We start from the raw sequence: 139319 nt of genomic DNA on the forward strand, positions 1-139319 counted from the left end.
TCAAGATCACGCCCACCATAACTTTTCTAGAGGCAGATTTACCATGAAACCAATGAAATATACACTTTGGGGCCAGTCATTTGCATGAAACTCTCCTAATTTCTAATTCCATATTGTTTTTCAAAAGATGCCCCTAAATTGCAGGCTTCACACAACTGAGTCTGCCCCTGAGGTCTGCCCAGGTGTGATTTCTGGGCTTCTTGCTGTAGGAGAGGACAGAAAGGGGCAGGGGCATGTCTGGGCCAGTGGAGGCAAGGGCTCCAGCTTCCCGTTCTTGCCTCCTTTCCTGAGCAGCAGGACACCTGGGATCTCTTTTGGCCACTAACTGTGTGGCACTGGACAAGTCATTTTCCCTTGTGGGCTCAGTCTCATCTGTAACCAGGAGGGTTGGACAAGAAAGTTTCTTGGGCTGCTTTAGCTTCTACCCTTAGCGGACTAAGCACTGTGTTAGGACCCTGTGGGGACAGGCTGGCTGACCAGGCTGATCAGCTCCCAGGGAATTGGGCTTCTGAGCCTTTTCAACAATGTTTTAAATGCAGACTGCTGACCTAGCTTACAACAACAGGTCCCTGGTCTGGAATCATGTCCCTCCCTGGGCGTAGCCTAATCTGGCTCTCAGAGTGAAGGAGCCCAGATGTGTAGGGGCCCAGGAAAACAAGAATGGCCCATTCCCCAGTTTGGGGACAGAATTGTGGGGTAAGGGAAGGAAAAATTCACTGACATGCTTTCTGTTTCCTTCTGAATTTGAGATCACCCAAGGCAGAACTGAGATCCCACACTACTGCACAACTGGCCTCCCCTAAAATGGGGCCTTAGTTCCTGGGGGAAGCACAGGGCTTACTTGTTATTAATCGAGTCATGGTTAAGGCGGAGGTGGCTGAAGCTGCAGGGCCAAACCCCCAGGAGTTCACTGTTCTCTCAAGGGGTGTGGGTGGTGGAGTTAGTCGGACCCAAGTTCAAATCCCAGCCCTCTCACTTCCTGGCTATGTGGCCTGGGGCAAATGACTCAGTGTCTCTGAGCCTTGGTTTATCTTCAAAGCAAGGAACACTAATATCTACCTTGTAGGATTACTCTAAGGATTAAGTGAGATAATGTGTGTGAGAGTGCCTGGCACTTGGTAGGCCCTCATGGCCTCTCGTCCTTAAAATATTGTATATACTCCTTGGAAAGGGGTGAAGGTGAGGTTGGGATCTCAGCAGGGAGCATGCACTGTCTGCCAGAGAAACAGGAGGCCCAGACACCTGCGGCCTCATGGGGTGAGTGGCAGAAATGAGAGCCCCTCTTCTCCCTCATCCCTCGCTCAGCTGGGGTCCCCTGTGGGAGGCCTGGAGCCCATGTAGGGCTGTGGGAAGAGGCCCTAGTGGCCTATAGAGTATGCCCCTGAATCCGTGGATTGCTTTTCCACCGTGGTCTGGTCACTGGGGTACACTGGGTTGGTCAAGGTAGCGCCCTTCAGCGTCGTCTCGCTCACCTGCAGGCAGAAAGTCCTCCTATGTGACAGACTCAGCAGTGAGGGCCCCTGACCTGCTTACTGATCCCAAGACTTTTCCCATGTAGCCCAAGGGCAAACAGAAACTTGAGCCATTCCATAGTTGGAAATGGAGAGGGGATGATGGAGCTGGGGTGTGGGGAGGATGTTGGCAGAGTCCCAGAGTCCCTGAGATTCTTGACCAAACTGTCTTTTGTGCCAACCCGAAATAGTGAGGTCCAATGAACTCCCCTTCAGGAGATTCCCCAAAAGGGAAGTCACTGTAAGTCCCGGGGGGGCCAGCACCTGCTCTGTCCTGCCCCAACTCACCTCCTCAAACTTCTTGGCTTTGTACTGGTCGGCCCCCTTGAGGAAGTTGAGCAGGATGATGTCACAAAGAACAGTCCCCTAGAGGAGGAGAGGCAGGGCAGGCTCAGAGGGAGCCCTAGACGGGTAGGGGCAGGGTGGCAGGAAGCAGTGGGTGCAGGCAGCCCCCGTACTGCCCAGGTCAGGGTGGGAGGTGAGTCCTCCAGAGAGGCCTGACAGATGTCTCTCCTTAGACAAATACCCAGGGGCTTTGCGGGACATCTTCATGGCATGCTTTCTCAGCTCCTAGAGTCGTCCCCAGACCACAACTAGGCAGAGAGAGGACTCGTTGGGAGGAGCAAAACTGAGGGGCAGAAGTCCCTGGGAGCGGGCTGTGTCCCTGCCTAGCCACGTGGGCTCTGCTCCTCATTAAGGCATCTTGGTCTGTGGAAACCCTGGAGTCTTTCCCTCCATCTTCACGGTAAGAAACAGCAACTATGTAACAGGTGGAGCCTCCTGAAAATGGGAAGGCTGTTTCACGTGCTCTGAGCTCTGTGGTGGGATACGTTCCAGCTGGGGCCCACGCAGCAGGGAGCTGCTGCAGGAGGCTGAGGCGCCTGGCATGGCAGAGGGCTTGCCCCCGTCACGCCCCTGCCAACCCATGCCAGTCTGGGCCCCGCTCTGACTGGCCTCTTGTCAGCCTGGACTCACCACTCCCACGGAAGTAAAGGCCGCCACGGAGCTGATGATGGTGGGGATGATGTTGAACTTGCCAGCCTGTATGCACAAAGACCAAGGCACGTGGGCAGAGGTGGGGTTGGGGCCAGAAGGGTTTTTGGGAGATCAGCAGGACAGTGACCAGCTGAGGGTATCAAAGCTGTTCAGCGCAGACCCTTGCCCCCCAGAGGAGCCTTTTCAGGGCCCTCCAGCTGCTCCGGGCTGCCTCCCCTGTCCACCCCGCTGCCTGGCCCCAGGACTCACATTCCCATACACCAGCACGTCGAAGCGTATGCCGAAAGCCTTCAGGAGTGTGCGGTACTCTCTGCCGTTCTCCATCTTGTAGTACTTGGCAAACCTGGGGGCCACAGGTGAAGGTGGGTCTCATCGTGCGCTCCCATCTCTCCCATCTGAAACTTAGTCTCCTCTAGAGCCCTGTGACTCTACCTCCCAAGCAACCCTTGCCATGGTTTGTGAGATACCTGTCACGGTCCTCCCCCGCCAGGTGAGCTGACCCTCTGCTCTGGCGTCATAATGGGGGCTTGTTAAAAAAGCAGATTCCTGGACCTGACCTTGAACTCATAGAATCAGCATGTCTGTGGTGGAACCCTGGATGCTGCCTTTTAAATAATTTCCCCCAATAATTCTGGTGTGTACAAAGGTTTGAGCTATGGCTGGACTCCAAGCTTCTTCCATTCTAAGTTTTTGGGTCTCCTGGGGGAGCTCACTATGGGTGCTCCCCTCCACAGGCCTCTCTGCCACTTACTGGCTGTGCAAACTTGGGCCAGTTATTTAGCCTCTTTGAGACTCAATTTCCTTTTTTTATGAGTGAGAATAATACAGAAGTCTCATTTCATAGGGGTGCCATGAGAATTGAGTGAAACCACTTGTGTTGGGGGTTTAGAACAGTGCCTAAAATATAGTAAGCACTCAGGAAATACTTGCTGATGCTGGCCGTTCTTATTGCTAAAGGAATGTGTTTACACGTCTATACATACATACAATTTAAAAAAAGTGCATTCAGACATCTCATCTCCTTTCATCCGTGCAACAAACCTATGGGGTAGTGCTGTGGTTTGAATGCTCCCTCCAAGCCTCATGTTGAAACTTAATCCCCAGTGTGGCAGTATTGAGAATCAGAGCCTTTAAGAGGTGATTGGATCTTGAGGGCTTTGCCCTCATGAATGGATTAATCTATTCATGGATTAATGGATTAATGGGCTATCCTGGGAGGGGAACTGGTGGCTCTGTAAGGAGATGAAAAAGACCTGAGCTAGAACATTAGCACATGCCCTTTCCATGTGATACCCTGTGACAGCTCGACATTCTGCAGAGTCCCCACAAGTAGGAAGACTCTCGCCGGATATGGTTCCTCCACCTTGAACATCCCAGTAATGGTAAGAAATAAATTCCTTTTCTTTATCAATTGCCCAGATTCATCTATCCTATTATAAACAAAAAGACAGACTAATACAGATGGGCATGTGGCTGCTCTATTTCTCAAACGAGGCTCCTAGAGAGGCTAAGGTGGCTTATCCAGGGATACTCAGCCGAGGAGACCCAGTGCTGGATTTGCCCAAGTTCAAGACTTTGACCTCTACACCTTCTCTGTCTTGGCTGCTGGGTACCATGTACCATGCTGGGATCTCAGGAGAGTGATCAGAGGTGGGTGTTCAACACAGGGGGGTGAATGTTCACACCCCCATTTTGCAGATCCTGTGGTGGGGAAGAGATTCACTTGCAGTTTTATAGTTACTAATTGTCAGACTTGGGATTTGAACTGCATCAGTTTTGGGCTTCAAAAGCCAATGCTCATTCCCCAGGTGGCTCTGCCCATCGTAGGCAAAACATTAACTCTGGCAAAGTGTAATCTCTTTGGGCTGCTCTCCCACAGCTGTAATGTGGGTTCCCGAAGATGGTATCTTTGAAAAGTGGTGAGGATTGAGTGAAATGCTGGAGTGAAAGGGCCCAGCAAACTCCTCGATGGTGTGGGGTTGACATCACTCTCAGTCTGTGTGTACCCTCATTTTTTAGTTTTTAGTTTTTTTTTTTTTGCAGTTTTTTTGGCTGGGGCTAGGTTTGAACCCACCACCTCCGGCATATGGGGTTGGCGCCCTACCCCTCAGTGTTTCCATTCCCACAGGCTCCCAGGACTCCCCCAGCAGGGGTCTGGAAACTCATTCCCTGTGAGTGTACAATGATTGATGTGATCCTCCTCCCAGAGATATTTGCATTTGAAACCGTACACCAGGGAGAAGCAACCGCTCAGCTCGGCGGCATCAATAATGAAGGGATTACAGACACAGGAGGAAGAAAATTTGTGATGGGGAAGGGTCACCTTAAATCATAAAACATCTGTCACTGTCTGCTCAGGCTGCCATCTGGTCAGAAAAGAACCTAACTCCTGGCTGCACCACTTGCCAGCAGCTTGGCCTGCTATGCTCCTTAGCCCTTAGAAAGGGTGTCAGTTTCCTTGTCTGTAAAGTCGGGTGTGCTCATGCCCCCTCGCAGGGCTGCTGGGGGAGATGGGTAAACCCCAGCCTTTCTAGCTGGGCACCATGGAGATTCTTTTGTTAGATATTCTGTCTGCTCCTCCACACCCATTTTCTGCCCCTTCTCTGCCCAGCTCTGGGCTCTCTATTCTGCAGAGACTAATTGCACCCTGCCCTCTGTTTCTTGGTGGGTTCAGTTGATGGGAGGCACTCACAGGGAGGCAGAGACAGAGGAAAGAAAGGTTCAAGGTGTTTAGTCTACTGAGCCTCTAACACTGGCTTAGCTCTCCAGGCTCTGGGAACTGCTACCTCCCCTTGTCCCTGCCAGCCAAGGTGGTAGCAGCTGGTAGCAGGGTTGCCAGCCCCGAGGACCTTCACCAGCCTTGTCGGCACCCTTTACCCCAAGTGCACCGTTATGCACAAGTCCCTTCATTCAGTCACCCCTCTTGAGTCCACTCACTGTTCCCTCTCAGAACAAGCACCCTCACCACCCTCATTCTACAGGGCAGGAATCTCAGGCCCGGAGAGCTTTATCTGGGTCAGGAAGGAGTGCGGGAGAACAGGTGGCACATTTTCTGTCTCTGCCTAAATGTGGGCATGGCCCGAGCTTTTGTGCCTGAATGATGCACCTGTTATCCACATGAGGCTGAAAACTACTCAGTGAGAGAAAGGTTTCTGGGAGAGCCTTACCTGAGAAGGTATTTCCCTGCAGGCTTTGCAGCTGAAGGGAAAGGCAGAGAGGAAAGGGGATCTTCTCAAGAGAAAGTAAGACCCAGGGTAGAAATGAGAGTGGCCCCTGGAAGGAGGCTGAGAAAAGTGCAACCGCTTAGGTGGAAGAAGACTTGGAGGTCAGGGAAGGAGGGGAGGGGCTCAACGATCTTTAACACTATGGTAAGTTATGGTCTGGGTGGTAGGGGAAGGGGGCTTCACCCCCAAGGCAAAGCAGAATGAATTCTGTGGTGGCAGAGGTTAGCAGGAGACACCAGAAAGGACATCGTATTGACAGAGACAATGAGGTCCAAGAGGCCTTTCAGAATAGTTTAGAGAAGTCTAGAGAAGTCTCTGGAAGGGACAGAAGGCCCCAGGAAGTACTAACCATGACTTTCAGGTTGGCCTGAGGGTAAGTCTACCCTGTTCACACCCATGTTTTGAGGGCCCCAGAAATAGATGCAAATCCCTTGCTATGAGCACCGCCACCAATCTCATGAAGACCACACTGTTGCTGACCCATTTTATAGGTGAGGAGACAGATGAGAAGGTAATTGTCCTGAGCTGGGGTTCTGAACAATACTGATGCCTCTAAAATCCATGCTTGTGCCCCCTGCTCTGTCCTGCCTCTGAGCTCTAGGTGGCTGTTAAGGAAGAGGCAGCCTTTGTGCAAGACCTCAGAGCCCTTCCAAATCCTGTGTTCTGTCTCACATCATTGGAGAATTTAAGGCCTTATCTCAGAGATGTGGCAACGGCTGCCCATAGGGACTAATCAAGGGTGACAGGGTGAGTCACACATGTTTGTGGCAGGGCAGAGGCTGGGGCTGTGGTCCTGAAGTAAGTCTTCATGGCTGGCCTAAGGCTGCAACCATGAAAACGGCTTTGACACCGACTCGAACAAAAAGTTGCATCCCGGGCACTGCCGTTCAAAGCGAGGGCTGGCTAAATTTATCTTGGGAAGGAATGTGAAAGGAACAGGGAGAAAAATCAAAGCGGACTTGGTTTTTCTCCAGCACCTGCCTTCCAAGAGGCAGTAAGCTTGGTAAGATCATTATCTCACCAGCCACCCACCCTCTGAGGAGGCTTGGCAGGGATGGGTGCTCCTCCCGGGCGGGAGGGAGGAGGAACAGAGCGCAGGGAGGGCAGGCCCAGGCTCCAGGTGGGGGATGAACTGGGATCCCCACCTTCTGCACTCCAAGGTGGTCAGTGGGATTGCAGGACCTGGGCCACCCCTGTGGCAGAGATGGCGTGGTGGTCACCTGGGTCATGTCCTTTCTTTGTACGCGATTGGACCACATCTCCCCAGCCCTTGCATCTAGCTGGGGCCCTCTGACTAGTTCCTGCCAATGCAATGGGAGTGGAAGGGAGGTTTGTTAGTCTGTGCTGAGGTGGTTTAGAGCGGTGTGCCTTCTGCATCCTCCCCTTCCGCACCTGATGGCCAGCTGCTTAGGGCCAGGGGAGGACTTTGAGGCCCTAGGGTGGACTGGTAGTCAAGATGGCAGGAGACCAGGTCCTTGAATGCACAGAGCTCCCCAGCCCCACTGTAACCCGCAGTGCACAGAGCCACAGCAAGAATGACACCTCTGTGTTAAGCCACCGTGTTGAGGGGTCATTTTGTTAAAGCGATTAGCAATACTAACCCGACTAACCCTGACTGGTACAAACGCCCATAACTCTATAGCTGGGATGATTGAGGTTCAGGGAGGAGAAGCAATTTGCTGAAGGACTAAGGATGAGTTGAAACTGGGGAATTACTCAGGATTAGACAGGAAGAGAGCAAATTCTCATCAAGCTGCACCCTAGGAAAAAGCTAAGAAGGCTCTAAGACAGTGGTTCTCAACCTTCCTAATGCCGTGACCCTTTAATACAGTTCTTCATGTTGTGGTGACCCCAAACCATAACATTATTTTCGTTGCTACTTCCTAACTGTAATTTTGCTACTGTTATGGATCGTAATGTAAATATCTGATATGCAGGATGGTCTTAAGCGACCCCTGTGAAAGGGTCGTTGGACCCTCAAAGGGGTCACAACCCACAGGTTGAGAATGGCTGCTCTAAGAGCACTGGGTGTGGTACAATGGCTGTCATGAATTAGCTTCTTGACCCTTTAAGTCACCCCACCTCTCTGAGTTTTTACCTTCACTGAAAAACCAGAGGAGAAAGAGTCGTGATGGGGAAGAGTTGAGAGTTCCCATATATTTTAGTGCCTAAAACCTGTGCCCTTTTCTTTTTATTTATTTATTTATTTATTGACAGAGTCTCACTCTGTTGTCTCGGCTAGAATGCAGTGACATCAGCCTAACTTACAGCAACCTCAAACTCCTGGGCTCAGTGATCCTCCTGCCTCGGCCTCCCAGAATGCTAGGATTATAACATGAGCCACTGCACCCAGCTCGACATGTCGGTTTTCTTCCTCAGCCTAGAATCGGGACAAAATGAAATAATAGTTTCTACATTCACTTTAACCATTACAGTCTTTAGACTCCTGTAGATAATTAGCAGTGATAACAGCTGGCACACATGGAGTGCTTACTCTGCCCAGCCCTGTGCTAAGTATTCTACACGCATGAGCTCATTTAATGCTCACGGCTTCTCCATGAAATTAAGTTCTATTGTGATTCCCATTTTATAGGTGAGGGATCAGGATCAGAGAGGATAAACTGCTTGTCTGAGGTCACAAAACCATGGTGAGTAAAGCTGGGATTCAGACTCAGACAGTCCAGTTGCAGAACAAATCTCCCTGGGCTGCCTTTCCTATCTCTACTTGGATTCAGGCCTCTATGACAGTATCTGCCAGCATTCGACATTGTTCTGTCTATTGCCTGATTTCTGCTAGGCCTGACCGATTTCTTTCAGTTCTCTGGCTGGAGGGCCCTTTGGCATTTGCTAGGTGGGAGCACCATTGACCTAGGCCACCTGCCTCCTCTGCAGGTCCCACCACACACTGAAGCTCCAGTCACACCAGACCACCTGTATTTCCAGAATACACTCCATATACATGGACTTCTGTGCTCCTGCCCATGCTGCTCTTCTGTCCTCCCCTTTTCCACCTTGCAAACTCCTATTCACCCATTAAGGCCCCACTCAAATGGCCTCTCCTTCATTCAGCTTTCAACAATTATTTCGAGCACACCTGCTCTGTGCCAGACACTGCACTAGGCACTGCTGAGCTCTGTTGTCATGAGAGGACAGAAATACATATTAATCCCACAATCCCATAAATAGCTAAAACCAGACATAAGGAAGGGCTTGGGAGAGAGGAGCACTGCTCCCTGGGCCCAGTTAGGTGAGGGTTAGGCAAGGCTCCACGTGAGAGTGACACTAAAGGTGAGACTTGGAGGATGAGGAGGTTAAGAGGCAGAAGGCCAGAGGCAGGGGAGGCTTTCCCGACTAAGCTCTATTGGGAAAGGATGTGGTATTTCTGAAGAAGCTGAGAGTGGGCCAGTGGGCTGGAGGGTAGGGACTAATGGAAATGACAGCAGCAGCAACCGCACGCCCTGGCTGGCAGGACCCACTACTGCGCATCTCTTCCCAATTCCACCTTCAGCGACTTTGTACTTGTAGCCTGGAATTGACATGGTGGGGCGTTCACACGTAGAAATTGGTAAATACTGCAAAGCAGAGTTTTGTTTCCTTTTCCTCCAGGGAGCTGGTTTACCAGCTGAGCTGAGTCTGGGACATCCCTCTGGGCTGCCTTTCCTCTCTCCGCTAGGATTCAGGCCTCTACTGCACCAGATTGTGGGTAATAGTCTGGACTATGGACTAGGAGCCGTATCTCACTCTCTCTGTTTGCTCAAAGGCCTAGCAACCTCAGTAAGGGGCTGAGTAGATGCTTGCTGGAAGAATAAAGGAATTTCTGAAGTTCTGGATGTCTCAAAGATTGAGGTTAGTGTTGGCCTCAGGATTCCTCCTGCTGACTTTGACCTTTCCAAATTCTCCCAGTTCTATAGGTAGAGCTAACAAAAAGTGACAGCAACAGGTTTTTTTCTCTACCAAACAGAAAACATTTAGATCAGGCAGCTGGCTGGGTGGAAAACCAGGTGCTCTTGGTGGGAGCAGGCCCTGTACAGGGGGAACCGGTACAGAGTAGTAAAATAATATACACGGGGCCCTTATTCCTACCGAGCACCAAGCTGGAGGCCCACACCCGTTATTTCATTCAGGCCTCAGAGCAACAGCTCAGTGGGATAGCTGGTGGCTTAGGGACTTTGAAATGAGACAGTTCTCAGATTTGCCACCTGAATCAGTTTATTTATATGACCTTGGGCAAATGACCCAAGTCTCAGTTTTCTCTGTCTGTAAAATGGAGATAATAGCAGTAGTGGCAGGCTTAGAGCACAGTACCTATCCACAGCTTTTAATTCCTATTATCTACTGGCCATCAGGTAACTGTCCTGATTTTATGGACTAGAGAAAAGTCCAGCCATTCTCAGGATATGGGGCCTGCAAGGGGCACAACTGGGGTCTGAACTTGGGCCACTTGAACGCAGAGCACCAGCCTACCCCTGCTGCTTTCCTATGAGAGGAGCTGAAAAGGGGAGATTGTTGCAGCCTCAGTGGGCAGGGAGCTTGTTAAGCTGGTGCCTGTGAAAACACCTCAGCTGTGGAGGGAAGCGGAGTGTGGCTGTGACTCTGCTGATGCCATAAGTATCAGAGCAGAGAACAGATTCTGGACACCTGCTAGCCCTGAGCTGGGAAAGGAAAAAGAAGCCCCTAGGGCACAGTCAAGACTGGAGTTGTCGGGGCCAGGATATTTTCTGATGGAAGGGCCACCTAAGGCCAGGTACCAGCAGGATAGCAGGGATGGTTCCCCTAGACCTGCCTCTGGTCTTGGGAGCCCTGCAGGCTGACCTCTACAGGCCACGTTCCCTGACTCTCTCCCTCAGGTTTCTACCCTGTTTCCCCCAAAATAAGACAGTGTCTTATTTTAAGGTGTGCTCCCAAAGATGCGCTCGGTCTTATTTTCAGGGGACGTCTTATCGGTCCTGTAAGTAGGTCTTATTTTCAGAGGATGTCTTATTTTCGAGAAAACAGGGTAGTGGGGCTTGGCCAACGGGCAGGGGACCAGAGGCAGGAATAAGAGAGGTGGAGGTTATGAGCCTGCTCTCTGCGTCCCTGCTTTGCCCTGGCGTTGCCATGGCTGTGTCACTGGGACAAACCCATTCCCTCCACTGGCTGCAGGCCTGGGGTGCTAACAGCTTCCCACTTTGTTCCCCTTTGAGCGCCTCAGCTTCCATGCTGGTTTCTGTTGTGTAAGTTTCTTCACAAAGAAAGCATGCTCTTTCCTGCTGGGACCTTCGCTGAGACACCTGTTCTGTGGCCAGAAAGGACAGTCCGAACACAGGACCACCCTGAATAATGCTGAGGCCTAACAGTACTGAGACCTGGTATGTTTGTGTCTGTGCTTCCTTGCGCCATTAGCAGCAATAGATAAAGAATGAGTAAGTACAGACGTCAATTACCATCATAAATCATTTGTCAGATGTGTTTCTGCAGGGCAGGGCTGAAGTTCCATTCCAATGTGATAGGTCTATAAATAACAGTGAATGCTTCAGCAGCCCAAGTTTCCAAAGCCAGACACCCACACACGCTGATTCAGACTTGGAGAGCTTGAAAGGGTCTTAAAGATTATCATGTTTAATGAGCCCATTTCACAGAGGAGGAAATTGAGGCCCATGGGGGGATGCTAGTGTCTTAAAATCATACTGAGCATTCATGACAAGGCCCAAACCCTCGTCCGCAGCCTGGGCTCTTCTCTGCTTCATCTCAGCTTGCTCCAGAACAAAAAAATTTGTGTGTGTGTGTGTAAACATTTTTGTTGTTTGGTTCAGGCTTATTTATCATTTCCAGTAATGAAAACTCCCTTGATTCTAGGAACTGGTCTTGTTCACTTCTGTATCAGCCACAAAACCTAGCACAGGACATAATCAGGAAACTGACAGGGGTTTCCCTGCTGATGCCTAAATACCTCCAGCGCAAGGAAAGTCACCACCTGTAGGAATGGCCCAATTTTAGTTTTGGATAGCTCCAGCTGTTAGAGGAGCTTCCTCACGCTGAGCTGACATTTTCAGCTATCAATAAACATTTGCTGGAGAAGGGTTTTCATCACGAAATCCCTTGGAAGCTCTCACTGTTTAGAAATTATCCATCCTCCCATAGAGCAGTGGAAATTCCTTCCTAAAGCAAGGATACGTAACTGTTGTAGCAGCAGGAAAAATGGCAACAAACTGGCGGGAGCCTGGTTTGACTTGCTAGGGAAAACTTGGGCCTGGCATTTGGGTTTCTTGGTGAACGAGGTGTGTTCTCAGCAAAGCTTTGCCTGGTGAAAAGTCAATTTGCCAGCTGAAAGACACTTTTACAGTTGACTTTATGCTGATAGAAAAATATCTCCTGGCAGACTCTTTGCCTTGGGATGGGGCAACGTCCTCACAGTGGGCTGGAGCTCTTTTAGAAGAGGGCCCAAAGGCTCAGCGCCCATAGCTCAGTAAGTAGGGTGCTGGCCACATACAACAAAGGTGGCGGGTTCGAGCCTGGGCCGGGCCTGCTAAACAACAACTGCAACCAAAAAATAGAATGGCGTTGTAGCGGGCCTATAGTCCCAGCTACTCCGGAGGCTGAGGCAAGGGAATCGTTTAAGCCCAAGTTGGAGGATGCTGTGAGCTGTGATGCCACAGAACTCTACCAAGGGCAACATAATAGGACTCTGTCTCAAAAAAAAAAAAAAAAAAAATTAAAAAAGAGGGCCCAAAGCCATGTTTATTTACTCATATTCTAGGAAACCTAATCAACCTCAGAGGTGGACACTTAAAAATGGTTTGTTATTGATCTTTTAAAAATGCATTACTATTAATTTATCTTTAATTAAGGAGGTAGGGAAAGATCAACAGTCGTGGAGCCAGAAGATGTACATGAAAGCCAGGTTACCAGCTATCTGTTACTGGAAGCAATCTTGTTGGCCTCAGTTTCCTCATCTGTAAAGTGGGGGTAACCATACTGGTCCTACCAGGATACTTATGCTTGTAGGCACAGGCTCTGGAGCCAGGCTGCTAGGGGCTGAATTCCAGCTCCAGCTATATGATCTGAGTGGCCTTGGGCAGGTCAGTGAAACCCCTGAGCCTCTGGTTTACAGCTATTAAAAAACTCAATTAAGTTTGGGCACCGTGGCTCATGCCTGTGGTCCTAGCACACTGGGAGGCTGAGGCAGGTAGATTGCGTGAGCTCAAGAGTTCGAGACCAGCTGGAGCAAGAGCAAGACCCCATTTCTACTAAAAATAGAAAAACTAGGCAGGTGTGGTACATGCTTGTAGCCCAAGCTACTCAAGATGCTGAGGCAAGAAGGATTGCTCAAGCCCAAGAGTTTGAGGTTGCTGTAACCTATGATGCCATAGCACTCTACCCAGGGTGACAGAGTGAGATTCTTTCTCAAACCAACCAACTAACCAACCAACAAACAAATTCACTTAAATTTAAGAATGGGGGAGGCCAAGAGAGGGTTCAATATGTTCTCACCCAATGTGTATAATGCATGGATATAAGGCACACTCCTGGGGGAAGGACATGGCTGCAACGCAGACTTTAACCACATAGTGTAAACTATATAACCTAATGGTTTGTACTCCTATTAATCTGAAATTAAAAAAAAAAATGCTCTCTGTTCTGGGTTGATAAGATAATCCACCCAGAGCACTTGCTAAGTCCCTGGCTCATTGGTAAGCACTCAGTAGATGCAAGCTAATCTTTTGTCCCAATAATATTGGTTGTGTGAGCATTATAAGGGGCTATGTGAATCCAAGATCATCACTGTCCACCTCCCACTGAAACCTCAAGAGGGGGAAGGAAAGCTCGACACCTGTAGCTCAGTGGTTAGGGCGCAGGCCACATACACTGGAGCTGGTGGGTTTGAACCTGTCCCAGGCCTGCTAAACAATAATGACAACTACAACAACAAAAAACAATAGCCAGGGGTTGTGGCAGACGCCTGTAGTTTCAGCTACTTGGGAGGCTGAGGCAAGAGAATTGTTTAAGCCCAAGAGTTGGAGGTTGCTGTGAGCTGCGACGCAATTGCACTCTACAAAGGGTGACATAATGAGATTCTGTCTCAATAAATAAATAATTTAAAAAAAATTTTTAAAAGTAGGCAGTACATTGAGCTCCATAGAGACAGCACCGGGGCAAGTGAGAGCCGGACGGGCACTGGGCGACTCTGTGCCTCGCTGAGGAAAAATAACTAAACACGGGCAAAGGAGATCCTAAGAAGCCGAGAGACAAAATGTCATCCTATGCATTCTTTGTGCAAACTTGTCGGGAGGAACACAAGAAGCAGCACCCAGATGCTTCAGTCAACTTCTCAGAGTTTTCTAAGAAGTGCTCAGAGAGGGGGAAGACCATGTCTGCTAAAGAGAAAGGACAATTTGAAGGTATGGCAAAGGCAGATAAGGCCCGCTATGAAAGAGAAATGAAAACCTATATACCTCCTAAAGGGGAAACAAAAAAGAAGTTCAAGGATCCCATTGCACCCAAGAGGCCTCCTTCGGCCTTTTTCTTGTTCTGTTCTGAGTATCGCCCCAAAATCAAAGGAGAACATCCCGGCCTGTCCATTGGTGATGTTGTAAAGAAGCTGGGGGAGATGTGGAATAACACTGCTGCGGAGGACAAGCAGCCTGATGAAAAGAAGGCCGCAAAGCTGAAGGAAAAATACGAAAAGGATATTGCTGCATACCGAGCGAAAGGAAAGCCTGATGCAGCGAAAAAAGGAGTTGTCAAGGCTGAAAACAAGAAAAAGAAGGAAGAGGAAGATGAAGATGAAGGGTAGGAGGAAGATGAAGATGATGATGAATAAGTTGGTTCTAGCGCAGTTTTTTTTTCTTGTCTATAAAGCATTTAACCCCCCTGTATACAACTCACTCCTTTTAAAGAAAAAATTGAAATGTAAGGCTGTGTAAGATTTGTTTTTAAACTGTACAGCGTCTTTTTTTGTATAGTTGACAGACTACTGAATGTGTCTTTAGATAGCCGTATCCTGGTGGTATTTTCAATAGCCACTAACCTTGCCTGGTACAGTCTGGGGGTTGTAAATTGGCATGGAAATTTAAAGCAGGTTGTTATTGGTGCGCAGAATAAATTAGTTATATATATCGGTATGGTAGTTTTTTCCTCTTCAGTTGTCTCTGATGCAGCTTATACGAAATAATTGTTGTTCTGTTAACTGAATACCACTCTGTAATTGCAAAAAAAAGTTGCAGCTGTTGACATTCTGAATGCTCCTAAGTAAATACAATGTTTTTATTAAAAAAATTTTTTTAAAAAGTAAAAAAAAAGAAGGGGAAGGAAGAAAACAGAACATGGAGAATACGAGCAAATAGCTCCACTCCCACTTGCTGATTTAGAGGGCCTTTGAGTGTTCCTGTGGAAATGATGGCGATTGGCTGCCTTTTAACACATATTCTAGGCTTTTGGAAGAAGGAAAATCCAGATTGTACTGAGAGTGATCAAAGCCAAGGGCGCACTTCAATTCTGCCTCTGTCAATTGGCCTAAGATCTTGCTGATCCACACGTTTCCGAGTGGAAGCAGAACAGGCGCCAAATCTTAGAGCTTCATGAAAACTGCTGTGGGTAGATTTCCAACTCCAGGCAATCACTAGAAACACCTACTGCACCAGGAACATGGAGCAGCTGAACAAGTGTTTTTTTGTCCCAGACACCAGGAGAGGAAATCCAAAACTGTGTTGCCTTTTAGTAGCAAAGCTGTCTTAGGAACTCTCAGCAGAGAAACAAGAAACCAGGCATTGCTAACTGCACTGTTTCTCCTGTCTCCTATCAATCACTCCAGCCATCACCACCAGATGTATCTCTTACAGTTATTTTCTCTTTTTCTTGTAAGCCATGTGATGGTGGAAGGTGTGCTAAGAGAACTGGATACAGATCAAGTCCCTGGGTTTGAGTCCTGATGTGTTTCAATTATGAGATTGAGATTGATTATGAGATTAGACATCTCAAACGCTTTCTAAGCCTACCTTTGGGGTGAACTGTGAATTCTGTCAAAAATAGGTGTGGGCTGGTGGGCACGGTGGCTTAAACCTGAAATCCCAGCACTTTGAGAGGCCAAGGTGGGAGGATCGCTTGAGGCCTGGAATTCCAAGATCAGTCTGGGCAACATAGTGAGTAAAACCCTATCTCTACAAGAATAATTAGCCAGGTGTGGTGGCCAGCACCTGTAGTCCCAACTACTCAGGAGGCTGGGGCAGGAAGATCACTTCAGTCCAGGAGTTCGAGGCTGCAGTGAGCTATGATGACACCAGTGTACCTAGACTGGGCAACAGAGCAAGTCCTCATCTCTTAAAACAAACCAAAAAAGATGTAAAATGTCTTTGAAGGAATAGGCTTTTAGAGGTATTTATAGTCCTGGAATTTTATGCTGAATAAATATAAAGATGTAGAAAAAAGACTGGAAGGAAATTCATTAGTCCCAGATGTTAACTTACTGCCAAGGGAGCAGGCCCGGAGGATTGAAGGGGAGTTCCCATGTCATTACACTGTACATATCAGCATGGCTTGGATTGATCCTGCTGAGAATGTATTCATATATCATTTGTAGAAACAACAAAATATCCTTAAAAAAAAATTGCCTGCAGAAAGACTCAGGTCTGTCACCACATGCATTTTTTTGAGCAATGGTCCATGATTTCATCAGGGGACATAAAGGGGTTAGAGACCTCTGCAAATGAATGAAGGGCTGTGACTTCCCAAATGAAAGTTGTCAGGACTTGTCCTGGACATCTCCGCAGATGTCTCTTGGATCTATGCTCCTCCCTTCCTCACCCTGCCTTGGGCTGCCTCAGTGGGCTGCTTTGCCTCAGCTCTGGCTTCTGTTGGGGTCACGGCCATGCTGCCCACCGGGCTGCCCTCTGCTCACAGCACTGTGTAGAGTCTCCTGGTCCCAGTGATGGCTTCCTCCCCTCACCCCTTCGGACTGGTGTCCTGCAATTGTTCCAGCCTCTGCACTCTCCTTCGTGGGTTCTGTACACCCTGCCCACACCTTTGAAACAGTCCCTTTATTAAACTCGCCTCAGATTACCCAGTTTGAATGCGCCATCTGTTTCCTGCTGGGACCCTAGCGGATTCAGTATTTTTAATCTGTCATTGCACCATCAATGCCTGTGCTCTCACACATCCACTCGCATGCACACTCACACACTGCCACGCTCACACGTTCAACCCCCGACAAACACACCCACTCTCTCACTAACACACACATGCACACACACAACACTGTCTGCTCTCAGGGCTTCAGAGAGTATGGTGCTCGGTTAAATCCTGCTCTGGGGAACTGAGGGTCCACCTGGGCTGTAGGGACCTGGCCCACCGAGAAGAGCCCCTCGTCAGAAATCCAGGCTGCTGCTGGAAGTATCTTTCCACTGCACACCATTGAAATGGTGACTCTCTCCAGTTCTTATTTTTAGAAATGCTGCACTTTGTATACTACAAATCCAGATGACCCACTACCCCACTGTCCATGTGCTTGGAAAGAGGTTGCATAAAAATATTACAACGGCCCATGGAATCTTTCGTTGTGCAGAATAGACCGAGGAGTAAAATCCCTCTACTTAATTTCAGGTAGGAGAACAGAAACCCTTAGGGGATCACACAAAGATTAGACGGAAAGACCCAAGTACACAGGTAGGAACTGAAGGAAGACTTGTTTTGGCTCAGTGTGAGGTCACTGGAGCCATCCGATGATGGATGGGCCACCTTGTCTCAGGCTGAGTCACAGACAGTGTAGGAGCTGGGATCCAGTGACCTCTAAGGCTACCTTAAGGTGCACCCATGACCTTGGACAAGTCCCTTCCTCTTTGGAGCTTCTGCTTCCTCATCTGTCAAAGGACTGCCTCAGTCTAGGCATCTCCAAGGGGTCTTCAACAGCTATAAATTCTTGAAATGTCTGATTCTGCAGTCAAAGAGCAGCACAGAGAAGGGGAGAGGGGTTGTATTTGCAAAGGAGCTGCAGAAGTAATTAGCGATGGAAATGTGATCTCTAGCTGCTTCTGGATGTCTGAGTTTGCAGATTAAAACAAGGCCAAATCTTGGCTGAATAATTCCTTTCCCAACGGCAACAATTGGGCCTCTGTTGGGGGAGAGGCAAATGAATTTTTCTGGGAGACAAAAGGCCGGGCTATGAATTATGCCTCCAGCATCTGCTGTCTTTTAGCCTCCCTGGAACTCAGATTCTTTGTTTTTTAAGCAGGGATGAGAGTACCAACCACACAGCCAAGTTTTTCTGAGGATTTGTAGATGTAAATGTCCCTAGCCTTCCTGGGTGGGTGGAGATCATCCAGGAAAATATGTTTTGCATCCAGGCCCCCACCCTTATTCGCTCTGTGACTTTGAGACCCTTATTCATCTGTAAAATCTCACCATAGCACCTACTTTGTAGAGTGGGTATGGAACAATGAGTCAAAGCACACAAAATGCTTTGCACATCGGGTAACCAGCACCATTCCTACTGCTGGATGGGTTTTTATTAAACTGTTTTATAGGAACCACACCGTGGCCTGCACCGAACCTGGCTTTGTGACCCTTTCCCTCTTATTTGAGGACTCAGGAAGGTGGCCTTACAGCCTCCCACACTTGGGATCCTAGCTGGGCCTTGGGCATCAGTGTGGTGTCAGCAGCTTGAAGGCGGGATGAGGGCAGTGGGGGCATCCAGGCGGAGGGGTTTGAGGGCTTGGGCAGAGTCCTCTGCTTGCCACGGAAGTGAGATGTTTTCCCCTGGCTATTGCTTGGGCCATATGGAAACTCTTAAATCACAAGGGTCCAGTTAAGCTCCTTTGCCCTCTTCTACTCTGGCTTGGAGGGCTTTGGTGAGGGGATCAGTTAACCTGGGGTCCAAAGAGGGGCCCACACCCTCAGATGGCTTCCCTCAGGCCTCTGGGAATTATGCTGGCAGGGTCCTCAGAAACCCTGTGTCCTATCTCCCCAAATACAGCCCAGACTGATTTAGGACTATGCCATGCTAGGCAGAGAGGGAGAGAAGGTAGCCCCAGCACAATACGATGGAGACTGAACTCCAAACCAATTCTTCCAGAGGCTGTTCTAAAATTGTATGGCACCAGTTCTTGGGGTCTTCATAATAGTTACATTTTTCACAAGTGTTCCTGCCAAATGAGTTCTTTGGAGGATTGAAGAATTCCCAGTGGCCAGAGGGAAGTTATGAGGATGAAAACTTGCATTTTAGATCATGAGAAGTTTATTAATATGTTACTATTTTAAGCCACCACACAAATACGCTTTGTATTGATCTCAGTGTGATGCGCTGACTGAATAAATATGCCAATTTCTGCCAGTGAGCCAAACAGTATTTTTAACCTACTTTAAAATATGTGTTGTTTCCTATGATTTTTTTTTTAAAGTTTGGAGTTGATCATGAAAGCACTCTCAATTTTTAAAAATTCTTCTTTCCAGAGAATATACATCTATATATTTTTTAAAACTATTAAATATACAGCTTAATGGGGTGGGTGATTCTTTTTAAAGTTACAAATTGGGGTGAAAAAGGATGAAAAAGGCTCGGTGCCTGTAGCTCAGTGGCTAGGGTCCATACTTTGAGAACTGCTGACCCAGTACAATCAAGTACGGTTCCTACCAATGGTAGGCAAGCCTGCGTTCAATGAATGAATCAATACATGAATGACAAAGAAACAAATTAAGAGAAACACAAACCAGAGGGCTGAGGCTTTTTATGAATTGGCTAGCAGGATCCTCCAGATCACAACCATATTATCCCCATTTCATAGACAGGGAAGTTAGGATGGGACAAGGGCATGCTCAAAGGCTTTTCTCTGCTTCCAAATAGTTTATTCTCTGTTCCTTTCTTTCCCTTTCTTCAAAATGGACAAGACCCCAAAAGATCCCTTAAGTCTCAAAGCCACTGGGATATTTGAAGACTGGTTTGGGTTCTTGTTTGGAAAGGCATTGAAGAAGAACTAATGATAGTTACAATTGTTATCTGTGACTCATGAAATTTCCTGATTATGGACAGAAATATAGAATTGCCTTCTTTTAAATGTTAAGTTATTGCCTTGGGTGTGCATGTGTGTGTATAATGAGAAAGCTAGAAAATTCAGGCACTGGATAGGGAATGGGGCTATCTGGGAGTTCCTTAGACATGTTATAATTTCCCAGCCAGAGCTAAGAATAGGCAAAGAATCACAGAACCCTAACACTTCAAGAGACTTTGGCTATCTGGTCTAACTACGACTTGGAGCAGGAACCCTTGACAGGAACCCTCCAGGGATGGGGGCCATTGTCTCCTAAGACCACCCACCCCTTCACCAAGTGGCTGATTCTTAGAAAGTCTTTCCTGATTCTGAGTCAAAACCTGATGATGGGGTTGAGCCGTGGGGATGTGAGACCTTGTCTTCCCAGTACACACTGCTGCTCCAGGTGCAGTTCTTGAGGACGGCCCTTGCCCACTCCCGCTGCGGTTCCAGGAGGCCAGGGGATTACCTGAAGTTGTAGCCCGGGGAGACGCTGCTCTTCTCAGAAACGCTGTCGAGCCGCGTGAAGGAATACCTGGGGATGCAATGGTCCCAGTCCTTGTCCAAATCGCACACCCATCCGATCTTAATGCCTAGAACTCCGCCCTGAAGAAAGGGGCCAGATATGAGTTCTCCCCAGCCCTCTGAGCCTTTTACTTGGCCAGGGTCGGGGTGGGATATTTATGGCAAATGATACCCTTCCATTTCCTAGGTGGAAAGAGGCAGGGAGATTGAAAAGTGGCTTGTTACTCGCTGCTCTGTAAGAGCGTGCTGTAGCCTTGAGCCTCTGAACCCTACTTCAGAATCTCCAGTCCCAAGTTACGCTTTCCCATTGTGTGGCCCTTTCTAGAGATCTAAGGCTTCTGTTTAGAGGTGAAGTTCAAGACGTGAATGGGAAACGGAGGCTTGGGGGATGTGGGGGAGGGGAGGCAAGACCCCTCAGGGCAGGAGTGGACGCCAAGGATGCAGGCGCGGAGCCGGCTGCAGGACCACGCGATCCCACCAGGTGGCGCTGTCTCGACAGTTCCTGGCCAGACCCCCCCGCGCCTGCCCGAGGACCCCGAGTCTGGGGAAGGAGGTCCCGGGTCTGGGGAAGCAGGGCCCGAGTCTGGGGGAGGGCTGAGCTTCCCAGCGAGGGGTTGCGCTAGGTCCTCACCGTGCGGGCCAGTTTGGCAAAATCCTGCCCGGCAAACTTGACCACGTCCCCCACCCGCAAGATGGGGCAGAAGGGGGCCTTGTCAGGGTGGAAGCGGCACGTCTTCATGTCCCTGGCGGTCAGGTTGGGCAGGAGGTTGCCCCTGAGCAGGATAGGAGAGAGGCAAGACTAGGGTTAACGAGCGAACAAAGTCTGGTCGTTTCCCTGCATCATCACCCTTGGGGAGGGGGTGGGATTAGGGTGAAGTGTGTGGGTGGTGACTGATCCCCCTCCGCTGCCAGGCTGGGGTTCTGGGAGGGCAGAGGTCACTGCTGACTACTCCACGCACTTCTGCAGGGCCTGGCATTGCTTGGTACAAGGCTGACGGCCACCGAGCCGCTGTGGAACCCATGAGTTGATGCAGGCGGGAGGGGGTTGGGGCTGAACTAAGAAAGGGTTATCCACACGTGGGCTTGATGTAAGGAATAAAATGGATGAGCCACTTGGGCTCGACCTTTGAAGGCATCTGTGACCCAGGAACCTCCTCTGCCCCAAGTAATACTCCCACCTTGGGTTCTAAGCCTGGGAGGTTGGTAGAGAACCTGGCCCCAGAGTCCACCTGCTACTCCGTAGTCAAGGCCCACTGGGAAATTGAGACTAGGAACCCTGGGTTGATGGGTGGAGGGAGAGAAAGTGAGGAGAACCCAGTGAATGGGGGCATTCTCACTGTCCTGAAACCAGTTGCAGGTGGAGGTGGGGTGCCTGCATCTCTGCTTTAGGGAGAAAGGGAAGACTCACTTCTCAAAGTTGAAGAGGGGGAAACGGATGCTGTTCTTGATGAAAATAGTGAAGTTCTCAGCTTCCATCATGATGGGCCTGTGGGTGAGACCAGGAGGCCTTTAGCTCCCCAGAAGAAAAGGAAGACTTCCTACAGGTAAAGGGCGCTCTAAAGGCTGGCAAATGAAGGGCCTCTCTGGCCCTGAGAGTTGGAGGGAGGGAGGGACAGGTGAGACTGGTTGCAGAAGGTGATGTGCTGAGGTCACTTTTCCACCAGAGCAAGGGACAGTACTGGGAGCCACAGGCCTTCCTCAGGGTCAGAGATACAGGGGGGTTCCCACACTGGCAGAGGGGAGTGGGGTAGGTCCTCTTTTCTCCCCTCTCTGGCCCAGGGCCTCACATTTCCACTGTATCCACCTCGGTGGGGCACCAGCCCTGGATCTCACAGGTCTGGAGCACAGAGCTGTAGTTCACACAGCGGCCAGTCAGGATCCCTGAAAGGGGGAGCCACAGCGTCTGGGGGGCTGCCTACCCTTTGCCACTCCCTTCCCCCTCCTCAGTCCTCATGAATGACTGTCTGCCCAGGAAACTCCCCCTCCCGGGGATCCTGGCAGGATGATGAAAAGGACAGGCAGGGAAAGGAGAGCTGACCTCTCTCCCTCTTTTTCCAAGCTCCTGCACACCCCCCGATTATGCTCCTAGGCCCAGCCACCTTGTACCATCAAGACCCTGGGCCCCTTGATCTTCCTCCCTTGCTTCTGAGCCTGGGCTACAGCTGTTCCTTATGCCTGGAATGTCCCTTTTGAAGCCCCCTCTATCCTGCCAAATCCTACTCATCTTCAGGGCCTTTCCCAGACGTCATCTCAAGGAAGCCTTTTGGTGCCACCCACCCAGAACCAATCTTTCTCCCTCCCCCACAATCCTTTGTGCCTTCTGGACAGCACATGCCACTTCATGGTAACCTGGCTGTTACCAAATTGTCCCTAGACTGGGTACTCCCCTGGGAGCAGGGACCATGCCACCTTCATATCCCCTGCTGGGTGTGGTACCCAGTGAGTGTCCATAAATGCAGAATTACCTGGAACAGCCTGATTCCCACTTGCTCTCTTAGTGTGGCTGGTCCTCATGGGGGTAGGGAGGTTTCTGCCCCTAGGCTAACGCTTGGGGATTGTGAGGGTGGGGAAAAGGCTGCACTCACCCCCACCTGGGAAGCGCTCTGGCCCGCACTGGCTATCTGACACACAGCGGTACTTCTCCTCATTCTGTGGGCAGACAGGTCTGTAGGTTGGTGAAGGGCCCTGCCTGGAGAACCCTCAGCTCCCAAAGCCTCCACAACAGGCAGCCTCTGGAGGGTGGGGGTCCCTGGAACAGCTCCGAGGCCCCTCCCTACCTAGGTGCCCACCAATGTTCTCTTCCTTCACCTGCTGTACCCACTTTCCTCCCTCCCCTCACCTCTGGGCAGAATCCTTGCATCTGGTTTTCAGTGACAATCATCTTGGTGATGATGACAAAGACCGATGTACCCTTGGAAGGAGAAGGAGGGAGAGAAAAAAAAATGCAACAGTCCCAATTCATGAGGCAGGAACTATTCATTATGTCCACTGTACAGATGAGGAAACGGAGGCTTGAGTTCAGTGATTTGGCCAAGGCCATGGGGCCACTAACAGCGCAGAGCTGGGATCCACACCAGGCTCCTTCTAACCACCCTCACGCCCCCTTTGTGTGCTGTCCTTGATGGCAGTGAAAACTGTGACAAAGCCTGAAAAGGAACCCAACTTTCCTGACGTCTAGTACTGGAGGCCCAAGTTCCCCCTACATCTCCCTGCTGCTGGGGAGAGGTTCCCTGAATCGATGATCCCGTGGATTCTGGTTTGGGAGTCACAGCTGCACTCTCCCTCCAACCTGCCCCAATCTTTAGTAGAGATGGGGTCTCACTTTTGCTTAGGCTGTTCTCAAACTCCTGAACTCAAGTGATTCATGGGCACCCACAGGTTTCCCTAGGGCAAGGACCATACCTGGGGTGGGGTCACATAATCAGACACATCCATGACTCTGTTGGCATAGAGTCCAAAGCCCTTCACCTTGGTCACCACTGAGGACTCAATGGCCGAATCCCGCACTTGGTACGCCTTCTCGTGCAAAAACACCCACCTGGGGCAGGAAAGCAGAGACACAGGGAAAGAGAGAAGAGTCTGGAGGCATAGCAGGCAGAGGCTGGGAGACGTGTCCTTCCTGCCCGTTAGGACATGCCGGCAGGGTCTGCCTGGCAGAGGGAGATGCCCTTGCCAGATGCGTGGGACCTAGACTGAGCCCTTGGTTGGCTTAGATGAGTGTTTCTCCACATTTTCCCCTATTATCCTCCCCAGTGTCTTTTTAGACTTTTCCCCCTAGTTGCTGTCCCCTCCATGAAACTGATATCACAGGTACCTATTTATGTAATGTATGCGCACTGTGCTTTGCGTGTAAGAAGAGTGAGAACGAATTTTCACCCCCCCTTGAGGGCCATATGGGATGCATGGGATAAAGTCATTCCTTGCCAGACAGAGGTCACCTTTCTGGCAGGCATCCTGGAGAGAAAGGGCTGAGAATCCAAGGCCTCTAGTCCTGGGCAGCTCAGTTTTGCTCACAGGTGTATCCTAAGAGCCCAACACACGGTAGATGTTCAGTAAACACATCAATGAAAGCCCTTGGGAGCTGGGTGCTTGGTAGTTTCCAGGATGAAGGGAGGGGCAGGGGCTGAGCCTTTACCTGGCAGGTAAATGAAAGTGGGTGGGGGGTGAGGGTGGAGTCAGGCCCATATCTTATTCCTTGGATCGTGCTGCCACCCAGTGGTTATTTACCTGTACTGCTGCCTCCCTGTAGCTTCAAGCCATTATGGGACCACGCAGAAGGGGCAGGGCCTCCCTCCTTTCCATCCCCACCTGTCTCCTCAGACTCTCCCCAGGGCAAGAAAGACCTGCAGACACTCGCTGACAAAGCTTTCTTCTGCATTTCTGTAAGACACCTGCCTTTCCATTTGATATCTATCACAGCCCTTAAGGCACAGCGTCACTTAATATTGGGCTTAACATAAGTTTCCATTTATTCCTGAAGGCACACCGGGAGGTAGATGCTCTTACTGTCCCCATTCTCCACGTGAGAAAATCTTACTGAAGGGCTTTGGAAATTGCTGTGGGATCACCTCTGCCCCAGCCCTTTCAGAGAGAATCATACCATCAACAAGCATATACATCTGCTAAATTTTGTTAACCTCATTGTCTCCTAATCTTATTTGACCTTGGAAGCAAGATCAGGTTTTGGAGAAATGCCAATGATATCTCATGATATTTTATTTTATTATTTTATTTTTTCTTTTAGACAGTGTCTCACTCTCACCCTGGGTAGAATGTCATGGCACCATCACAGCTCACAGCAACCTCAAACTCCTGGGATTAAATGATCTATCTGCCTCAGCCTCCCAAGTAGCTGGGACTACAGGTACCTGCCACAATGCTTAGTTAATTTTTCTATTGTCTTTGGTAGAGATAGGGTCTCACTCTTGCTCAGGCTGTTCTCGAACTCCTGAGCTTGTCAAGTGATTGACCCATCTCAGCCTCCCAGAGTGCTAGGGTTACAGGCATGAGCGCTTTTGGAAATGCTGGGTCAGGGTCATTTTCTGCCTCTAAACAGGACGGTGCAAAGTTGGAAAAGCACATCAGGTAAAGATGAGTGGAAGGGCCCCGTGACTGTGTGGCCCAGAGAAGATGAGGCTGTGGGAGTTCAAGGCTGAATAGCTGCTCGGGAGCACTTGGGCTGGCCTGAGAGTTCAGAAGGAGGCAGGTGAGGGCTTCAAGCCCAGAACCAAGCCAGCTGCTGTGGGAAATGGTGGGCCCAGTGTGCCTGGGAAGACTCGGGCTGTCTAGTGCTCACCTTCTGGGTGTGCTAGGAGGGGGACTCCTTCCTTGGGTGATGGGTAGGTTGGATGACCTCCCACTGTTGGAAGATGCCAAAAGGAGCAGCTCTCAGGACAGGCTGAGGGTCACAGCCACTTGTAGGTTGGATGCCACAGTCACATTTACTGCAAACACAGGCTAATGTTTGCAGCTGGCTTCTGGTTCAGTTTCTAGCTGGAGGGTTTGAAGTTAGGTCCCTAATGGGGCTTCCCTCACTCACTTGTGCTCTTCTTTTTCCTTATACTTAAATTGAAACCTTTGTTTTGATAATGAAATAACATTTGTTCTTGACAAGTAATAATTCTATATATTTATGGAGTACACTGTTGTGATACACATTGTGGAATGATTATATCAAGCTAGATCACGTATCTGTCACCTCACGTATTTATCACTTTTAAAAAACATTTTTTGTAGAGACAGGGTCTCACTATGTTGCCCAGGCTGGTCTCAAACTCCCGGCCTCAAACAATCCTCCTGTCTCTGCCTCCCAAAGTGCTGGGTTATCAGGTATGAGTTATTGTGCCTGGATTATCATTTTTTTGTAGTGCCACTTGCTTGAATGATGAACGCTTTCTTTCTTTTCCTTGGAGTCTTCCAATGGTTTATTAGAAAGAATGTAGACATTTAAAAATGAATGTAAATTGAGTTTTTCAGCCTTGGTATAACGCGAGGTTTTTTTTTAGAAAAGAAGTAGGCCAGGCGAGGTGGCTCATGCCTGTAATCCCATCACTCTGGGAGGCCAAGGCGGTGGCAGGAGTTCAAGACCAGCCTGAGCAAGAGTGAGACCCCTACCTTCACTAAAAATAGAAAAAGATCCCCCAAACTATCCAGGTGCTGTGGCGGGCACCTGCAGTCCCAGCTACTTGGGAGGTTGAGACAAGACGATCACTTGAGCATAAGAGTTTGAGGTTGACATGAGCTATGATGATGTCACGGCACTCGACGCAGGGCAGCAGAGTAAGACTCTGTCTCAAAATACTAAATAAATAAATAAAAATTTAAAAGAAGACGTAAAAATATCCAATAGTGTATTAACATTTTTTTCACTCATCTGCCATACTGACAGTGCAAATATGAATCTGGTCTAAATGTACAGTCTCTCAAGCAGCAATGCACAGCTCTCTGATGAATATTTTCTTGAGTGGGAGAGAACGGGTGGGGTTACAGCAGTGGCAAATGGCTCCAAACCTGTTACCTGCTTTATTGGTCCATAGCGGGCAGCATCCTGATTATTTGAATGCTTGTAAAATGCTTTTATGAACACCACGCCTCTATGGAGGCGTGATATTGTTTGCTATACCTCCCAAGCACTTTTCTTTCTTTCTTTCTTTTTTTTTTTTTTTTTAGAAGGGGATAGGTTTTATTAAGATCTCACAAGGAAGTACACTTTACATAGAAATCTCATCTGCTGTGTTATGTCCTAGCAGAAGAGATCATCCCTGTTACAGAAAACAGTGAAGTTCTCCAAATGAGCATTATTAGCTCAAGGTCCAGGGCCCTCCAGAGTAAAAAGAGAGAGGTCTTGGGCCCAGGTTCTCTGTCCCCAACTAAGATGGGAGTGGCCACAGCTGTACACTCACCAGAAAGCAAGCTGCAGTCCAAACACACCCTTCTGGAACCTCAGTGTGCCTGGCCACAGAATGGACACATTTCTCAATATTGATCTAAGGAAATGATTTTCTGAGGCCACTTTACCTGTCCTTAAAGTCCAGAAAGATTTGCAAAATGAGAAGCGGAGTTCTGATTTCTATTATCATATAACCAACACAGTATGTCCTAAGCTGAATCCTTACTGATGAGACAGCTTTGTTACCTTCACGTCAAAATGAAGAAACTTGAGGCACTGAGGGGTGTGCTGACTTGCCCAGCGTCACACAGCTGCTATATGTGTTTTAAACCAGGAAGCCTGCTGCAGACCACTCACAACCACCTCACTTCAACTGTGTGCCCGCTCAGGGCTAGGCCACTGCTGGGCCCCTGGTAGCTTGTCTTGCTGGCTCAGCTCATCACCAGGGAGACCATCTCCTAGCTTAGGAAAGTCTCAGAGGAAGGGGCCTGAGGACTCTGAGGAACAATTAGCCAATCTCTTTCCTCCTACTCCTCCTTCTTCAAGGCTCCTTCTTATGCCCAGTAGGGAGGAAAGACCACATTAGAATCCTCTGAGTTAAATAACAAATGGAAGAATTGTAGTGGCCCCATGGGGCTTGAGGACTTCATCAGGGCAGCTTGAAAGAAGGGGACACTTCATTTCCAGAACAGAGGGGTCATGTCTGTCTCTGGAGGCCAGGGATTAGGAGATGGGGCAGGACTGAGCCTTCAATTCTTGGCATTTACTCTGCTGCTCTGACTTATTTTCTTCTCGCATTCCTGGTTTATTATTTATAGAGCGGAAGGCATGTGGCAGCTCCTTGGCAGGTGGGATGTGCAGGAAGGAGGCAGAGCAGGGAGGCCAGGGAGTGGGTGTAAAGAGTGTGTGCTGTGTGAGTAGGAGAGGGGAGTCTCCTAGGAAAGTGTGAGCTGGGCAGAGGGAAAGGGGGAGGGAGGCACGATGGGAAGGCTATGAAATAGTAATATTACTATTACTGGCTCTTACTGAATCACCTCTCATGCAAGGAGCTTGACATATGTTACCTCCCCTCCCCATGACTCTCCAGGAGGAGGGATCCCTAAACCCATTTTCCAGATATGGGGACTAGGGCTTGGAGATGCAAAGTGACTGAGCCGAGGCTCTGCTCCTGGCTGGTGTCAGACCAGGCTTCCACATTCCATGGGGCTGCTGACAGGGGTGAGGCGGGCAGGAGTGGGGCAGCATTCCTCTCTCTGGACCAGTGAGATGGGGCATCCCAATAGGTCTCTGCCATATTTGTTACCTAGTGTTACCATAGAAGATGGGTGGGGGACCTAGAAGGTGGAATTCCAGGCCCTTCTCTTTACACCAGATCAGCTCCTCCCTTTCAACTGCTTTCTGTATTGAGCGTCAATCTGAAATGAGGCTGAATATTATGAACCAAAGGAGGTGGCTGAGCAGACGGTGAGTTTGCAGATTGGGCCTCACAGGGGAGGATCAGGGCAGGGAGAGTGGGGCTGTGATTGGGTCAGTGGCTCCATCCACCATCATCAGTCCTTCTGAGGAACCTTCAGGAAGGCTCTGGAAGTCAACCTCAGGCCAAGCGCCAGACAATGCTTCCAGGGACACAGGCCACCAGGATCCAGAAAGGGGACTGGCTCTTAGGAAGTCCCACCCCGGAGAGGGTTTTATTGCCTGGGCTCACAAAAGATGTGAACAATGTCAGGTCAGGCAAGGCCAGACCTGTCTGTGCACCTGGGGTGGGTACAGGAAAGCAGAGATGAGGGGCGCCAACCCCGCACGGGCAGAGGTGAGGTGGGGAGGGTGAGAGTGTGTGCCAGGCATCAGGCCATGTGTGCTGCCATGGTCTAAGACGGAGGGCCGGCTCTGTCACACACACTCCGTCAGCGGCTGTGCATCTCACCTACCTGGTGGGGATAACAGGGAAGAGATTCAAGTATTAAATGTTCACACCACAGCGCTAAAAATCCTTGCAAATTCCAGTTGAGTCCAAGCTGTCATCTGTCTTCACAGGACCGGGTGGCATCTTCAGGTTTTCCAGCTTTGTCCTACTCTCTCCATCCTCTGGCCCATCAGTGTGGTCTGTCCTCCCTGAGTCAGACCTCATCGTGTCTGGCTGTCTCTCTTACTCACACACGCGTGCATACACACTCACACGTACATGAACTCAAATGCTTTTGGAGCTTCCTGCTCATTCCCTTCCTGCAACGAAAATTCTCTGCAGGTATCTGAGCTCCGACCTCTGTCTGTGTTCCCATCTGCCTTACACCGCTCGCCTCTGTCCCCCGGCTCCGGCCACGGTGACCTTCTTTTCCTCCCTCTATTTGCCACGCAGAGGCGGCTTTTCTGCCTTGGACCCTCTTCCGTTCCTTCTTTCACCTGAGTTGCTCTTACTTGTTCTTCAGGTCTTGGCTAACACATCACATCTTCAGAAAACCTTCTCTTCATTCCCTTAGCTTGTCAGGCACCTCCATAGAAGCTTCTCTCCTATAACTGGGCACCTCTCAGCCAGTTGAAATTTTATATTTGTTGGTGGAGGTGATTGGATCCATGTCCCTCTCTTGCCTTATACTGCAAGCCCCATCAGGGCAAGGACCCAGCCTGCCTTTTCCCATCATTCTGTCCTCAGTGCATTGAGACCCTTGGCACACTTTTGCTAAGTTATGGCAGTGGATTCATGAAGTCGCAGGGAAGGGGCCTAGGCTGGAGGCTGGGCTGCAGGGTACTAATGTAGCTGGAAGGTACTGTGTGCTGTCCGTGGGGAGCTGTCAGGCTGGGAGATGGATGAGGCTGGATATCATGGTGCTACAGAGCCCCACATGCTGGCTCCAGCGGGCTGGACTCCAGCCCCGAGGACTGGAGGATTTGATCTGATCATGATGGGGAGGAGAGACAAGGGCTGAGTGGGCTGGACCAGGAGCCAGCTGCCTCTAGCCCACTCTTGGAGCCCATGGAGCCAGGCCAGGCCGGGAATATTGTGAGCCAGGTTTTGCACTCACCACACCAACCATTGTGTGGCTATAAACAGTCACAGCACTGAACACATACTTGAACACAGCACATTTATGAACCAACATGGATCCAAGCAAGCCCTGGAGATGTGGGCATGAAATGTTAGGAGACCTCATGTCTCCTGAAGCGTCAACATTGGAACTTCAAGGCCATTGAATCCTACCCCAAAACTTGAATCCCTTTTCTAATAGCCCTGAACAGAGCAGTAGCTGTGCAGTTTTGTTACGATACCCATGAACCGAAGCCCGCTGGCTCTGGCATGCAGAGCAAAGCACATCCCTCACAAAGTCGCATCAAGCCATCTTTCCACGCATGGCCTCACACACGACTACAACCTTCCAGGCAGGCAGGCCCACTCCCAAGACGCTCCAGCCCGTATGCCCACAGGATGTCCCCTTTGACCTGCCCGAATTAACGCATGACAGGCTGTGGCTTGCTGTCTCTCACACACGGACCCATTGTCTCAGGAACAGCATGAGACTAGAGACCCACACATCAGGCTAGAAAACCTTCTGGGTTTCCGCCCGTGTTTCCTGGTGCCCACCACTGCGTGGGATGCCGTCGGGACAGAACCTGCATTTCTACTTCCAGCCATTGTCTGATCTGTGGCCTGTGTGTGTGTCCCTGAGACATGGTGGCCAGAGCTGGTGGTTGGAGCTTCCTGGCTCTTAAGCCTCCCAGGATGGGTTACCCGGCACAAAGTCAGGTAGACCTAGGGAACTTATGCGTTCTACAAAGGGGAGCATTTCTGGATTCTTGAGAAATCTATACCACGTTCAGAAAAGCTACTTTCCTCCTCAGCAACACTTCCCGGAGGGTTATTTGTGCCTGTGTTTCTCCCCACCTCATGGGCAGTTCCCCCTTTGTCCTGCCCTCGAGAGCAAAGGCTTCTTTCCTTTCCAAGCTCTCTCCATCTTGCCCCTCCATGTCAGGAGGGAAATCCTCATCCTAAAATGAATCCGTCTTGCTCCTTCACTCCCTGTTGCCAGCTGGATCAACCTGCCACCACTCCCTTCTCTCTTTCTGTCTTCCCTGTCTTTCTGAGACCCCAAGAGTGGACTGAGGGGGAATGGGAAGATGGTGGTGGTGGGGTGTTCCTGTCCTCTGGTCGGAGGGATAAGAAAAGGGAGAGTGGAAATGGAACACATGGAACCTCCCTGGTGAAGGGCAGTGCCTGGGCAGAGCCCTTACTCCTCCGAGAAGTGTGTCTTGAACCTACTCTCCAACTCTAGGGGATTTACTGGGACAAAGAATTTCGTCTTCAAACCAGATCCTGGGTGGGGGCGGCAGAGGTCAGTTCTGAGGACATGGCTCAACAGAAGAAACCATTTTACCCAAGAAGGGAGGAACTCAGGCAGCTGGATGGTGGCAACTGAGGCAGGAGGGGGAGGACAGGGTGCCAGGTAGCCCTCCCCTCCAAGCACCTGAAGGGCCACAGACTCACCCCACAAAGTAGGAGATGATCAGAAGCTGAACGACTCGGTTGATGATTCCGATGGTCCAGCTCTTCACCACCACCGACTTGGTGGTCTCATAGGTAAAGAAATCTGCTATGCAGTTCATGCCGACAGAGTGTGCAGGGGCCACCAAGAAGGGCCCAATGGCAGCCTCAGGACAGTGAGGTCCTCAGGACACAGAGACAGAGATCACAACCTGAAAGGGGCAGTTTAGAGGGGCTCAAGGAATGGGGAGCCTGTTTCTTTCAGCCAGGCAACCCCAGTCAGTGTCTAGACTCTCTGCTCTTGTCACTCTGGCTGCCAAGAAGCCAGGGCCAGGGCGGGGGACCCCCCTTATGTTCATCTCCACTCCACTCCCCTGTGATGTCACAGCAGGGGTGGGGTCTCCGATTCTGGGCTCCTGATTGCCTGCGATGTAGCTGGCTGGGCCCTCTGGGACTGATGTTTTATCTGCACTCTGTCTACTGTTTCTGTTCCATTCTCTTCTGCTGCATCCTCACCCTAGCTCACCAGCTGCTCACGCTCTCCCTAAAGCCCCTTGCAATGTCCCATCCCCCAGACACTTAATACCCTGTCTGAGCTGAGGACCCCCTTCACTCCTGAGTGTTGAATCCCACCCAATTCTGCAGCCATCCCCTTCCTTCCTGAGTTACCTCCAATGGCATGAGTTAAGGGGAGTGGGGCTCCTTTGAACATTTTTCTGGGTCTCCTGGGAAGAGATGAGTAGAGTTGCATATTTCTACCTCCAGTTGGCAATGGCTGAAGGTGTCTACCTATAGCATAGCAGTTACCACATTTTTTTACAGTCAGCTTAGGCTGGGGCTGTTTTCATCTTGTTCATTAGTTTCTCAAATCCTAGAAGTGCACTGGATTAATAACAGGTCCTTAATACATATTTTTAAAAATCCAATTGAATTTATGTTGCCAGATAGTGCTGGAATAGCCTTACCCAGAGGTTAAAGCTATTGAGTTCAGGGGAGGCCAGGGTGCATTCCTGTTATCACTAATCCCAGGATCGAGTTAGCAGTCTGGGGGAACGATTGTCAGAGAAATCTTGAGTTCAAATATTCTGTCCTAATGCCTTTGTACAGAACATATATCATCAGTTATTCTGAACATTGAATCACTGTGACTATTGGTGTTAAGGAAATCTAGGTTCTAGCCTCCAGCTTTGTTGCCAGTTCACTGAGACCTTGGCAACTCCTCTTTGGGCCTCAGTGTTCCCACTGGTCAAAGGAGGTTGGCCTAGAACAACTCAAACATCTCCTCCAGGTCTGGCCTTCTCTAATTTTGCAAGATGCACCCTGGGACTATATGAGGGAGGCGGGGCTTCCGTAACCCCAGGACGACGTGGTTTCCAATCAGTTCTGGTTCCACCGTGAATCTGATACCAGCACTTGAACTTGATACTGACATTAACCAGCCTCCTGCGGAGGATCTATAAATTGCGGTTATGAATGTTAAGATTTTGGGTGTAGCCTGTGAAATCATTTTTAAAAGGAATCCAATCCCACTTGACGGTACAGCTAGAGAGCAGTACGGTTACAATAACACCAACGCCCGCATTTCTCTCCAATAACTCTTTAAACTTTCTTCTTGTCCCACAGACTCCTTTACATGCCACAGAAACTATTTGGCAGCAGAGTGACGCGCATCTTTCCAATACCCTACCCCGTCCCCGAAGAAAGTCAGATGAAATAAAAGATAAAACAAAAGTACGGAATTTCGCTTTAGAATCTGGTCTGCACTGAGGATGAGTCTGCAACTTTCTAAAGAGCCCCACATGGTCCCATTTTTAAAGGGAGATTCCACCTGGGTAGGACTTCACCGCAACCACACTTCCCTCAGGTCCTCCAGAGTCGCTGACGCTCTACGTGTTCATCTCGAAGGCGGGCCGGGCTTGCTCCTCTCTAGCGAGCTAACCCTCTCTATGGTCCGTGCGCGACTTCCGGTGGCAGGCCGCGGGGCCGCGCACGCGGGAAAAGCTTCCCTAGTGTACCCCCCATCCCCCGCCTACCCGCCCCCTCTGTGCCCCCCACCCCCACCCCAACGCGCCCACCTCCCGTGCCCGGGCGGTCGCGAGGCTGTAGCTTAGGAAGGTAGGTGGTCGCCGTACCCCGGCACCAGCAAGGCCCCGCTCCCCCGCGGGACGCTCGAGATGGACCGTTCCGCGTTAGAATTCGCGGGCAGTGGGCTAATCCATTTTAGGGGGAGGGGTGAACCGTGGGTCTGGGGCCGCGGCGTAGTGGGAGCGCTGCGAGGGGAAACCCTGCGCCCTGAGCTGTGTGGGGCGCGGGCTCCAGACAGGCCTTATGGGTTCCGCTGCTCGTTGCCATGGCTCCCGGTGGAGCGCCCAGAGCGGATGTCGGGTTGGGATGGGATGTAAGCGCTGCTCCAGGCCCCGTTCCCCAGCCAGGCCTGGGCCTGCCCCCATCAGCACCGCAAAGCTTGCTTGTGGGTCTCCAGGCAGAGGAGTCCTGAGACATGCCAGGCGAAGCCAGGACTAGCCACCTGGTTCCACCCGTGAGCACAGTGAAGTGTTGTATTTCATGCTTTTCTGTTTCCCTGTTGAATTCAGATTTCCAACCTGGTGAGCACCTGCACACCCCTCAGGAGTTGGAGCGCAGCTCCCACTTTACTCGGTTTCTCTTGTGCAGCCCAGGGCTCTGTGCCCAGGCCACCACGGGTAGGGCAACATGGCAGAGACCCTGGAGTTCAACGACGTCTATCAGGAGGTGAAAGGCTCCATGGTGAGAGTGCCTTGGGCATTTAATACAGGTGGAGAGAGGGAAGGAGGGTAGAGTTTTATTTGTTTATGAGATCTTTTGATAATGTTACTACTTTGGAAGAGGAAGACTCAGTATCATGTGTGCCTGGTGTTCCCCCAACACAGGGCAGTGCTGAGTGTTTCAGGAGTCACAGGGACTGTATATGTCATTCAGTCCCAAATCCCTATTTTACAAATGAGGAAACTGAGGACCTGGGAGCGTTCTGGATGCCAGGGCCAGGTTTGGAATCTAGACTTCCTGGCCATTTGACCCTTCTTACTGGCCCTCACCACTTCAGCTGTTGCTCCTGCATTGACAACTTGGCCACCCACTAGCACCCAGAATGGGTGTTGGGTAGAGTCATACTCAGGACACACTGTGTACTGCCATGTGCATCTGGGCCTGCTTTTCCAACAGAATGATGGTCGGCTGAGGTTGAGCCGCCAGAGCATCATCTTCAAGAACAGCAAGACGGGCAAAGTGGACAACATCCAGGCTGGGGAGTTAACAGAAGGCATCTGGCGCCGTGTAGCTCTGGGTCATGGACTTAAACTGCTCACAAAGAATGGCCACGTCTACAAGTATGATGGCTTCCGAGAATCGGTGAGATGTCCTGCTGGTATAGCCCCCTTTTTTACTGTGCCATCTTGTTTTAATCTTCTTGAGAGTTGAGTTTTTTTTTTTCTCTGATAACCATATAATTGCTAGTCTGAGTTTGTAAGAGCAGAGCTGTTGAGGCCATTAAGTAAATAGCATTCAGTGTTGAGTAGCAAGGTCTTGTGAGTTTCTTTGTGCCTTGACTCCAGAAGATTCTTTCCTATCTTGCTTTAGATGGTGGATACCACTTGTTGCTTTCATCCAGGTTTAGAGTCTTGATGCTTCAGTTTGGGTTTCGTATCTCAGTTTGAACTACTTGAGTTAAAGACTTAGTTTTAATTAAAGCAGTACCTAGACAAAGTTTAAAAAGTCAGATAGCACTGCTGTGAGGCCCATAACCAGGACTGGGATATCATGACTTTACTCCTCTAATCTGAGATTCAGTTCACAGTAGCAATCCCTTTCAACAACCTTTTTAATTTAAAGCTGAGTTGCTAAGTCAGCATGGATTTGTGATAAAGGCTTTTTGAGACAGTTTCTCAGAACTAGATAATCCCAGTACATTTAAGTCTGTGTTAAGGGTTTATTGGGATTGTACTTTCTCCCCATAGGAGTTTGAGAAACTTTCTGATTTCTTCAAAACTCACTATCGCCTTGAACTAATGGAGAAGGACCTGTGTGTGAAGGGCTGGAACTGGGGGACAGTGAAGTTTGGTGGTGAGTCTGGGAAAGATTGAAGTTTGGGGAGAAGGTAGGTTGAAGGGTTTCAGCCTTTAACTTGTTTTTCGCTCTTCTTTCTGCCTCTGTTTCTTGATTTTCTATCAGTTTGCAGTGTGCATGTTCTTCATATATTTACTGAGCACTTATAGTGTGTCAGGCATCGTGCCTGGTCTGGGGGTATAGCATGAACAAAATAGCCCTAGCATCCTGTCCTCATGGAATATAACCGTCTGGTCGGAATGTTGTTTATGCAGACCTAAGGGGAGGAGCTTGTGAGGCTTAATAAGCTCTTTCCTCACAGGGCAGCTGCTTTCCTTTGACATTGGTGACCAGCCTGTTTTTGAGATACCTCTCAGCAATGTATCCCAGTGTACCACAGGCAAGAATGAGGTGACACTGGAATTCCACCAGAATGATGATGCAGAGGTGTCTCTCATGGAGGTGCGCTTCTATGTCCCTCCCACACAAGAGGATGGTGTGGACCCTGTTGAGGTAAGGCTTCCCATGGTTGCCTTGAGAGCAGATGGTGCTTAGCAGGCCTCGGCTGGCCTGCGTGCAGGGGTCTGCTGCCTGATTATCAGTGCGTGCTTTTTCAGGCGTTTGCTCAGAATGTGTTGTCGAAGGCAGATGTTATCCAAGCCACTGGAGATGCCATCTGCATCTTCCGGGAGCTGCAGTGTCTGACCCCCCGTGGTCGGTACGACATTCGGATCTACCCCACCTTCCTGCACTTGCACGGCAAGACCTTTGACTACAAGATCCCGTATACCACCGTGCTGCGCCTCTTCTTGCTCCCTCACAAGGACCAGCGCCAGATGTTTTTTGTGGTGAGCAGCAGCCATAGGATAATCCTGGGTTTTGCCTCAGTTTTTAGTACATGGATCTCACTAGTATTGGGAGTTTTGTGTTGGTTAATTGCAAACTTTTGTAGAGCATCAGTGGATGCTTCATGTGGTCTTCTTTTCCTTACCAGATCAGTCTGGATCCTCCCATTAAGCAGGGCCAAACCCGTTACCACTTCCTGATCCTCCTCTTCTCCAAGGATGAGGACATCTCCTTGACTCTGAACATGAATGAGTGAGTGTCTCCATGGACTTGCTTCCTGCTACTGTCCAGGCAGGAGACAGGCATGTTGTTGGAAGGCAATAGTGCTTGTGACCTCACCTTGCTCTATTTGTAGGGAGGAGGTGGAGAAGCGCTTTGAGGGGCGGCTCACCAAGAACATGTCAGGATCCCTCTATGAGATGGTCAGCCGGGTCATGAAAGCACTGGTGAACCGCAAGATCACAGTTCCAGGCAATTTCCAAGGGTGAGAGTGCAGGTCTGGGGCCCTGGCATGCTGGGGGTGGGAAATACCTTGTCTCTTTGGTAAATTCCTCTTAAGTTGGGAATGCAGCCTATAAGAGGCCTGGACGTGACCTTGTGTCATGATGGGTGTCACAGCAGCTAACTCATTTGAAGGTCTCAGGACACACATGCCACTGCTGCTAGCTGTGCTGTCTGGCTCTGTTGATGTTGGCACTGATTGGGCTCCCTGTACTCACCATAGGCATTCAGGGGCCCAGTGCATCACCTGTTCCTACAAGGCGAGCTCAGGACTATTGTACCCGCTGGAGCGGGGCTTCATCTATGTCCACAAGCCACCTGTGCACATCCGCTTTGATGAGATCTCTTTTGTCAACTTTGCCCGTGGCACTACCACCACTCGTTCCTTTGACTTTGAAATTGAGACCAAGCAGGGCACTCAGTATACCTTCAGCAGCATTGAGAGGTAAGAGCTCCACCATTCACTTCCTGGGCATCCTGGTTCTGTCCCAGCCTTGATCAGGAGCTTGGCATGGCCTGGGCCCCTCTCTAAGCCCTGAGCAGAATTTTCCTTTTGCTTCACTTGAGATTTAGTCCTTTTTTCTGGAGTGCTTAGACTTTGGAATCCTCTGTGTTGCTTTCCTTCTGTTCGTTAAAGTAAATTATTTTTTACATTATGCAAGCTGTTCAGTATCAGCTTTTTCTCTTCTAATAGACCCCATGATGGATGTGGTCTTTCTTGGAATGAGCTTTGTTCTTGAGAACATAGGAGCTAATGTCTATTGAGTGCTACTGTGGGCTAAGCTTCTGGCAAACATCTTCATGTTTAAGCTTCATATCAGTCCTGTGAAGTATAAAATACCAATAGGAAGGTGAAAACACGCCCACCACCACATTCTTACCTTGCTTTGTTCATACTTGGTAAAAAGGTCTACAGTCTTCCCTGTCCTTTTTTTCCCAAAGCTTTGCAGAACCGTACAGGTTTCTCTTTAAGGACTGATGTCTGACTCTTCCTCTATCTTCTGGTGGTGTCTGAGCTGTTGGGGTGGATAGTGTGGTCAGGAGCTCCAGGCCCCAAGGTTTACCCTGGCCCATGGGTCAGAACACACTGTTTAGTCCACCCATGTTGGGCCTATCTATCTGCTGACACAGTGCGTCTCCTCTCACAGGGAGGAGTATGGGAAGCTGTTTGATTTTGTCAACGCAAAAAAGCTCAACATTAAAAATCGAGGATTGAAAGAGGTACCTCTGTGTGGGAAGGAAGAGCCTCCTGTTCTTTCTGTAGGGGAAAAAGGGGCAGAGATTTTTCCAGCTTCTTTTTCATTCTCTCTTCTCTTCTTACCCTTATAGAAAAAAGAGGTGCGTGTGACCCTTTTCCCTCCTGGTGCAGGTTTCTTCCGCATGACTTTAGATCAGTCTCTGCAGCCTCTTAAGAGCCCTGAGTGGGGCTGAGGGAGGAAGGGGCTTGGACTAACCCAGTTGGCAGGAAATACTTGGGCACAAGGCCCTGCACGTTGGCTGTATGTGGACAATCCAGCCCCAGAGTCATCTGGGAGCTGCTGCTCTGGCTTTACAGGCATGGGGGAGTGCTTTTGAGTGTGCAGGGACTCTGGCTCAAGGGTGAAGTGGTTCTCATTCCCATCTCTTCCCTGGCTAGGGCATGAACCCAAGCTATGACGAGTATGCTGACTCTGATGAAGACCAGCATGATGCCTACTTGGTGAGGATGAAGGAGGAGGGCAAGATCCGGGAGGAGAATGCCAACGACAGCAGCGATGATTCGGGAGAAGAAACTGGTGGGCTAGCCTCAGTGCCGGGATGTGGGGACAGTCAGACTCTCCTTGTAACCTGGGTGGGGCTTGCCCTCGGGCCACTGCTAGGTGTCTGGGTCAGGGGGCAGGATTTCCATTGGGGCTGAAGCTGATGTACCTGTGTCCTTTTTCAGACGAGTCATTCAACCCAGGTGAAGAGGAGGAAGACGTGGCAGAGGAGTGAGTTTTGGTTGTACCTCCGGGGGGTGAGATGGCGACCTACAAGCTTAATAGAACAGAAGATTTCTGGACATTTCTTCTCCCTTAACATGAACCACTATCCCAGGGTGGGAAAGTGGCCTCTAATGAAGTGTTTTAAAAATTGTCAAGGGCTTTATAAGTGCAAGACATGTTTTAAAACTAGAAAAGTACAGCTTTAAAAGAAAGAGCCAGCGCTTGCCCACCTGCTCACTGGGAGTTGCTGGACCAGTCACTGAATCTGTTTCCTTATCTGTGAGTGGCAGTGGTGCTCATGTCAGATTGCTTAAGGCTCTTGATTGCCAGTGTCAGAAGTGTGACTCAGACTGTCTTTAAAAGGGATTATGTAAAAGGGAATTTTATGAGTTCGTGTAACTAGAGAGTCCAGGGATATAACTAGCTCGGGCACTACTGGATTCAGATACTCAAAATCTGTTTCTTCTGTTTTCCTTAGTTTTAGATAGGTTTGCCCTATGGGGTGCCTAGTGACTTTCAGAAGCTCTGGGGAGGCTTAATGTTGCTGGTTTAACACACACAAGTGCCTTGTCTCTTGGCAAACAACATAGTGAACAGCATGGTCACCTGCCCCTTCCTAGCCTGAGTTATTAAGATGTGCCGGCTCCAGTGGGCCAGAACGAGATGAATGCCCACCCTTAGAGCCTGGGGTTGGGGTATGCCCCTCTTGAGTAGGGGCAAAGTGATTTCTAACAGAAAACTGAAACTCTTAATCTAGAAGGATTGGGGATGAAGGTTGGGCAGCAACAAATATCAGTAAAAATGCCCAACAGGAGTCTGTTAGTTCTTGCCACATGCTTGTGAAAGTGCCTTGAAAACTGTTCAGCAGCATATAGGTGTAAGGTAGTTCCATTTTCTCAGGAGTTTCACATATGTTACATAGGACTATTATATGTGTACTGGGTTGGATTGAAGTTGATTTTCCTCATTTTAAGTAGTAACTAATTATCTCTTAATCAGTAAAGACTGTAGGGTAGTTTAAGATGGTTAATCCAAGGGAAGTGGTGAAGTGGACTTGGGCCATGTCCTGACACGGATTAGGACCTGGGTTAGGCCAAGACCAAGGGGAGCAGCTAAAGCCTATTGGTTCATTTGTTTTTCATTGATTTACTAACTAACCCAGTGCTATGGCAGGGTCTGGAGAGGGGATAGTCGAAGCCACCTCAGCAATGGGAGGAAGCAGGGTTGGGGGTCAGTGGTGGGAGGCTGGCCTCTGCTCTTCCTCCTTTGCCCTTTCTGGGCAGGTATCTTTGGACTCACAGTCCTCCTGTCCTGTGCTTGTGGAATCCTGTCCTCCCTCCCTGAGTGTAAGCTCTTTACTCTGGCAGGTTTGATAGCAATGCCTCAGCCAGCTCCTCTAGTAACGAGGGTGACAGTGATCGGGATGAGAAGAAGCGGAAACAGCTGAAAAAGGCTAAGATGTCCAAGGATCGCAAGAGCCGCAAGAAGCCTATGGAGGTGGAGCCTCTCCCGTAGATGGGAATCTGTTCTCTTTCCTTCTTCCTGTCTTAACACCAGTAGGATCTGTTGGTTGTTCCTCCTGGGACTGCTTTCTGTAGCCAGTAATTATTGCCTTGAGGGGTATCATTTTGGAAATTTTTCTCTCTGGTCCTGAGATAATTAGCTCCTGGAAGATCTAAGTTAGAAGATGGGCCTCTTCTGTTTCAGGAGTCCAGAAGAATGGGGTCCCTAGTAAGCAAGGCACTGGGGTGCAGCGGGGAAGACTTGATCCTTGCCTTTAGGGAGCTCTCGGTCTACCCTGATGCCATTTTGTCCTCCATTTCCCCCCTAAGTTAGGGGATCCAAGTAATTTCGTTGGGAGAATATGGAGAGGGTTAGGGGATGGCCTAAGGGAAATAATAGCTGGAAGCATTTGGGTTCGTTTTCATGCAGGTGAAGAAAGGCAAAGACCCCAATGCCCCCAAGAGACCCATGTCTGCATACATGCTGTGGCTCAATGCCAGCCGGGAGAAGATTAAGTCAGACCATCCTGGCATCAGTATCACGGATCTTTCCAAGAAGGCAGGCGAGATCTGGAAGGGAATGTCCAAAGAGAAGAAAGAAGTGAGTAGCTGCAGAGGAGGGGGAAGGGGCTTTCTTGGGGTGGTGATGTAACTGATAGGGCAGACTAAGCTGTTGGTGGAACTTTTCTGCCTAAATTTCACCTGTATCAGGGAAGAGATCTCATTCTTTGGTGTTTTTCTCTCTCTGTGTGTGAGACAGGAATGGGATCGCAAGGCTGAGGATGCGAGGAGGGAATATGAAAAAGCCATGAAAGAATATGAAGGGGGCCGAGGCGAGTCTTCTAAGAGGTGAGTGTTGGGAACAATATGGCCCAGTAACTGCCTTTTTGGCAGATATGTTTTTTTGCAGGTCAAAGTTGAGCATTGGAATGTTAAAGATATAGTAGACAGGATTTTGACTGCAGTAGGGCAGTTCTCAAACCTGGGGAGCCATTGCCCAAGCAATGTGCTAGGGAATTCAAGTCACTGGATAAATATAGCCATGCCATTTTCCTGCAGGTTCATTTGATTTGAAGGTATGGGGAAATTAAATTATTATTATGGAGCACAATTCACATGACTTTTTAAAGAAAAAGCAAGAAATGTCAACTATGTTTTATGTATGGGATTGCTTCTGGTGTGCTCAGGATACTCTCCTTTTAGGCTAACATGGCTGTTTAGGTTTCAGTTCAGAGTGAAATGGGCAGTGTGGTTAGGATTGGGAAAGGCTTTGTTAAAGCTGGGAGAGATTTGGCTCAGCTTCTTTTCCCTCTTGCTAATATAGGGACAAATCAAAGAAGAAGAAGAAAGTAAAGGTAAAGATGGAGAAGAAATCAACACCCTCCAGGGGCTCATCATCATCCAAGCCATCGTCAAGGCAGCTAAGTGAGAGCTTCAAGAGCAAAGAGTTTGTGTCTAGTGATGAGAGCTCTTCAGGAGAGAACAAGAGCAAAAAGAAGAGGCGGCGGAGTGAGGTGCAGTAGGCTTGTGGGAGCTGGGGGGCTGGGCAGGTGAGGGCATATGAGTGTGTGGGGTGGTCTATAAGCATAATGAGTTGGAGGGGATGGGTGGGATTCTGAGGTTCTGGAGGTGGGTGCTACAGTTGTGGGGGTATAGGGAATTGGGGGTTCTTCACCACTGGAGTTTGGTTGGGAGTGTGGCTTCTTTCCTCTTAAGAGACTTTTGGTTTTCAGGACTCCGAAGAAGAGGAATTAGCCAGTACTCCCCCCAGCTCAGAGGAATCGGCGTCAGGATCCGATGAGTAGAGAGGAGGAAGATTCTTTCTCTTTGTCCTTGCCTCGACACAACCCCAGGCTCTCTACCCACATTTTGGTACCAGTTTCTCAAGAAATGTAGTCCTTGGATTCTGTATCATCTGAACAAGCTCTCCTGCTGGTATGCACTTCAGGGGGGCAGCAGGGGAAGCCACCTCACTCTGCTGCTTCACAAGAATGGCTCTTTATAATTTGGGGAGAGACTGGTTGGGAGGCAGGGCAATGCAGGATTCATATCCTCATTCTCCTTTCCTGACCTTAGGGATATAGCTGAACTTGTCCAAGTTGCTGCAGCAGGGGTCATGTGCCGTCAGGCCTGTAGCTCCTCATGGGGGCCAATTTCTACTTTTATTTTTTATTTCTCGTCTGTGAAAATCATTTAATAAAGAGATCTGACTTTGGAAACTATGTCCTTATGCCTTCTTCTTGGCTCTGTTATATCTTTGTTTCTTGATGTTAGTTATCATTCTGTCCTGATTGGGCAGGCCCCACTTAGCCAGACAGGAAGCAAGTCTCCAGGTACATCCTTTTCTGTTCCCGGCTGGACAAGCATTGGTTTTCACCCTCTTCTGCCAGGATGAGCCACCTGAGAGTTTAGAAATGAAAGCGGATCTGATTAGGAAGTCACTCTTACAGTTCCACTCCATTAGCCCAGCTAAGGGAAGGCGGTTCTTGGCTCCAACCTTAATCACCTGTGAGTTAAGGGTCTTCCAAGGCTTTAGATAATAGAATCAGGATTGACTATCTTTCCTGCAACTGGGGGAGTGGAAACTTGAGCCTGGAGAGTCGGAGAGGATGAATGTGTGGGGGCTCAGTTTGATAACAGTGTTGAGTTTGTGTAGAACTTTAGTTCTTATAGAAAAGGGGATGCCAAATTTTACGGTTGGGAAGAACCTACACCTGAGAACAGAGCGTAAAAGGAGATAAAGTGCGCACAGGAGAAAGCTAGAGCTTACTCGTGGTGGCTCTAAGTCTTAATTTATACACATGGGGTGGCCACGTTGGTGACGTCCGCAGGAGGACTCAAGTGGTTTTACAGGAAGCCTTTCCAGTCCGCCAACAGCTACCTTCTTGCTAGCTGTGGCTCTATGATGCTGCAATCAGTGCATGCGGCTGAGCCTGAGGCTGGGCCACGTTAGGGCGGTCTAGGCAGTCGTCTCGGTGGCCATTTCCCCGAGTGCTCTAGCCCAAATTGCGTCAGTTTCGCCCGAGGCTGAGCCTGGGGCGGGCCCCTTATTTGCAAGATCATGAATAATTGAGCACTGGGTTTCTCCTGTTCGCCTACGGTGGGACAGATTCCGCGCGGGCTTCCTCTCCTCATTTCCACCGTTTATGATTATTCATGAAGTGCTCTGGGGGCGTGGACCTGGGCGGGTCCAGGGGCGGGGCCCCGCCGGGCTCGCTCAGGCTTGGTCCCGCGGTGACGGCGGCGGCGGCGGCGGCGGCAAGGACTGGCGTCCGGGCGCCTAGGCTAGCGGAGCCTGATCCCGGGGGAGCGCGTGAGTGCGCGGGGGCGGGCGGGCCAAGGAGGGGGCGGGTCCGGGATAGGGCGGGGGAGGGGCATAGAAGGAGTAGGCGCTTTCCAGCCGGGACCGCGGGTTAGAAGTGTTGGGGGGTCGCCAGTAAAGTTTGCAGGGGCCCTGGGCGCTAGGGACGCTGGGGGTCTGGGGGAGCTGGCGCGTGTGCGCGAGGGCTGAGGGCGCACGGTCTGGAGCTCGTGCTGGAGAAACAGAAGAAAGGGGGGAGGGGGCGCGGGCTTGGGGCGGGGCCGGGGGCGGGCAGAGCGGCTGGAGGGGCCCCCGCCTCCCGCTTCCCCCGGGCCCGCTGTAGCCCCCTCCTCCCGCTCCTTCGGCACGCCCCCAGCCGCCCCAGTCCGCCCCCACCCGGTCCGCGTCTATAGCCCTCCGTCTGTTCGCCTGCTGCTTCACATCCCGCGCGCCGGTCCGCTTCTGCTGCCCCCGCCGCCCCCTTCTCCTCCTCCTCCACCACCCTCTTCTCTTCGGCTGCCGCGGTCACTTCTGGGTCCAGACCTCCCCACTGGGCCCCTCCAGACAGCCCCTTGCCCCGGGCCGTTCTGTCTTCCTGTTGGCCCCCCCTTCCAGCAGTTTACAGGCCTGCCGACCTTTTCGGTCATCTGAGATCCTGTGATCTTTAGGGGCGACCATGCCTGTCCAGAGCTGGAGCTGCCCAGCCCTTCTGGCGCCTTCACTCCCTGGGGTCATCTCCTTTACCCCTCACCGTCCCGCCTGGGCGTGGAGAGTGCTCAGAGCTGCTGCGATTTTGCAGCTTCTGGCCATGGCCTTGGTCACCTGGGGCTCCTGGCTGGGGGCCTCAGCCCACCTTCATTGCCGCAGCCCCATATCACAGAGAGGCCTATTAGACCCCCAGATGAAGGGGCTTTTCGGTTCTAGGCCAGTTCATCTCCACCTCTAATCACTCACACCATGTCCCTTGTAATAATGTTCAAGGACAAGAAAACATTCTTGTGTTTTTAATTTTATTTTTTCCCATCATATGCCACCCCACCCCCCCCCCCCACACACTTGGGCTGGCTCTGCACAGTTATTCACCCACCCACAGTGGGTAGTCCTCCCAGGTAGTTGGCTGACCAATGGGTTGACAGTCCTGGGTTTCTCTACTGTCTTCATATCTTCTCCCATCTTGGGAACAAGCCAGGGCAGGGTCAGAGATGGGGGAGGAGGAATGTGCCTTGCAAAGGTTTGGGCACCAGAGAGGTTTTCTTTCTTTAGATTTGGCGCTGTATTTCCAGATCAGCTGGAGAGGATGACTTTAGAGGAGGCAGTGACCTTTGCAGGTTGAAGAGGGTTGGGCTGTCCACAGGGCTCTGTGCAAACCAGGTGATAGGAAACATCCTTCTTGCTCTCTGGTTGGAGAGCCTGGGGTTTTTGTGGGTGGGAGGGTGCTCAGCAGCCACGTGGGAACTAAGGAGGTGGTAGAGTGTCTAAAGAACAGGTGACAGGAATGGGGTTGAGGAATGAAGGAATGGTCTGGGAATGCTGGCAGCCTGGGGTCAGGGGAGTGGAGGAGTTGGTTACCCGGGATGTTAGCTCACTGGTGATACTGCATGGAATCACAGTAGTAATTGCCAACATTTTTTGGATGGTTACTGTATGCTAGGCATTGTGCTAAGTAGTTTGTGTGCATTATCTGACTTAAGCCTCCTGAGTCTCCATAACCCCTTTTTTTCAGATAGAGAAACCAAGGCTTAGAGAAGTCACATGACTAGCAAGTGCTAGACACTCAGCACTGAACTGGTATATCAGACCTTGAAGCTCCTGTAGAGGAGCTACTCATGTGGCTTTTGCCAGCGGGCTGTGTCACTTCATTTCTTCTGTCCCCCTCAGAACTCCTTCAGGTCAACCCCAGGCTTTTGAGTGATGTCCATATATTCCATTTTCATAGGCTTTGGCTATCTCAGCCTGATTGTCCTGGAAGGGGAAACCCTAGGGAGTTTTCCCCCAAGTCACTCCAACCCCCGGATGTTCTCAAGCCCTGTCCCGTTCTCCCAGCCCAAGCCTGGGCCGGCTCCTCCTTCCTCTTGGCGAGGCTCTGGAAATCCAGTGGGAGGCCATTGCTATGGCAACAGGACTAGGCCCTGGCTTTACCTCATCAAATTCCAAGCTGAAGCCAAAGCGATTGAGAAATTAAAGAAAAAAATGTATTCCAGATGTTTACTTTTTATTCGTTATTTTTCCGTGTTTGGATGAGACGGCTTGGAGGGAGGGTGGAGTGGGGCATGGATGTGGAAGGAAAACTGGAGGGGGGGAGAGAACCACTCCCAGCTGCAGGGGGGGAGGGAGGGAGGGAGGGAGGGAAGGGTGAGCAGGAAGGGGGAGGTAGGCAGTGGGGCGGAGCCCCAGGTTGGGGAGGAGCGGGTTTTTCCCGTCTCCCCTGAGGTGATTCACGAACGGAGAGACTTCAGACTTTGCGGCCCTCTTGCTCTCCTTTGAGTAGTTATCTCCAGCGGGCCACCTGACCCAAGGGTGCCTTGGGAACTGTAAGTGGGGTATCTGGGAGAGCTGGTCAGAGGAGAGAGACTTGGGTGGCTCCCTGAAGCTTTTGGACTTCAGGGTTGGGAGACCAGTTGGAGAGGATCTGGGAAGAGTTGAGAATCTGGCTGTTGGGAACCTTCCTGACCTCCTGTACCTCTCCCCACCCCCGACCAAGTTCCCTCTTCCTGTCCCACACTTGGCCTCTGCTGGAAAGAGCAGACTTCTTGGCTAAACCTACTGCCAACGCCCAACTCTTTCCTTCTCTTTTCTCTCTCTCTTCCTGGGTCCTCAGACACCAGGCTCACACCCCCCTGCTTCCCACTTCTTGAGCAGGGTCTGCCGCATGTGATGAAAGTATCTACGCTCAGGGAAAGCTCTGCTATGGCTTCCCCAGCGCCCCGGGAGATGGAGGAGGAGCCGGTGCCTGCTGGCTCCGACCCAGGTACCCATGGGTGCAGGGTGGGGCAGGGTGGTTGGAAGGAGGGGGAGAAGGGCAGGGGCTACACGCCCTTTCTGTCTTATGAGGGTAATTGAATGATGGTTCTGTTCAGGTAGGAGGGAAGGAGTACTAAGAAAGCACAGGATGAGTTTGAAGGGTTCTCAGCCTCTGTTGATAATTCGAGATAATTCAGGATAATTCGAGATCATGGATTTGCAGTAGGCATCAGAGCAGACGGAGACCTTCGAGATGCTGTGGGTCTACTTGCATGTTTTCCAGAAGGGGAAACTGAGGCTCAGAGGGAGAAATAGAGTGCACCTATGGGAGTTTGCATCCCAGCCTCTTGGTTCCTTGTGTAGACTCTTTTGCTGTCCAAATGAGTAGGTGACATAGACTCTCTTAGAAGGGTTGTGACCATGAGTAATTCCAAGGTCTTTTATTTGGCATTAGAATGCCTTGTAGAGAAGGTAGGTTTCTGGTTTTGTGTGTTCTTTTTCCTGTAGCAGATTGACTTTTGTTTGACTCAGGTCAATAGTAAGTTTGCATTTCTGATCACACACCCACCAGATGACAGTGGGAGGTGGATGACAGTGGGAGGTACCCTTGGAGTGTGCTGGGGAAGGGGGTGGAGAAACTTAGCTGGGATGGTACAGGATAGTGTCATGTAAGGGGAAAGGACTAGACTGGGAGATAGGGGCTGCCTGCATGATGTGGGCAGGAAGGCATTCATTTATTGGCTCCTTTGCTCTTCACTCACATTTCATTCATTTAATGAGAGCTTGTGCTGGGTCCATAAGCCGGTACAAGTGGAAATAAGGTGCTGAGTGGGTGTTTAAATAGTTTCAGCTTGTAAGAGCAATTGGCTAAACGTTTTGGGAATTTGGAGAATGAAGAAGATGCTTCTGAGATGTGTATAGAAAATTAAGGAAGGCTTCCTGGAAGAGGTGGCATTTCATGCCTAGAAGGTTGTGAATATTCTCAAATTGGAGGGTCGGGGATGAGGTGGGACAAAAAACATAAAGAAGTTCTGGTTCTTCTGACAGCTCCTTCCCCACAAACCCTTCCTTTTGGTAGGTGACCCTCCGGCCAAACCCCCCGTCAAGCCCAAACCCCGGGCCCTACCTGCCAAGCCAGCCCTGCCTGCAAAACCCAGCCTGCTGGTGCCTGTTGGGCCTCGGCCTCCCCGGGGTCCCCTGGCTGAGTTGCCTTCTGCCAGGAAGATGAACATGCTAGCAGGACCCCAGCCCTATGGTGGCAGCAAGCGGCCCCTTCCCTTTGCACCAAGGCCTGCAGCTGAGGCCCCTGCTGGAGGAGAAGCCACCCAAGAGCCTGAGAAAGAGGAGCTGCCTCCTTTGACACCTCCAGCTCGATGTGCTGCCCCAGGGGGCGTGAGGAAGGCTCCTGCCCCTTTCCGTCCAGTCTCAGAGCGCTTTGCAGCCACCACAGTGGAAGAGATCCTGGCCAAGATGGAGCAGCCAAGGAAGGAGGTCCCTGCTAGCCCTGATCGCCTCTGGGGCTCCCGCCTCACCTTTAACCATGATGGCAGCTCACGATATGGCCCCAGGACCTACGGCATGGCCCCTGGCCTTAGGGATGAGGATGGCAGGACCCTGTCCAGGGGATGGTCGCAAGAGGGGCTGGCAAAGTCTCCCGCAGAGTGCCAGCAAGAACACAACAAGACCCCTGAGAAGAGGTGAGGGGTGGGAGGTTGGGGGGGATGGGTCTGGGGACCAAGTGGTTAGCCCCAGGCTGTGACCTTTACCTTTGGGTTAGTTGTGTGTCATGAGTGCAGGTGGGCCCTGATCTCAGTCAGAAAGAAAGCATTCCCGAGCAGATGGTGTTATCATTAGTGTATGCTTTTCTTTCTTTCTTTCCTTTTTTTCTTTTTTTTTTTTTTGAGACAGTCTTACTCTGTCACCCTAGATAGAGTGCCATGGTATCATAGCTCACAACAACCTCAAACTCTTGGGCTCAGGAGATTCTTTTGACTCAGCTTCCCAAATAGCTGGGACTACAGGCACGTGCCACCACACCTGGCTAGCTTTTCTATTTTTAGTAGAGATGGGATCTCCCTCTTGCTCAGGCTGGTTTTGAACTAAATTCAAAAGATCCACCTGCCTTGGCCTCCCAGAGTGCTGGGGTTACAGAAGTGAGCCACTGGCTGGCTAATGTATGCTTTTCAAAGCTGTCATTCACTTTACAGAGTTGATGCATGTTTGTAGCAGAGTTGAGATGTACAGTATAGAAGTTTATTTTTGGTTTCTGTATACTGAGCGCTGGGCACCAAACTTTGCCACATTGAATCCACTACTGTCTCATTTGTTGAAAGGACTATTAGGCCTATTTTAGAGATGAAGAAACTGAGGCTCAAAAGTGACTTCACATAGCCTCTCAGCAAGTTAGGAGGCAGAGATGGAGTTTGAATTCAGGTCTGTTTGATTCTGAAATCTAACTGCCAGCTCCTGCTCTGTGGCAGAGCAGTATGCCAGCTCTGGGGTGGGGGGTCTGTGTCAGGATGAGCAAGGCACAGTCTCTGCCAGTGAGGAGGAATCTGGTGGGAGAGATAAGACAGGAACACAATTTGATGCCAGGCCAGCTGTGTCTGCACACTGATTATGGCTCTTTGGAGATATTTGCATATGATACACTTCTCTAGAGTCAGTACTTGTGTAAAGGAAAACTACCATCCCACCCCTGGGATGGTAGACATAGGACATTGGAGGAAGAGTCTGAAAAGTCTCAGGAGGCTGTCCTCAGGGCATGACTGGTCTCCTGGACACTGCTGCTATGAGGGGAGGGGCTGAGCTGGGCTGGGCTGGGCAGGAAGCTGAAGGCCTCTGCCCAACCCTGCCCTGCCCTCTGGCCTTGCTGTCTCTCACCTGAAAGTGTCTGGAGGCTTGGCCCTGGAGTTAACCCTTTGCTCAGTTGACCCTGGTCCCAGACTAGGGTGCTGTGAGGTCACACTGCTGCCCAGGCTGGATTCTGCCCTCCATCCTTTTTGGTCGAAGCAAGGCTTAAGGGGAACAACTTCAACCCTGGATAAATCACTTTTCCCCTCCGCCCTCCCCCTTAGTGTTCTTGGAGAAGTATTGGCAGGGCAGCAGCAGAGACCAGCTGTACTCTTCTGGGCTAGAGAAGAATTTTAACCCCTTATGGGTAGGGGAAGGAAGATTTACCTTTTTGGAAACCACTGAGGGGTCTGGGCCTGCAGGATGCTTTACCTAAAGGAGCCGACCACTGAGGGGTCTGGGCCTGCAGGATGCTTTACCTAAAGGAGCTAGGGGAAATTAACTCTTCATGTGCACCTAGGGAGCAAGTGCTATCTCCCAGGGCACTTGCTCTGTGGCTTCTAAGACTCTAATAATTCCAGGAATCGCTCAGGAGTAAATGCCTGGGGGTGTTCAACTTTTGCCTGCAGTGGAAGTTGCATAAAGAGACTTTTTCCCCTTTTCTGTTCTGTGACAGGTTTAATATTCTGGGCTTTCATTTCCTGTCTTTCTTCCTTACAGGATCCTCCCTTCTGACCTGGCTGTCAATGGAGACCTGGCTAACCCAGCCAACTCTGAGCCACCTGCTACTGTGAGTTATCCTCCTGTTAGGAATCAGAATCATAGTACTTTAGAGCTGGAAGGGTTATCTAAGATCATCTGTTCCACCCTCCAGGTAGTTCAGATGGGGAAACTGAGGCCCATGGAAACAGTAACTTCCCTGAGGGCTTTTGCCCGGGGACCTAAGGTGGCTAAGTGTGGTTCGGGCCATGATGCTTGTTATAAACAGTAATGATAATACTCATAACAATTAGCCTTGGTGACATGTCCCAGGAATGTTAACTAACTTGCTAACTCTGGCCGGTGGGCCCTGTTAATCCCACATGAGAGATGAGTGTGTGACCAAGGGCTCACTGCAGCATCTGCCTCCAGTGCTTTCTGTGGCTGGATGGCCTTTCCTGGGTTCAGAAGAGGGGAGAGTTTCTTGGGGGTTTCCTGTGATACCCCCTCTTTTTCCTACCAGTGTGCTCAGGATGGGCAGCCCGCTTTCTCCAGTAACCCGGGCGCAGGCTGTGCTGGCTGCCCTGTGATGGAGACCTGCCTCTTTCACTTGGCCATCTGGCAAACAATGACGATGCGCTTGCTGTGAGCTGGGTGCTGGGACCAGGGATCCACTGCAGGGGGCAGGGAGTCAGCCATGTGCATGTTTGAGGAATGGCATTCTCAGCAGTGGGCCCTGCAAGTACAAAAGACCTTGGTGTCTTCTGGTCAGGATTTTTGAATCACATTGAGAGAGGAGGTGGGTGGTAGTGAGGCCCAAGAGGTAATGAAGTCAGATTGTGTTGAGCCTCACAGACTGCTATTAACACTTTAGCCTGAGTGAGGAAACCATGGAGGGGTTGGGAGGGGAGGAGTGATGTGTTACTGACTTGGTTATAAAGAATTACTATGCTCGCTGGGTTAATCGGTTGCAGGAAGGTCAGATCAGTAGGGATGGGTGGTGGAGTGGGGGAGCTGTTGGAATAGTCCAGGTGAGAGCGATGACCATGGCTTGGCCCTTAGAAGTAACCTGTGGCGGAGATGGTGAGGAGTGGTTGATTCCGGGCAGAATTTGGAAGTGAAGTGGACAGGACTTTCGGATAGACTGATGTGAGGAGAGAGAGCAAATACAGGATCCAGGATGACTCCGGAGCTTTGGCCTAGCACCTGGAAGGAGGATGTAACCATTTACTGAGCTGGGGGCTTCTAAGGGTGAAGCAGGCTCAGGGGAGATAGGAGGCATTTGCTGAGTTTGAGGCATCTTGCAGATATTTCATTGGAGATGTCAAGTGGGAGGCTGGATGGTTAAATTGAACATCCAAGGGAGATGAGCAAGTTAGAAAAAGTGGGGAATCGTCAATGTAGATTGGCTGAGATCACCAGGGGAGTGGGGAAGGAGCAGGAGGGAGGGACCCTGGGCCCAGCAGAGGAAATTGGAAGGAGCAGATGGGGAGAAGGGAGGAGAGCCCGGTTGGCCATGGGAAGACAGCCTGTGGGATAGGAGGTCAGGCGAGGTGATCACCCAGAATCAGATTCAGCTCCAGGGAGGTCATGGGTGACCTTGACGAGTAGTTAGGCAGCACAGGAAAGGGAAAAGTCTGTGTGCAGAGAGAGAGAGAGAGAATGGGACAAGAGGACCTATAGACAGTGAATGTAGACAGTGCTTTCAAGAAATTTAGTGGTAGCTGGACAGAGATGTGGGACTTAGTGGTTTTTTTGGTTTGCTTCTTTGTTTTGCTAAGGCAGAAGAAATTAGAGCAGTTTGTGTGATGGTGGCAATGATCCAGTAGATCAGTGGTGCAGGAGAGAGAGGGTTGGCCATAGCCATGTGGAAGACAGTGCCTGACTGCAGAGGAGTGCTTGGGCTGGGGGGGGAGGGTGCAGGGTGTGGGGAGCATGTGGTTGTGGGGGTGCTGGGTGTGTGGGGGCTGGGTGTGGGTGTTCCTTGCTGGTGGCCTCTGTTCTCAGGGACAGGAAGCAGGGCCACCATCTGAAAGAAGATGGGGGGAGGTGGTGGAGGTTTTCCTGGAAGAGTCAGGCGTGACTGGAAGGTGGGAGTGCAGTGGGATTCTGGGCAGCTGCTGGACTGGCTTGAGGTCAGCCATCATGGGTGTGTGTTTTTCTGCAACCACGTGCAGCACTCAGGTGCTGGTAGAGAGGGAGCTGCGTCTAAACAGGTTGAACCATGTGATGAAGCAGATGAGAGAATTGACGTAGCAAAAAGAGTGACTTTAATGGTGGTATAAAGAGAAGTGAGGGTCTGAGGGTGGTTAGTGAGAAGGAATTAGGGTTAATAGGCTATGTTTCCTAGAGGGGCTGAAAATGAGGGCACTGGGGACATAGAGCTGGGGTGGGTAAGCAGGACTCTTGGGATTGAGGTGACACAGGGGTTGTAGTCATTGGTAAGGACAAGGTCTCTGGTGTGACCTTGGGAGAGGTTGCAGAATCACTGGGGTAGGGAAGGTCAGGGAACAGGGTGCCAGGATGGTCACTCTGGCTATGGAAATCACCGTAAATTGTTACACGGGTGCTGGAGGGACTTGCAGTGATCCAGGGGCTGTAGTTTTCATGGAGTGAAGGATTTTCAGGGGAAAATAACATGGTAGGTTATAGTTGATATAGTTTAAGGGCATGAGCTCTGCAACTAGGATATTGTGTAGGGAGGGAAGATGAAGAAGCCTTTAGAAGCAAGCAGGACCTCTTTTTTCTGCCCAGCGCAGATGTGATGATGTGGGTTAAACAGTCAAATTGGAGCGGGCAGCAAGGAAGCGTGATCTCAGGGAAGGCATAGGTCAGACAGAGCCAGACTCACTTCTTAGGGACAGGTGGAGTGGAGCAGAGTGGTGAAGGAGTGGCAGGTGCTTGGTGTCCCCTCCATCTCCTTCCTTTCACCATTGTAGAAGTCCTGTGCTCATAGAGTGCACAAATTTGACCCAGTCCTCACCTAGCTCTGGGACATGGGCCTGGTTGCCATAAGCCCCCATGTGTAGATGTGGAAGCTGAGGCTCAGAGAGACCAAGGGTCCACCACCAGGATGTTGGCTCCCTCCTGCCAGGTGTTTTTCACCTGAATTTCGAGGGCGTTCCTGCTTCTTTGGTTAGCCTCGGGACCTATGCATACACATCGTGTGCCAGGGAGCACCATCTCTCCTAGGAGTGGTTCTGCAGCTGTACTGGGCTTAGCGTCCTGCTCTGATACACACCCTCTTCCTGACACCTGAATGCTGAGATGCCCAGATGGTTGGGTTCCCAATTTTCCTTTTCCCCTTTAAAGAATGTGTCCTTGACCCCTGCAACAAGATCACCTTTCAGGAGATCTTAAATGAGCTGAGGTGTATGGGGGTGAGTGGGGGTTCCAGCCATCTGAAATGGTATGAATGATGCTATGTGAATAAAGCTAGGTGCATTTTTCTGGGGATGGAGTGGGTGGGTGGAGAATGCCTAAAAGGGGACTCTGTGACCCTCAGAAGTTGGAGAAGCTCTGTCCTAAATCATCTCTGGGGCCTTCCTGGGTTGCCCAAGAGCCCCAGAGATGGGATGACCATGATGTGTCTCCACAGGTCCCGGAGCTCTGGTTTCCCCTCCGTGGTCTGCGGAGAGAGAGCCCAAGGAGGAGCCGAGTCGGGGTGTCTGAGTGAGGGTGGAGGGGGCTCTCCTGAGGGGGCTCTCCAGCTGAGAGATTAATGACAGCTCTTGACTTCCTTTTGCAGGTTTCCAAGCCCCAGGTCCCCTCAAGTCCAGGTCCTGCTTCAGAGAATGGAGACTCTGGCAGCCCAGACCTCCCTGCTGAAGCCTCAGGCCCTGGTGTGGGTCCTGTCCATCTTCACTTGCCCGATGAGAGCTCTCTCTGCCACTGTCAGCTTCCTGAAGCCCAGAGTCTCGCAGCTTCTGAGACTTCGCCTTGCCTGCCCACAACTCCAGCATCCCCAAGTGCAGCCATGGCTGATGAGGGCCCCTGTCATACCCCTAGCCTGGGGCTCCCTGCTGAGGGAGCCCCAGAGGACCCCAGACCTAGCAGCCCTTCCCTTGAGGAGATCTCAGGGTCCCACAGCCCAGAGCAGCCCCCAGCCGCCTCAGACCGGCCCCGGATCGAGGGGAGTGAGTTGCTGGATCCCCCTCGGACGTTTCCATCTAGGGAGGAAGAGGCATCCAAAGGTGATGCGGCCCTCCACCCCAGCAGCCTGGCTCAGCGCCGATTCTCTGAAGGTGTACTCCGGCCACCCGGCCAGGACCAGGAGAAGCTGGGAGGCTCCCTGGCTGCACTGTCTCAAACCCAGGGGAGCCAATCATCCCTGGATTGTCCCTTTGGGACAGAGTCCAACTGGAGCTTGTCAGAATCCTTTGAATGGACCTTTCCCACACGGCCGTCTGGTCTGGGAGTATGGAGGTTGGACTCCCCACCTCCTTCCCCCATCACTGAGGCTAGTGAGGCAGCTGAGGCCGCTGAGTCTGGCAGTTGGGCTGTGTCTAGCAGGGAAGAAGGAATGTCCCAGCAGGGGCAAGGGACAAGGTCAGCTCTAGGGGGGCCAGGAAGGCCTAGTTCCTGGGTGCAAGGGGAAGATTCAGACATCTCCCCGACCCAGAAGGGCGATGGAGAGAGTCAGCCTCAGTCCCCAGTTGTTCCCCTTGAGGCCCTCCCTACATCTGGGGGTGCACCTGCAGTGTCCTTGCTGCAGGCAGAGGAAAGATACGAAGACCGTGAGCCCTTGGCTGGAGAGGAGTCTCCCCTCCCTCTGCCCATCAGGGAGGCAGCCCTGCCCATCCTGGAGCCAGTCCTGGGGCAGCAACAGTCAGCACCCCCTGACCAGCCCTGTGTCCTCTTTGCTGATGCCCCTGGTCCTGGGCAGGCTCTGCCTGTTGAGGAGGAAGCCATGACTCTAGCTCAGGTCGAGACCACTCAACTCAGGACAGAGGCACAAGACTCCTATAGGGCGTCTCCTGAGCCTACAGGCCCAGAAAACAGCTCTCGCTGGTTGGATGACCTCCTGGCTTCGCCACCACCCAGCTCTGGCGGCACAAGGCGGGGAACAGGCTCTGACCTGAAGGACACACAGTCCCCTGGTACCTGCTCTGAGGTGAGGATGGGCACAGGTGGGGGTTGGCTCTGAAGATGGAGGGCTTGGGTGAGCTTCATTCAATATGGGTTTAACGTGTCAAGAACTTGAGATGTAGCAGTGAGTGAGGCAGCTGGGGACTGCTCTCAGGTCTGGTAAAGCTTGCAGAGCTGTACGGGGCAGAGTGTAGGGCTTAGTGTGAGTTCCTGTCCTGACTCCAGGCTTGCTGATTGGTCTTGGGAATGCACCCAGGCTTAACTCACTGCTAAGCTTCAGAGTTATTTCATAATAATCGCATTGGCCTCTCATAGTTGTATTTCAGGGAGGTGATATGTGGAAAGCCCATGGTGGGATGCGTCCTGAGTGCTCAGTGTTCAGTGCTCAGCGTCTGTGATTACTGGAATCCCATTCAAGGCAAAATTGCGTAGCCTTTTAGAGCATGGGCTCTGGAACCAGACTGCCTGGGTTCATCTCCTGGCTCTGATGTTTCTGTGCCCCATGAGACCTTGAGCAAGTTGCTTTTCCACCCTCTGCCTCAGTTTCTGCATCTTACAGTTGTGGATAACAGTGATGAGTTCTATCTTAGAGAGTGATGGCGAGGATTAAATAAGTTTCAACATGCGGAAAGTGCTAAGAATAGTGCCCGGCTCATTTGTAAGTGCTTAATAAGTGTTGGCATTTACAAATGTTGTAACCATTGAGCTTAAGACTTGCTTTGCAGGCAGGCAGCTGAGGCCAGAGAAGGCAGAAACTTGCACAGTACCCAGCACGTTGGCGGCTGGGCCTGGGCCAGCACCAGTTCTCAGCCCAGTGCCCTTTCCCCTACCGGTTGCCTCTGAATGTAAGGGCTGGAGGCCAGGTGGCTTTTGAAATTTTATTTTTCAAGCCTGGCCTGGGCTGGGAGGGGTGGGGCTGGGGAGGAGGAGGAGCCAGGGGGACGCTGGGGGCTGGGGGAAGGAGGAGGAGGAGCAGGAAGGGTTAAGATCAAGCTGACTCCTGCAGTAGGTGTGTCTGTCCTGGGATGTGGGTGACTCAACTGGCTCCTGGGCGGGGCTGTCAGAGCTGCAGCTGCTCCAGAGGGAGCAGGGCCAGGGCAAGCAAGAGCCAGAGCCGTCGGACAGGTCCCAGCCCCGTCCCTGTGCCCAGCCTGGCCTCACCCAGCAGCCCTGGGGCGGGTGGTGGGGAGGGAGTGGGGAGCCATGGCCCAGCCTGGGGATGGGGAGGCCAGCATGTCTGTCCTGGAACGGCTGCTGGCCAATGCAGCGCTGAGGGATGAGGCCGGCCGGCTCCGGAGCCCTGAACCCAGGGCTCTCCGGCCCATGGGGGTGAGTCATGGAAAGTGGGAGGGGGTGGAGTACGAGAAGCCCTGGCTGGGATTTTCCCCAATGCCAGAGGCTGTCCCTACTGCCTTCCCTGGGCTGAGGTGAAGGCTGAGAGGCCTTCCTGGGGAGGACCAGGGAGGAGGCACTTTCCATAGAGAAGGGTCTGCGGTACCCCCTGGGGGCTGGAAGGGGTCTGCTTGCCTTGTCTGTGGGAATCTTGCCTTGCAAAAGCAGTTGCAGAGGGGAGGGGCTTTGAATCTTGACCTCTCCTAATTGAAGTGCATTCCTCCCCCCCCCCCCCCATTCCTCTGTGTGGACCTTTCCTCTAGGCAGGGCCAAGGGTTGTAAACATGACCATAGTATCATCCATGGTGTGCCTTTTGTATGCCAGGCGCTATGCTGGGTACTTGGTATAAATGGTCTCCTTTGATCCTCTCACACTAGCCCCACCAGTAGGAATTATTCTCATTTAAAATTGAGAGCCCTGAGGCCCAGAGTGGTCAAGTGATTTGCTCAGGGTCACACAGCTTTCTGACTCCCTTCCCAATTGACTCTAAGCATTGTTTATCTGTTTCTCTTTTTTCTGATTCCCAGGGTCTCCTTGGCTGGGCCCAGAAAGATCTGCAGAGTGAATTTGGGATCACAGCAGATCCACACCCCAGTGGTTTCAGCCCTTCTAGCTGGTGCCCAAGTGCTTCTCAGGACTATGGTCTTGGGGGTTTAAGCCCTAGAGGAGACCCAGGCCTTGGAGAGAGGGACTGGGCCAGCAAGTATGGGCAAGGAATGGGGAAAGGAAACACCAGGGAGTGGGCCAGCAGGTGTGGCATCGACCAGGAGGAGGTTGAAGCCAGCAGTGGCCAAGACCAGAGTGAAGTGTCTGCCCTTGGGGGACTCCCAGCCCAGGACCTGGTTGTTGGAAAGCCAGCCCAGCTTGGCATTCAGCGGAACCAGGAAGTGGACGTCCAGGACTGGGAGTTCAGAAGGAGGGATTCCCAAGGCACTTACTCCAGTCGAGATGCGGAACTCCAGGACCAAGAATTTGGGAAGAGAGACTCGCTGGGTACTTACAGCAGTAGAGATGTAAGCCTGGGAGACTGGGAATTTGGGAAGAGAGATTCTCTGGGTGCTTACACCACCCAGGATGATGATGACCAGGGTCAGAAGTCAGGGAGGAAGGACCACCTGGGCAGGTACAGCAGCCAGGATGGTGAGGAGCAGTGCCGGGAGTTTGAGAAGAGAAATTCTTCACTTGGCACCTATGGCAGCCAGGGCGCAGAACCTCAGGACCAGGAGTTCGGGAAGAGTGCTTGGATGATGGACTACAGCAGCGGTAGCAGCTCCAGGACCCTCGGCACCCAGGATAGGGGCTTCGGAATGAGAGCCCTGAGCTCCGGCTTCAGCCCCGAGGAAGCCCAGCAACAGGATGAGGAATTTGAGAAGAAGGTTCCGAGCGGTGAAGACAGCCTTAGTGAGGCCAGTGGGGATGCAGGCCGACCAGAAGAGAGAGATTTGGGGGGCTTATTCAGCCCCACCACCCCCCAGTTGCGGGATGGGGCACCTGGGCCCAGAGAGCAGACCACCTGGCAAGATGACAAGGCCCTCCAGGAGGTGGGGAGGCTGCAGGAGAGGCAGCAGACAGGGGCTCAGAGCCCTGGTGATGCTGGCCTGGAAGACAGGGAGAGGGGGAAGCCAGGCTGGGCCAGTGAGTTCAGTCTCGGTGTTGCCCCCCAGCCAGAGGTGGCATTTAGCCCACGGCCGCAGGGCTGGAGCGGGGACGTCTGTATTGAGGCCACTGAGAGGAGCTATCAGTTTGGCATCATTGGCAATGACAGAGTGAGTGGTGCTGGCCTGAGCCCTTCCAACAAGATGGGAGGTGGTCACTTTGTGCCTCCTGGGAGGACCACGGCCGGGCCTGTGGACTGGACTGATCAGCTGGGTCTCAGGAACTTGGAAGTGTCCAGCTGTGTGGGTTCAGGGGGCTCAAGTGAGGCCAGGGAAAATACTTTGGGACAGATAGGCTGGTCAGACAACCTGGGGTTGAGAGACGTGGAGCTGGCCAGCTGTTTGGAAAGTGGAGGGTCGGAAGAGCCCCGGGGGATCAGAGGTGGGGAGGACTGGACTTCTGATGTTGGGGTGAGGAACAGAGATTTGGCTGAGGTGGGAGAAGTGGGCCATAGCCAGGCCAGGGGGAGTGGCGTGGGGCAGACTGACTGGTCAGGTGTGGAGGCTGGAGAGTTCCTTAAATCAAGAGAGCGTGGAGTCGGACAGGCAGACTGGACCCCTGACCTCAGACTGAGAAACAGCCTTGGAGAGCCCAGAGAGCTGGGGGTGGGTCAGATGGAGTGGGGTGATAGCTTGGGTTTGAGGAATTTGGAGGTGCCCTGTGACCTGGAGTCTGGAGGTTCCCAGGAGCCACGGGGATGTGGAGTGGGGCAGACAGACTGGGCCCAGGAATTGGGGTCCCGGAATGTGGAGCTCTTCGGGGCTCCAAGTGAAGCCAGGGAGCGTGGGGTGGGAGAGGTCAGCCAGTGCCCAGAGCTTGGCTCTGGGAATGGCAGTAGCTTGTCCCCTGGCCTGGAGACTAGAGACCTCTTGGTGGGCAGGGAGCTGGGGGTCGGCGAGACGAATGAGCTGGAGATCCAGGGTGAGGACAGCTCTTTGCCTTCCTTGGAGACTGACCCTGAAGACCCCAGAATGGAGATAGGAGAAGCCTCCAGCTTTGGAACCAGGTAAGGGAACCCCATCCTGGTGTGGGAGGGAAAGTGTGATAGCTGTCAGGAAAATTGGAACCTTCCTGAGGAAGGCAGAAAGAGTTTTACTCAGGAACTTTTAGTGTTTGGAAATTGGAGACATATTAAACTATTTTTATTTCTATTTCTTTTTAAAAAAATGAAATGACGGCTCAGCGCCTGTGGCTTAAGCCGCTAAGGCGCCAGCCACATACACCTGAGCTGATGGGTTTGAATCCAGCCCGGGCCCGCCAAACAGTGACGGCTGCAACCCAAAAATAGCCAGGCATTGTGGCGGGCGCCTGTGGTCCCAACTACTTGGGAGGAGAGGCAGGAGAATGGCTTGAGCCCACGAGTTGGCGGTTGCTGTGAGCAGTGATGCCACAGCACTCTACCCAGGGCGACAGCTTGAGGCTCTGTCTCAAAAATAAAAAATGAAATGACACACAGGTGAGTTCCTTTTTCAAAGGATGACTATAATGTTTGAGGTGTTATTCTTTTGTAAGGCCATGTCTTGGTGATGTTGAATTGTGACTGTGCAGGAAGAAATGGTACATGTCATAGCTTGGATGATTTCTGGTAGGTTCCATACTTGTACACGGGGGCCATTCCCCAGATCTGTCAGCCCTTAAGCCACAGTTGTTCCTGGGCCATGAAGCATGGACATTTTCATTGAAGGAAGGAGGATTTTGTGTCTTCTTGGCCAGGACCACCGCAGCTGGGAGTGGACAGTAGCACTCATTGGTTCTTGAAAGGTCAAGAACTTGGTGCTTCTTGCCTGCCCTGTCATAGAGCCCTGGAGAGCATGTTTAAGAACCTGAAAGGTGTCAAGACCCGGCTTTTGGCCCCATGACTTTGGTCTCTGTGTGCAAAGGTAATGAAAAAAACTTTCCACCAGAACAGAGTGGTAGTTTCACAGGTCAACAAGAGTCTGTCTCATGGGATTTTAAAGCCAACTGAGATGATTTTGCATCTGGGAAGGGTGAAAAAGGCATTGCATCTATTTCATTAATGTTTTCATCCATTGAGTTATGATTTTATTCTCTAGCAAGTAGAATATTTTACCTATTGTAGCCCTGGAGTGGGAGCTTTTCACAGGTCAGGGGGCAGGAAAGGGGACTGGTTGGGGACTGTTCTAAGTGGAAGGGGCTAGTGGTAATGGGCAGTGGATTGAGAAAAGGGGGGATCAGGAAGGGGCTAGAGAGGCTTGTTGGGAAGTGGAGAGTGTTGGGAGAGGCATTTGGGATAGACGAGGAGGAGGGAGAGAAGAAGGTGGGAAAGCTTGAGGGCTGGGGGGTTGCGGGGGTTGCTTGCTGGAGGGACTGCAGGGCAGGAAGTGCACAGGGCTAGGAGTTGGGAGGCTCCTGTGAGCACCCCAGATTCCAGCTTTAATGTTTTAATGCAGGCTTGGAGTCATGGCTCCCAGTTTCTCTTCCTGGGACTCACAGAACTGCATGCCCTGTGCTCAGCCACACGTCTTACCTCATTGATCTTTACAGCTGCCTTGTGAAGCAGGAAAGGGGTTTTTATGCTCTCTGTTAGCAAGTCAAGAGGTGGTGTGACCTGCTCGAGGTGACAGAGTCAGCAGTACCTCTTTCCATCTTGTTTATATTAACTGCTTTCAGTGGTGACCACTGGGCTCAAGACTTTTTTTTTTCGAGACAGAGTCTCACTCAGTAGAGTGCCATTGCATCATCATAGCTCACAGCATCTTCAGACTCCTGGGCTCAAGTAATCCTCCCACTTCAGCCTCCTGAGTAGCTGGGTCTACAGGCACCTGCTGTGATGCCAGCTAGTTTTTCTACTTTTAGTAGAGACAGGGTCTCGCTCTTGCTTAGGCTGGTCTCAAACTCATGAGGTTGAGCAGTCTGCATGTCTTGGCCTCCCAGAGTGCTAGGATTATAGGGGTGAGCCACTGCGCCAGGCCTGCTCAAGACTCTTAAGGCTACAAGGAGTGAGACCCACAGCCCTCTGCTTTTCCCTTCTGAGGCAGGCATAGAAGCACCCAGCTGTCTTGAGTTTCGGTCCTTTCATACCTTTAACATGCTCAGGTTTATCTGGCCATGTTACCATTTTCTGGCCAATCTTGACTTTACCCAAGTTCAGGGTTTAGTTGTTGTGCTGAAGTGAACCTTGTGGTATGCAACCGAAAACATGCCTCTAAGCTGAAAGGAAACTTGCTTTCGAGGGGTTCTTTTGCATTTTATGGTTTTTGGCAGCCTTTTCCAAAATGTGTCCCAAAGAAAACATTTGGAAAATGCTATGGCCGTGCGGGAGCCTCAGTGTACATGTTAGCATGTATTAGTTAGTACCTTAAAGATGAGTTGTGTGATGTTTCCCAAACTTCCTTGACTGAGGCCCAAAAAGCTAGTGTTCTCAGCATCTGGCATAGGGAAATTCTACACTATGGAACATTGCTCTTTAAAGAAAATTTTGGAGGTTCCCTTTGTAATGGGAAGTCCTGGAGAGTAGCTCAGAGTAATCAGACTTTGGATCCACTTGCTAGGTTAGGGCTTTGATTCTGTCACCACCTTTGTGACGTTGGACAAGTTACTTCTCAGGGCCTTCAATTCCTAATCTGTAAATCAGGAGTAATTTATACCCAGTACTCATAGTGTTTTTGTGAGGACTAAGTCAATTAGTTCTCACAAAACTGGGGAAACTGAGGCATAGAGAGGTAGTAGAACATGTTCAGGGTCCCACAACTGGTGGCTTTGGGTTCTTCATGTCCCCTGGGGCCCCAGCCTTGTGGTCCTGTCTGGTGTCAGGACCTGGCTCTGTCTGGTGTCAAGGACACCTGCTTCTCTGGACACGTTGTCCTGCTCGCACACTGGGAAATTTACTTTTTGCAGATCTGTCCCTGTGTTGCCCTTGCAGCAGTGGTGGAAGGTGGGGGTCGGGTGGAGTCAAGCCTTTAGGATACTCTGAAGTCTAGACTTGGGGTGGGGGGGCAGGCAGTATAAATGAGACATGTCCTGTCAGGCCAGGGAACTGTGTTGTGAGTGATGATGATTAGCCTAGTAGTTTGTTATATTTATGAAGTGCTCACCATGTGTTAGGCACATGTTTCTGCCAGCAAACACAGCAAAGTTTAGGGGCCTCTATTTTATAGATGAAGAAACTGAGGCTCAGAGTGGGCAAGTAACTTGTGGCCAAGGACAGAGGCATAGTAGGGGTCACAGCCAAGTTCGGCAGCCACATTCCTAACCACTCCTCTCGCCTGTTCCCCTGTGGGAAGGCCTCTGCTTGTAAGAATTCTGGGGTGAAGGGCGAGGCAGGCTGGTGAGGTTGACATACACTGAGCTTTCCAGGGCTGTCCCAGCTCTCCACTTCTCAAGCCCCCTGCAGAGCCCACCAAGTTCCCTCCGCTGACCTCTAACCACGTGGCTTGGGACCAGCTCTTGTTGGGAGTGGATTTTGCCAGTTACCCAGTGGGTGTTTTCACTTCCCCTTAGCTTGCGGGGCCTGCCCCACCCCAGGGAGAAGCTTTGGGCATGGTCTCTGTAGGCTGGGTGGGGTGTGGCCGCCACCCCCTCCCTTCTGGCCTCCTTGATTTTAAGCTGGCTGTCAGGGTGAGCTGGCCCTGGACCCCATCCAGGGTGCTGCTTGTGGTTTGCCTCTGCTTCCCCTCCCCTTCCAAGGCTGCTTTAATTTCCATCTGTCAGCAGTTTGTGGAAGGACAGACTGACACGTGTGCCCCCTCCCGATCCGCTCTTCCTGCTTGATGTTGCTTCACCTGCCTCGGTCTCTGTCCCCTCCAGCCCTGGCAGGAACCGGCGGCCTGGCTTCTGGGCTCTCCTGTGGTGTGAGGGGGGCGGTGTGTGTGTGTGTGTGTGTCTCAGGTGTGGCTCTGTGCTATGCTGGCAGGTGTGGTGGGTGCTAGGTGTGTTTCCAGGGAGTGACAGGCAGACAGCGCACTCACTTCCCGTTGGAGTGCGTGTCTCCGTTTTGGGGAGCGGCAGCTGGATAGGGTGTGAGGTGTGAATTAGTGAGAATGTGTGGTGTGTTTGTGTCATGTCTCGGGAGCAGCAGGTAGGGGATACAGGAATTGCACTGAGGTCCAAGGTGACCCAGCCTCCACTCACTGGGCAAACATTTGCTTAGTCCGGCCGGCTCTTGGCCAGGCTCCCAGCCAGGTGCTGGGGACACAAAGGCAAAAGGACCTGTCTTTGCCCTTGAGGTGCTCATAGGCAGTGGGGACAAAGATTTGTGGAACAGAAGCAGGGGCTGGCACACAGAGGACCTGAGGTGGCTATGATTGCTGGGGAGGGGACGAGGCAGCATCAGAAGGGGAATTGGATGGAGGGCAGAGGACATTAAGGGATAGTGTTGGGGGAAGTTTCAGGTGAGGGAATAGCTTGTTCAATGACAGCAGCGTATGAGGGTTGAAGGCAGAGTGTATGAGTACCTGGTTCACTTATAGAGCATGACCGCCCAGACAGGTGCCCAGGGAGGGGACATACTGAGGACATTGACAGTGATGATGGCAGCAGTAATGATAGGTGTTGCTGACGGAGCAGGCATGAGTGAGTGCCTGGCACTCTTGATCCATTCCCCCAGCATCTCGATACAGAGGAACATGAGGTGTTCATGGGGGGAGGGACTCATCCAAGGTCTCAGGCTGGCCAGCTCTTCCCCTGTGTGCTGTGCTGCTCAAGGCCTTGGCCATGTCCTTGGTGCAGGAATCTGGGGAAAGCATGGGAAGGAGGGAGAGGGAGAGTCTGGGGACAGAGGGATGCTGTAAAGTGGGCTTTGGAGGAGGGAGATGGGGCATGGAGGGTGACCTTGTCCTCTCGTCTCTCCCTTTGTAGCCCCGATGGGTGTCCAGCCCGCTCCCCGCCCTCTGGCTCCCAGAGCCTGCTGGGGGAGATGCTGGCCTGGCGGGAGTCAGCAGCCTCAGGCCTCAGGGTCCAGCTGGAGGAGGAAGGTGCCACAGCAGGTGCTGACCAAGAGGCGCCTCAGGAGCCTGGCAGGGACCCTCTGCTCACCTGGAGGCCACAGCCTGATGGTGAAGCCAGCTGGTCAGAAGATATGGATGGCACTGGGGACCCTTCAGGGCCTGAGCGGGGTGTGCAAGGGTCGGCCCAGACGCCTCAGTGCCCCTCCCGAGGCCCTCTGCTCAGTGCCCCCAGTCAGGATTTCTCCTTCATTGAGGTCAGTGGGTGGTGAACCCAGGGGAGTGGGTGGCTGTTATGGGAACAACGTGGGTGGTGGTAGAGTCGGAACCCCATTTCCAGTGGTCTCTGTCTAGGAGACAGACAGCAGGTTGTGGGTGCATCATGTGAACAAGAGCAGGGAGGGATCAGCTGCTGTGGAGGGGCTTCCATGGGGAGAGGCAGGGCCATAGGGTGTCAATAACAGTGGTGTACCCGTTGTTCGGAACAGGACACCGACCTCCTTGACAGTGCCATGTACCGGAGCCGTGCCAACCTGGGGCGTAAGCGTGGGCACCGGGCTCCAGCCATCCGGCCTGGAGGTACCCTGGGCCTGTCAGAGGCAGCAGACTCAGATGCGCGCCTGTTCCAGGACTCCACGGGTAGGGCCGGTGTGTTATTTGATGACGTCTTTGTCGATGTCTGGGGTGTTGGGCCTGAGCTGTGCAGGGCCTGGGACAGGGTATCTGAGTATTCTGAGCCTCCTTCCTGGGCCTTGCAGAGCCACGGACTGCTCGGGTGCCATCTTCTGACGAAGAGGTAGTGGAGGAGCCTCAGAGCCGCCGGACGCGGATGTCCTTAGGCACCAAGGGACTGAAAGTCAACCTCTTTCCTGGCCTGAGCCCGTCAGCCCTCAAGGTACTGCCTGATCATTCAGCCTGTACACCCAGCTGACAACCTTGCATCCAGCCTTTCTTCTCTCTGCCCATCGTTCATTTCCCCAACACCCCTCTCTCCTGCCTCCTTTCCAATGGGGCCCCCGAAGATACCTTTGTGCCCTGCTGGACTCTGTGTACCTAGCAGGTGGAAGGAAGAACAAGATATGTTTTTGTCTTAGGCCTAGAGCAGGGAGTGGGGACACAGGCCATGCCTAGAATTAGTTTGGGTGAGGCGAGAAGCGTAGGTATCACTGGGTAGGCATAGAGAAGGGGGCTGTGCCTATTTTGAGAGGGAGGAGTTATTTCCTAATGTGGGATGGTGGGGCACGGGACGGGGTAAGAGAAAGGCCTGTGGTAAGCATTTGGTCTTAGCCTTGGGGCAGGTATAGGAGTTGGCTGTGGGGAGGCCTGGCAGGCAGAGGGAACAGGGATGGGAAGTCTGTACTGACATTGTCCATCCCAGTTTGTCTGAATTCAATCTATCAGTATCTTTTTGAGGACCTATTGTGTGCAAGGCTTGGCTCAGCTTGGAGGGAAGTGCATCTTTTAAGTGATTCCATGTTCTTTGGGGTGAAAAGACTGTGCAGGGGATGTCTCTTGGGTTCTGGGGACTGCCCACTCTTGGGAGAAGGTCTGGCCTTCTGTGAATCCTTCTGTCTGATCCTCTAACATCTGTCTGCATCTGGACTTGTCTCCCAGGCTAAGCTGCGCTCCCGGAACCGCTCAGCTGAGGAGGGGGAGCTGGCGGAGAGCAAGTCGAGCCAGAAGGAGTCCGCAGTGCAGCGTTCCAAGTCCTGCAAAGTCCCGGGGCTGGGGAAGCCCCTTGCGTTACCTCCCAAGCCAGAGAAGTCCTCAGGGTAGGTGCCCTGAGCTCTGGTATTGACTGACCCCACTGTAGTAGCCTGAAAAGGGAATTCCCCTACTTTACAGAAGAGGAAAACCGAGGCTCACAGAGGAGCTAGACGTGATGAACTGTGCTAGCAGTTGATGGCAGAGTTCTGCTCCCTGCAGCCAGGCCCCAGGCTGCCTCTTGTGGTTGGTGGGTTTCTGTCCCTACCCTGTCTCCTCATTTTGTTCAGTTTCTGCAGAGTTTGCCTTCTTGACCTTTACCCTCTACCTTCTAGGTCAGAGGGATCATCACCCAACTGGCTGCAAGCCCTGAAGCTGAAGAAGAAGAAGGTCTGAGAGTCACTGAGGTGAGGGCAGGTGCCTGGACTTGGCCTCAGCCTGGGACCTGGGTGTGTGCAGGGCTGCCCTGGAGAACTCAGGCGGCTTGTACCTCCTATCCCCCTGTCTATGTGAGGCTGGAAACAGGCAGGTGAAGCCAAGCTCTAGTGACTCAGGGTACCTGGACTTCTCCTAGATTTTGTTCATAGGGCAGGGTTTTGTCAGGCCTGGGATGGAAGAGGAGGAAGAAGGCTTCCAGCCCAGCCTGCTTCCCTGGGCTCAACGGACTGTCCCCCATATTCTGTGTCTGGCCTGAGTGACCTCTGGGGCCACTAATTGGGGGCTGTAGGTCCCACCAGAGGCCTTTCTCATGCCTGGACTCAGCTGTGGGAGCCATGAGAACAGTCGGGGAGAGGAAACTAGAACCTTCATGGGGTCCTCTCCTGACCTCTTTTCCTCCCTCCCTACTGCAGGGCCTCTCCCATCTGGCAGTCTCAGGCAGTGCCTGTTCCTGAGGGATCCCCGGGCGAGGAGACGGCTGGAGCCCCACCATACCCCAGGCTGCAGCTTCTGTCCCCCTCTGAGGAGTGTCTGGGGAGGCACATTTATGCACTTTGTATCACCTCCCCAACCCCTACCCCTGCACCTTTCCTCCCAGCCTTGGTTCTGTCTCTAGTGGTTGAAGGTTTTTGTTCCTTTCCCTTTCTGCTTCCTCCTCCAGCCTCCCTTGGGTTTTCTTTTGATACCAATTTATAGCATTTTTTATAAAAGCCTTTGATTTTTGTAATGGGCAGAGTTTTACCCCTACCCCAGCCCAGGTCTTTCTCTGCCCCACCAGGTGCCCCACAGAGACCAGTGACATTTTGCCACTTGAAACAATAAAGTTTTTTGGGAATTGGTGCTGTCCATGTTGTGGGGTATGGTCATGGCTGCCCATTCTTTTCGTCTAAGGTTGTAGTTAGAAATTGCTCTGCCTTACCTGGGGTTCACTCTGACATTGGGGATGTCATTTCCTTTCTACGCATTGGGCTCAGCGTTCCTGAGTTGGGTATATTGGTTACAGTAGGCTGATTACCAATTCAGATGCTGCACCTCCTACACCCCTCAATCTCAGTAGCTTACTTAACACAAAAATGTTCCTGTCTCACCTGTGGCACAGTCAGAGTGGGTTGGTGCGAGGGGGTACTCTGTGCCTCAAAGTCTTTCAGAGCCCAGACTCTTTCCCTGTTGTGGCTCAGGATCTTCTGAGGCCTTGAGTCCTCTGTAGCATTCTTGAGAGACAGAGACTTAAGTTGCTAATATAAAATACTGGTTCATAGATGGTGCTTTCTCCCTGTGTCCTCATGTGGTGGCAAGGAGCTCTCTGCCTTACAAAAGGCCACTAATCCCATTCATGTGTGCTCCAATCTCATGACCTAATCACCTCCCAAAAGGCCCCACTTCCTAATACATCAGGGGTTTAGGATTTCAACATAGGAGTTTTGGGGAGACTCAAAAATGTTCAGATCATAGCAGAGATCCATATTCCATAGGGCATAAGTCAATTTGTGGCCCCTACTAATTGTGGGGGAGTGGGAAATGTGGTTTGGTTGTGTGCCTAGAGAGGACTGGATGTTGGTAAAAATTTACCCTTCCTGCCAGGGGATTGGTTCCTTTGATATCTAAGGTTCCTTTCAGCCCAGGAATTCTGGAATGTCCCCTAGGCTCTGTCCTTCCTCACCTGATCCCCTGGCTATTGGCATCCTATTGTCCCTGAGCCTAATTCTCTGTCTTCCTGGTTTTCCCAGACTTACTGGCCACTTTGAGGACCAGTGTTATTCCCTGAGGCTTGAGAAAAGGAGAGGGCCCTATAGCCTTGCCTTGACAGGGGGCCTGAATGGAGCCTCTGAGTTGTGACCAATAGGAGATAACTGAACTGAGACACCATCTCCTTTGCCAGTGCTTCTTAACCTTTTGGTTTTTATTTTTGAGGGGTGGGGACTATTGACCAAATTTGAGAATTTGACCAAAGTTGTGCACACAATTTACAAATCAGCCCAAATCCCTATCACTGACTTCTAAGAGCAGGGCCCCTGAAATTGCACTGTGCATTGCAATTTCATGGGGTGTTTATTAAAAATGCACTTTCTTGGGCCTACCCACAGTATTCCAGTCCAGGAGATGTATGCAGGAATCTGCGTTGTGGGAAGGCCCTGAAGCGGAGGGTGGAGAAAGGCTGTAGGCCTCAAGTGGGAGTCTGGCTGCACCCCTGGATGGGTCTGTGCCAGTCCTCCGCGGGCCTAGCAGAGCTAAGCTGGCACAAGCTTTGTCCCATTCTTGCCCGCCCCCTCCTCCCCACAGGAGTAGGACTGGCAGAAACCCAAGCCAAACACTTAAGACTCATTAGGAGGAACAAATGGAGCCTGGGCTGATCCCAGTGCCAGGGCTGTGTGCTGTGGGGGGAGAAGAGGCAGGGCCCCATTTCCCAGGGAAGGCAGAGCTAAGTCCTGAATGTGAGTTGGGGTGTCCCACACTCTTCCACCATGGTTCAGAGCCTTTGTTGGGAGTCACAGAGAGGAATGCAATGCACACAGGCTTTGACTATAGGGGCAGGTGGCTGATGTGATGTATCTGGGAAAGTAATGTCGTTTCATGTCCTGCAGCCTTTTTTCAGACTGCATCCAGGGTTCTCAGGAGTGGCCTCAGTGGGGCGGGTCTTGGTCTTTTGAGCCTGAATTTGGGTTTTGGAAACAGCTGAAAGTCCCTTGGGTGCCCCTGTTAGGGAATACTTTGGACAGTCAAGCAGGCTGATCAATTCTGATCAAAGGTCGCTTTGATTTATGAAGAGCTGAGTGAGCTCTGGAAGTGTCACTAGAATAAGTGGGGACCACTTAATGGTAATAGCTTAATGTTCATAAAAAATCAAACTCTTTTCTACCTGTTAGAAAGCTGAGCTGTTCCTCCCGGCATTCTTGTTATAATTCTCAGAGAGAATCTGGTCCCAATCCTATTACAGTGGAAATGTCTCAGTACCGCATCTCCCCTGGCCTGCTTCTCAGGCCCTCCTTGAGGGGATAGTCTGTCCACATAGGAGTTGGACACCAGGATGGCAGAAGATGCCTTTGGGTACTGACTGGATGTGGATCCCAGAGGGCAGTCCTGGGGGGGGATCCCCATATTCCTCCTGATCCTGGAGGTGGAACTGGTGTTTGGGTATGAGAACAAGCTGGACTTTGTCCATGGAACCCTTGGTATTGGGGTGGTGGCTCTGTCTTTTCCAGTGCCCTGTCTCCCACGTGTGTTCCAGCCATCTGCCACAGTCACAGCCTGTCCCTGAGAGAATGAGGGACAGGTGTCCTTTTGGACAACTCTGGAGAAGTTAGCAGATCAGAGTTTATATCTGCTCTGACCCATGCGAGCTGGGGATCCGCTCTGAGTCTTAGCTTTAAAAGAGGTGTAAAAATAGAGAATCTGCCTACCCAGGACTGTTCTAGGTCTGGGTGGTCTGGTTAATGGTGAATTGAGTACCTGAGACAAAGCACAAGTTCCTGGCTGGGCTGGTCTTTTGTTCACAGGGTGGAAGCTGAGGGCCATTTGTAGCCCTCCTCTGCCTCTTGGGCTGATGACCCAAAGCAGGCAGACACTTGGACTGGAAGCTGGTGGACAGGATTTTCCTGGGGCTGATTTGCCTCTGAGGCCTCTGAGCCAGCAGTGTAGGCTCACCTGGGACAGCCCTTTGGCCGAGGCAGCAGCTGCCCTGGCTCCTGGCATCCCTTTTGCCAGCAAGTGCTGATCACAGGCAGGAAAAATGCTGGCAGGGTTCAGAAGCACGCCACCCTCCCCTGGGAGAGTGCCAGTCCCTGGTGGCCAGAGCTGCCTAGGCACGGAATGATCAAGTGGGCTTTAATTGCCGCCCAAGGAACGACTCTAATACTTTTATTTATGTAGCACTCTGTCTCCAAAGGGCCCTGCATCCATTCATTTTTTTCTTAATGTTTATTGAAAAGCAAAGCATATTCATTGTAGGCCACTTAAAAAAACAGACCCGGTTACTCAGGAGGCTGAGGTGGAAGGATTGCTTCAGGCCAGGAGTTCAGGGCTGCAATGTGGTACGAGCACGTCAGTGAATAGCCAGTGTACTTGGAATAGACCCCGTGTCTTAAAAAACCCCAGAAAACCAAAAAAATTTAAAAAAACTAAGAAAAGAAATTGCTTATAACCTTACCATCAGACATACTAGGAGCTTTTTGTTTTGTTTTTTTTTTTTGAGATAGAGTCTCACGCCGTCACCCTGGGTAGCGTGCCATGGCCTCATAGCTTACAGCAACCTCAAATTCCTGGGCTCAGGTGATCCTCCTGCCTTAGCCTCCTGAGTAGCTGGGACCACAGGTACCTGCCACAATGTCCAGCTATTTTTTCTTTTTTCTTTCCTTTCTTCCTTTTTTTTTGGAGACAGAAGTCTCACTCTGTGCCTGGGTAGACTGCAGTGGCATCATAGCTCACACCAACTTCGAACTCTTGGGCTCAAGCAGTCCTCTTGCCTCAGCCTCTAGAATAGCAAGGACATCAGGTGTGTACCACTATCCCAAATAGTTTTTTTATTTTTAATAGAGTCTTAGTTTTGCTCAGGCTGGTCTCGAACTCTTGAGTTGAAGTGGTCTTGCCAACTTGGCCTCTCAGAGTGCTAGGATTACAGGCATGAGCCACTGTGCCTGGCCCACCATTTTAAAATAGAATATTCTTTCTTAGAATAGATTTAGATTTACAGAAAAGTTGAAAGGATAGTACAGAGTTCTCCTGTACCCCGCCCTCAGATTCCCTGAATGTTAGTATCTTACATTAATATGGTACATTTGTTGCAACAAATGAAGCAATATTGATACTATATTGTTAACTAAAGTCCATACTTTATTCACATTTCCTTCCTTTCCACCTAATGCCCTTTTTCAGTTCCAGGATCATATTATGAATACAGCATTACGTTTAGTTATGTCTCTGTGGGCTCTGACAGTTTCCCTGACTTGTTTTTGATGACCTTGATGGTTTTGCGAAGTCTTGGTTAGGTGTTTTGTAGAATGTCCTTTGGTTTGAGTTTGCCTGCTATTTTTCTTATGATTAGACTTGGAGTTATGGGTTTTTGCAAGATAGAGGTAAATCTATAACATTACATCTATTATATCGAAGGTAAATGCTGTCAGTGTGACTTATCACTGTTAGCTGTAGCCTTGATTGGCTGGCCCAAGTAGTATTTGTCAGTTTTCTCCACTGTAAAGTTATTCTCTGCCACACTGTTCATGCTCTATTTTTTTTTTTTTTGAGACAGAGTCTCACTCTGCCACCCTGGGTAGAATGCCATGGTGTCATAGCTTACAGCAACCTCAAACTCTTGGGCTCAGTCTGTCCTCTTCACTCAGCCTCCTGAGTAGCTGGGACTACAGGCACCTGCCACATGCTAGTTTTTTTTTTCTACTTTCAGTAGAGGTGGGGTCTTGCTTTTGCTTAGCCTGGTCTTGAACTCTTGAGCTCAGGTGATCCACCCACCTCAGCCTCCCAAAGTGCTAGGATTACAGGTGTGAGCCACCACACCAGCCCATGCTCTCCCCTTTGGAAGGAAGTTACTGATCACTAGCACTTCCATACATTTACTTCAGTCTAAACCTATCCCCTTATTCATTACCATCCCCTGAAATGAGAGCAAAGTTCCAATGGGCATTTGTTAATTCTTGACACTCATCAATTTTGCCAGGAGTTGGGGTACCAGCCTTGCTTTTATTTCCTTATTTCTGGGGATTTTTGGCACAGAGACACATATCACCATTCTAAATGGGTCTGTGCCTTGGTATTGTCATTCAGTAAAAACAAAAGTATCTAGCATGTACTCTGTGGTAGGCACTGTGCTAAATGCTTTGCATGCCTTATCAATCCCCCTATGATCCCATGATAGATGGGATGCTACTGTCTTAATGTTATGGCTGAAAACTATGAGGTGGTAGTGAAGTAAGAAGCCCAAAGTCACCAGCTTGCAGGTGGTAGAACTTGGTTTATGATCCCAGAGCTCAGCATTAAACCAAGCTTGACCAGAGTGGTTTCGGAGGCAGGCTCCAGGCTTGAATCACAGCTCTTTCACTTACTGGCTTTGTAGGTTGGGGTAAATCTCTTCACACCTTTATGCCTCAGTCTTCAATGGAAACTATAACATTATATTCTTCGCAGGGCTGTTGTGAGAGTTAAATTGGTTAGCGCAATGCTTGGCTCAGGCTAAGATGTCAGTGAGGGTTATTATCGTTATTGTGATGATTTTATCCCATCTGTGGATAGATCCATCCATCCATCCAGGAGAAGCTCTGTCTGCTCTGGGCCTCAGTTTCCCCATCTACAGCAGGGATTAAAACACAATAGGAATGCACATGGATACATTTGGCGTGATAAAATAAAACACATGGGACAACAAAGTTAACTATATGGAAGTACAGTTATCAAACCATTTAAAACCAAATTCTATATAGTAATATATGTACTTTTTCATTAATGTACTAAACAGCAAGATTTAGTGGTAGGCCCAATCATTACTACAATTTTAAGGTAAACAGTGTTTTGAGAATTCTGCATGCCTGTAATGAACTGTGAAAAATTCTTGTCGTTATTCTTGCTGACAAAGTCTTAGGCGCTCCCCATTCTCCTGTAGTTTCTTGCCTGTGTTCATAAGGGAAAGAAATGCTACATTTCAGCTACAGATTAGTGAACCTTTTCCCTCTTAGTCCAAGTTCATAGATGGCTGAATTTTAACGTGGGCTGGAGCCACTTGATGCCCTGTAATTTGGAGTCTGATCTTGAGGGCAGAGACCCTGAGGATATCGACCCCAGGGCAGGCGTGCCTGAGGGCCTTTTAAGCCTTGGCCTCACTTTCCTGGACGGCTCTGTTCCAGATGCTGCAGAGGAGCTGGCTGGGCACTCCCAGTGCTCAGGAGCCTTTGCCCTCATTGATCAATGGCTGTGGCTGCAGATTTATTGACTCAGCCTTTTGTTTTTGGGAAATAGCCTGTGTTTCTCTTATTAACCCCAGCCAGCCTGGTCCCAGTCAGACTGCCTTCTGTGCTCTGGACTCAGGACTAGGTGAGATGGCCTTCAGAAGAATAACCCCCCCCCCCCCCCCCGATGAAGGGTATCTCGCAGAAAGGCCAGGAGCTGTGCTGGACCCTTTCATCTAAATGTTCAGCTCCAGGAGCTGTGCTGGACCCTTTCATCTAAATGTTCAGCTCATTTGATCAGCTGGCAGCAAAGGAGCCAGGCTTCTAACCAGGTCTGCCTGAACTTCAAAGACTGTGCTCTCCCCGGGGTTCTGGAAGCCTCCAGCTGGGTGAGTTTAGGGTTTTTCCTCCCCAAGATGCACACATGCCCCCTCCCCCAACCCTCTGCAACACACACAACACGCACACACGCACATACCCATTTCTGTGGATTTGTAGACAGCTCAGGGCTGGTTTCACCTAGTGAGAGAAGGAGCTACTGACTCAAGCTTTGGGGTGCTGGAAAGGTGGGAAAGGCCTCCCCCTGCTCAAGTCTGCTATTTCTGCCCCTGCATCCTGCATTGTCATCACCTACAACCCAAGTCTCTAGGGTAAGCCTTGCCCTTCCCTGGGCTTTTAGAGTATGGATGCTCCTCAACTTACTGTAGGGTTATACCCTGATAAGCCCACTATAAGATGAGAATACCATTAAGTTGAACATGTATTTAGTATGTGTGCACCTAACCTACTTGATGTGGTAGCTTAGCCTAGCTGACCTTGAATGTGCTCAGAACACTTACATTAGCCTACAGGCAAAGTCACCTAGCAACATGGTACCCTGTGGGGTATGGGTTGTTTACCCTCCTGATCACTTGGCTGACCAGGAGCCGTGGCAGGAAGCATCCAGAGAATATTGATCCATGTATCACTAGCCCAGGTAAAGATCGAAATTCAAAATTTGAAGTGTGCTTTCTATGAATGCATATAGCTTTTGCATCATCTTAAAGTAAAAAAATTCTAGGCTGAGCTATTGTTGTAAATCTGGAATCATCTGTGTACAATCTCTTAAGGCAGTGACCTCAAGGCCTTTCTTAGCGTTTGAGTAGAGGTGCAAGTGGGTGTACTGAAGGGAAGCCCTGGGTGCTGAGGACTGAAGATGTGCCAGGGGATGCTGAGGCCCTCTGCAACGTCCGCAGTTCAATTCACTCCTCTAGATGTGTTATGGAGCCATCTGTCATTAGTGATGGGGATGCAGAGATAACTCAGGGGCAGCCCCTGTTTCCAGGCTCAAAGTCTAGCAAGAAAGTAAGACAGAATAAAGTGCCCTAGAGATGACAGTGGCCACATAGTATAGTGCAAGCCTGTGCAGAGCAATTTGCTGACTCGGTGGCTTGAAAGGTCATGTCATTGAGTAGTTAGCAAGGAAAGCCTGAGAGGCAGAGCTTGCCAGGGATTCAGAGGAGGAGAGAGGAAAAGGTAGCACTCAGAAGATGGGAGTTGTGTTAGTTTGCTGGAGCTGCTATAACAAAATGTCACAGATTTAAGCAAAAGAAATTTATTTTCTCATAGTTCTGGAGGCTGGTGGTCCAAGAGCCAGGAAGGTGCTGGTGGGTTTACTTTCCACTGAGGCCTCACTCCTTGGCTTGCAGACTGCCGCCTTCTTGCTGTGCCTTCCGTGCTGTTTCCTCTGAGCATACCCTCCCCAGTGTTTCTGTGTATGTCCAAATTTCCTCCTGTAAGACACCAGTCAGAATGGATTAGGGCCCACCCTGACGGCTTTAACTTAGTTTATTTCTTTCATGGCCCTATCTCCAAACTTAGTCACCTCTGAGGGCCTGGAGATTAGGACTTGCATATATGAATTTTAGGGGAACACAATTTAGCGCATAACAGGAGAGGAGTTGACTGTGGAAGTGGGGGAGAATGGGCCTCTGGTGGGCAAAGCCAGATCAGGAAAGGCCTTGCTTGTCAAGATTGGGCCTCGCAGTGTAGGACTTAAAGGTGCTGGCTTCTGGTTTGAACCTCAGTAGGACCCTTGGAAAGCAAAAACATCTCTTCTTCCTGTCACCAGAGCTCTGGTATTTTTGGGAGGGGTGAGATCTCAGGCCCGCAGGCTCCAGGGCTGGTCATCTGGGCCACGCCCCAAGAAGGGGCTAGCATTGGCCCTCTGCCTGGGCTCTGTGGAAAATCCTCTCCCAGCTGGCTGGGTCCCAGAAACTTATCAATTGGAGAACCTTCCTGCCATCCAGAAACACTCATTTGGATAGACATAGTTACATAAAGCCCACCCTAAGTAGAGTCTGATGGGGAATGAAGAGAAAGATCCGAGGAGGAGCACAGTTCTGCCTTTAGCAGGGTCCCTCATTATCTGGGGAGCCTGGGCCCTGCCCTGGGGCATGGCTGGCCTTCCAGAGGCGCCACACTGCCTCCCGTGGGTGGGTGTCAAGTCCCTCTTCCTCTCTGCTTCCTGCTTCCCACTGCCATAAAACGAGGGCATGGCCTTCCCCGTATGGTACTTTTGGATCCTGGAATTGAGAGGCAGTGGGGGCAGAAAGGCAGAGGAGGGTGAACAGGCCCCACCTCCTAGGAACCTTGCTGATTCCAGCTCCCCGGCCCACCCTGCCCCCATCTATCTGCTGAAAGGAGAGGACTGGAGAGGACTGGGAATCTGTTTTCCTGGGCATGCGAATCTGGCTGGGGCAGTGCTCTGGCTGGGTAATTCTTTTTAAAACTTTTTATTGAGGTAGAAAATGCATAGTGTGGTCAGTGCATACATTCTAAGTGTAGAGCTTGATTAATTTTTTACATAGGAATGCATTAGTATAACCCCCCAGGATTAAGATCTAGAACATGCCAGAAGCCCAGCAGTCTTCCTCCCTTGTGCCCCTTTGCTCCCCACCCCCAGGTAACCACTGTTCTGACTTTAGTCTTTCCTGAGTGCTGCGTAAAGGAAATCCTGCAGCATGCAGGCACTCTTGGATCTGGCTTCGTTCTCTTGTCAGTGTGCGTGGGAGATTCGACCGTGGGATTCTTCTGGAAATGGGTGGCTAGGTCAAGGAGGATCCTCTTTCAATCTCTTTTACCAATGCCCCTGCATCTGGCTCCTCCCTGAAAGTCAGGATGTGAAGGTTGTAAAACATATTCAAAGTCCTCTGTAACCGTGATCTTAGTAGTTGGAACCCTGGTGCTCGGAGCACTGGGCCACCGTGTAAGAAGTCTCAGCACCCCAAGGCCTCGATGCTATGAGGAAGCCAAACTTCATTGAGTGGCCCAGGTGGGTGGTCTGTTGTCAGTCCCAGCTTTGGGTCTCCCAGCATGAGCGAATGTGCCCAGAGGACTGAAGCCCATGCCATCAAATCATTCCCTGCTTCCAAGTCTTTGCAATTGAGGCCTAGACATCACGGAACAGAGACAAGTCATCCCTCCAGTCACCTTGTTCAGCCTGTGTCCTGCCCAAATCCCTGGCCCACAAGAGTACTGGCATGTAATAAAATAGTTGTTTTAAAATGCTAAAGTTTGGGAATAATTTGTTACATAGCAATAATAACTGGAAAATAGAGTGGGAAGTAGCTGGTTTTTGGAACAGCTTTTGCTGGGAAATGACAAGAAAAGCTGCTGTCCTGAGTCTACTGACTGTTTCACAGCCTGGTCCCTCCCTTGTCCTCTGGTCCTCTCTTCAGAGCTTCTCTTATCTGTTTTTGTCCAGGTGTCAATTCTCTGCCCTCTCTCCATAGAAGCAAAAGACATCTGGTAAAGATGAGATTCCTCACTTGGATTTTGCCTCCCCATCAGGGTCTACCGAAGAGGGGGCATGTGCTTAAAGGAAGCACAGCCAGCCTCTGGAATGTGCAAATAAATTGTTTAACACAGCCCCAGGCACATCATGCTCAAGAGATGTGCTTATCAAAAATACTACCCTTCTCAGGCCATGTGTTTGTCTGTAGCCTCTCTACAGGGACACCACTCAAGGAGAAAGGCTTTGGGACTCTGACCCTTAGAACTCTTTCCTGAGGGTCCAATTCTGTGTCATGCTCTTTACCTATGAAATGTCATCTTAGCTATATAGGATAAAATGACATTTAATACAAAGGTGAGTATAGTGGCTTTGCCACTTGCTAGCTGTGTGACAATGGAGACTTTGCCTTTTTTTCCTGAACCTCAATTCCTCTTGTCTCTTAAAAAAAAAAAGGCATAATAGTGCCCAGTCCTGGATTCAGCCAGGGCTGCAGTGAAAATGAACAGAAATAATAATGCATGTACAGCATTTGTCCACAGGAATCTTTCAATAAATGTTAGCCAAACAAAAACTAAGGGGAGGGGAGGAGTGGAGGTAGCTTCTGTGATAGGCATTATTATTGAATTTTTTAATAGATAAATATAGGCCTGAGGTCAAAGAGCTAAGAGATGGAAGAGACCTGGTGCCAACTTGGTTCTATTTGTTGCCAAGGCTCATTCTGCTTAGAGCAGGTGCCTGTGGGTCTGGAGCGCATGAGTGACCTGGCAGAGCTTCACCCCCCACCTGGCCTCACAGCCACACCCGGGCTGGTAGAGCTGTGTCATCTCCTTGGGACACTGTAGTGAGCCTGGCTGTGCCACCTGCTGCCAAGGAGCTGCTGCAGCTACTGAAAAGCCCTCTGGAAATGGAGATCATGCCACAATAAAATGCCTTCCAGATGTCTCGTTTTGTTTTCTGCAATCCTCCATATTGGTGGGAATGCAGGGGCTAGGACAGTGCCTTTGTCTCAAGCAGGTATACAAAGAAGAGTATGATTTGATTTATTTTATTTTATTTTATTATTATTATTGTTATTATTATTGAGACAGAGTCTCACTTTGCCATGGTGTTGCAGCTCACAACAACCTCGAACTCTTGGGCTCAAGTGATCCTCTTGCCTCAGCCTCCTCTTGCCTCAGCCTCTCTCTATGGATTTGGCTGTTCCCGACCTTTCATATAAACGGAATCACGTTAACATGTGGTTCTTTGTGACTGCTGCTTTCACATAGCATAATATTTCCAAGGTTCATTCATATTGTAGCATGCATTAGTATTTCATTCCTTTTTATTGGCAAATAATGTTCCATTGTGACTATATCATGTTTTATTTGGTGGGTGTTTGGGTTGCTTTCATGTTTTGGCTATTATGAATCATGCTTTTATGAAAATCTGTGTGCATGTTTTCGTGTGGACACATGTCCTCATTTGTCTTGGGTATATACCTAGGAGTGGCATTGCTGCGTCGTATGGTAATTCTATGTTTAAGCTTTCCGGGGAATTGCCAGGCTGATTTCCAAGAATTTGTCCCCATTAAAATTCCTCCCAGCAGTGTATGAGGGTCCTGATTTCTTCATGTTCTCACCCACACCTGTCTTGTTGATGCTAGCCCATGAAATGGTACGTCTTTGTGGTTTTGCTTTGCAGTTCTTGTTTGTAACCTTTCCATTTGCTAATTATTGGTTTTGGATAGATCTTCTCCAGAAAAAAGTCTGTTTAGACACTTTGCTGAGTTGTCTTTTTATTGTTGGGTTGACAGGGTTCTTTATATATTCTCCATACAAGTACTTTGTGCTGGTTTATTTTTAAGAATCTGTCAGAAAGGCCATTTCAAAATGCCCCGTTCCTGTGTTTACTGGCTGGAGAATCGCATGAGAAACAAATCTTTGGCCTTTCCCTTGAGGAGGAGCTGACGCCCCTTTGGAAGTAGCAGCTTGCATACCTCCCCAGTGCTGCAGAAAACAGATGGCGCCTCCTGGTTCCCTTTTTCCTCATCTGGCTTTTCAGCTTTGCCTAAATCAGTGGGTCTCAGGAGGTGTGGAGTGAAGGCCACGTCAGTGTCAACCCTCAAATCTAGCCCACCCTCAAGAGTTGGTATCTTTTCCCCCTGCCTCCCTCTCCTCCACCACTTCCTTTTGAAAGCTGCTATCCTAAAAGGAGCACTTTTGAGAGTGACACTGGCATGGTACAAAGTGGCCCCTGGGTGGCAGCAAAACTGAGATGAAGGCCCCAGGATAGCAGGGCAATGGCCTGTGCTGATTCTCAAAGGAAAGAACATTCCCTTCTCCAGATATTTGCAAGAGAAGCCGGGTTAGGTGGTCAGGTTGTTCTCTGGCTGAAGCCAAGCGTGTAAGGGAGCCAGATACGATGATGCCCTGGGGAGCAAGGAAGGGATAGTGGCATCCTTTTGTCTCCCAGAAAGATTTTGGCAACATCTTTCAATGTTTATTAAGTTCTGATGTTGAGCCAGGCACTGTGCTAAGCATTTTCTACTTCTTTATCTCATTAAATCCCCATCATAACCTCATGGGTTAGTTATAGTCCACTCTTATTTTCCAAGCGAGGGAAGTGAACCCAGATAGAGTAACTTGCCAGCTATCACCCAGCTAGCAGGTGGCAGAGCGAGGAATAAAACCCACCCTGTCTGAGTTCAACACCTGCACTTTTAAGCTCCTCCTTATTGGTGCACAGAGCACCCACAGTTTTGAATCCAAATCCTGTTGATGTTTTTTTTTTTCACATTGTCAGTTTCCATAGAAATTTACATGGGAGGTACTGAGCTGCAGAAGAAAGAGCCCTGAGCACGGATTAGAAAATCAGCCCTGAGAAGTACTCCAGTGGGCCCTGGTTTTGGGTGACTTTGGTCAATTACATCATCCTATAAATTTCCTTACCGTACAATGGAGGTAGCACACCTACGTCATAAGGTTATCTCGAGGGTTAAATGACATGATTGCTGTAAGTAAGATTTGTAAACTCTAAAGTTTCAAAAGTCAGGGATTGTTATTCTTATTACATTGTTCACTTAATTCGGGTCAAATCCTGTAATTAACAGTCCTAAATCCAGATAACGAGAGTTGTGAGTCTTAGCCAAGAGATTTAGTGTTGGCTCACTTCGGAGCAATATTCAGGACAATAGAAATAAGGTACCACCCAAGCTTTGGGCTTTGGAGCTTTGTACTTGGTTAATCCTAGAATCACATCCATTCTTTCCTGGTCCCCGGTGACCAGCCTGGATCTTGGCTGTTTTGTACACATCCCCTCAACTTGCAGTGACTGGCTGAGCGGAATGAGCCTTTATCTTCTGTTTGCCCCGTGGCAGAAGCAGTGTGGATATTTGTGGCAGAGAGATAGGATGTGTTACTAAGTGTCCACACAAATCTTTGGTTAGGCTAGTGAAATGTGAGCAGAAATGACATGTGTCCCTCCAGGCTGAGACAACTAAGAGCCTATGTCCCTCTTCTATCTTTCCCTTTCCCTGTTGGAGGCCACTTTTAAGATGCAGGAGGACCACTCTACCCACGTCAGTCTGTGATGTGAGCAAGACCTGAATCTTTATTTTGATAAGCTATGGAGGTGTGGTGGCTTATTTGTTTAGTGTAGCCTAATGCTACTCTGACAAATATATTTCCTGCTCTAAGTCTACACAGAGAGCAAGAAATACATTTTCTTTCCCTACAGAGGGAAGGAGAGTCTATGACCATGTTCTAGGCAGAGTAGCAAAAGTAAAGACAGACAAGTTAGGGTGGTGCCTGTGGCTCAGTGAGTAGGGCGCCGGCCCCATATACCGAGGGTGGCGGGTTCAAATCTGGCCCCGGCCGAACTGCAACAACAAAAAAATAGCTGGGTGTTGTGGCAGGCGCCTGTAGTCCCAGCTACTCCGGAGGCTGAGGCAAGAGAATCACCTAAGCCCAGGAGCAGGAGGTTGCTGTGAGCTGTGGACGCCACTGCACTCTACCCAGGGTGATAAAATGAGACTCTGTCTCTACAAAAAAAAAAAAAAAAAAAAGACATACATGTTAAAAGAAGAATGAGAAAATTGGTAGGGACAGAACTAGAGTCCTTGTTCACAGTGGCCTGTCCCATAGTGGTTAAGGTCACACAATTTAAACACAGCTCTGCCAAGCTGTGTGCCTTGGACAAGTTACTCTCTCTGAGCCTTGGTTTCCTTTGCTCCAAGTTGTGGACAATAACAGCAACCAGACTGTGGAGTTGTGAAGATTGATGAGTACTTAGCTGGGAACCTGTGATAGGGCAAGTACCTGATACAAATTAGCCGTGTTAAATATCATTCATTGCTATGATAAAGGAGGACTGAGGAACTGAATTCAGGACAAAGGAAAGTGCTTTCTTTCATTACAGCAATCTGGAGCCTGGGGTGGTACATATGGAAGATGTAGAGACAGGGGCTTCTGAAGGCACCTGGAGCCAATTCATCCAGCCTTCATTCCATCCCTCCATCCCCCCACCCACCCATTCATCCTTCCATTCCCCCATCCAACAAACTAAAGAAGAACTTAATACATATCATTCTCTGAATCTGCAAGGGAGTCTCTAACTAACAGAGCCTGAAACACTAGGGTTATTGGAGAAGTCCTTTTATGGTCCTGCTGCCTCTTTAACAGGAACTAGGAAAAAAAAAATAGAAAAATCAGGAAAGGAGCCAAGGCCAATGACGTCTTGATAGGAAGGGCAGTGACAGGAAGCCAGCATCAAGGCTAAGTGCTTCTCCTGGGCGGGTCCTCCCTGTGTGAGCAGCTTGGTGGGGAGGAGTGGGGGACTTTCCATCCCAGTTACCATAGTCGGGTCTTCGGCTTTCAGGCTGCTGGGATTCTGGGCTGGTGCAAGGAGAGCAGTATGCTGGGAAGCAGGTTGTGCTTCACTCAAGTGAGATCTCAGAGTCTTAGTGACTGGGAGCCTCTGAGGCCTGTTAGGAGAGATGGGTCAGAGTGAGCATGGTGGGTCCTGTGCTGTGTCCATTGCCCTGGTTACTGAGCACACTCCTAGTCCATTGGTTCATCAGGGCCAATTTCATTTCCAGCATCAAATGACCTAAGCCTCACCAATCACAGAATCAATTCTTTTAGGCCACTGTGATTGGTTCTGGGTGAGTATATGACCAAGTTGGTCCATGGGGACCTATTGATGAACTTTTGTTTAAACCACTAAGGAACAGAATTTCTCTTTTCAGTGGACTCCCAGTTAGAAGGATATACTCCCGAGTGTTTGGAAGCTGTTAAGAATAGGGAGAAAGTCTCTCTAAGAGCACAGCTAACACAGCAAAGCATAGTGCTGAGAATAGGACAGAGGCCATTTCCTGATGCCATTGTCTGTCAGCTAATGGATCTCACCATACCTGAAGGCCGCCGGACTTTTCAGCTATTTGAGTGTCCTGATTGGTACCTTGGTTCTCTAAAAAGTGTCTTTAGCCCTCTGAACACTATGAGATGGGGAATCTCACCACCAGGATGTATTTCCACTTTCTCCTCTTACATTACCCTCTCCTCTTCTACCGGGGTAGAAGAATGCATGGGACCTGGGCCTTATCTTCAAAGACTTACAGTTTATAGGGGCTGACACACATACCTAGAACAACTCAGTATAATATGTGCAGAGATAAAATAAAAACTTAGTGTCATCGGAATCAAGAGGAGAAAGGAAACCTGAATCTCAGGAGAGGAATGTCAGTTAGGGCTGTTGAGAGGAGGTAATACTCATTCCATCATCTACAATGTGCCATATACTGTGCTAAGCACAGGGATGTGGTGGTGACCACAAGCTGATACAGTTCCTCACCTCAAGGGGCTGATAGTCTAGAGGGGAACAAGTGCATCAGATTTCTCAGAATAACTATGGATGCAGAGCAGGAACAGGATGCTGTGAGAACAAGTGACGAAGGAGCCAGACTTGGCTTTGGGGTTTAGGGAAGGCTTATCTGAGGATGAAGTACTTCAGATGGTGATTGAAGGAGGAGCAGGAATTAAGTAGGCCGAGTGGAGTGAGTGTGGAAAGCCTCCTCAGCAGAGGCAACAGTGGAGGGAAGGGGTGAGGCCCATGGAAAGAACTAACAAGATCTATGTATCTGCAGCACAGAGAGGAGAAGGGATGGTGTGAGATGCGGCTGGAAAAACAGACACAAGTAGGGCTCTAAGGGCTTTTTGGTCTGCCTTTGAACTGGATCTGAAAGGGCAAGTGAGAGAACAGCAGGCCAGGAGGAGGAGACGGCACATGCAAAAGCAAAGTAGTAGGAAAGTTAGAGATCAGCACGTACCTGTGTGTGCCTGGAGCCCCAGGGAGCATCACGGGGCCAGCCCATAGGAGACCTCATCTGCCCAGCTAAGGCTCACAGTGTCCTCTTGCTGGTTTTTGCCTGGCTCCCCTCCCCACCCTCTGCTTGTTTCTCATAATACACCTCCATATCTCCTCTCCCTCTGGGTAGTATTTCAATGAACTCTTCCTGCAAAACAAGCTACCTCACAGTTGATGGCTTAAAACAATGGTTTATGATTTCTCCTGATTCTATGAATTTGGGCAGGGTTCAGGGGGACAGTTCTTCTGGTTTGCTGTATTCACTCACTCAGTTGCATTCAGCTGGAAGTTGCCCTGAGATGGAAGGTTCATGAGGGCTTCATTCATATATCTGGCACCTTGGTGCTCTTCCACATGTCCCCTGTCCTCTCCACGTGTCCTTATCCATTGCTACATTGGGCTTCCTCAGCATGGCAGGACCAGGGTACCTAGATTTTTACATGGTGACCAACTTCTAGAAAAAGGAGGCAGAGATGCTAGTCCTCTTTGGGTCTGGGTTCAGAACTGGCACAGTGTAATTTCTACCATATTTTATTGGTTAAAACAAGCCATAAGGCCAACCATAAAGGAGAGGAAATGGAGACCTCGCTTCTTGAGGAGTTGTGAGTGAAAGCAGAGAGGGAAGGAATCTGTGGCACCATCTTTGGAGACTATGAACTACAACCAGATTCTCTCAAACTTCATCTCCATATTCACTGGCTAGGCCAACTACCCACCTTACTCCTCCCAGGATTCTGCTCTAAGCTCTCTAGGGTAGTGGGTTCCTTCTTTGGTTATCCTGTCATAATCTAATGTGGAGAAAATAGGGAGTGAGTCAGGCATATCCATGAATAAACTCCAGCCCTGCCATATGCTGGGTACATGACTTTTGATGGGTTTCTTCACCTCTCTTTGCATAAGTTCAGCGTGAATGAAATGCTGGTGTGTGTGTGTGTGTGTGTCTGTGTAAGACAGAGCGGGGTGTGTGTGGGGGGAACAGAGGAGAGAGAGAGAGATGGAGAGATTTGGCAGTCATTTTTTTTTATTTTTCTACTCAGAGAAAAGCTTTATTATTTATTTTATATAATCATCAAAACAAATAGGATGAAGCATCTGGATGTTTAGCTGAGAAGTTGGAACCCGTAACCCTTAATGCATGCCTTCACCACTCCCTATGGCTTTTATATCACTCTGAGTATCATTTTCCTTATCCATAAAATGAGAAAATTTGGATACAGTCTTGTGCAGAGGGAAGACAACATGGGGACACAGGAAGACGGTGTCTTTTTTTTTTTTGTAGAGACAGAGTCTCACTTTGCCATGGTGTTGCAGCTCACAACACCTCGAACGGTGTCTTTTTATTAGCCAAGGAGAGCGTCCTGGAACAGCCCCCTCCCTCACAGCCCTCCAAAGGAACCAAGCTGCTGACACCTTCATCTCAGACTTCTGCCCTCTGCAACTGTGACAGAATAAATTTGTATAATCTATTCTCTGGTACTTTGTTACTGTAGCCCACGGGAGCTAAGGCAAGATGATAGAGGGAGGCAGAGAAAGATACCTGCCTCGCCTGACAGAAAGCTCCTAGGTAGCTCATCCTCACCTTCCCCTAACAGCCCCCTGAGAGGGGAGAGGGGCCTGCATTCTCCTCTCCTTGGACACAGGTGATGGAGGGAGAGAGAAATAGAGAAGGCCTGGGAACAAAGGAGCTTCATTCTCCACCTGCTTTCATCTCTCCTACTGGGATGTGGGTGGGTGAACTGTGACATCTCTCAAGCCGGGCTGGGGGTCGGACTTTCTGGGTTCTCATGTCCTAACTCCTTGGGTGTGACTTTAGGAAAGTTACTTACCTTCTCTGTGCTTCACCTTCATTATCACTACCATGGGAATGATACATGTCCCCTCTCCACTGGGTTGTGGAGATTCCGGGACAATGCCTGGCGCACAGTAAATGCTGTGCAGGGCTGCGAGGACTATTATTCTCTCCTCATATCTTTGTTCTTAAAATGGGAGGGAGGTTACTGGCCTCCTGAGGTCATGCCAATGCCAAAACAGCATGGAGGGTGAAGGAGTCTACCAGCACGACTGCTGAATTATCTCTTGGTTCAAGTCCTAGCTCTGCCATCCCTTCAAGAAGTCCCATGACCTTGGGCTCAGCTGACTCCTTTGAGAAGTGCAAATGAGATGGTGATTTTGAAATCCATTTGTAGAACTGAGAAGCCCCATATGAGTGTGAATTTATACATACATCCCAAAAGGTGGAGTACAGGCTGATATTTGCGTGCGTCTACCATTGTCCGGCATTGGGTTCTGGGCGTCTTAATGTTTTTCATTTAGTCTTTACAACATCCCCTTGAGCTTTCTCTGTAATCTCCCATTTTGGTGAGAAAACCAAGGATAAGGAGGGGTTCAGTAGCTGGCCTGGGTTTCCTGTAAACAGTGGAGCTGGGATTTGCATCTGAGAGTCCTATCAGCGTGCCTGTCCTCAGTCCTGTGGCCAGTGCTGTCCAGGAGAACGTTCGAGATGATGGAGCTGCTCTGGAGCTGCCTGTCAAGTACAATAGCCTGCAGAGCTAGGATGTGCCCGAGGAACTGAATTTTTAATCTAATCTAATCTAATTTAATTAAGATTTAAATAGTTCTGTGTGATTTGTGGCTACTTTATTGGATGGGCACAGAACTAGGCTGCGCTTCCTCCTCATTTATGCGGTAAAGCTACATTTCAGGCAGCAGGGGGCTTCTCCAGGTCCTCACTGGTACCAGCCACAGAGCTAGGCCCAGCGCTGCTCCTGGCATTAACACAGGCTTCAAGCTAGGCTGGGCTCTTCCTCAGTGAACCTGTAAAGAACAGATTGTAACTGCCCATTCCTGGGAGGTAAAAAAGGTCAGAGAATTTTTCCTGTGGCAAAGATCAGACCTGCCTGTCCCCGAGGGGAGACCCTCCACCCTTGCCCTACTTACCCCCTCACCTGGGCTCTGAGCTCTGTGACCTCTGCAGCAGGGTGGAGGGGCTGGACTGGAGGGGAAGTTGAGATGGTGCATGCCTGCATTTCCTCTCTGAGCTGAAACTGAGCTGGCAGGTATTCAAGGTTTAATTAGCTGAAATAACTGTGCATAATAGTCCTTAAAATGATAGTGGTTAGAGCTCAGGCCTTACTGCTTCTGATTATTCAGCCGCCCGGCATGAGCACCCTGTTGCCAGCTCAGCCATGCCAACAAGTCTGCCAGGCCAAGCGGGGAGAATCCTGCGCTTTGCTGATGCTTGTCCTGCTGTCCACTGTCAGTGTGATGGCAGAGGCAAAGGTCACATCCAGGGCTCAGCTCTGCATCTAGGAGAAGGAGGTCATACCCATCAATCAGAATAGCTGGGATGAGTCCACCAGAGGCTTTGCAAAACCATTGCAGAATTAGTCGGCTGCATGCATATCACAAGCAAAGGAACACTGGCCCTTGTGGCTGACTGACCTTGAACGTGGCATATGGAGTCTTGAAGCCTACTTCCTTCTCGGGGAAATGGGAGTGCTCACTTTCTAAAGTTGTCCCACAATATTAAGTGAGCATTTGTACCTGCAACGCTTGGCTCAAGGGCCTGACACACAGCAGATTCTCTTTTTGGTTTTCTCTTTTTTGTTGCTACAGCTTTAGAAAATTTCCTAGTGCAGAATGAGAGGGATGGACTTGGCCAGGGGGTTGAAAGGAGCTGATGCCCCTGGATCAATTCTTTCCCCCAATTTCTGTTGACAGTTTCTCTGAGGGATGCAGAGTTTAGGGGATGCTGGGCCTGTGGGGAGGAGGAGGTGAGTGGCACCCCTGCAAAGACAGCATAGAGGGAAGGAATCTCTGGCACCATCTTTGGAGACTATCAGCTGCATACAGATTCTCTCAAACTTCATCTCCATATTCACTGGCCAGGCTGACTACCCACCTTACTCCTCCCAGGCTATGTGGGTTCCCCCCTGGGAACCCAAGTGAGGCCTCCAAAGCCAACGGGTTACTTTTAAGGCTACTACATTTAGCTTTAATTGATTAATTCAGTTTGCATTAAAGAAGGTGCTGCTTCCATGGGCCCATTTAATGACATAAGATAAAGATATGATTATTTTAATAATGAGATTTAAATATCTCCTCAAAACACAACATGAGAGAGGATATCAGGCAGGAATTAACTAACAGGCAGGTAATTTACAAGAAAATGACTGGCGGAGTAGTTGAGAGGACGGAGAGAGTGCTCCAGAGTCAGTGGGGTGATGAGTGGGTTAGCGGAAGAGGCAGAGTTCCAGGGGTGTCTAGGAGGATGGTGAGCAGCTAAAATAGGCAGAGGGGATCTGCGCAAAGCTCTTGGCAGAGACAAATGGCATGGTCAAGGTGTGGGGACTCTGAGAATCACCTGGGCAGGCAGACCATGTCTGTGTAAATGTTTTTGTTCCAACACACTCTGGTGACGTGGTCCTGGGAAATGAGGCCATTCTGTATCCGCTGGGTAAGTTAAAATTATGTTGCTGTCACAAATAACCCTTGAATTGCAGTGGCTTCATGGAACCAAATTTATCTCTTGCTCATGGCACGTTTCCACCTCCTGTTCAGCTGTAGCACTGCCCCAGGGCAGATACAGGGGGCTGATACGGTAGCCTTTCTATGGGGCATTACTGGTTTCATAAAACAGGAAAATAACATGTGGTAAACCATGTGCAGGGTCTTCCAGCCTCTGCTTAGAAGTGAAGCATTTCCTCTGATGTCAGAGAGGGGAGGAAGCATAATCCCCTCTCCTCAGGGGACCGGCAGTCTTTGGACAATAAAAGCACCGCCACTGTTCCACTGTATAGAACTTTTTTCCAACTGTACAGAAGCCATTTTTGTTCCTTTGGCTATTCTTTGGCCATGTTCTAGACAGGTGAGTGTTTTTTACACGGCAGGGAAGGTTACATTATTTGTGAGGCCTAGTGAAAAAAATGTGTAGTCCCTTATTTAAAACTTTATTTATTTATTTTTGACAGTCTCACTTTGTAATCTTGGTAGAGTGCCATGGAGTCATAACTCACAGCAACCTCAAACTCTTGGGTTCGAAGTGATCCTCTTGCCTCAGCCTCCCAAGTAGCTGGGACTATTATAGGCGCCCGCCACAACGCCTGGCTATTTTTTAGAGACTGGGTCTCGCTCTTGCTCAGGCTGGTCTCAAACTCATGAGCTCAAGCAAAGCATCGGACCCTCCTCGGACTCCCAGAGAGCTAGGATTACAGGCGTGAGCCACTGTGCCTGGCCTCCTTATTCAAAACCCACTAAGAATCTCAGGACAGTGACAGTGGAACATTAAACCAACCAGGGAGCCGTTTTTTAGAAATTGCACAGGTTACATGCCCAGGAAGCCACCCTGTTGACAGTGACTCCTAATTCTGTATGGTCCGGGATGGAGCTAGAGTTTCCCTTTCCTGCCCTTCCAGGGTGACTTGCTCCTCTTTTCTTTGTTGCTGGTCTCTGGGTCTGAATAAGGCTGTCCCTTCCTCAGTGGCCTGGCAACCATGTCCTCCACCCCCTCCAGGAGTGCTTATGTTTGAGAAGCCTTTGGAAACTGAGGGGAGGACCAAAGGGAGGAGGGGAGCCAGAGTGGGGAGTGGGAGGCAACCTCAGGACACGGCTTTCAGTGATCCTCCTCTCACCTCCACAACACTTTGGACCTCATCCAGTCCCTCGAACTTCAGGCCTGCTATCCATTGTCTACCCATTCACCTACCAGGTCAGAACAGCTGAGGGAGGTAGACAGGTTGGCTTCTCAGCCGGGCACCTGGCCTTGATCCTACGGTATCTAGGGGAAAGCGCAGGCTCGTGATCCCTGGGGACTCATCGAAACCACCGAAGATGGAAAGGGCCCAAGCCCTGAGGCCTGGACAGGCCACCCTAGGCCTATGTGCAGAGTCAACAGGTGGGAGGGGTTAAGCTCTTTGAACTTCTGATAGATAGTTAGTTTAGAAACCTGGCTTACGTCCCCTGCAGGGATGGAAGAGTTTTTCCCTCCCCCTTTCTAAATACCCATCCACCATCTGTTAACAACCCCCTACCTTTTACCCAGCTTCTCTCTATCCATTCTTCCTGGAGACTTGGGATTCTTTCAACCCTATCTTTTGGCATTTTTGCATTTTGCTGATGCACCTTTATTAAAATCATTGAAAGCCTTCTGAAGAGGCCAGGGAGAGCTGCATTTTTCTGGTCTTGCTGCTCCGCCTGAGTTGATGTGAGCCTTCTCCAGGCTTTCTCAGACATCAGGTTTTAAACTGGCCCAAGTTATTTCTCTTCAGCATCATTTTCCCAGTGAGCTTTCAAACCACGTGGGGGTTGGTGCCCAGCAACCCAGACAAACGGCCATCGTCTCAAATCCAGATCTTTTTTTTTTCTTCTTTCTCTCCTTTTTTGTAGAGACAGAGTCTCACTTTATGGCCCTCGGTAGAGTGCCGTGGCCTCACACAGCTCACAGCAACCTCCAACTCCTGGGCTCAAGGGACTCTCCTGCCTCAGCCTCCCGAGCAGCTGGGACCACAGGTGCCCGCCACAATGCCCGGCCATCCTTTGGTTGCAGTTCGGCCGGGGCCGCCACCCTCGGCACATGGGGCCGGCGCCCCACAGACTGAGCCACAGGCGCCGCCCTCAAACCCAGATCTTCAGACCTCCCGACACTGGCGCCCATTCCAGGCGAGCAGTTTCTGTCCTGCCATTGCCGCTGGGGACTCCCCCACCCCCCCCCACCCCCGCCACCTGGTACTGTTTCTTTTTGCTTTCTCCTACTTTACTCCTTTCAACTGGATTCGTTTCACTGACTTTTTTTTTTTTTTTGTAGAGACAGAGTCTCACTTTATGGCCCTCGGTAGAGTGCCGTGGCCTCACACAGCTCACAGCAACCTCCAACTCCTGGGCTTAAGCGATTCTCTTGCCTCAGCCTCCCGAGCAGCTGGGACTACAGGCGCCCGCCACAACGCCCGGCTATTTTTTGGTTGCAGTTTGGCCGGGGCTGGGTTTGAACCCGCCACCCTCGGTATATGGGGCCGGCGCCTTACCGACTGAGCCACAGGCGCCGCCCCGTTTCACTGACTTTTTAAGGAAAAAAAAAACAACCAACTTTATTAAAATAGGTATAACTTATATACCATACAATTCACCCATTTAAAGTGTGCGATTTGATTTTTTTTTTAACGTTTATTTATTTGTTTATTTACAGCCTCACTCTGTCACCCTGGGTAGAGTGCTGTGCTGTCATAGCTCACAGCAACTTCAGACTGTTGGGCTCAAGCCATCCTCTTGTCTTAGCCTCTGGAGAAGCTGGGACTGCAGGCTCTTCCCACAGCCCCCTGGCTAGTCGTTTCATTTTGGGTAGAGATGGGGTCTTTCTTTGCTCAGGTTGGTCTCCAACTTGATGTTTTTTAAAAATATAATCAGAGTTATACAATCGTCACTACAATCAGTTGTAGAACATTTTCATCACTCTGGAAAAGCCCCCAGTTCCATTAGCAGTCACTGTCTTCCTACCTCCTTTCCTCTCCCAGCCCTGGGCAGCCACTAACATACTTCTTTTTTTTATAGATTTGCCTATTTGAGGCATTTCATATACAATACAACCTCCCTAGCTGACCACCCCACCTCCCATGACTAGTTTTAGCCGGCCACTCTGCCTCTCTCACATACCTCTTTGTTAAGCTGTCTGCCTCTGCTATTATCACATCCAGATTTTAGCCTCCACTAATTTTCATCTGCTTGCTCTATTGTTTTTGACAATGGTCTGAGATGTAAGTTGCTTTGTAGTCTGATTTAATTAAATTCAGGACCCTTTGCAGAGGTGTTTTAAAGGCAAGATTTTGAGATTGTTCCAAGCCCAGGAAGGCTCTTCTCAGCCGTCTCTGACCTTGGTGATCTGCCTGGCTTTGGGTTTTCCTGTTCCTCTGCTGGAGCTACCAGTCCCCCAGGTATCGCTGACCACCAGCATCCCCCTTGTTACTGAGACTTGACGTTCTTTACACTCTATTTCAAATAAAGCACTCTGTGGAGTGCTTGAGAGGTCTTTGTTCTTATCAGCTGCCTCTCTCCCTGGCCAAAATCTCTGAACCCCTTACCCAGATCTGGGGGCAGGGACAGTGGCCCACTTCTCTTAGAGTGATGCCCCTTCTATATGAGCAGGGCTAAAAAAATTTCTTCCATGCTACCCTGATTGCCCTATTTATTTTTTGCTTTCACTGTCAAAGTTCCAGTAGAAATTCTATATTTCTTCCTTTCTTTTTTCCTCCTTTCATTCTGAGGGGATTTTCTAGGCCTGTCAGTTCTGAAATACCAGCTTATATCCTAAGGCCACAGTGACTTCCGTATCTGCACGTCCATCAGGTATTTTTCAGCTGTGTTATTTGATCTGTCAGCAGCATCCCAACACCCTTGACTATCCATTCTTGTTGACCTGTCCTCTTCACTTGCATTCTGTGAGTTGGATATTCATCTCCTCCAAAGCTCATATTGAAATCCGATCCCCACTATCAGAGGTGCAGCCTAAAGGGAGGCGTTTGGGTCATGGAGGTGGATCCCTCACGAATAGATTATCGTCCTTTCTTGGGGCGAGTGGATTCTCACTCTGTTAGTTCCTACAAGAGCTGGTCATTAGAAAGAGCCTGGCACCTGCCCCCTCTCTTGCACATATCAGGTCCCGCTCACCTTCTGTCATAAGTGGAAGCAGCCTGCGGCCCTCAGTGAATACAGGTGCCTTGAACTTTGTAGCCACAAAAATCATGAGCTGAATAAACTCTTTTAATGTAAAAACCACTCAGCCTCAAGCATTCCTTTATAGCAACACAGAATGGAATAAGACCCTTGGCCCTTACCTGGGTTTCCCCTCACGCCTGGGGTTATTTGCTCTCTCCTTCCTTTGCATTCTCCTCTACCAGCTATTGAGGGAGGGTGTCCTCAAGGCTCTGGCATGGACTCTGTCTTAGTTATTGATGGCAAAGGAAAAAATTACCCCCAAACATGGCACCTTAGAACATTAGGCATTTTTTTCAGTCTTACAGTTTCTCTGGTCAGGAACCTGCTATGACTTGGGTGGGGGTTTCTGACTTAGAGTCTCGGGCTTTAGTCAAGGTGTTGGCTGGGGTTGCAATCATCTGAAAGCTTGACTGGGGCTGTAAGATCTGTGTCTGTTATTTGATCTGTAAGCAGCATCCCCAAGCCCTTGACTATCCATTCTTGTTGACCTGTCATCTTCACTTGGATTCTGTGAGTTGGATATTCATCTCCTCCAAAGCTCATATTGAAATCTGATCCCTCCTTCTCCTCCTCCTCCTCCGTCTCCTTTGTCTCCATCTTCTTCATCTTCATCTTCTTTGTCTGACTTTGTCATCCTTGGTAGAGTGCTGCTGTGGCATCACCGCTCACAGCAACCTCAAACTCTTGGGCTTAAGTGATCTTCTTGCCTCAGCCTCCTGAGTAGCTGGGAATAGAGGCACCCGCCACAATACCCAATTATTATTATTGTTTTTTTTTAAGAGACGGGGTGTTATCTGGCTCAGGCTGGTCTCGAGCTCATGAGGTCAAGCCATCCAACCTTCCCAAAGGTTACAGGCGTGAGCCACCTTGCTGGCCTAGGATTCATTTCTTCATAAGACGTTGGACTAAGGTCTCAGTCCCTTGCCGGCTATTGGCTGGAGGCCTTCTTGTGGGCCTTGTCACATGGGTCTGTCCATCAGCAGTTCACCACAGGCGATGTGACTTCTCTCACAGAAAGCTGTTAAGAGAGAGGTTACTCAAGGTAGAAGCTTCTTTTTGTAACCTAACCTTGGGAATGACTTTTTCATCACTGTTGCCCTATTTTGTTGTTAGGGGGAGTCATTAGGTCTGGGGGAGAAGATTGCACATAGACACAAATGTCAGAAAGTGGGGACCCTTGGGGCTGCCTTAGAAGCCGCCTGCTGCAGGGACCCTTCTCTTCTACCTCTACCTTCCTCCTAGACTGCTCAGACACATTCACACTGTCATTACCAGTCCCACATGAGAGGGAGATGATTCACAGACTTTAGATATTTTCCACCCAGACCTCCCACTCCCACTTTTAGGCTTGTATCTAATTTATCAGTTGCTGTTTCACTTGGATTTCTCAAAGGCTTCTCGAGCACAACATTCCTTATGCTGACCTCAAGTCTGGTCTTGTCCCACTCTTCCTTGAGTGTGAGTTATGGCCTAGGTGAGGCAGAGAGGTAAGATTTAAAAAACAAAAAAACAAAAAACAGTCATTTCTCTTGCTGCTGCTGAGCCAGAAGTAGATGTGTAGTCCAGCTCTGCCACACACGGTCTGATTGCTCTGTGTCTCCATCTGTGTGGTCAAAGCTGGCTCTCTAGCCCATGTATATGTTCTGGTCTGGGGGAAGAGGAAAGAAAGGAAGTGAAGAGTTAGCAATTTCTTTTATTAAAGAATGTGATCAAGGGTGGTGCCTGTGGCTCAGTGGGTAGGGCGCTGGCCCCATATACTGAGGGTGGTGGGTTCAAACCTGGCCCCAGCCAAACTGCAACAAAAAAATAGCTGGGTGTTGTGGTGGGCGCCTGTAGTCCCAGCTACTGGGGAAGCTGAGGCAAGAGAATCACCTAAGCCCAGGAGTTGGAGGTTGCTGTGAGCTGTGTGATGCCACAGCACTCTACTGGGGGCGACAAAGTGAGATGCTGTCTCTCTAAAAAAAAAAAAAAAAGAATGTGAGCAGGAAGAAGCACACGTCACCTTTGTTCACATCCCTTAAGAACACAGGTAGCTGTAAGGGAAGCCAGAACATCCAGTCTCTAGCTGAGGAGCTGTGTTCCCAGCTAAAACTTCCAGGTTATATTACTGCCCTAGCCTGATGTCTGAGTCCTCTTCCTGCGGCTGTAACAGAATAGCCCAGCCTGGGTCATTTATAGTGAACAGAAATGCACTAGCTCAAATTCTGGAAGCTGAGAAGTTCAAGGTGACGGCACCCAGCGAGGGTATGTCTTTCCCTAGCAGAAGACAGAAGAGCATGAGAGGCAGCAAGAGGAAAAGGGGGGACAAGGGCATTCTTTTATTGAGAACCACTAGTTCTCTAGATAATGGCATTGATCTATTCCTGATGGCAGAGCTCTCGTGACCTAATCACCTCTTACAAGGTTCCACCTTCCAACCCTGTTGCACTGGGAATTAAGTTTCCATCACATGATCTTTGGGGGACACATTCCAACTATAGCACCAGAGTTTTCTGAAAGCAGAGACTGGAGCCGAGGACTTACAAATAGGAATAATTAATAAGGAGAGTGAAGAAGGAAGGAGATCTGTGAGGGTCCCTATTGAAATGGCCAATTGACAGAATCAAGAAACCAGGAAACTGTATAAACTGCTTCGAGGACTGGACCTCTGGGAGAGAATACAGGAAGAATTTCTCTTTTGGCTTGTCTCTTGTGGGTTAAAAGTGTGTCCCTGGGCTGCTAACTCTTGCTTTTCTGAATTTGTAAGCAAGAACACGGGCACCCAGCTGGGCTGGTGATATCAACAGAAGCTCAAGGGAGGCAGGAAGGCATGGCAGGGGCCAGAGGGGAGGAGCTGCAGGTCTGTGCCTGCGCCAGGTCCATCAGAGCAGAGATGGGACAAAGGTAGGTGAGCCCGAGAGGATCTGAAGTGGTGCATAAGAGAACTCTGATGTGATCACCAAAGGGAAAAGGAGAAAACAGATGCTGGCATTTGCTCACTAGTTCTGCCACACCCTGTTTCTATGAATGACACCCCATTCATTTAATCTCAGCCAGCAAGAAACCTAAGAGACATCCTAACATCTCCCTTTCCCTCACACCTATATCTAACCCAGAATCGCTCTCGAATCTACTCACATCTCTCAATTGTGGCCGCCACGTTCTTAATCCAAGCCCCTATTATCTCTCAGGGGACTAATGTACTCTAATTGGACTCTTATCCTCTTTCCTGTTCATTGTTCACATACAGCCAGTGTGGCTTTTCTGTTACATCAGTTGGATCATGTTCCCATGCCCTGCTGATTGAAACTCTACAACAGCTTTCCATTGCTTATAGGATAAAGGCAAAACTCCTCAGGGGGGCCCTCCAAGGCCTGTGTGTTCTGGCTCCAGTAACACAGTTCTCATGTCCAGTGTTCTGTCCCTGCTTCCTCAAGCTCCTGGCTGCCACCGGGCCTTTGTACATGCTCTGCCCAGAGCTTGCTATCATTGTTTGTCATCCTTTTCACCTGCCTGCCCTTTCATCTTGCAGCTCTCATTGCAGCTACCACGTCCTCAGGGAATTCTTTCCTGATTTTGCTGACTAGGTCAAATCCCTATTATATACGAATCTCATCTTGGATTCCCCAACAGGCATTAGTGGAACAGGGTCATTTCCAATTTTTCATAATATGCTATTTTGCTTTCTTAAAACATCAAAATAGTTTCAAAGATGTCATGGTGGAAACAAGACTTCTTTAGGATTTCTTTACATTTAATCTTTTAATTCAGGTTGGTTTTATTTTAAATAGGTTATGGGGAATCATAATTTTTTCAGTACTTAAAGCCTCTAAAAGTCAGATTTATAACTCTGACTGTGGATACATCTCACCTTGTAATACTTCCCACAGTCACAGCTCTACTTTTTCACACCATTCATTGGTAGATGTGTCTAAGTTTCCTCAGAGCGGAGAGGCCTATTTGACTTGTCACTGAGCCCAGGGCCCCCCACAGAGAAGCTCAACTTGGACAGCTGTTGAGTGAGTCGCAGGAGCCTGGAGCTCCAGCTCTGGCTCAGTCACTGATTAGCTCTGACCCCTCACCTGTCTGTGCTGAAGTTCACCTGTCTTATCAGAGTGGCAGGTGCCCGAGAAACAGGAAAATGGATTTCCAGATAGAAAAAAATAGAAAAAAAGAAAAGGCACACGCCCATTTTAGAGACCAGACTAATTAAATCTTTAAGTGACCTACAGGGCCCCTGGGCTTGGTTAGGAATAGCTTAGGCAGGTCACAGATAAAGAATATCTCCACAGCTACCTTCTTGCTTGGGCGAATTTAACTACATACACATGCTATTTTCCAAGATAAAATTAGTGGATGTATCGAAAGAGATTTCAGTGCAAAGTTCATTGAGAGAAAAGGTTCAGATAAGGGGTTTAGGAAAGGAACTGAGGTGAAAGAAATGCTCAGTAAATACGTCTGAAGAGGTGGGTGAAGGAACGAGCGAGTCTGGGAGCGCTGTTCCACAAGAAACCACTAGGTGGCGCTAGATGCCCAACAATGAGATCCTTGCCTCTAGGGACTTGGATGTCACCTTTTTTCTTACCAATTGTCAGTTTACTAAACAAAAGGGTCTTAGTTTCTTTCCAGTCCGTGATTTTCCTTAATAAACCAGAGTTACATTTTCCCTTTCATGTGTTATCTTGGCAGAGTGACATGCTTGAGGAAGAGTTCCGAAAACTATTGAGGATGATTCAACGTCTCCTGGTTTTACTCCCGAACCGCCCAAGGAGAAAATAAGAAGACAAGAACATTTCTTTTTCTAAATTGGTGTCATAGTATGATATTGTATTGTTACAGTGCAGCGTAATTACATTTCAGGAGAGAATATGTAGCTCAAAACACTGAGCTAGGTGGAGGGCAGAGGGCACGATTCTCAAGAATCATGGGCTGATCTGATTGTGGGTTATGTCAGCCCCTTTGTTGAGGGGTCTTCTCCCCTCAAAGCTGTAAGATTCTTGGGATAGAAATGCCAGATGTCACGGAGGCCTGGAAGAAGGAGAGAGGTCTGGCTCAGCCTGTGGGGTCTGCGTCCCCAAGGCAGGGCTGGAAGCCAGCAATGGGGCTTAAGAGCCTGTTCAGACAGAGGAGCAGCAGGTGTCCACCAGAGGTCAGCATCACCTAGCGTCAGAGGCGCAGCGGAGGGCCACGAGGGCCCCAAAGCCAGTGTGATACTCCCAGGCCCCCAACAGTCTCAAGAATAGGGGACGCTGTACCACTAGCCTCGGCCTTCTTGGCAAAGGGTAGGTTGCCACTGGGTACCTGTTGGGCCTTGGGACTGAGCGGTAACTCACCGGCTCAGCAGAGGCAGCTGCCCCTCTGTACTTACACAAAGCTCTGGGCTGGCAGAGCAGCCATTTTCCACACTTCAAGAAACTAAGATGAGAAGTATCACTAGAAAAGAACAAGAAAAAAAAATACGACTTTACAATTGTTCAAGATCCTGAACTGTTTACGGTGGTGGATAAGATTGCAGATCCCAGAACCCCCCCACCTCCAGGTTTGAATACCTCCTGCAATACTTAGAGATGAACTCAGACACATGTCTTACTCCTGAAAACAATATCCGTTATTCCTATTTATTCGATGGTCTCTACAGCTAGGGCTATGGTGAGGGTTAAATGAGACCGTTGTAATAGGCAGTGTTTACTGAGCATTTGCTCTGTGCCAGGCATGGCCTGAGTCTTTATCTAGTATCCTCATAATTCTGACAACTGCTGTGCGGTCACCTCCATGTCACAGTCAATGAAACTGAGGCTTTTTTTTTTACCTCCAGAGTTCACTTTTTAAAATCAACATCCTTTGCTAGAATAGTGCCTGTCAACCTAGAGTAAGCACTGAAATACCAGCCATTGCGTTATTAACTCACTGCTTCTTTTCTCAGTGTTATTGTGGACTTACTTAAGACATGATCTCTGTGTTTACATTGCATAATCAAAAAGGACACTGGTCTTGAAAATTATCCTTTTACAGTTGTAGCTGTGAGCCTACGTGCATTTTTCTTCACTTAGTCTCTCTCTCCTGCAGACAGACAGAGGGAGGAGGCGAGAGCAGGCTCTATTTTGGAGTTTTTTCTTGCTGTCCTCTTTAGTAACACAAAATTCAGGTCATATTTGAGGGCAGAAGCAGGGCCCTGAGTGGGGAAACTACACCCCAAATGGAGAGCTTTTGGGTTGTTACAAGCAAAGTTAAGAGTTCAAATCCTATCTCTGTTACTCAGAATGGACGTGACCCTGAACCAGGGATGGAAATCTCTGAACCTTGGTTTACCAATCTGTAAAATGAGGATCATAACATAAATTATCTTTTGGCGTTTTTGAGAAAAATTATGGGAAAAATCATGTGAGTGTGCTTACACTATAATATAATAATTTTATAATAATATAAGCCTGATAATAATCTTACCTATTAGGATACTATAAGCTTTACCTGAGAACTGGTATTTGGGTTCATATCAGGTTCTAGCTTAGGGAAGGCAGAAATCTCATCTCTCTGTGATACTGCCTTGTGGCAAACTCACTGTGATTAGAAGATTTAAATCAAGTACTCGCTTTGATACAAGTCTTTGGTCTGGAAAATTGCATCTGTTTTCTAATGAACCCACCCATTGCAACCCATCCTCAAAGATGCCTCCAAGAGTAAGCGCCCTGAAGCTTCCATCTGATTCCTCAGCTCAGTGAGTTCTGCAAGGAACATAACATTGGCCACACATACGATTTTAATTTTTCCAGTAGCCACATCATTAAAAAAGCAAAATAAACAAAAGAAGTAAATGTCACTTTAATGATGTGTTGTAGTTATTTCAGTATATCCAGAATATTATCTCTTCGACATGTACATGTAATCAATATAAAAATTACTAATGATCAGGGCACAGTGGCTCATGCCTGTAATCCTAGTACTCTGGGAGGCCAAGGTGGGTGGATTGCCTGAGCCCAGGAGTTTGAGATCAGCTTGAGGAAGAGCCAGACCTCATCTCTAAAAAAATAGCAGGGCATTATGGCCTGTAGTCCCAGCTACTTGGAAAGTTGAGGCAAGAGGATTGCTTTGAGCCTAAGAGTGTAAAGGTGCTGTGAGCTATGATGCCATGGCACTCTACCGAGGGTGACAAAGTGAGACTCTGTCTTAAAAAAAAAAAAAATTACTAATGACGTCTAGTATGTTCTGTGTGTGTTTCACCCCTGCAAGTCACCTGTGTGACAGCCATACAGTCACACAGCCACACACAGCCTAACACCCCCACCCCACCCCCCCAGTGCAAGGCTGCTCAGCGCTCCTTACCAGCGATAAAATGGCATTGGCTGACTTTTCTGGGATAATCTAATTTTAGTCTCAGGACATTTAAAACTCTTTCCTTTGCCTCCCTGCATGTTGGCTCACACCTCTCTGCCTGTGTGGCATTGGCATTCTCTGCATGCTGAGTCCCTTACCTATACTCTCTTGTTGAATCCTAACACCAGCCCCGGGAGGTAGATACTCTAATGGCACCCATTTTACAGATGAGAAAGCTGAGGCTTGAAATGACTGGACTCCTTGCCCGTGGTAATGTGATGTGGAAGTGGCCACCTGACTCCAACTACTTTGTTCTACTGAAGGCAACGCTATTGATTGAATGAGCAGAGATGCCCAGACTGGAATGGACAGGAGAATAGGAGTGAGTGTCCTGTCAACAGAGGTATTCCAGACGGTTCTCCGACTGGGTGCAGTGGAGGAGATTTCTGCATTGGATGGGATGGTGGAGGCAGGTTGAAGATGCTCTTTGTAAGTCCATAGGATGTTTCCCCTTCCCCAGGCAGGGTGATGGGGCACCATGGTGGCGGGCTTGACTTTCCCCTGTGGCTGTGCAAGGCTGGCCCTCCACTGCCCTGCAAAGCCTCTGTGCTGATTGCATTGGTTCCCTCCCCTGGAGGGACTGGCCCTACATCCTCCAATTGTCAGGGCTGATACAGTACCTCATTAATTTAGACTTACTGTAAATATTTTTAGAAACTCCACCTTGTGCTCCTGAAGGTTGGCAGGGCTGGGTGTGAGCTGGGACAGTCCCGTCAGCCTCTTCCTGACCTCCTTCCTGCTTCTGCTGGGCTTCCTGTCCGAGCTGTCTCCTGCCCAAGGCCCTCCCCTCCATTACACAAAGGCTTCCTCTGCTCCAGCTCTTTAGGGAGCGAGGGAAAGGCAGGGCCACACAGGGACACCTGCCCAGAACCTTTCACTCTCTCCCTCTGTCCCTTCCTCCCTCCCTCACTTTCCTCAGCAGTAAGGTCAAGTGTACAGAAAAGATCAGCAACCACAACCTTTCACCCTAAAGGCTAACCCCAACCCTTGCTTTGCTGTTCTCTCCCAACCTGAGTTATTTTGGGGTGAGGATTCTGTTTATCTTACCCACCCCACTGTTGATTCAATCATAGTGAATTCATCTTCACAGTTTTCAATGCATCAAAGGCGTGCTGAGCAGCATGGAGTGGCCAGAGTCACCACCTCCAAGCTTGAGGTGCCGGCTCTTGACATCTAGAGGGAGTTGTCTTATTTGGGGGCTCAGGCAGGGTGCCATTTCCAAAAACCTTTATGAAATGCTGATGCTGGCCCCAAGCTACTGCCTCACCACCCGCAGCTGTCTTTTAGCGTCTCTGGACTTGTCTTGGGAGCCCATGGGCTCGGTAACTTTTAGGAGTCAGTCTTTCCTGTTCTAAGTCACAGGCACCCATACCCCATTTTGTGTAGCCCTAAGAAAGTCCTGATTATTTCTGAGGTTACTGAACCCGTGGCCCTGTGGCCCCCATGTACTGACTCCATATAGGTCAGTTTGTATGTGGTGTGGGCTAAGTGATGGGGGGTTGTTTGGGTTTTGTGGGAAGGGGCTGGGGGATGAAGAAAGGCCTCAGACCCCTGCTGCCCTAACACATAACCCATCAGATGGGGCTGGGCGCCATGGCAGAGAGAATGGATTCCCTGATCCTGCCATCCATCACACAGAGGGTCAATTTTTCTCCTCCTTTTTACATTTTTACTAAGAAACCCCCTTCTCCAACTGCCTCTGGGAGCCACTGCCACAATCCTGAGCACCCAGAAAGCCAGGCTTGGCCGGTCCAATGTTGTCCTTTACGGATATGAAAACTGAGACTTAGAGAGGGGGAAAGCCTTTACCAAGGTACAAAGCAAGCTAGTCCTTCAGGCTCAGCTAGAATGCCAGTGACCCTCAAGGTACCTTCCCCGTCTCCTGCCCACAAATTCCTGTCTCCACTTATTCTCTGCAGTGTTCCCCAACTTGTCTTTCTTTAAATTGCCTATCATTCTATGAGCTTATGGCATTTATTTATCATCCACAATCTCTCTGTCCCACCTCTAAAGGGTTCGTTCTGAATGGTTCACTCTGAATGCCTAGTGCCTCAGATGGAGTCTGGCATATAAGAGCTGCTCAATAAATATTTGCTAAGTGAATGAATTAGGAGCCAAGATGGGATTGGAACTCCTATTCCTGGGTCAGCGAGTGAACTTTCAAGCATGTGTTGTCCCCAAGGCCCAGGAGTTCTCCTAGTTTAATATGTTGCCAAATGGTGGGGCAGAGAAGAGTTGCTGAGTGGGGTTTGGTTTTAATTGCCAGAAGGCAGCTGGCCATTTGTTTTTGGCCAGATAAGCTGCTAAAGTGTGTGTGTGTACACTCAGCCTGCCTAGGGTGTGGTGGTGGGGGTGTTGCATGGCTGGAGAGAGGGAGGACGTCACTGTCCTCCCCTCCCCTTTTCCTCAGATAACAGCACCAGCTGTTAGGGACACAGCTGTGGTGGCCTCTTGGGAAGGAGAGAAAAAGGCCCTGTTGCTGTTGCTTGGGGTGAGTTCCCAAGCTGTGGAGTTCAAAGCAGACCTGTGAAATGAGGGGGCTGGAGCAGAAGGCTGGGGGGAGGAGGTGAGAAGTCAGGAAGGGCAGAAAAAGCCAGCACTTCCACTTTGATGTCCCCAACCCAGAGCTCCAGGGTAGAGCCTGGGGGAGGTCCCAGCAGAGGGGTTCTCCTCCTGAGCTCTTAGAAAGATCCAATTAGCCATACCTTCCTGTCCTCCAAGCAGGATGTTTATCCAGATCCCTGATCCCACCACACACAAGCAAGCACAATCTTCCCTGTAGATGAAAATGCACGCACCCAATGCACACTCATTTCCTGCTACACACTACCAGGGGCACCTAATGTGCACTCACCGGGTGAATGGTTGCACCCAACACGTATTCATACCCTGCTACTCAGAAGTAAACACACCCAGTGCACACTCACACCCCATGCACACACAGGCAGGCACTGTCTTCTACAGCATGAATGCACACACCCAATGCACATTCATATCCCTGTGCACACACAAGTCCAGTCTGCTCACAAACGTGTTCAGATTTCATGCTCAAGTGCTCTCATGGCATGCATAGAACTTGCCCATCACACAATACACACAGCCACACACAGCCGTGGGCACAGGGCTGACCCAGTCTTTGTTTTCTAGGCAAGGAATGAATCTGAGGGTGGGGTGGGTGAGGGCTATTGAACCACTGACTCCAGAGGTCTCCCTGCAGTTCGGGCTCCTTAAAGGATGCTGCAGCAGGTCTGGGGGCTCTTCTGCCAGGAGCCATTCATCTGAGTCTCATCACAATTCTCTGAAGAAATCACCCAGGAGAGAAAGAAGTTTGCTGGGAAACCCACTCAGGCCTCTCCAGGGCAGGCTGGCTCCTGGGGCCCTGGCCAGCAGACCTGCCTTAGCTGTGGGTTTGCCAGATGGCTCAGAGTAGATTATTCTGATCAAATTAGGGAAAAGGTGCCCTTGTTAATGGCGTAGAGCAGCTGTAGGGGAAAGACCCAAGTCTGTGCCTCCCTTCTCCTGAGTGCATTTCTATTGCTTTAATCTGAGGGGTGCAGAAATGAAAAGCAGTGTCTGCCCCAGGTCCCTCTATGTCTAGTATGTGGGTAGCTTCCAGCCTTGGTTGCATGAGGTCAGCCTTCAGCTACTGATCCTATTTACTCATCTGTCACCTCTAGTGTGGGAAGGCACCATGTGTGACAGGGACAGATCAGACTGGGCTGGGTGAGGAGTGATGCTGGCTGGTTCTGCTCATTCCAGGATGCCTCCTTGGGGCATTCAGGGCATCTGGCTCCAGCTGGGTCCTGGCTGGTGGCCTGATCTTATCAACACTCCACCCACTCTAGCTGGTCGGTGGGCCCCTCCCAGCCCAGGCCCCCTCCTAGCCCAGGTCCCAAATCCCTTCTTCCTGCAATGAGTCTTGTTCCTCTGGTGAGATTAACTGCATCTTCACCCCATCTAGGGCAGAGAGCCTGGAGGCCGGACGATTAAAGAGATGGACTCACATCCTCTCCAACGGGTTCTCCAGGCTTTTATATGGATCCAAGTGGCAACCGCTGGTGGGAGGGATATGGGGACTTGTCCGAGCTCACTTGCTCCCCTTTCTCTGTGTTTTTAAGGACAAAGGGCACAGGTATGTATTTCTTTCTAGGAGAACCAGAGAAGAACTGAGTTCATTAGGGGGTCTCAAACCTGGTCTTTATCCTGGGGTGTTATTCCAAGCAGGCTTACTCATGACAAAGCCATCTATGATGACCTGGTCTAGGACAAATTGGTCCCTGCATAGCTCTTAGGTCCTTTTGATAGGACAAGGTAACCTACCTGAAGATGCTAATGGCTGAGGGTAACCAGTTCTGTCTGATTATAATGAAAACCATTCTGTCACCTGCCCAGAACTTCTATGAGACAGTCATGCGGGAGCATGCAGACCCTGAGCAGTGGGATAGATGAAGCCCCAGATCCGAGTCCTAATGGGTGTCCTTCCCATCACTGCACAGACTGCTAAGATTCCAGAGGCAGGGTCCTGTTAACTTCCTCGCTGGTTCCAGGCAACCAGGAATTCTCCTGGGCAATGGCCAGACCAAGGGCAGTTTCTGGATCAAGTCTACAGTGTCAGCCCTAAGTTAGCTATTCTGCATTGCCTGGCAAGATTCTCAGACCTTGTCTAAGCAAGAGTGAGGAGTGTCTCTAAACCATCAGTCTACTTTTCATCTCACCCCAGAGCGCTTACTTTAAAGTAAATGACAGGTATCCTAGCATGGTCCTGCATCTCTATAATTCTCAAAAAATGACAAACCCCCCCAATTTAAAAAGGGTTGGGATTTCATCTTCAGGGGGCATAGTGGTTTAGTCCGTGGGCTTAAGACAACTTCGGTCAAATTCTGGGGCTCTTGACGATTATTAGCTGGGTGATGTCAGCTGGATCACTTCAGTTTCCCTTGCCTTAGTTTCCTGATCTGTAAACCGAGGCTGATGATGTAAACAACCTCTTCACATTGTTTTGATGATTAAAAGAGAGATAGTAAATATGCATAAAATGTATAAAATATTTAGGAGAAAGCCTGGGATAGTGAGTGAGCAATATGATGTAATTGTGTGAGATCCTCATGAGAAACACAGATGCCTTCCTTCCACATTCGCCTTTAGGGAAAGGGCCTCAGAGCTCCAGAGATCTTGCAAATCTTTCTCTCGGGCCTTCTCTCTGGCACCTCCCTGTTTCACCCTAAGGCTCCCTCTAGCTTGTGTTTTGTGTTCCTTCCTTTGGCCTGTCCTACTCTCTCCCACATTCTATTCTCAGCAAACAGCAAACTCCTGTTCAAAGAGCACCTCAAGTATAGGGGTGCCTGTGGCTAAAAGGGGTAGGGTGCTGGCCCCATATGGCAGAGGTGGTGGGTTCAAACCCACCCCTGGCCAAAAGGAAAAAAAAAAAAAACTGCAAAGAGCACCAACTGGGGCCTAGGGACATATTTTACTTGCCCTGTTCTGTTTTTTTTTTTTTTTTTGAAAGTGAAATTAATTCCCCCAATTTATAAATCTGGAATTTTTTAAATTAAAATCCAGAATTTAAAATTACCTTGGAAAAATCCTACAGCATGGTACAGGTGGGTCCACGTTTCTGCAGGGTGAGCAGAGGCTTGAGTAGAGCAGGCCTCCTCTGGCTGGGATTTGCACACCCCAGGTCGGCTCAGACCGGCTGTCTTACTCATGCAGGTTCTCTGGCTCTTCTGGCTTCTACAGGTATTCGAGGAGGCCTCTGGTTTGAGATCCCTGCAGGAGATTATCTGACCCGCTCTCCCTCCAGACAACACAGCTAGCTGGTAAACCCTTTGTCTCGGACATCTGCTGACCCTGCTCCATCTCATGCTGGGCCAACTTTAGGTGGCCGCCTCCTAAGAGGAGTGGAAAGGGTGTGTGTTTTTTTGTTTGTTTATCTTGTACATCTTTCTCTCTCTCCTGCCTAGAGGTCCTGGAGAAGTGACCAGGACAGAACAGAGTGAGCTTCCAGGGGACTGCACCCACGGCAGCCTCCTCCTCTCTCTCAGTGTCCTGACCTGTGGGGTCTTTCAGAGCCCTCCAGTCCCCAGAGGGCGACGGGAACCTGAACACTGCAGTGTACCCACGTTCTCACCACATTGCAACTCATACATTCATTCCTCACAATATGAAATTTCCTTTTCACTCATTCCCTAATCCCTGCCTCCACTTACTCACCCCAGTGGTCACCTAGGGCATGCCAGGCACCATGTTATGCGCATGCTTGGAGAAGAAGCAAAGCAAACCACCAGCCATAACAAAATTCACCCTGTGCCCATGGGCAGATGTTTACCAGGTAGGGCTTCAGTTTCCCCATGGATTTAATGACTTGGTTAGAGATCATTTTGTCCTGGGCTTCTTTTGTCTTGTTGACTGTCGTCAGCCTTCTGAAACTTGCTATGTCACCTGAAAACTTCATTCTATCGACAGTTTATGAATTCTAGAGAAATCCCCCTCTGCTAGTGTCAGAGGGAGGGTTGAAGCCAAGGGTAGAGGGACATGGTGTGAGAGGAAGAGTGGGAGGGGTGGTCCGAGTGCACAGGGCTGGGGGCTGGGAGTGCAGGAGCAGAGGGGGCCAGACGGGCCTGCCTACCAGGAGGGCCTGCCAGATGCTCAGACCACCCTGTGAAATCTCACACCCTTCTTGTTCCCTACTAGCCCTGGCTCCAGCTCCGGCTGGATTTCAATCTGCATAATGTGTCCCATTTAGATGGGATGGGAGGGGGTGAGAATAGGAGGGTGGGGGAGATGTGCCCGAAAGGGTGGTGGCCAGACGAAGCTGAGGGATAGGGGCTGTGCTGATGGTGGGTGGCAGTGGGAGGCAGGAGGCGAGGTCAGAGAGCAGGCTTGCAAACCCCAGATAACTGTTCTGCCCAGCACTGCAGGGGTCAATTTGGTCTACTTGCCCAGTGACAAGAAGGAAAAAAAAAGTGGGCTGTGACTTAAAGATCTTAAGACTCACCAGAGAGGGGCTGGTCTGGAGGTGGGAGGAGGGACAGACTAGCCAAGGAGGAGACGGGAACTCAGGAGGGTACAAGGAAGTGTCTTACTTAGCTGAGCCAGGGGCAAGGGAGGAGAGGCTGGAGCAAAGTCTAGGGGACAGAGGCGTCCTCCGGGATCCAGAGAACCCGGGGGCAGCCCCTCCTGCATGCTGGGAAGGGCTCTGGGCACCAACCATTCTTCTTACCCTCTGGGGCTCAAACCAGAAGCTCAGAGCGCTTGCTGAGTTGGTGACAGAGCTGCAGCGCTCAGACCCCAGGGGCCCATTCCTGTCTTCTCTCCACTGCCCAGCATGGAGGAGGGTGGTGATTTTGAAAACTACTATGGGGCAGACAACCAGTCAGAGTGTGAGTACACAGACTGGAAGTCCTCGGGAGCCCTCATCCCTGCCATCTACATCTCGGTCTTCCTCCTGGGCACCATGGGCAACGGTCTGGTGCTCTGGACTGTGTTTCGGACCAGCCGGGAGAAGAGGCGCTCGGCCGACATCTTCATCGCCAGCCTGGCAGTGGCCGACCTGACCTTCGTGGTGACCCTGCCCCTGTGGGCTACCTACACCTACCGGGAGTACGACTGGCCCTTCGGGACCTTCTCCTGCAAGCTGAGCAGCTATCTCATCTTCGTCAACATGTACGCCAGCGTCTTCTGCCTCACCGGCCTCAGCTTCGACCGCTACCTGGCCATCGTGAGGCCGGTGGCCAACGCCCGGCTGAGGCTGCGGGTCAGCGGGGCCGTGGCCACGGCGGTGCTGTGGGTGCTGGCGGCGCTCCTGGCCATGCCGGTCATGGTGTTCCGCTCCACCGGGGACTTGGAGAACACCACCAAGGTGCAGTGCTACATGGACTACTCCCTGGTGGCCGCCCCGGGCGCAGAGTGGGCCTGGGAGGTGGGCCTGGGCGTCTCGTCCACCGCCGTGGGCTTCGTGGTGCCCTTCACCGTCATGCTCACCTGCTACTTCTTCATCGCCCAGACCATCGCTGGCCACTTCCGCAAGGAGCGCGTCGAGGGCCTGCGGAAGCGGCGCCGGCTGCTGAGCATCATCGTGGTGCTGGTGGTGACCTTCGCCCTGTGCTGGATGCCCTACCACCTGGTGAAGACTCTCTACATGCTGGGCAGCCTGCTGCGCTGGCCCTGCGACTTCGACCTCTTCCTCATGAACGTCTTCCCCTACTGCACCTGCGTCAGCTACGTCAACAGCTGCCTCAACCCCTTCCTCTACGCCTTCTTCGACCCGCGCTTCCGCCAGGCCTGCACCTCCATGCTCTGCTGGGGGCAGAGCAGGTGCGGGGCTCCCGCCCACGGCAGTAGCGGGGAGAAGTCAGCCAGCTACTCCTCCGGGCACAGCCAGGGGCCTGGCCCCAACATGGGAAAGGGTGGGGAGCAGGCACATGAGAAATCCATCCCCTACAGCCAGGAGACCCTGGTGGTTGACTAGGGCTGGCGTGGGGACAGCCTGGTGCCCTGGGCCCTCCCAGCTCCACCCTCTGCCCTGGAGATCAGGTAGTGTGGCTGTGCCTCCTGCCTGCACATCGCCCCTTCCTCCTGTCCAGCCCCGTCCTTCTCTTGGTTCTTTTTTTTTTTTTTTGTAGAGACAGAGTCTCACTGTACCGCCCTTGGGTAGAGTGCCGTGGCGTCACACGGCTCACAGCAACCTCTAACTCTCAGGCTTACGCGATTCTCTTGCCTCAGCCTCCCAAGCAGCTGGGACTACAGGCGCCCACCACAACACCCGGCTATTTTTTGTTGCAGTTTGGCCGGGGCTGGGTTTGAACCCGCCACCCTCGGCATATGGGGCCGGTGCCCTACTCACTGAGCCACAGGCGCCGCCCCTTCTCTTGGTTCTTAATTCTTTCTCAGAGGTCTGGGGTTTAGTAGACTGAGCCTTGCAGACCTGAACTTGCCCAAGTCTCTTAACCTCGCTGAGCCTTGGTTTCTCTGTTGGTGTAAAATGGGGAAAGTCATACTGACCCTAAAACGGTGAACTGTGAGTCCCGACTCAATAAAAGTTTGTTTCCCCACCCTTTTCTTAGCTCTCCAGCCTTCTTCTCTCCCTCCCTTCAGTCTTCTCTCTCTCTGCTACTGTTGCTCCTGGCCCCAACGCCCTCTCATGGCTTCCCCTCTTGGGAGTCCCCTGCCCTGTCTGCCCCCCCTGTTCTGCAGGGCCCTGGAGGGTTAAGGATTCTGAAGCTTGCGGAGACTGACCCTGCTCCAGCTCTTTATCCTGTTTTGGGGGCAGAAGGCAGGGGAGGGCTGGAGCAGGGGTGGGCTGGTGTCAGCAGAGAATTAGCACTGCAGTCCCTGGGGCCTGGAGCTCCAGAACTTTCCCTAAAATTGGATCAGTTCCCTGTCCTTTCAAACACCGGGGCTGGCATGATCCCTGAAGAGTGTGCCCTTTCCTGCAGCTCCTCTGTGGTGCCAACTGGATGTGCTTTCTCCAAATGCCCTCAGATCCTTTCACTTTTCCCCTATTTGCTGTGGGCTGTGGGAGTTGGACAGCAACAAGGGTTTTTGAACCGGCAGTCCTTGTTTTTGTTATGTGAAAGGGGAGCTGGGAGGGGGCATGAGAGAAAGAGGGCACAGAGGGGTGTCTGCACTTAGGCTGGAGGTGGCTTGGCTTCCCTGCCCACATCCCTGCAGAGCCGTGGGCTGTAGGTGGGTCTCTCCCATCTCCCCATCTTGCCTCAGCAGTGCCCTGCTGTTTTTCCTGGGCACTGGTGCTTCTTGGTGCCAGGAGTGGCTCTGGCTGGGTGGGGATACTTGTTTCTTGTCTGTGTGTGCGTATCTAGGTGGACAAGTTGAACGTGGAGAATAGCGGCCCTGGGCACATGGATGAACCCCTCCCACTCCTGTCTGCCCTAAGTCTGCTCGCCACATGTACCCCTGAAGGGAGGAGGGGTACAGTGAGGCAATATGGCATGAAAATGGGCCCACCCCCACTGGATTTGGGGGCTCAATGACGGCTGGTCCGTGCTTTAAGGGAGAAGTCTATGTTTGTGCTGGGGTCCCTGTGGGAACCTGCTTCAGTCCCCAAGGCAGCTGGCACCCACGGCTTGGGACTGTCTTACTGACCTGCATCCCTGCTTGTTGTCCGGCTCTATGAGGGAAGTAACAGGCTCCCCACTTGGCCCCTTTCCCCTGTCTCCTGACTTTGCTTTGAGTTTGTGGGTGCTTCCTCATCACTATCCGTTGTTCCGGGGTCATAGGAGGCCATGCCATGGGGGAAAGGCACTGGGTGGGTTTTATTTCCTCATCCTCAGGATTGAGCCTTTTGGCTTCTGCTGGGTTGGGGGACTGGGAACAGAGACTAGAGCAGCCACGGAAACACGATGTCCCCATGGCCAGAGAGACCTTGATGATGAAACCTACAGAGGGACCTTTGCCAGCTGGCGGTGGGGGTGTGTATTCCAGGTTTTGTTCTTGGAGGGCTCTGGAGATAAAGGACAAGATGCGAGTGATGGAGTCAGGAAGAGCCCAACTTGATGTGAATGGACAGAGGAAGGAAGAGAGGTGACGGGGCTCCTCTCAGCCTGGTCTCCCATCTTAGGCCAACATCTTTCACAGTTGCTTCATCTGCTCAGAGTTGTCTCAAAGCCTTCAGTCAAGGCTGGAGGTAGCTTCTAGAAGGGAAGAGTGCATCCCTCTGAGGCTCCTCTGTGTGACCTGCAGAGACTTCCAGGGCAGAGGCCCCGTCTGCAGCACATCTGTGCTATGTTCTGACACTATTAGTCACTGTGGTTCATCAAATAAAATTGTTGTGCATAACTGTCATGTCCGAAGCCTCCTCTCACAAAAGTGTCTCAGGGTAGGGAGAGCCCCCTTTCTGTTTGCAGATCTTTCAGTAGGACGTGGGGTGAGCAAAGTGAATGGGGAGATGGGCTGCGGGAGCTGGAGGGAGGGTGTGAAGGGGGAAATGGCAAACCAAGCAGAGGTGAGGGGGGGAGATGCAGAAAATAGGGACCAGAGAAGGGAAAGGGAAAGATGGGATTTAGCTGCAAAGAGGAAAAGGGAATGAAGGAACAGGGCTCCTACGTGCTGCACTGTGAAGAGCCACAGAACAAATGGGCACGTGTTTCAGAGTTCAGAGCACAGGTCTGGGGAAAAATACCAGCACTTATTCCCAAGGAGGTAGACGTGTTATTCATTCATTTCATTCACATCTTCCTTTATTCATTTACCATCTCCTGTTGACTCATTCATTCATCCATTTATCCATCCAGTATCATTTGCTATCCACCAGTTTAGACCAGAAGTTTGGATCCAATCAGAGTCACTCTGGATGCTTTAGAAAATTCCCATTCCTGGGTGTCTCCTCAGACCTATGAATGAGTCAGAATCTCCCAGATTCATCCCAGATGTTCATAATTCCAGAAATTCCTCAGATAATTGCTGGACAAGGCCAGGCTTAGAGAATCTCCATGCAGATGGATTTTGCCCAAATTCAAGTGGGCACAGAAGACCAGACCAGAGGGTCAGAGCTGGAGACAACAGAGCTGGGTTCTGTCTGCTCATCTGTGTGGGGGAGGAAAGGGCTGAAATGATCCTCAAGGGAGCAACATTTAGTCCAAAGGTACTCACCATCTTTGGCGAAAACCTCCTGGGTATTAATAATGTTTGCAGGTGACACAAAAGCAATCACCAAGGCAAAGTAAAAGAGCTCATATTTGTGGCATTTTACTACTGTGCTAAGCATTTCCCAAACATTGTCTCATTTAATCCTTGTAGCCGTCCTCTGAGAGGGGTGTTTTTTAACGTCATTTTACTGATAAGGATGCTGAGCACAGAGAAATTAGTTTGGTCCCTTGACTAAGGTCACATAACTAGTAAATGGAAGAGCCAGGCTTGGAACCAGACAAATCTGTCCCACTCCAAAGCCCAAGGCCCACTCTCTTGACCATGGCACTGTGATATTTTTCTTAAAATACAAGTGAGGCAGCACCAGGTGGCTGAGATCTCATGTGCAAGGGGCCAGGGATAAGAGAAGAGCCCCTGTGAATGGGGACAGGAGTGAGAGAAGAATTAGAGAGGATGATGGAAAATACACAAAGAGAGAGATGGAGGGTGGGGAAGATAGAGACGGGAACAGAGAGAGTGAAGAGAAAGGTTGACAGAGGCAGAGACAGCGAAAGAGAGAGACTGAGACTGGGAGACGATAGAGAAAGAAACAGACAGAGACAAGCAGAGACTGTGAAACGAAGAGCCAGGGAGCGATGAGAGGGGCTAGGGTGGAGAGGAGCAGAGAGAGCGCGGAGAGGGGCTAGGGTGGAGAGGAACAGAGCGAGGAGAGGGGCTAGGGTGGAGAGGAACAGAGAGAACGAGGAGAGGGCTAGGGTGGAGAGGAACAGAGCGAGGAGAGGGGCTAGGGTGGAGAGGAACAGAGAGAACGAGGAGAGGGGCTAGGGTGGAGAGGAACAGAGAGAGCGCGGAGAGGGGCTAGGGTGGAGAGGAGCAGAGAGAGCGCGGAGAGGGGCTAGGGTGGAGAGGAGCAGAGAGAGCGGAGAGGGGCTAGGGTGGAGAGGAACAGAGAGAGCGGAGAGGGGCTAGGGTGGAGAGGAACAGAGAGAGCGCGGAGAGGGGCTAGGGTGGAGAGGAACAGAGAGAGCGCGGAGAGGGGCTAGGGTGGAGAGGAACAGAGAGAGCGCGGAGAGGGGCTAGGGTGGAGAGGAACAGAGAGAGTGCGGAGAGGGGCTAGGGTGGAGAGGAACAGAGCGAGGAGAGGGGCTAGGGTGGAGAGGAACAGAGAGAGCGCGGAGAGGGGCTAGGGTGGAGAGGAGCAGAGAGAGCGCGGAGAGGGGCTAGGGTGGAGAGGAGCAGAGAGAGCGGAGAGGGGCTAGGGTGGAGAGGAACAGAGAGAGTGCGGAGAGGGGCTAGGGTGGAGAGGAACAGAGAGAGCGCGGAGAGGGGCTAGGGTGGAGAGGAACAGAGAGAGCGCGGAGAGGGGCTAGGGTGGAGAGGAGCAGAGAGAGCGGAGAGGGGCTAGGGTGGAGAGGAACAGAGAGAGCGCGGAGAGGGGCTAGGGTGGAGAGGAGCAGAGAGAGCGCGGAGAGGGGCTAGGGTGGAGAGGAGCAGAGAGAGCGGAGAGGGGCTAGGGTGGAGAGGAACAGAGAGAGTGCGGAGAGGGGCTAGGGTGGAGAGGAACAGAGAGAGCGCGGAGAGGGGAGGAAGAAGGAGCTGGGAGGCTCGGAGGGAGGTTGAGGGCAGGGAATCAGCTCCTGTTTTTCCTCTTCTGAAACATACCAGGAAAAGCCCTTCGGGGAATTTACACCTATCACAACAAGCTATTGGGGCTATTATTATTGTTGTTATTATTTTTACAGGTGCTTTAAAAAAACTCATCACTTCTCCTGGGAAGCTTGAGGTAAGCTATCCAAATATTGTAAGATTACAGAGCACTTAGTAGCACCCTTGCTGGCACATGTCTCCCATCATTCACTCGTCTGTCTGTTCCTCTGTTCCTCAAGTCCTTATTTATCACTTATGTGCCAAGATGTATGCTGGACACGGGATCGGGGGTGAGGAGACTCGGCAGCTCACAGTCTGTGTTGGATGCAGGCAGTCACATGAAAGATTATAGCCGAAGGGGGCAGGTTCTGAGTAAGGGGATATAGGGGGTGTCCAGAGGGCCTGGAACGCAGACAGTGGAATGAGTCTGGGGGAGCATCGGGGAGACCTGACAGCCCTCTGCCTGCCAGGAGTCTGCTCCCTGAATGTGGAGCATGAGAGTCAGTGGGGAAAGTGTCCTGGGCAGAGGAAGTGCCCAGGGAGCATAGCCCCCCTGAAGAACCGGAAGGAGCACTGGGCCTTGTTTTTATCCATCCTCACTCTAGCTGTGGCCGGTGGACCAGCTAGGGACACAGTGGTCTCCTGCCCAGGTCACATGGTGTGGATGACTAGGGCCTAAAATCTGGGTCTCGAGACAATTTTTTTTTTTTTGGGGGGGAACAGCTTTTATTTCTTGGTGATTTCCTGTTTCTCCCCTCCCTGGGCTTGAACTGTCTTCCTCCAAATTGTCTGCTAGGGTCTCCTAACTCGGGGCTTGGAGTCCCCGGGTGGAGAGAGATGCTAAGAAGGGGCAGAGGGATCCCTTGGGAAGATTAACACCCCCGCTCAAGCTCCCAAAGCCAGGATGACACCCTGCATGACAGACTGATAGGCTCTAGAAATGGCACCCCACCATCTCAGTGGCTTCCACACTGCCCCAGCTCCAGGGAGTTGGAAGCTTGCAGGGCCTGACCCGGCAGGTGTATCTCTTCTCAGCCATTGCCCAAATGCTTATAAAGTTGCAGGGAGACAGACACAAAGATATGACTCAGGGAGCATAAAATCAAGTGCACAAGAGAGGAGATTCTGGGACATTGGACTGACTCTGGAAGTTTCAACTTACAGAGGTAGGAGATTAGAGCAATGTCTATTTCTTTATTCATGCAGTAAACTTTTAATCAGTGTTTCCCATGTGCCTGGGACCGTCTTAGGAGCTGGGGGTACTGCTGTGAACCAGACACCATTCCTGCCTTCACAGAGCAACTTGAAGAGCCTTCTGGTCTTATGTTCTCATTGATTGGATGGGTAAACTGAAGGCCGTGGGGCGGGGGGGGGACAGGGGTGGGGGTGGGGGTGGGGGAATGAGTTGTACATGGCATACAGCGGCTGGTGGCAGAGATGGGGCTAGAGCTCAGGCTTCCCACTGCTGGGTCAGACAGCCTGATCCATGATTCCAGGCTGAGAAAGGAGAGAAGGTTCTCTCTTACGAGACTCTGCAGAGCCAGATCAACAATAGGCCACGAGCTGCAGGGGGTTGGCTAAAGGTGCTGATGCTATCCAAACTTTTGCTAATAAATCTTTTGTTTCAGAAGAATTTCAGATTTACAGAAAAGGTGCCTTGCAGGACTGTCTTCTTATATTTTCCACAGCCAGTGTTTACTATTATGAGCACCTTACGTTCATGTGACACCCTTGTCACAACCGATAAACCATTTCATACCTTACATAAGGGAAGTCTGCCCTTTACGTGGACTTCCTTACTCCCTACTAATGTCCTCGCTCTGTTCTAGGGCCCATCCAGTGTTCCCCACTGCATTTTGTCATCTTGTTTCCTTGAACTTCTCTGGGCCGTGACAGTTTCTCAGGCTTTGATGCACTTGACAGTGTGGAAGAATGCCGGTCAGGTATTTTGTTCTGTGTACCCATAAATAAATAACCTTTTTTTTCTTTTTTAAGACAGAGTCTCACTCTGTCACCCTGCTCTAGCATTGTCATAGCTCACAGCATCCTCACACTCTTGGGGCTCAAGCAATCCTCTTGCCTCAGCCTCCCAAATAGCTGGGACTACAGGAGCCCACCACAACACACAGGTAGTTTTTCTATTTTTAGTGGAGATGGGGTCTCGCTCTTGCTCAGGCTGGTCTCAAACTCCTGAGCTCAAGCGATCCACCTGTGTTGACCTCCCAGAGTGCTAGGATTATAGGCGTGAGCCACTGCACCCAGCTCAAGTAAGTATCTTTTTAATTTCCAAATACCAGGCACATGCCAGGTGAGGAGGTGAGAGCAATAAATAATATACGAGTAATTCTTACTCCTTTGGAATTTAACAGTCTCTAATAAAGTGCAGTAAGCTTCACTGCAGGGGCAGTACATGGTGCCGCCGAGGCAAACCCTCAGCTTCCAGGGAGCACCAGGGAGGGATAGCAAGACAAGGCTGATTCCCCTTCACCTTCACCAGGGCTGCGGTGTCTGACATGCCCCCTACCCAAGCCACCCTAGTGTGTTTTCTTGCCTGAATAACTGGAAATCTAGGGGCATGAGACGAAGGAGTATTTGTGCTCAACAGACATCTCCCCCAGTGTTGTTCTGTACTTTGTTGTTTGGGTGGCACATCTCTTGCCTACTTGAAGCTGCTTCTTACACGGATGGTGGACAATCAGAAATGCATTCCCCAAGGTGCTGGACGTACCACTTCCCCAGATGATGAGCTGGACACAGGTTTCTAGGAGAGCCCTGATTCGTGGATCTGGCTGTTCTGTCACAGCTCTGTGTTCTCACCCATCCCTTCTGCTCTGTGGCAGCTCGTTTAGGGGAGGGGCTATGTTTACACATCTTTGGATTCCCAGTGCCTGGAATGTGGTAGGTGCTCCAGGATGTTTGCTGGATAAAGAAAGTGCGGGAAGAAAGGTGTGGAAAAACTGGTTTGTGTTTACAGCAAACAAGTCAACAGAGTAAGATTGTTTTTTATTTATTTTTTTCCCACTTAATTTTTTTTATTAAATCATAACTGTTCATTAATGAATTATGGGGTACAACGTGCTGATTTTATATACAATTTGGAATTCTTACATCAAATTGGTTAACATAGCCTTCACCTCACTTACTTACTGTGTTAAGACATTTATACTCTACTCTTATTAGATTTGACATGTGCTCTTGCAATATGCACCATAGGTGAGGTCCCACCGATTACCCTCCTTCCACTCCCCTCTCCTCCCCACTCTCCCCTCCTTCATCCTGGATATAGTTGTGTTTTATCTTTCATATGAAAGTGTGGGTGGTTTACATGGATGGAGCTGGAACATATTCTTCTTAGTAAAGTATCTCAAGAATGGAAGAAAAAGTATCCAACGTGCTCAGTACTATTAGGAAACCAATATACAATCACCCACACTTTCATATGAAAGATAAAACACAACTATAGTTGATTGCTTTTTAAAGAGGCCAGAAAGATGACATAAAGACTGTTGCTGGAAGAGATACCCTGGGGTTGATAAGTATTGAGGCTACTAACCACTGACCCAATCAAACCGACTAGTTTGGCCCTCTAAGAGCTGCCTCTTGGGAACACAGAGCCATAACAAAGAACACGCTGGCCCATGTTCCAGGGACGCTTCTGATATTCCCCTAAGTAGCATCTCTCAAAGCATGGCCTTGCAGTCAGCAGCTCAGAGTTCATGCAGGAAACTTGTCTTCAAGTGTCTCCTGCGGGATGATGGTGTGCAGGCCCCCTCAGCTTCCTGGGGAAGTTCTCGGTGAGCCAAATGGAGCTGGTGCTGAGTCAAACGGTTTCTGGTAATCCGTGTCTGGATGTCCACCATTCACAGAGGAAGGACTCTTGTGATGGTGGGGATGTACTGATTGAATAGAAAATAAGATTTCGGACTTCCCCCTTTATAAAAATACTCAGGGAAAACTTTTCTTCCTGTCTCTGAGAGAATCTGGGCCAGTTGAAGGGTGTGTAGGAGGATTTGGCGGTCTTTCTTCTGGGTCTGGAATATGTCCATAAGTTCATGAGGTCTTCCCGTATCACCTGATGACAAGACACGGGCCCAGACTCTACTCCAGTGGACTGAGTCTGATTTTCTTTGGCAGAGAAAGGACTTTGATAGCAGGGGATGGCAGTGACCCAGAGTCTGAGAATTGTCATTCCAATGTGCCAGCATTGAAGAGAATGAATGCACTTTTGCTCTTGGGAAAAGGGGGTGCACCAATATAGTGGTTAGCTGGTTTCCAGAAGCCTGGAAGCCCCTGAGTAGCAGGGGTGGTGGTGGTGGTCATTTGCTGTGCTAACAATAAGCTGTTTGGAAAAACAACACAGTAACTGCCAAGGGAACTGAGGGGAGACAGGCAGTGCGTGCCAGTGAGGGAAGTGGCTTCCTTCTGCTTGTGTTGGGAGCATGGGCAGCCCAGCAGGCTGTCATGAGGAATGTGGTTAGTTCACCTGGACAGGATGGTTCCCACAACCCTCCCCCTTCACTAGTGAAGAAAGGGAGGCCTGGGGACACCGGAGTATTTGCTGAGCAGCGGCTGACTTGGTGGGCTTGGTTCTCTTCATTTCCTGGCCTGTCTGCTTTTCATGTCACCAAGTGGCTTCCTTTCTATACCGTCAACGGCTTTGGAAGGGACACTTGTCAGAGCAGACAGGCAATCAGATGTGGGATTGATGGGTACAACTTGTGTTAGTGAAGACTTCACTTGTCTTCTTTAAAACTGTCTTAACTGAAGATGTCTCAGCTGACATTCTGGTAAGAATACAGTCAGACAGATCTCACGGAAATCCTAACTCAACTTTCATTTGGCTGTGTCACCGAGACCGTCACTTCCCAAAGTTTTGTGTGCAGAAGAATCTCTTGGGGATGCTGTTGGTCCGTGGACTACTTCAGAAGAGCAAAGATCTGGGGGTACAGCACCCATTCATGGGCTGTTTTCTCATTGCTCAAATGGTCTATTAAAATTAGTCACCCCACAGGACTGTTTTTAAGGTTCCATGAGGTAATTTTTTTTTTTTTTTTTTTTTTTTGTAGAGACAGAGTCTCACTGTACCGCCCTCGGGTAGAGTGCCGTGGCGTCACACGGCTCACAGCAACCTCTAACTCTTGGGCTTACGCGATTCTCTTGTCTCAGCCTCCTGAGCAGCTGGGACTATAGGCGCCCGCCACAACGCCCGGCTATTTTTTTTTTTTGTTGCAGTTTGGCCGGGGCTGGGTTTGAACCCCCCACCCTCGGTATATGGGGCCGGTGCCCTACTCACTGAGCCACAGGCGCTGTCCCCATGAGGTAATGTTTGCAAGGGACTCTGGCACATAAGACTATGTTTTAATTTTCTTCCGTTCCTCTCTTTTTGCCTCTTCTGTTACAAAAAAAAAAAGCGATTTGAAGCACTGCTCCCCATGATAGCAGGCTCGGAGGGTCTTGGCATTTAAAAAGATGGTACCCGGAAGGAGGGAGTGCTCAACTCTGGGGATGTGGTGGTTGGTATTCCTTTTTGTATTTAAAATATTTTTAACTTGGTGGTAACAACAAACCAAAACTAGAAAAATTTGACAGAAGTTTGCATATAAAATTAATCTGGTCAGAAGTTTGTTGGAAAAGAAAGATCAAGAATAATACACTGCATATGTACATTTTTTAATTTACAATTCATGATCTGAGTAGTCTTTCAAGTCTGTGTAAGCCTCAGCGTCTCTGTCTGGGGATGCAGACAGCGCGGCCTGATATAATTCCTCACTGGTGATCCAGAGACACAAATTCTGTCCTTAGCACTGTCCCCCTGGACAGTCATGCCACCTGCTGGAACCTCAGTTTCTCTGTTTGTACCATGGAGAGACTGAACCTTCTTACTGTCACCAATGGCTTTCTCATATGATTATGACCCTAGACCTCCAGGTTCCCTTTTAATGCTGCACTGTGGGCAACAGAAGCGGCAAAGGCAATTTTGAACCACTGACACTCTACGCTGCTAAGAAGGCTAATGGTAGAATCTCAGGCATTAGAGTGGAAGATGGGCCTTGAACGATGATTAGGATTTTAGTAACTCAAATGTGGAATGAGGGCAGTCGAGCACCCAGACTGAGGAGACTGAGAGCAAGGAGCAGGGTAAGCACGGGGTTGGGTCACTCGTGTGTAGGATATGTGTATAAGGGAGTGTGGGGGTAAAGGATGGAGGACTAGACTAGGGACGCATTTATTAATTCACCAAACATACGTGAACATTCAGTGTTTGTCAGTATCTCAGCGAGGCACTGGATTGCAGGGGGCATGAGACAGACCTGTCTTCCCCGGCGGAATGTAGCGTTTGTGTGGAGGGAGCTAGACAATACACAGGCACATACAGTAATATATTAAATGGCCAGTTCTGGAAAATACTGGGAGGGAAATGCTGTGAGGGTGGGGGGACTGTCTTGGAGCGTGACTTTGCCATTGGTTCCGGAAGGAGGAGAGGGAGCCTTCCCTGGGAAAGGCTGGCACATGTGACAACACGCAGCTGGGGAAGGGTGCGGTGGCTCTCAGGACCGTTGTCAGGACAACTGGAAGGCTGATGTGCAGGGAGCCAGGGAGAGGGTGGCCTGAGACAAAGAGAGTCAGGCAGGGACCAGGTCACGTAGGACTTTGAAGGATGTGGACAAAGCATAGCTTGGAGAAGTGGCTCACACCTATAATCCCAGCACTCTGGGAGTCCGAGGCACGTGGATTGCTTGAGCTCAGGAGTTCAAAACCAGCCTGAGCAAGAGCAAGACCCCGTCTCTAATAAAAATAGAAAATAAACTAGCCTGGCATGATGGCCCATGCGTGTAGTTTCAGCTACTTGAGAGGCTGAGGCAGGAGGATTGGAGGATTGCTTGAACTCGAGAGTCTGAGGTTGCTGTGAGCTGTGATGCCACTACGCTCTACCCAGGGGAACAGAGTGAGACTCTGTCTCAAGAAAAAAAAAAAAGAAAGAAAAAAAAAAGAAGTGTGACTTTATTCTAAGTGCAATAGGGGGCCATCAAGAGAGTGATGTGTTTTAGTTTGCATCTAAAATCATCCTTCAGGCTTCTGCATAGAGAATAAACTGAAGGTGAGTGGGGGAAGGCAGAGAGACCAGTTAGGAGGTAACTACAGAAGCCGAGATGAGGAACAAAGGTGGGTTGTGTTAGGGCGGGGTCCATAGGAACTGAGAAGAAGGGTAGGTTTGAGCCATTATTTCCAATGCAGAGTGAACGGGACTTCTGTGGCCTGGATGAGGGTGAGTGGGTGGGTGAAGGGGTGAGAGAGAGAGAGAGAGAGAGAGAGAGAGAGAGAGAGAGAATGAATTATCCAAAGTTTCTGACTTGAGTGACTTGGAAGAGGATAGTACCAATTAGTGAGATAGGAAAGGCTGGAGGAAGAGTAGCTTAGGGGTGTGCGTGTGTGTGAAAGAGAGATGAAGAGTTCCGTCTCCTCCGTATCACACCCGACATGTTAATGAGATGTCCAAGTGAAGGCTTTAAGAAGGTGGCATGATACGCATTCTGAACAGCGGTCTGGCTGGGGATAGGATCTTAGTGTCATAGAGATGGACTGTGAAGAATGCTATTGAGAGGTCAGTCAACTAGAAAAATGTCCACTGGATTTGGTGATGAAGAGGTCCTCAGTGACATGGGCCAGGATACTTACAGTGAGTTTTGTTGGTAGAAGACAGACTGCAGAGTGTTGAAGAGTAGACAGGAGGATGGCAGAATGCTTGTGGAAACAACTATTTTCTTTTTTCTCTCTTTTTCTATTTTGAGACAGAGTCCCGCAAGCTAGAGTGCTGTGGCATCAGTCTAACTCATAGCAACCCCAAACTCCAAGACTCAAGCAATCCTCCTGCCTCAGCCTCCCAAGTAGCTGGGACTCTAGGCGCCCACCACAGCATCTGGGTATTTTTCTGTTTTTGGTAGAGACAGGGTCTTGCTTTGCTCAGGCTGGTCTTGAAATTCTGAGCTCAAGGGATCCTTCTGCCTCGGCCTCCCAGAGTGCAAGGATTACAGGAGTAAGCTACCACACTCAGATGTAACAATTCTTTTCAAAAGTTTTGAAGGGATGATAAGCAGAGAAATGGACAATAGCTTAAGAAGGATGTAGGATGAAGGGAAAGCCTTTAAAGAATTGAAGATGCAAGGCCACATTTGTGCACTAGTGATGACCTAAGAAAGACCAAGGCTGTGAGTGAGGGTTGAGAGCAGGAGCAGCTTACGAAGAGGACAACACTTCCACGGAGAAGAGGCAATTGAAGGGGAACAGCGTTGGAGCAGGCCAGAGAGGTTGGGAGCTGAAGCACACATGGAAGGATCAGTCTTTGATAGGAAGAGAGAACATTCCCTCCCAGGGCTAGGAAGAACGCAGGAGAGGAAGAATTAAGAAGCAGATAGGTTGGTAGACGTTGGTGGTGCTGGCTTTGTGCTTCTGATTTCTATGTGAATTATAAGATGAGGTCACAGCTGAGCATGAGGTAAGAAAAGAAGTCTAGAAAGCTTTGAAGGAATAAAGTTTTATCTTGGGCAACAAAAAAGCAGGGTTTCCTCACACCAATTTTCTACTTGAGATTTGGGCTCATGAATTTAAAGCAAAGTAAGTCACTTAGCCTAGTTGTGTGATAGTCCCTGGCAGTATTTAGCTGCTATGGCACAGCAAGGTTCCAGGGAAGGTTCTCAGCAGGTTCTGGGGTTTTGCAAGGTGGCTGTGACACCAAGGTGCTGGGGTTATTTGCTAGCCTAATTATAAAGAAGAACAATGGAATCTAATTGATGTGAAGAAGGAAGCGAAGACAGTAGGTGGCTTCTGGAGGGTGGACTTGTGGCAAGATCAGTGGGTTAGAGGTCAAGACATAGGGTAAGAAATGTGGGAGTTGGGGGATGGCTGGAGCAAGTAGGCTGGAAGGTCTGGGAGTGGAAGTCAAAGGACAGAGTTTGGAAATGGAGATTTCTGGCAAGGTTATGGCTGCTGCATGGGTAGCTTCAATGGAGCGAGGAAAAGCATGGTCAGGGTGGACCAAGAACATCAAAGAAGGAGACTAGGTTGCTAGTTGAGTTGCACATACAGATACTGACATTTTGAGAGTTATTATAGGAAGAGGGCAGTGAATCCTATGGCGACCAGGAGGTAAAGTCTACAGTGAAGGAGGGCGGGTGAGTAAGAGGGGTAGAAATGACCTTATGAAGAAGGCAAGGAAGGGTATGAAACCCATAGGATGGCTTTGTGCAGCTCCACGCCAGAAGGCACAGCTGGTGCAGGAGGGATGTGGGCTGGATTTTACTCACCTCTCAAGTGGGCATCGTTGGCAGGGCATAACCTACATGTACAACCTGCACAGCCACGCCCAGACACCCCAGTTGAAGGGCCTGGGTGTCCAAGCAATTGGCTTTTTGCAGGAGGAAGAGCCTTTTGACCGTGGGGAGAGTAAACTTCTGTAAACCTTCTGACTTTACACACAAGGAAACGGAGGCCCAGAGAAGAGGGAGGTACATGCTGGAGGCTGGAGGCAGAGCTGGAGCTAACCCGGCTCTCAGCGCTCTCTGTGACACCCCGTAATGGAAGTGATATTTTAGCAAACACGTCAAAATCGCAAATTCCAAAATATGTTGTCCATCAAAGTCACTTCTGTGGGAGGTGACAGACTTCTTTCTAATGATGCTGCCATTGTTCCAACCAATTCTGGAAACGCCTTCAGGGAAATGATCTTCAGAGGCAGCTCTGAGTCACAAAGACAGCCCACTGCTCCGCAGAGACTGAACTGGCATATGGGACGGGGGCCCTTCTCCTTCTGCAGTGCTGGGTCTCAGATCTCAAGACGCAACCTGGGAACAAGGACCCTCATGGCCTCTCTTCATTTTATTTTGACACATTTATTTTGTACTCAGGGTGTTCCCAGCCTGGGAAACCCCAGTCTAGGGGTGTGTGTGTAGGGTGTGATCTGATATTGCTGTGAGGTGTGTTCAGCCTGGTCAGGTTCGGTTTTGCTGGGCTGGTAGGATGAGATTTGTATTCTTTGGACATCTTAGAGGCAAACAGCTATTTATGCAGAATATGGATTTGTTAAAGGATATTAGGGAGCTCAGAGAATCTCCGGAGATTAGTCCTCCAATTATCTGGTCCTACCAGAAACCTCTCTTCTTGTGCCATGAAATTCTGCCTGGGACTGACCTCCATTCCCCACCCCCAAGATTTCTCCCCCTGCTGCCTCTGAGACCTTGAAGAGTCTCTGCTATTCTCCCTCCTCAGCCAGAAAACAGACCGCAGGGCAGCTCCCAGTCCTCAGGTAGTTCTCCTTCAAAGTGGATTCCACAGGTAATGAAGGGGAGACCCCAGATTCAAGCTGACACTCGAGGCAGAGGAGTCCGGGAAATGGATTCCAGCTTCTGACTTGGAAGGTGGTACTTAGATGGTGGGCAGATCCCCAGACATAGTAAACTGTGTTTAAACAGGGTGGGTGCCACAGTTGCAGCAAAAGGTGGCTGTCAATCATTTGGCTTCTTCAGACCCTTGTGCCTTGACTTCGGGAAAGCCACCCCGAGGTGCACAGCTATGACTGAGCCATGGTCCTTCATGCTATCTTGGTATCTTGTCCTCACAAAGTGTAGTCATCAGCTCAGAGATCACAGCACAATTAGGTTTTTTGTGCTAAAAACGTGGAGTTCCCTCCCCCCCTTTTTTTAAATTTCAGGTTAATGAGAGGGTACAAACAACAAGGTCACAGTATTTGCATTTGTTAGGTAGAGTCCCTCTTGGAGTTGGGTCCCGCTCCCAGAAGGTGAGCCATATACCCTTACATTGTGCCCGTTAAGTGGGAGCACACCAATCCCCTCCTCTTCTCCCTTCTCACTTTTCCCTCTTCCCTCCTCTCCATAAGTTGAATTGAATTGAGTTTTTCTCTTGTGTGGGTGGGTATTAGATCATCTATTGGTGTCATATTAGTATTGAGTATATTAGATATCTGCTTTTCCATCCTTGTGATACTTTGCTGAGAAAAATGTGTTTCAACTCCATCCATGTTAATACAAAAGTTGTAAAGTCCCCATCTTTTTACTGGCTGACTAGTATTCCTAACGCCCATCAACCCAGGAATGGAGTAACAAATTGTGGTATACGTATATCATGGAATACTGTTCAGCCATAGAGTTACCTTTAAAATGAATGTAGTTAAAAAAGAAAGAGTTGTGTCTTCAACCCCCTGAAAATGGGTGGCTGTCAATGTCAAAGCCTCCTGCCAGTGAACCCCAGGTCCGTGGAGGAAGCTGAGACATTCTGTGTAGAAACGCTATTCCTCAGTGGTCCAGAGTAAGTCTACCCTCTAGTGTCTGTAACACACAGAGATGACTCAATGGTGCCCTGCACATGTTGAGAAGGATTCATCTGACATTTATTGTGGAGTACAAGGTATCAAGGGCTAGGAGCTTCCAGAAATGACAAAAATATGCACTCTGTTTATAGAAAAGTTAATCTCATGTGGGAGAAAGACAGGCCATGTCCAAGTGTCAGTGAGGTACGAGGAGGAGGGGAAAAGCCCCTGGGACCCTTTCTACCTTGGGATCATATCCTGGATCTTGTGAACTAGTTTTCTCATCTGCAAAGTGGGAATAGCCAGACTTAGCCCAAGCTAAGCTCAAAGGAGTGAGAAGCTTGGTCTGTGGAGCAGCCAGGGCCTAGCACATTGTCTGCCTCCAGCCTCCAAACCCTCCTCTCCTCCACTCAATCTAAAGTGTGACGGGACCACAGAGAAGGTGGTGGCTAATTCTGCTTGATGGATTCAGGATGGACTCCTGATGATGCTGGCTGTTCTTTGGGCAGAGGATGAGAAAGACACTTCAGGCCACGGGAGTAGTGTGATCAAAGCCATTGAATTTCGTGTTTTGTGAGTGGTACGCTGAGTGCTTGAGAGTGTGTGATTGGGAGAGGGGATTGGTAGGAACCAAGCCCAAACAGTTCAAAGAAGTGAGAAGTGGGTTCCTTGAGCCTCAATGAGGGTCTGCTCATTCTCCTGTAAGCATGGGTGGTAAACAGAGGGCTGTTCCAGGAAAGCCAGAGCATCTGCTTGGGCTGGTGAAAGTATCTGTCTTTTATTTGGAGTTGCCTTGGGCTTTGGAGTTCTCTGTATCTCTGCTTTGGGAGATAAGGACGGACTGGGTGGGCTGTTTCTTGGGCTCCATTTGGTGTGGGGATGTGTGTGTTTGTTGGGCATCTACAACTCTCAGCACACTGTTGGGTGTCTTACATAAACCGTGCTAAATCCTCTGAATAACTCTGCAAAGGGAGATACTCTGTATTATCATCTCCATTTTACAGACGATGAAACTAAAGCTCAGGAAGTATTACACAATTTGCCGAAGGTCATGTAATCAGTACTTGGCTGTGCCGGGATTCAAGGCCAGGTTTACCTAATTGTAAATCACTACTGGTTCCACCTTGCCACACTCCTGAGTCGCACTGGATTATTGCTAACTGACATGAACACTCCCTATATTGACCTCTATCTATCCATCTTCTATCTCTTTGTCTAGCCATCCATCTGCCTAATGGCAGAAATTTACTTAGCATCTCAAAATCTCTTGCCTTCCCCTATTAGCAACCCCCCATCCCCCCGCAAAATCTCTGGGACGTCAAGAGCATTCTGTTTCTGGATGAGAAGCAGAAATGTGGTTAGCCATTGTTATAAGTGTCTTGCAGAGAGAGTGTCCTGCCTTGCCATCTCAATCCTGCACAGATTCAGAGCTGGTCCCGTGAGAAGGAAGTGTTGAGAGTTGGCTTAAAGGTTATGACAGAGATTCCTCAGACTTTGGTCTCTCCCTGAAGATCCCTTCAATAGCTCAGCAATGCCTGAAATCATCTGTCTTCTGCTTTGATGTGGTGAGATGCACACAGGTCTGGACTCATGGAGATGGCTACCGAAATGTTGGGTCTGCCCTCACCAGTGGTTGAGGCCTTGAACGAGCCCCAGAACACCTCTGTGCCCTGCAGTCGTGGGCCAAGTTGGGATGGTAATTGTACCTACTTACAGGTTGATGTGAGAATAAAGTGAGATGTCCATAAAATTCTGAGCAACACAAACACTTATTAAGTGTCTTCTTTAAACTTTTTCTCCTGGGGTGGAGATGTATTATTAAGTTGTATTAAATTTTGAAAAAACCAAATGGGGTTAGATTGTAAGTGTACTTGGCCATGGCAGAGAGGACTTGGGTGAGATTAGGGGTAGAAGAAGGAAAATAAGAACAAAAAGGGCTTATCAGAAGCAAAATTCAGTCACTTCATAATTCATTCAGGATCCAGGCTCAGGTCTGCCCGGGAAAGTGGTAGCCGATCGACCCAAATGGGGCCCTTTGATGCTACCGCCTGTATCCGTAAAAGGTTGGATGAAATCTTCATCGAGCCATAAATACATTCTGGGCTTCAAACACAATCTTTCCTTAAAGGGCAAAATGCTCTTGAGTGGAGAAGTGACTTTATTTGGGTTTCCCGAGGGTGGGCGGCAGCTCACCGAAGGCTCCTGGCAGGAAGCGGCTCTCATGGCTCCTGGCCAGGCCGGTGGAGGTCTCTGACCTTCTCTCTGGGCCTCAGGAACTTCTGCTTCCCTACAGGGAACAGCATTTGGAGCTTTCTGGAAAAAGAATTGGCAGTCAGGGAACCAAAGTGAGTGGGAGGGCCCCAGATGAACCGTGAGCTCTTTGGTTGTTTTTGTTTTTGTTGTTTGTCTATGACACTTAATTCTTGGGTCCATCTTGAAGTCACTGTGTGATGAAGGCTCATGGGGTCTCATCTGCTTATTTTGTTTTATGTAACAAAGACTCAAAAAGGGTAAGTGAGGTTCCCACGGGCAAGCTGGACTCCTTTCACTACCCTTCACGGCTCTAGTGTGCTGTTTTGCGATCTAATTAATTATTCTAGACTTGGATGGCATTGCTGATACTGACGGCAGCAAAGTCAGTCGAGTACTTTCTAAACTAGATGCTTCCTGAATATTAGAGCATTTCATAAGGTTTTTGTCACTAGATTTTGGGAGGTATAAGTGCTATTGTGATCAGTCCCATTTTGCAGATGAGAAAACTGAGGCTCAGAAGGATGAAATGACCTGCCAAATATGAATTGAGAGCCAACAAGGGATAGCTGGAATCTGAATGGGGTGGATAGGATCCAGGGCCTGAGGAATTAATTCTTCACCACGATATTCTACTGTTGGTTGGGAGTGACTGTGTTTTATTTTACCCCCTTGTCACTTGTGAGACTTGGTTATGTAGGGGTTGAACTGCTTGGTAATCTTATTTACATGATGATGAAATTTTTTAAATTTTATTTTACAGCTTTACTTGGGTCTTGGTGCAGAGAACACACATTAGAAATTCAAAAACGATTGGTTCAAAATTAATTTTCATGAGTAGGGGGGACCGATGAGCCTCTGTGCTTACCCACCAAGGATCCCCTTGTCCTTAGAAGTATTTGGTCTTCTAAGCAGACTTGCTGGATGAGAGCTGATTACCTCATTTACTAAAAAGTTAGGCTGAAGCAACAGAACTGCCCACCAGCATTTCAGACCATCCTGCAATGGTTGACAAGAATGATCTGGAATGTGTTACCCATTCCAGAGATAGAGGCTGCAAGCTTTCTCTCACTGTGCTGCTCTGGCTTGCCTGGCAGCCACAGAACTTTTTGAAATATTACCAGTACTTGGAGAACCCCTTTGCAACCTGAATTTACTCCTAGGGGTCTGGATCGCTAAGCTGGGACTCATCGACACGGGAAATGAAGTGTGTCTCTCCCGTTCTCACTTATCACTTGCTCATGGTCCTTTGTCCTTCTGAGCAGGATTGATGGCTTTTGCTGGGGTCCCATGGGAAAGCCCCTGGAGGTGTGGGGCTTTCAGCCTGTAGCACCTGCACCTCTCCTGTCACCAGGCGTTTAACAGTCAAGAAGCGAGTTTTTAATCTGTGAGTCTTTAGGCCAGGGGGCTGGAGACGAAGGTGCTGGGGGTCTGCGTCTCCTGAGGGCATCAGAGGCTTTTATTTGACATCCTGGGAATGTGCAGAGGTCGCTCTAAGTCCAGGGCCATCTTGTGGCAGCTTTGTTTTCTTAGCAGACAGAGCCCAGCTGCACTGGGAAAGGTGGGACTGACTGGAGAGGGTGTGCTTGTGTGTGTATGTGTGAGTGTGTTTGTATGTGAATGTGTGTGAATGTACGTGTGTGAGTGTATGTGAATGTGTGTGAATGTTCATATGTATATGTATATGTGAGTGTTTTTATGTGAAAGTGTATGTGTGTGTTTCTGTGCATGTGTGTTTGTTGAATGTCTGTTTTTGTATATGTGAGTGTTTTTATGTGAAGATGTGTGTGCTTGTTTGTGTATGTGTGAGTGTTTTTATGTGACTGTGTTTGTGTGTTTGTCTGTAAATGTGTGTTTGTGTAAATGTGTGTTTGTGTAAAGTGTGTTTGTATGTGAATGTCTATGTGTCTGTATGTGTGAGTGTTTTTATGTGAAGGTGTGTGCGTATGTTTGTGTATGTATGAGAGTGTGTATGTGAATGTCTATGTGTTTGTGTGTATGTGTGATCGCTTGTATGTGAATGTGTGTGTTTGTATGTGAATGTGTGTGTTAGGTTTATATGAATGTGTGTATGTGTTTGTATGTGAATGTGTGTGTTAGGTTTATATGAATGTGTCCTATGTGTTTGTGTGTGTGTGTTTGTATGTGAATGTGTGTGTTAGGTTTATGTGACTGTGAATGTGAACGTGTCTGGGTGTATTCGTGTGTATGTGAATGTGCCTGAGTTTGTGTGTGTTTGTGTGACTGTGTGAGTGTGGATGAGTGCTGTGTGTACTATGCATGTTTGTGAGTGTGCCTGTGCCTTTAGGGCTGCCAGGCAGGGTTTGGACTTAACCCAGCAAAGCCCCTTTGAAGTGGAAATGAGAAAGCTCAGTCCCCCTTGCCCTAAACCAGAGGAGAGCATCAAGGGCAAAGCATTTATAAGCTATTTTCTCACTTTCACACTGTCTCCTCTGTCCCAAATGGTGGCACAGACAGTGTTTTTGCAAGAGACCCCTGGCTGCAGGCCCCTCTGGTTTCCATGGAAACTATGATGCCCACTGGGCGGGGGGTGGTGGTGGTGGAGGGCACCGAGAGGGGGAGGTGGGGGGGGAGGAATCTTGGAAGCTCCCGCTGGTGGGTGCACCAGCGTGGGGAGGCTCCAGCTTCAGACAAAGGGGAGGAACAAAGGCTGGGGAGGGGATGAGGGGTGTCACCACAGGCCGGATTTGCAGGCTTCATCTTGGGGTCTCCAGGATTGTTACACAATAATGGAGCCCCCGGGCCTGGGGGAGAAACCTGAAGGGCAATGTGAGGCTGTGTCCTGGGGCTGAGTGAGATTCTAAGACAAGACAAAGGGGCTGGAGGAAGAGCCGTCTCCCCACCCAATTGCCTGTAGAGTAAACCCCAACCCCCTCCCTGGACTGCCCTTCAAGGCTCTTTCCGTGTGTGACTCCACCAGAGTTGTCCCCTTTCCTGCGTTTCCACCGACAGTCCCACAGAGCAGCGTTGGCCTTGTGCTGTGATTTCCTCCCTGGCAGCATCTGGTTGTGTTTCCTCCTGCATCTTCAATGCTTGGCCCAGTAGCAGGGCAAGGTAAGTTGGTAAAAACGTGCCTGCAAACTCCAGGACCCCTGCCTGCCAGGCCCTGCCGCCTCTCCCCACACAAGTCCTGCCCTTTGTCAACTATCAAAATAAGTCTCATAAAGCTTATCCAGCCCACATTCATTACCAAGGTCTTCAAAAGATGAGTATAGTTCCTTGGCTTGCAAATGCACATTAATATCTGGTTTCTTTGAACACCTGTGTCTGTATTTAATCACAGCCTGTTTGTTTTGAAGATGCAAGCTCTTTACCTCCTGTTGGAAAGGGCATGGAATTTGGAGAAATATAAATGCTCATCAAAAATTCAGTTTCTTTTATGAGTGCTTTGCATAGTCTGACTTGGGAGGCTTCCTTCTGCATCTAGTACTTGTGAACTTGAGTGAGATATTCAAACTCTTTGAACTTCACTTTCCTCCTCTGGAAAATGGGAATCATAGTAATCTCCATATTTTCTTCCTTGGGTTGTTTTCAAGATTATAAGAGCTAGTAATCAGAACAATCTTCTGAAACCTGGAAGATGTCTTGGGGATGTGGGTTACTGTCACTGTTAGGAGTTCTCTGAGTGTAGGGAATGGGTTTTACCCATTTTATGAACATCTTTCTGTCCTATCCCAATGCATACCAGAAATACACATCAAATGTTTACTGAGTTGAGCTAAAGATTTGCAAAGAAAATGGTGCTGGGAGGGTTGGCTGAATGTAGGTGGGCAATCCAGTCCATAATATGTGGCCCCCTGGGACTAGGTGATTGCTAGAATATTTCGGGGATTTTCTTAGGGTAACAAATCCACAGGGGTCAGAGGTCACAGCCCAGGGCACATTAAGAAAAAATTTAGGAAAAAGGGCAAGGTAAAGATTAAGAAATCCTGGGAAATAGGTTTAGGGAAGCTCAACTATAGGAAAGCTATAGTTGGCCTTTGAACAATGAAAGGGTTAGAGATGTTGACCCCCTACATAGTCAAAAATCCATGCACAACTTTTGAATCCTCCTGGAACTCAACTACTGATAGCCTACTGTTGATCAGAAGCCTTACCATGACATAGATAGTCAATTAACATATTTTTGTATGTTATATGTATCATATACTGTATTATGATAAGATAAGCTAGAGAGTAGAAAATGGTGTTAAGAAAATCATAAGAAAAGAAAATGTATCTACTATTTGTTAAGGGGATCAGATTCACTTCAACCTGGTCATCTTCACACTGAGTGGGCTGAAGAGGAAGAGGCCTTGGAAGAGGTGGAGGAGGTGGCAGGAGAGGCCGGCACACCTGCCAGACACTTTGATTTATTAATCATCATCATCTGGCTTTATCTTCATGACCACCTTGTCAAGTGGCTGTTACTGTCCCCATATCAGGGATGAAGTGACTGGGCTCAGAGGCTGGCCTGGTTCCAGCCCAGGACTTCCTCTGCAGCTCTGTATTACCTCCCTGACCCTAGACCCAGGTCTTGAGTCCCATCAACCTCATGGAGCTAAAGTAAGATGACCCCTCGAAGCTCTGCTGAGTGCTCCTGAGGAGCGAAAACCATTAGGTGTGGTGACTGTAAGAAAACATTTGGTTGGAAATCACAGCTTGTCATCAGGAACGAGCTTGCACCTGGGAGAAGAAACCCAACAAGAGCTTCCTGTGTTGTTTCCCGGGTGGTCTGCTCCCCGCACTCCCTGCCTGCCTGCCTGTCTGTTGAACTCACAAACATCCATCATCACAGGGCATCAGAGGTGGGGTGACAGTGAGGGGCTGGGGCAGGGTATGTGGAGGGGGAGGGGAAAGTCAACTAACTGGATTACCAATAGCTGGCCTCCCTGGGCTTCCCCCCCACCCCACCCTGCCATGGCCTCAAGGTTTCCAGGAGCAGGGGTGAGTCTGATTAAGAGCCCCCCTGTCAGGACATGCCTACCAGCTGCTGGGTGACCTCAGGAGCTGTTTAATGTCCAGCAACACAATGTCAGTCACAACCTTTGCCCTGTCTGGAGGATGGAGCTTATTCCAAAGAGGAAAACATCTTTAAAATAGAAGCTAGCCTCCTCAGCCTGCCCCTGGCTTTTCCTGAAACTTCAAGGCTCTTGTTGGAAGCTGGAGGTGGGTGTTTTCCTTTTCTAGTTGAGCCAAGAAAGGGGCCAGGTGGGAAATTAACCAAATGGAAAGACCACCAGGACCAATTGTTGTCCTGGAGCCCACAAAAACAGTTTGATTTCTGAGGAAATGTCTCAGAGAGCCCCCCAACCCTTTTGTGAAGTGGGGACAGCTCCTCTGATTTTCATTTGCCAGTCCCTGTCCATTATCCTGAGGGGCAGGACACACTTTCAGGTCTGGAACAGTCGCCACCGGCCATGTGTAACTATGCAAACTCAAATTTATATATTCAAAATTCAATAAAGTTAAAATTTCAGTTCTTCAGAGGGACTGGTCACATTTTCAGCCCTCTATAGCCACGCATGGTTAGTACCTTCTACGCTGGACACTGTGGATATAGGGCAATTCCATCATTGCACGAAGTTTTTTAGATAGCACTGACCTAAGATAAGTGTACTTAGTCGATGGGTGGGGTCTAACATCGGGAGTTCTCAAAATTCCACGCATGTGATTCTCAGCCCTGGTCCACTGAATCCCAAACTTATCTCATTATAAGAATAAGGAACATGTGAGGCATCTAAAAAGATACAGATTCCTAGGAACCTTCCCTAAGGCTTCTGATTTAGCGGGTCTCAGGCAAGTCTCAGAAATCTGTTGTTGTTAAGCATGTCAAGTCATTGTTATGATCAGAAAAGTTTGGGAAAAATTGATGTAGCCTAGAGACAGGAAGAGCCAGGCAGCTGCTTGGTCACACATTGTGCTGGGGCTGTGGCCAGAGGCCTTAACGGCCACAGCAGCCCTGCAAGGTGAGCTTTTATGTGCACTTATGGCACAAGTAAGGAATATAGACATTTAAGAAAGGTAAAGTCCTTGCTCTAAGCCACTTAGCCCCAATCTATGGACTTGGTCTGAGTTTTTGAGAAAGTAGGCTGTGGACTCCTCCTTTTGGGGTTCAAATCATGCCACTAAGTGTGTGAGATTGGGCAAGTCACTACCAAAGTCAGTCTCCTTCTTTGTAAAGTGGGAGTTGTTAACAGTTCCCACCTTCTGGGAATGTGGCAGTGACTGATTGAGATAATGTGGGTAAGGAAGGGGCTTTGTATGACTACACAGGCATCTGACAGTTTGTTCTGGTGGTAACAAAAAGAACGCCGCTGCAGGCAGATCCGTTCTTCCCAGCACATCTTAATTCTAAGAGAATCTCTTGTCTGTCTGTCTGTTTTATTTGTGGCAGAGAGGTGTTGATTCTGCTTCCTTCTGGGGTAGGATTCCAGCCATTGTCTGTGAGAGTCAGGGAGACTCCTAGTCCTGGTCCAGTTGGCACAGGCTTCTGCTGCACCCCAAGTCAGCTGCGCACAGGACTGCAACACAACTTCAGCAAAACATCACAAGCAGTAATGAAACCAGTGTTTGAACACCAGGCACTATGCTAAGTGCTTGTGTATCAATGTGTTTAATTTTTTCAGCTGACCTATGAGGCACATATTGTATGTTTCATCTTACAAGGCACTTTTGTGCGCATGGAATTGTTGGATTTGCAGGATACACCCTGCATGGAGGAGGTAGTAATCCCTGACTCCCAGCTAAGAAGTGAGCTTTCTTTTTTTTTTTGCAGTTTTTTTGGCCAGGGCTGGGTTTGAACCTGCCACCTCCAGCATATGGGGCTGGCGCCCTACTCCTTTGAGCCACAGGCGCCGCCCCCAGCTAGGGAGTGAGATCTAAGGAAAGTGAGATCCTTAGAAGGGGTGATGTACTGAGATGTATGTGTACATGATGTACCAACTTAATTAATAGTAACTGAGCTGAACTTCCATGAAAACATTGTCTTTTGGCTGCTACATTTCTGCTCTGTCCAATAAAACTTCACTCAAACGAAATTCAACTTGTCGTTATTTCCAGTTTTTGATTCTTTTCATCCTTCTTCTGCCTAGTTCCACGAATGAGGAGGAGCTGACTGCCTCTCTCCTCCAGGGGTGGAAGTGCCTGGATTTGGTTGAAGCCTAAGCAAACACAAGATGGGCATTATCTCACTATTCCATCTTAGCTCTTTCCCAGGGATGAGGAAAGATCCTGTGACCTTTACATTCCCTTTAGGGAAATGCTGCCTCCTGGGAAGACTTTTCCCCACGGTTCACTGCCGTTCTCCACTTACACAGAAAGAAAACTAGCTTATGGCAGCAAGGGGATGGTGAGAGGGAATTCGTCTATCAGAATTCCTAGTCTGTTTGCTTCTTGCTGTGTGACCTTGGGCAAATCATTGAACCTCTCTGAGCCCCAGCTTGCTCTACCGTAAAACAGAGGTTGTTAATAACATTTATCTTACATAAGTGCTATGAGGGTGGGATTAGCCAATGGCCATTGATGCCTGGGTGCACAAATGGGAGCCAGGACCATCTGTGATCAGAGGCGTCTGCTGGCCAGGTGGAAAAGCAGGGAGAGGAAGCGGAGCTGTCCTGCTCCACCTGGATTTCCCCAAGACCCCTTTCTCTCAGTGTTGATCAGGGACGGAGGAAAGGGGGGGGGGTCGGTCCTGGAGAAAGGGTAGAGGCCCTTTAATGAGCTCAGGAAAACCCATCTCCTGACAATAACAGCCCCACACTCTGCAATAACATCCTGCCAGAAGAAGCAGTGACAGGATATGTACTGGGGGTGGGAGCGTGTGGCAGCCCCACCGCCCACCGGCCTGCCTGCTGGGCCCAGAGCCCTAAGGAGGCACAGGAAGTCCAGCCAGTGATCAGAGGGAGATGAAGACTTCCGCGTCCACATGCATCCTAGACGGATATGGAGATGCCAGCTCTCTCGGATGGACAGTCCCGTGAGGCAGAGTGTTAGCGCCTTCTCCACGAGCTGTTCCTGCTACAGCATGGCACCTGCTGCCTGCTGGGTCCAGCTCGGTGGCCTCTGTGGTTCTACTGAGTCAAGGAGCAGGACACGTGGAGGGGAATGGTCCCCACCTGTCAATCAAAAAGTCCCATAATATTTCTGATGACAAAGCTTTCCTATGGAAATACAATGGTGGTGGAAACAGAGCCGATTCCAGCCCCACTGTGGTTCATGGTGAGGTGGTTGGAGAGAGGAGATGAGCAAACGCAGTGAGCTGGATGGGAATCCAGCAGTCCAGGGGCCTGCTGAGGCTGTGTGTGGGGGGACATGATGGAAGGCATTCTCAAGCAAGAGCAGGATTTGGCCAGGCAAAGAGGTAGAGGAGAGCCCTGCAATGGGGTGGCAAGGCGACAGAACAACCGGGAAGTGCTGTGTGAGGGGCTGCAGCTGGAGAGAAAGCCGGTGCCAGGGGCCCACGTCCTGAAGGATGGATTTCATCTGAAGGGTCATGGGAAGCCACTGAAACCTTTCAAGCAGGGAAGTGAGGGATCTGATTTGTGCTTTGGGTCTTGATATGCTCCTTTCCGTCAATGAACAAACCTCAATTATGTTCTCAAGCTTGGAGGAATCCAGGAGGCTTCTTGCCAGTGCCAGAGTCCAGTGAAGTGGAATGAAGAGATCTGCGTGGGACACAGGGAAGCAGGGCTCAGACCCTGGCCAGATACTATATTTTTATGATCCAAATTTAAAGTCTTTCCTTGCCCTCAAGAAGCTGTGATCTGGGGATGAATGGCCAAATGAGATAGCACACTTTGTAAATGCTGGTTGACTCTGAGAAAGCATTTAGTGGGGCTTGGGAGGGGGGCAGGGACCACAACTCTCCACGTCCTAGAAGACGGATTTTCTGTGTGCAGAGAAGGGAGGGAAGGGAGGGATTGCCACCATGCACTCATCTCCTGCTAGAAGTGAGGCTGGATCCTCCACTCATCTTAGTACTGAGGAGGGTCAGCCTCTCCAGCTGGTGGGCAGGGGCTGCAACAGCCCACAGCTGCTCCCTGCATCTTACTCTGGGAACTCTCCTGACAAAGGGGTGATTAGCCATTACCAGAGAATTGTTGGAGGCTCTGGTCCATGGAGTCAGAAGTAGGGCCCCTCTCTATGAACGCAAAGAGGCAACTGGGAAGGATGTCAACTTGAAGAGGGAGACTTGGGTTCTATTCCCCTGGGCCAGTGAGACACATGTTGGGTGACCTAGGGGGACATGTCATTCTTCCTCCTGGGACTTAGTGTCCTCATCTACACACTGACAGTTTTTTCAAGTGATAGCTGTGCTCTCAGGTGGTGGAGATAAAACAATGAAAAACTCTAGGTCACTTTCCTCAGGCATCCTTCAGTTTGCTGGGGGGACAGATGTGGAAATAAATTCTCCAAGTGTACAGACACTAAAGGGATGGCCATGGGTGTGGAAGCACAGACATGGGAGGCGCAGGAAGACTTCCTGGAGGAGGAGGCTATATTTGGTGCAAGTCAGTAGGTGAAAGAAGGTAGGGGAAAGGGCACTTCAGACATTTCCAAAGAAGAATCCACCTAGTCATCTTGGCTTTTCATGACACAAACTCTGGCTCCCTTCCCAGTCTGATGCTCTGAAGTCATTCCTCTGTGCTGCCCGTTGGGTTCTGGGGTGAACTTCTGAGCACCTTCAGCTGGTATGAGCGCTGAGAATTCTGAGAACAGCCCACAGTTGACTTTATGCCACACACTTGCTGTGGGCACAGTTTTCTAGCAGTCAGCAGGATGTCTCCCTAGGAGCCTCAAAGCCTTAGTTCAGACTGAGATTAGCCCTGGTCTCTGCCAGGGTTTGTTGGAAGAGATGCCATCTTTTCCTCAGGGGCTTCCAAAGGGCAGAACATCCACTCCAGTTCTGTCCATCTTGGGGTTAGTTATTGAGTATAGACCATGGAGGTGAGTCAGAATGAGAGAAAACCATGTCATCACTGCACACCACTTAGAAACTGATAAGAATGGTGTGCTGGAAAGGTGATGATCTCATGGGAGAGTCTACCCAGGGAATCTGAGCCAGCTGGACATGTTTGCAGGAGGAATCCTGAGCAGAGATGCTTGGGGTGAGATCAGGAAGTGAAGAAATAGACCAGTTGAAAATGGGTGAGATAGAGATAGATCAACATTCTAGACAAAGAACAAAAACTGAGATGAGGAGCTTGGTCCAGGAACGAGCTGAGAGAAGCCCAGGTGGAGACCTGCAGGCTGCGCCAAGTGTTTTGTTCTTTGTCTTAAAAGCAATGGGAACCACATACCAACAGCGGGCTGATATGATTGAATGTGTGTGTTCCAAAAAGCAACATTGGCCCTGGAGAATGGATCGGGGAGGAGGGTAGCGGATGTTTGGACCAATCAGGAGGATATTGCAGGGGTCTGAATTAGCCAGTGATGATGGACATATTGAGATGGAGTCAGTCTTGAAAGTGACAGGACTGGGTTATTGGGATGATGCAGGCTATCAGGCAAGGGGTCATGTCAAGGGTGCGTTCTGGTTTCTGAGATGACAGAGCTGTGGAGGACTCAGAGATCGCTTAGTCCACACCCTCATCTAACTGTACCAGGAAACCAAGGTTCAGAATTGGGCAGAGCAGGGCCTGTATTGGAGCCAAATCCTTCCCATTTTCATCCTGTACATCAAGGTCCAGGGCAGGAAGCAACCTTGGAAATCAACTTCTCTAGTTCTTACATTTTATAGATATGAAAACTGAGGCCCCCCCAGGCTTTAGCAGCCAAAAGCCACCCGAGGAGTTAATTAACTAATCAGTTGAGTGGCCTAAGCATGTATAAACATGGCTCTGCTGACCCCTAGAGAGTAGGACATGTGTTTGTTCAGGAGGGAGAAAACTTGGCAGATGTCCCTCTAAATGCTTTCCCAAGCATCCTTGCGCCCACTGGCTCCTCTCGGAGCTGGCTGCCTGGGGTTAGGGAATCCAGATGTCTGGGGCCACAGAAGCCAGCTGGATTTTCCCATGTCAGGGGCTCCCAGCATCTTGGCTCTAAACATCAGCAGTCATGGGAAGGGTGGTGAGAGGCAGCGAAGGAACGCCATGCTGTTCTTTTGGGGAGTTCCCAGCAGCTGTTTAGGAATAGGGCTGATTTCTTTTGTTGTCCTGGAGGTCCCCCTTCCAGTCTGGCAGAGCCAGAGCTTACCTGTAGCTACCTTGTGCCTGTCTAAATTTGGGCAGCGTGCTCTTAACAAACAACTATTGTGATAGCAGGGTCTGACAGATGTTATGCAATAGGTCATTTGGGAGATGTGTTAGGGTAGAGGCCAAAATCTTGGAATTTTCATATTTTTGAGAAAAACAGGCAGAATATTTGAAATTGGGATTACATTAGAAAATTCCAGAACATATTTCTTTTGGCAGCTGTTTGAGTAGCCCCTTGTTGGGGTGACTTGACCTTGGCCCTGAGGAATCCTATAGAGACCCAGCTCTCTGGAGCTGCTCCCTTGAGGTCTCAGTAATACTCAGGCAAAGGGAAGAAAATGACACCAGCTTTCGCGGAGGCTCAGGGGGTTGGGAAGACCATGGCACATGGAAAAAAAGCAGTCTTTGCAATTGTACATCCCTATGGGAGGGTCTGGAGGTACAATTGCGTCTTGGCTCTGCCACTTAATACCTGAGTGACACTGACATTGGTATTCATCTCTCTGAACCTTAGTTTCTTATTTTGTTAGGACAAGTGAGAATCCCTATTTAACCTTGTTGTGGTGAGTCTGAAGTGAGATGCTTGAAGAAGAGCACATAACATATTGTCTGGCCCTGAAAAAACAGGTGCAGCAAATTTACATTCTTATTATTTCTTGCTCCAGGACCCTGCAATCAACCTAGACTGAGTCAGATTGGTACTGATCAATGGAACCTTCCTCTTCAGCTCTGGATACTCCTGGGTGCCTCTTGGGGTTCACTGTCATGGCAACGGGTCAGCAGAGTGGTGTGGAAGCTGGTCTGGGGAAGCTGAGCAGCTGAAATGCTGCCTAGCCTGCCGGCGCCACATCCAGCGAGGGCAGCCGGCTGCCGGGTTGATGGCTGTTGGATCCTGCTGACCTCATGTCAGGCCACCCTGGGGGAAACTGCTTATTCAGGGAGGGATGGAGCCTCACTCCCTGAGATGTGCCAGAGCCCCGGTCAGTGGGCACAGTTACAGGTGCCGCAGAGTCTTAGAGCCGCCCAAGCAGAACGAGACCTTGCAGAGTAGGCATTCCAGTCTCTTCTCTGTATGGCTGAACAGAGAACAAATGAACAATGACTGCCTACCGGGTGCCCAGCGCAGTGTGAAGTCCTCCCCCCGCCCAGGTTCATTTCTACAACAAGCCTGTGGAAAGAGTCTAATTATTCCCACCAGGGGGGTGGAATCCAGGGCCCAAAGATGTGAAATCTTCCATTCGGGACACACTGGCATTTGCACCCAGGAAGTCCCTGTCCCTATGTTCCCTCTACCATCTCATTTCATTTCTAGCTTGTCCAGTTCTCAGCAACTTTCCTACCTTCTCTTGGGCTGTGTTTCTGGAGCCTCATGCATATGAGGGGTTCAGTAGAAAATTGTTGAATAAATGACTTGCTGTGGATAATTTTAACCCCATTTCTGCTGGTGTGACAATGAGCTAGGGAAGTATATGTGCTGTGGCAGTGGGGGTGGATACCTTTATTAACCTCTAAATATGGGTAAGGGAGGCCTAAGGTCCCAAAGGTGAAAACCCCCACTGGATGGCCCAGCCCCTCGACCACAGGCCATTCCCCCCAAAATGCCCTTTGTTGCCTGTGTCACCTCCTTCTTCCTCCTCTGTGCCTTCTTTTCTACCCCCCACTGGCATGACCCCATTTCCATCTTTATGAAGGAGTCCATACCTTCTTTGAGTTTCAGATGTCTCCTTCCCCATGAAGCAAGCTTTCTCCGAGACAGAATCTTACTTTGTTGCCTTGGGTAGAGTGCTGTGGTGTCATAGCT

General features: G+C 49.9%; 5 protein-coding genes across 12 annotated transcripts; 4 read left to right on the forward strand and 1 right to left on the reverse strand.

Annotated features, from left to right (window-relative positions):
- Positions 1–1358: 1358 nt before the first annotated feature.
- On the reverse strand, positions 1359–32096 carry P2RX3 (purinergic receptor P2X 3). The gene is made up of 12 exons (XM_053561445.1): positions 31617–32096; positions 23653–23788; positions 23090–23161; positions 22836–22899; positions 22038–22131; positions 21659–21736; positions 20882–21023; positions 20195–20331; positions 2757–2850; positions 2487–2552; positions 1800–1877; positions 1359–1472 (listed from the first exon to the last, which is right to left on the reverse strand). Exons 1-12 carry the CDS (start codon positions 31733–31735, stop codon positions 1359–1361), a joined length of 1194 nt encoding a protein of 397 aa, XP_053417420.1. The 5' UTR covers positions 31736–32096.
- On the forward strand, positions 13962–14504 carry LOC128565146 (high mobility group protein B1-like). The gene has a single exon (XM_053561443.1). The coding sequence runs from the start codon at positions 13962–13964 to the stop codon at positions 14502–14504; it is 543 nt and encodes a 180-aa protein (XP_053417418.1).
- A 1457-nt stretch (positions 32097–33553) lies between the features above and the next one.
- Positions 33554–42725, forward strand: SSRP1 (structure specific recognition protein 1). 2 transcript variants are annotated; one of them, XM_053560019.1, is made up of 17 exons: positions 33554–33728; positions 34208–34379; positions 34815–35000; positions 35606–35711; positions 36016–36206; positions 36311–36541; positions 36688–36791; positions 36895–37023; positions 37264–37485; positions 38189–38261; positions 38677–38815; positions 38965–39010; positions 40372–40501; positions 40937–41107; positions 41267–41355; positions 41831–42020; positions 42240–42725. In XM_053560019.1, the coding sequence occupies exons 2-17, from the start codon at positions 34326–34328 to the stop codon at positions 42309–42311; spliced, it is 2133 nt and encodes a 710-aa protein (XP_053415994.1). In that variant the 5' UTR covers positions 33554–33728; positions 34208–34325; the 3' UTR covers positions 42312–42725. The 2 variants fall into 2 exon arrangements, with proteins under 2 accessions (XP_053415994.1, XP_053415993.1); XM_053560018.1 differs by lacking the exon at positions 33554–33728 and having other exon boundaries at positions 33783–34379.
- Positions 42726–43671: 946 nt separating this feature from the next.
- Positions 43672–99267, forward strand: TNKS1BP1 (tankyrase 1 binding protein 1). Of its 5 annotated transcripts, none has more exons than XM_053560021.1 (12): positions 43672–43819; positions 46626–46775; positions 47847–48465; positions 50282–50351; positions 54009–55373; positions 57269–59403; positions 64215–64557; positions 64789–64939; positions 65059–65195; positions 65915–66072; positions 66340–66411; positions 96821–99267. In XM_053560021.1, exons 2-11 carry the CDS (start codon positions 46682–46684, stop codon positions 66398–66400), a joined length of 5133 nt encoding a protein of 1710 aa, XP_053415996.1. In that variant the 5' UTR covers positions 43672–43819; positions 46626–46681; the 3' UTR covers positions 66401–66411; positions 96821–99267. The 5 variants fall into 5 exon arrangements, with proteins under 5 accessions (XP_053415996.1, XP_053415995.1, XP_053416000.1 ...); XM_053560020.1 differs by lacking the exon at positions 96821–99267 and adding an exon at positions 66856–67277; XM_053560025.1 differs by lacking the exon at positions 96821–99267 and adding an exon at positions 66856–67277 and having other exon boundaries at positions 43691–43819; positions 46667–46775.
- On the forward strand, positions 73669–108558 carry APLNR (apelin receptor). Of its 3 annotated transcripts, none has more exons than XM_053560026.1 (3): positions 73669–73718; positions 99670–99824; positions 105239–108558. In XM_053560026.1, exon 3 carries the CDS (start codon positions 106827–106829, stop codon positions 107967–107969), a length of 1143 nt encoding a protein of 380 aa, XP_053416001.1. In that variant the 5' UTR covers positions 73669–73718; positions 99670–99824; positions 105239–106826; the 3' UTR covers positions 107970–108558. The 3 variants fall into 3 exon arrangements, with proteins under 3 accessions (XP_053416001.1, XP_053416002.1, XP_053416003.1); XM_053560027.1 differs by lacking the exon at positions 73669–73718 and having other exon boundaries at positions 99598–99824; positions 105239–105318; positions 105463–108558; XM_053560028.1 differs by lacking the exons at positions 73669–73718; positions 99670–99824 and having other exon boundaries at positions 103516–107360; positions 107505–108558.
- The last annotated feature ends 30761 nt before the right edge of the window (positions 108559–139319 follow it).

Source organism: Nycticebus coucang, chromosome 14 (genome assembly GCF_027406575.1).
Source record: "Nycticebus coucang isolate mNycCou1 chromosome 14, mNycCou1.pri, whole genome shotgun sequence".
In the NCBI taxonomy this organism is placed as follows: Eukaryota; Metazoa; Chordata; class Mammalia; order Primates; family Lorisidae; genus Nycticebus; species Nycticebus coucang.

Coding starts and splice junctions, on each gene's coding strand:
- P2RX3 (XM_053561445.1), bottom strand. CDS start 31,735: ATGAACTGCATAGCAGATTTCTTTACCTATGAGACCACCAAGTCGGTG. Junction 23,162..23,652: donor ATTATGTGACCCCACCCCAG/GTATGGTCCTTG, acceptor TCTCCTTCCAAG/GGTACATCGGTCTTTGTCAT. Junction 1,878..2,486: donor CCTTTACTTCCGTGGGAGTG/GTGAGTCCAGGC, acceptor CTCCTCCTCTAG/GGGACTGTTCTTTGTGACAT.
- TNKS1BP1 (XM_053560021.1), top strand. CDS start 46,682: ATGAAAGTATCTACGCTCAGGGAAAGCTCTGCTATGGCTTCCCCAGCG. Junction 65,196..65,914: donor TGAGCCCGTCAGCCCTCAAG/GTACTGCCTGAT, acceptor CTTGTCTCCCAG/GCTAAGCTGCGCTCCCGGAA. Junction 66,073..66,339: donor AAGCCAGAGAAGTCCTCAGG/GTAGGTGCCCTG, acceptor TCTACCTTCTAG/GTCAGAGGGATCATCACCCA.
- APLNR (XM_053560026.1), top strand. CDS start 106,827: ATGGAGGAGGGTGGTGATTTTGAAAACTACTATGGGGCAGACAACCAG.
- SSRP1 (XM_053560019.1), top strand. CDS start 34,326: ATGGCAGAGACCCTGGAGTTCAACGACGTCTATCAGGAGGTGAAAGGC. Junction 37,486..38,188: donor ACCTTCAGCAGCATTGAGAG/GTAAGAGCTCCA, acceptor CTCCTCTCACAG/GGAGGAGTATGGGAAGCTGT. Junction 38,262..38,676: donor AAAATCGAGGATTGAAAGAG/GTACCTCTGTGT, acceptor TTCCCTGGCTAG/GGCATGAACCCAAGCTATGA.
- LOC128565146 (XM_053561443.1), top strand. CDS start 13,962: ATGTCATCCTATGCATTCTTTGTGCAAACTTGTCGGGAGGAACACAAG.